Raw genomic sequence first — 130,480 nt, 5'->3', positions numbered from 1 at the left:
ACCTGGACGAGTGGATAAAGAAATGATCCATCCATCCATCTGTCTCTTTGTAGATATAAGTACATGTGATGGGACTCCCAGGTGCCACTAGTGGTAAAGAATCCGCCTGTCAATGCAGAAGACATACAAAATGTGAGTTCAGTCCCTGGGTTGGGAAGATTTCTGGAGGAGGAAATGGCACCCCACTCCAATACTCTTGCCTGGAGAATCCCATGGACAGAGGAGCCTGGTGGGCTACAGTCCACGGGATCACAGAGTCGGACCCGACTGAAGCCACTTGGCACACACGCAGATATGGTGAGCCCCGATGGCGCCCTCCAGGGTGGACAGAGACTGGGGCTGCCTCCCTGGAAGGACTCCAGTCCCCGGCAGAACCTGAACCGCACGGCTCCTGCAGGCCCAGTGGTCTCCAGGGGACAGAGGGCTCACAGGAAGAGACCCCACAGCCCTCTCTGCCCCACCTGCCCCCCACCGAGCTTGGGGTAGTCACTTCCTGAAACAAAACCAGGGGAACATCAGCCAAGTCCTCCAGTGATTTGTACCATTTACAGCTCACCTCCGAGCCAGTGTGGAAAACTACTAGGCTGGAGAAATTTTCCCCATGTTACTGCTTTTGTGTTTTATATATGAAAAGGGTGTGCACATAATAGTGATCACCCTCCCCCAACACACACACACACACACACACACACACACACACACACAGGGTAACTGTGCAGAGGTGATGGATAAGTTATTTAGCTTGACTGCAGTGACGTTTTCATAATGCATACATTTACCAAAACATCCAGTTGTACACCTTAAATACACATAAATTTGACGTCAGTGACATGTCAATAAAGTTTAAAAATTAAGTCATAAACTAAAAACAATGGAGGAAAGGGTAACAACAAATAAGATAGCCACATGAGACAGTCGATACCCCTTGTGGGGAGAAATAAGCCATTTAACCATTGCTGCTGTTGGGTGAAGTCCAGTCGATTGCTTGCACACTGGCTTTTAATCATTAAAAATATATTATCCTTTGGTCAAAACAGCAGCATCAAAAGGTACATGAAAATGCTCCCAGAAGGGACATGGCAGCGTCCCCAGCACTCAAGACACCAGGAGGCCCGTTTCCAGGCTGGCTTACCCCAGCCTTGTCTCAACTTCCATCAGCTGCTCTCTCTGGGAAAGTTTCCTGCCCGGAGCTGCATTTCCGCCCCCTCCAGGAGGGCACCGTCTCTCGGATCATCTTTCTGTAACAGTTGTGTCTCCTCCTGAGCTGCCTCAAAGCAAAGCTGTGGGCTTTGATGCCCTCACAGGGAGAGAACAGAAACGTATTATCTCGGTTCTGGAGGCCGGATGTCCAGACTCTGGGTGTCAGCAGGGCCCCACTCCCCTGAAGCCCTCGGGGAGCCTCTCATCTCTGTGGCTGCTGGTGCTTTGCTGCTGTTCCTTGGCTCACAGGGGCCTGTCTCCAACCCACTGGCTTCACGTGGAGGACCGTGTGTCTCCCGTGCTCACACTGTCCTCCCACTGCGTGTGTGCTTATCACTGTGTTTGTGAAATACAGCTAGGGCTTATATATTTTTAATATATCACACGCACCTACTGTTTCAGAGACTTCTCTGGAAGTCTCCAGGAAACAGACTTTTTCCTCCTGAACACACACTGGACGAGTTACCTGGTGCTGACCTGTCCTGCCGAATAAATAACTATCTGCCTTTGACATATGGTTACCAATGTCCCTCAAGCTCGCTCTTAGGGTTTCCGCAGTCCCTCGGGTACCTGATCCTCGCCAGCCCACCAGCCTTTCCCACCCACGTCCTCATACACAGCCACTATCTATGCCTCATCTGAGCATCATATAACAAAACGCCACACTCCTCGGTTTTCTTTTCTTTGTTGTCATTCAGTCACTAAACAAATGTGGAAAACTCAGCAGTGGCACAGGACGGGAAAAGGTCCATTTTCATTCCAATCCCAAAGAAAGGCAGTGCCAGAGAACGCTCAAACTACCGCACAATTGCACTCATCTCACACGCTAGTAAAGTAATGCTCAAAATTCTCCCAGCCAGGCTTCAACAGTATGTGAATCGTGAACTTCCAGATGTCGAAGCTGGTTTTAGAAAAGGCAGAGGAACCAGAGATCAAATGGTCAACATCCACTGGATCATGGAAAAAGCAAGAGAGTTCCAGAAATACATCTATTTCTGCTTTGTTGACTATGCCAAAGCCTCTGACTGTGTGGATCACAACAAACTCTGGAAAACTCTGAAAGAGATAGGAATACCAGACCACCTGATCTGCCTCTTGAGAAATCTGTATGCAGGTCAGGAAGCAACAGTTAGAACTGGACATGGAACAACAGACTGGTTTCAAATAGGAAAAGGAGTACATCAAGGCTGTATATTATCACCCTGCTTATTTAACTTCTATGCAGAGTACATCATGAGAAACGCTGGGCTTGGATGAAGCACAGCTGGAATCAAGATTGCTGGGAGAAATACCAATAACCTCGGATATGCAGATGACACCACCCTTTTGGCAAAAAGTGAAGAAGAACTAAAGAGTCTCTTGATGAAAGTGAAAGAGGAGAGTGAAAAAGTTGGCTTAAAAGCTCAACATTCAGAAAACTAAGATCATGGCATCTGGTTCCATCACTTCACAGCAAATAGATGGGGAAACAGTGGAAACAGTGACAGACTTTATTCTTTTGGGCTCCAAAATCACTGCAGATGGTGACTTCAGTCGTGAAATTAAAAGACACTTCCTCCTTGGAAGAAAAGTTTTGACTAACCTAGACGGCATATTAAAAAACAGAGACACTACTTTGCCAGCAACGGTCCGTCTAGTCAAAGCTATGGTTTTTCCCGTAGTCATGTATGGATGTGAGAGTTGGACTATAAAGAAAGCTGAGTGCCAAAGAACTGATGCTTTTGAACTGTGGTGTTGGAGAAGACTCTTGAGAGTCCCTTGGACTGCAGGGAGATCCAACTGGTCCATCCTAAAGGAAATCAGTCCTGAATATTCATTGGAAGGACTGATGCTGAAGCTGAAACTCCAGTACTTTGGCCACCTGATGTGAAGAACTGACTCATTTGAAAAGACCCTGATTCTGGGAAAGATTGAAGGCTGGAGGAGAAGGGGATGACAGAGGATGAGATGGTTGGATGGCCTCACCGACTCAATGGACATGAGTTTGAGTAAACTTCAGGAGTTGGTGATGGACAGGGAGCCCTGGCGTGCTCCAGTCCATGGGGTTGCAAAGAGCTGGACACGACTGAGCGACTGAACTGAACCGAATCACTAAGTTGAGTCTGACTCTTTGTGACCCCATGGACTGCATTATACTAGTCTCCTCTGTCCTTCACTATCTCCTAAAGTTCACTCAAATTCATGTCCATTGAGTCGGTGATGCCTTCCAACCACCTCATCCTCTGCCACCTTCTTCTCCTCCTGCCCTCAGTCTTTCCCAGCATCAGGTCCTTTGCCAGTGACTCGGCTCTTCGCATCAGGTGGCCTATGTATTGGAGCTTCAGCGTTAGCATCCGTCCTTCCTCACTGATGAATACACAGGAACTGAGAAAGAAGGATTCCTCAAGATCACACGGTAAGTAATGTTAGGATGTAAGACCAGGTTGTCTGGATCCATCCCTCTTTCAATGAGCTGCCTGTGTGAAGTCCATTCCTGTTCAAACCTAGGCAGCAACCCCAGGAGGAAAATGCTTTCCAACTTGAGGCTAATGGCTGTGGTTTGGGGATGGGCTAGTTAAAGCAGATAGCCTTTCATGTTTTCAACAGAGTCAGCACCTTCTGGTGGTCAAGGGAAATGAAATGAACTAGGAAACGCTGTCCATCATGAGACACAAAGGGTTCCATGATCATGATCTCTCCCATTACAGGCAGTTTTTCCATGTGGAAAGAAAGCAGTCACCTAGTCACAGGCCTCAAATGGGTCAGGACCCAGGGGGAACCATCCTCACAGCCCTGCAGATGGAAAATCAGCCTGCATCATTTTATCCAGTCCCGGGAAGGGCATTTTCAAATGATTCCATGGCCTGGAATCATGAAGTGATGGCTTCTCCGAGGCCCCCAGGGAGGCCTTGAAATTTAATGACTCCACATAGCGGCAAATTTCCTTTAGTTCATTTGCTCATTTAAGTTTGCGGAGAGGCTTTTTTTTTTTTTTCATGAAAAACCAAACCAAAAAAAGAAAAATAATATGGTTCTATTTTTTAGCCAGGAGCTTCCCTGGTGTCTCAGTGGTAAGAATCTTCCTGCTAATGCAGGAGACATGGGTTCGATCCAGGGGTTGGGAAGATCCCCTGGAGTGGAAAATGGGAACCCACTCCAGTATTCTTGCCTGGAAAATCCCATGGCCAGAGCAGCCTGGAGGGCTGCAGTCTATGAGATCGCAAAAGAGTCAGACACAATTAGTGACTAAACAACAATTTTTTAGCCAATTTTTCTAGTCACAGAAAAATATACCAGCTTAAAATTAATGTTTATTTCCTTGGATTTATTTGAATGAGTTAACAGGAATTCAGATTATGATAGCAAACATTTATCAAACACCTATATGCCAGCCCTGATGCACTGATTCACCTGGTCCTACCAACAACCCAAGACGGAAGGAACTCTTGCCTGTTCCCAGATTGCAAATGAGGAAACCAGGACTCAAGGAGACTTCCTCAGAGACACTCAGTAGGGGCAGGAGTTCCAGGATACCATGACCGATAGACACTGGAGCAAAAACCCACGCTTCACGACCCCCTGTCCGTGCCAGCTGTGTCCAGTCTGGAAATGAACCCATTTCAGTAGTGAGAAAAATTATGACCTGCTGCAGGTTATACATGGGCCCCTCACCGTTTAGTAACATCCCACAAGGCATGTCTTCCCGACCTTCTTCAGACCTCTCTGCGCGCATTTAGGGGCACAGTTTTCCACTAGTCGAGGCCCTGGTGCTGGGAAAGACTGAGGGCAGGAGGAGAAGGGGGTGACAGAGGATGAGAGGGTTGGATGGCATCACCAACTCAACGCACATGAGTTTGAGCAAACTCCGGGAGACAGTGAAGGACAGGGAAGCCCGGCGTGCTGCAGCCCACGGGGTTGCAAAGAGTCAGACACGACTGAGTGACTGAACAATAGCCACGGAAAGGGAACTACAGAGGGCTGTTTCCTTCGTATCTCCTGACTTCAGACATCCCGGAGGGCGCCCCAGGCCTCTGAGGCCAGGCTCTCTGTGAACCCCGCCCTGCAGCTTTTGGAAACTGTCCCCTTGCTTCTAGGATTGCAGCAAAGATCTTTCCTGGTGTCCAAAGAGAGAGCTGACCTCTCTGTCTCTAGGTCTTCTGCACGAGGGAAATCCAGTCTCTCCAGCACATGGCAGCTGGGTCTCCACCAGTGACGCCAGCAACAGCGGGCCTCCCCCGCTGGGAGAAGGAAGCCCCAAAGGCAGGACTGTGTCCTAACCTGGGAGCTGACCCCACTTTCCTCATGTGCGAGACTGGTGTGAAAGGGGGAGGGTCCAGCTGGACGCACGAGGCCGACAGGACAGGAGGGACCTTCTGTCCCCGCACGGCGAGGCAGGGGTCACTGACGAGGGCTCTGGGCGCTTGGGCAGGCGGGGTGTCCTCCCCACGGAAGACAGCGCCCCTGGGCACCTTCTCCCGGCACTCAGGACGCAGGAGGGACTCGGGGTGCCTGGAGCAAATCACCTGGGAGCAAGCGACAGCCCGGGAAAGAACCGAGGCCTGGCCTGGCTGCAGGGCAGCTACGTACGTAGCGTCCCTCGGTGTTAACAGGATGACTCAGCCCTGAAGCCGCTGTCTTGCTTTCTGCGTCTTGGTTCCCAAACTCATTCTTGAAGGACGTGGGCCGAAGCCAGTGGCCAAACTGTCGTCCCTCCGCTGGCCACGAGATGGCGCGCCAGCCCTTTCTGCGACGCGCGTCCGCGGAGAGCCCGGCCCAGCGCCCGCTCCCCTGGGCCGCGGCTTTGCGTAGAGAAACGCGCAGGGAAGTCTAATCTAGGCGGGGTTTTCAAAAACAACAACAAAAAAGAGCCAAGCGCAAATGTACTAAATCTGGAAGCCCGTCTGGGAGAAAAAAGCCTAGAGCCTAAATATTTCCCGGGTCACGGAAGCTGAGATGCGCTACCTAGGAATCCTCATCTCAGGTCCTCGGAGGTTCCGTCCTACGCGGGACCCGCGCCCCCGCCGCTTAGGGAGCCTCGCTCGGGCCACGGGCCGCCTACGGGCCCCCCTGACTCCCGGTCTCCAGCCGCAGGCGGGGTCTCCCCGGGATGCGGCGGGAAAAGCCGGCTGTTGGTTTGGTTTTCCCATCAGTCTGGCCCTTCCGGCCTCTCCATCCTTTGCGGGGAAACCGGAGCTGTTTGGGCCTCGGGGTCCACAGGACCGGCTGGGCTGGGCCTCGCTGTGTTCACAAGGCGGACTGTGAGTCCCTCAGTACCTCGGGCAGGCTGGTCCCTGCCGCAGAAAGCTGCCTCCTTCGAGGCTTGTCCCGAGGAGACTTGTCTTCCCAGGCCTGCGGCTGTGACCTTGACCGGGGACTTAGGGAGCCTCAGGCCTATGGAGGTGCTGGTCTGTGACCCCAACAACCTCTGCGGTCCGCACCCGCCAATGCTGCGGTCCCAGGACAAACAGGAAGGCCTGCAGAGAGGGAGGAGCAAGCCATGCTCTGGGCTCCCCTGAACTTCGCATCCATTACCTTTGAGAAGAGTCTTCTGATGACCCACGGTATGGGGGCTTTTTCTGGCCTCCTCAAAGAGGACCTTTGTTGGCTTCTGCCTCTGAAGTAAAATGAGTTGAAATAATAAGGCCCTAAATTTAAACCATGTGACCTCCTAGATTGCTCCAGGCCCGCCTTCCCACTCCGTCTGCTGGACTTTCCTTTGCACACACATCCCTAGCATCTCTTTCTCTAAGATGGGTTTCCCAGGAGTCTCAGTGGTAAAGAATCTGTCTGCAATGCAGGAGACCCGAGTTCCGTCCCTGGGTCGAGAAGATCCCCTGGAGACGGGCATGGCAACCCACTTCAGTATTCTTGCCTGGAGAATCCGATGGACAGAGGAGCCTGGTGGGCTACAGTCCATTGGGTCGAAAAGAGTCAAATATTACTTAGCAATGAAAGAACACCTGTCCACTGGGATCAGGGTCCCAACCCAATGACCTCACTTTACTGTAATCACCATTTAAGACCTCTCTAACACCAGTCACATTTTGAGGTCCTGAATAACAATCCCCGTGATTCCAGAATCAAGCCCACACTACTTTCACACCTGGAGGCGGGGGCAGGTTGACACGTATTCATTCACAAAACCAATCGGTCATTTTGCTTCCACTGGACACTGCTGGGCCCTGGGAAAGAAAGCTGACAGGTCAACAGTGGATTTGCCCAGATTAGATATGAGCGGCATTTTGAGAACAGGAAGATTTGCGGGTTGGGATGGGCCAGGCTGGGAATTCGGACAAGGCTGGTGGTCGAGAGGGCAGACACTCCTTCCTGGGGCAACACCTGCCCAATGTCCACCAGCTGTGTCCCCCAGGCTTCTCCTTGACAGTCCACACGGAGAAGGGGCACCCCACAGACAGACACCCAAACGCAGCGCGCGCGCGTTCACTCTTCCCCACCCCAAATCCACTCCTCGCTCCGGAGTCACCCTCAGCATTTACAGACGGAGCCCACCGCCAGCCTCACTTTGTGTACGAGAACCTCGCCTCCCCAGCCCCCTCCCCCGACACACAGACGGCATGAACGGCATGAACGGGTCTGAAGGAGCCAAACCAGAGTACAGAGAAGCTGAGAAACCCTGGCGGAGGCGGCGGCTCATGACAGCCTGTCCTTTCTGATTCCTGGTTGGGTCGGTTCAAAGAGGTCACGTTGTCAAAGGCTCACCTGCAGGCAGAAACTTCATCAACGGAAGAACAGCAAGAAGGCAGAAGTCTGACCCCAGGGAGAATCAGACGCACGCCTAGGCCAACTTCAGTCCTGCCGTGCAGTTCTGGAGAAAGGGGTGGGTGGGGAGGAAACCCTGGGTTTCTCCGCGATCACACGGGGCTGTGCCCGCCAGCTCTCCCAGGCCTCCTGGGCGGGCGCTGTGCAGCCAGAGAGCTTCCCACGTAGGCGCTGGTCGCGATGACCTTCTAGATGACAGAGCCCTGCCGGTGACCGAGGGCTGCTGACTTCCCCAGGGAGCCGGGGGCCCCCGCCACGCTGGCAGAGGCCAGGCCGGGGCTGCCCCTCGTCCCGGCCGTCGGGGGGTCTAGAGGCCTCCTTGGAGGCGCTGGGACGCCGGCGCTGGGACGAGCGGTCCCAGGTGCTGGGCTCACAGGCACGGATTCGGACCTGGCTCCGCCCCTGGCTCTTCAGGAACTCTGCCTAAGTTATTGAGTCTGGGTGGGCTTCATGGGCCTCAGCCGTGACGCAGGAGTCTTGTACCAGATGGGCGTGTGAGGCAGCTCAGGTCCCCAGCCCAGAGCCGCGTTCCAGTGAGGCCTGCTGGTTCCTCTCCGCGTCTCCCCGCCCCCGCCACCCACTGCCCCGTGCTTCCACCGAACATGCTTCTCCCGCCCCCAGACCCAGGCTGCTCCTCCTGCTCTCCTCGCCTGGGTGGGGGCTCCGGCTCATTCTGTCTACACTCCAAACGTGCCTTTCACCCCAAAGTCCATGATCACGGGGGAACCCCCGGCTCCCATGGGGTATCTGGACGTAGGCTTCAAAGGAGCTTTTAATGTGAAAATCTAAGTATTACGCAATATTATCAACGAACTATCTTCTGCTCTTACATGTTTACAGTTTCAAAAGAAATGACCAGTGGCTTTTACTCTGTAAACCCCTAGACTCCCTGAGACAGGGGACGTTTTTCCGACTGGCCTTGTCTCCACAGACCTGTTACATCGTCTATGGAGCAAATGTCACACATCTCTTAGGGCCCAGTTCTGTTTTGGGATGAGATTTAAAAAAAAAAAAAGGTAATAAATGTTCACTGTTGTGAACAGGACATTTGGGGACCCCTACCTATTTCTCCTTGAGAGTCCCTTGGAGAGCAAGGAGATCCATCCTAAAGGAAATCAACCCTGAATATTCATTGGAAGGACTGGTGCTGAAGCTGAAACTCCAATACTTTGGCCACTTGATGCAAAGAACTGACTCATTGGAAAAGACCCTGATGCTGGAAAAGACTGAAGGCGGGAGGAAAAGGGGATGACAGAGGATGAGATGGTTGGATGGCATCACCGACTCAATGGACGTGAGTCTCAGCAAACTCTGGGAGATAAGGGAAGCCTGGCGTGCTGCGGTCCATGGGGTTGCAGAGTCGGCCACAACTGAGCAACTGAGCATGCACACACAGTGCGACGTTATTCACAATATTACAAGACTGTTCTAACAACTTAGGGGAATTATCTTGTTTCCTATGCACTTCTCAAAATCAACTGCAGCCTTGTTAAAAATAAAAAGTCTCATTCTTTTGCTGTCAGCATTTTTAATGTGTCTTCTGAGGCTGCTATAAACATACTGCCTTTCAACACAATTCATCCCAAGTAATTCCCTTTGGAAAGAATGAAAGGAACAGACAAGTAACGAGAGCTTTGCTTCTCATTAGAGGCAGATGCAGCAGCACACAGATATTTCCCAATAATTATTTGCAGTCACTGTAACACACGACATTAAGTGATTGGATTCATTTAGAGATAACCAGAGAGAGGATTTTTCAAATACTGCAGATTTCAAGACTTTACTGAATTACTACTAGTCATGATACCCTATGGAATTATGTTCTGATAATAGTGCTAAACAAAATAACCTATGTGCTTAGTCAATTTAAGTTTTTAATTTGGAAAAACTTGAAGATACACAAAAAAATCCCCCCCACCCCCCACCCTACCCCCCTTCCTCCATACAGAAACTGACGAGATATGATAGCCACTCGAAGCCCAACCCAGAATGAAAGCCTTTCAGTAGCATCGTGTTTGCCTCACATTGGCTTCCTTGGTTGTGCTTTTCTGTCTTCATCACCATCCATTCCTGGATGACCTTCCCAAACCATAACTTCCGTATCACTTGCTAAATATTGGTGATGCCATCGACTTTTAAAAAGAATCTGTTGACTTCAGACTGTAAAAGTGAGACACAGCTGCTTTTTAGAAAGACTTCAACTGATATTTGATCTGTTGGCCCAGTGATTAACTGTGCAACATCGAGCCTCGGATATGCACAGCAGGCTTCCCTGTCCATCACCACTTCCCGGAGCTTGCTCAAACTCATGTCCATTGAGTTGGAGATGCCATCCAACCATCTCATCCTATGTCCTCCCCTTCTCCTGCCTTCATTCTTTCCCAGCATCAGGGGCTTGTCCAATGAGTGTGTTCTTCCCATCAGGTGGCCAAAGTATTGGAATTTCAGCTTCAACATCAGTCCTTCCACTGAACATTCAAGACTGATTTCCTTTAGGATAGACACAGTTCAAAAGCATCAATTCTTCGGCACTCAGCTTTCTTTATGGTCCAACTCTCACATCCATACATGACCATTGGAAAAACCACAGCTTTGACTAGACAGACCTTTGTAGGCAAACTAGTGTCTCTGCTTTTTAACACACTGTCTAGGTTGGTCATAGCTTTTCTTCTAAGGAGCAAGCATCTTTTAATTTCATGGCTGCAGTCACCATCTGGAGTGATTTTGGAGCCCAAGAAAAAAAAAGTCTGTCCCTGTTTCCATTGTTTCCCCATCTATTTGCCATGGAGTCATGGGACTGAATGCCATGTTCTTAATTTTTTGAATGTTGAGTTTCAGACCAGCTTTTTTTCACTCTCCCCTTTCATCAAGAAGTTTTTCAGTTCCTCTTTGCTTTCTGCCGTAAGGATGGTGTCATCTGCATATCTGAGGTTATTAATATTTCTCTTGGCAACCTTGATTCCAGGTTGTGCTTCATCCAGCCTAGCATTTTGCATGATGTACTCCGCATATAAGTTAAATAAGCAGTGTGGCAATATATAGCCTTGATGTACTCCTTTCCCAATTTGAAACCAGTCCGTTGTTCCATGTCCGGTTCTAACTGTTGTTTCTTGGTCTGCATACAGATTTCTCAGGAGGCAGGTAAGGTGGTTTGGTATTCTCATCTCTTCAAGAATTTCCCACAGTTTGTTATGATCCATGCAATCAAAGGCTTTGGTGTAGCCAATAAAGCAGATGTTTCTCTGGAACTCTCTTGCTTTTTCGATGATCCAGCAGATGTTGACAATTTGATCTCTGTTTCCTCTGGCCTTTCCTGAATCCAGCTCGAACATCTGAAAGTTCTTGGTTCACATACTATTGAAGCCTGGCTTGGAGAATTTTGAGCATGTGAGATGAGTGCAATTATGTGGTAGTTTGAGCATTCTTTGGCATTTCCTTTCTCTGGGATAGAAATGAAAACAGACCTTTTCCAGTCCTGGGGCCACTGCTGAATTTTCCAAATTTGCTGGCATATTGAGTGCAGCACTTTCACATCATCATCTTTTAGGACTTGAAATAACTGAGCTGGGATCCCATCACCTCCACTAGGTTTGTTTGTAGTGATGCTTCCTAAGGGCCACTTGACTTGGCACTCCAGGATGTTTGATTCCTGGTGAGTGATCACACCATCATGGTTATCTGGGTCATTAAGGTCTTTTTTGTATAGTTCTCCTGTGTGTACTTGCCATCTCTTCTTAATATCTTCTGCTTCTGTTAGGTCCATACCATTTCTATCTTTTATTGTGCCCATCTTTGCATGAAATGTTCCCTTGGTATCTCTAATTTTCTTGAAGAGATCTCTAGTCTTTCCTATTCTATTGTTTTCCTCTATTTCTTTGCACTGATCACTGAGGAAGGCTTTCTTATCTCTCCTTGCTATTCTCTGGAACTCTATTCAAATAGGTGTATCTTTCCTTTTCTCCTTTTCTTTTCACTTATTTTCTCAGCTATTTGTAAGTCCTCCTCAGACAACCATTCCACCTTTTTGCATTTCTTTTTCTTGGGGATGGTCTTAATCACTGCCTCCATCACGAACCTCCATCCTTAGTTCTTCAGGCACTTTATCAGATTTAATCCTTTGAATCTATCTGTCACCTCCACTGTATAATCATAAGGGATTTGATTTAGGTTATACCTGAATGGTCTAGTGGTTTTCCCTATTTTCTTCAATTTAATTCTGAATTTGCCAATAAGGAGTTCATGATCTGAGCCACAGTCCGCTCCCGGTCTTGTTTTTGCTGACTTTAGAGAGCTTCTCCATCTTTGACTGCAAACAATATAATTAATGTGACTTTTATATTGACCATCTGGTGATTTCCAAGTGTAGAGTCATCTCTTGCGTTGTTGGAAGAGGGTGTTTGCTATGACCAGTGTGTTCTCTTAAGAAAACTGTTAGCCTTTGCTCTGCTTCCTTTTGTATTCCAAGGGCAAACTTGCCTGTTGTTACCCCAGGTATCTCTCGAGTTCCTACTTTTGCAATCCAGTTCCCACTGATGAAAAGGACATAGTTTAATGTTAGTTCTACAAGGTCTTGTAGGTCCTCACAGAACCATTCAACTTCAGCTTCTTCAGAATTAGTGGTTGGGGCACAGACTTGGATTACTGTGATATTGAATGCTTTGCCTTGGAAATGAACAGAGATCATTCTGTCATTTTGGAGATTATACCCAAGTACTGCATTTCAGACTCTTGTGGACTGTGAGCACGAGTCCCTTTCTTCTAAGGGATTCTTGCCCACAGTAGTAGATATAATGATCATCTGAATTAAATCGGCCTCTCTGGTAGCTCAGCTGGTAGAGAATCAACCTCAATGCAGGAGACCCTGATTTGGTCCCTGGGTCAGGAAGCTCCCCTGAGAAGGAACTCAGTTTTCCTTGGAAAACTCTACTCTAGTTTTCTTGGCCTTCCCTGGTGGCTCAGACAGTAAAGAATCCACCTGCAATGTGGGAGATCTGGGTTCAGTCCCTGGGGTTGGGAAGATCCCCCGGAGAAGGGAATAGCTACCCACTCCAGTCTTCTTGCCTGGAGAATTCCATGGACTGAGGAGCCTGGCAGAATTCCATGGGGTCGCAAAGAGCCGGACATGACTGAGCTCCTTTCAGTTTCACTGTATCTATCGAGTGAGGTAAATAAACACGCTGGGCACCTAGTATGCCAGGAACTGGGATGGAATCTCAGGACCCACAAGCCCCAACCGACTTCTGTCATCCTGTAGACCAGTCTGCCCACCAGAAGACAATGCCAGAAACACATGCAGGTTAGAGCCGGGCCAGCAGTTAGAAATAAAATGTGTCAGCAAACAAAGCAACACACTCGACACCGGGAGCCAGCAGACACCAGCGTGGGCACAGGAGCTAAGCGTGTCAGACAAGCTCGGGGCCTGGAGCTCCCTGAGAGAAGGGCCGGGGGAGGGTGCTCTGTGTGGAGTTACTTCTGACCTAAAGTCCTTTATTCAACTTCTAGAAACAGATGGGGAAGGACTGCTAACTGCTGCTAAGTCACTTCAGTCGCGTCCGACTCTTTGCGACCCCAGAGACAGCAGTCCACTAGGCTCCCCCACCCCTGAGATTCTCCAGGCAAGAACACTGGAGTGGGTTGCCATTTCCTTCTCCAGGGCATGAAAGTGAAAGGTGAAAGTGAAGTCGCTCAGTCGTGTCCAACTCTTAGCGACCCCATGGACTGCAGCCTATCAGGCTTCCCCGCCCATGGGATTTTCCAGGCAAGAGTACTGGAGTGGGGTGCCACTGCCTTCTCCATGGGGAAGGAATACAGAGGCAAAAAGAAAAAAAAAAAAAAGGATAAAGACATTAGCACACATGAAGAAAGGAATAAACTGTTGCCTTGATCCTTTAAAATATACTTTATTTCATTTCACAGTATCAAGTTTAGTCTTGTCACGTGCCAAATTAGAACAGTATACCAAAAACTTCAAACAAGAAACTTGCTAGTTCTAGCGTAAAGCAGAACTGCTTATGGACATATACATAGACGCAGTATACAGGGTCGTTTGGGGCTCCCCCGGTGGTGGCTCAGACGGTTAACAAGCCCCCTGCCAATGCAGGAGACTCAGGTTCGATCCCTGGGTGGGGAAGATCCTCTGGGGGAGGAAATGACATCCCACTGCAGTATTCCTGCCTGGAAAACACCATGGACAGAGGAGCCTGGCCGGTTACAGCCAGTCAATGTGCAGAGTCTGACACGCCTGAGGAACTGAGCACGCAAGCACGCACACGCGCGCGCGCGCGCACACACACACACACACGCGCGCACACGGCACTGCACGGAAAGCCCTTTGAGGTCGCTGTTACAACCACGTTCACCGACCTCGGAAGCAGTCTGTGCTGCCAGTCTGAGGGGACAGACACTCCTCAGCCTTCAGGACCAACGTGGGGTCAGTCTGGAAAGATCAGGAGTTTTTCTTATGAAAGATGGAGAATCTCCCCTGTTCTAATCTCTATATTCTTTTATCTAGATTTTAAAAACCACTGTAACCTTTAAATAACTATGATCAGAGTTATCATCATCCACTTTTTAAAGGTACTTACAAAGTTTGAAATACTGCATTACATCTTCATGAAGCAGGAGTGCTTTTTTCTGTCAGAAGTATTAGTTAAGTGACTTTCGTGTACTTTATTTGAACCCTGAATCTCCTCATCTGTAGAACCAGGGCTGGGAGGATTTGAAGAACCAGACTTATTTAGTACTGCTACATCCCACGTGCTACACAGAATACTTCAGATGCACTGACTTACTGAGACCTCAGCCAGCCTTTGAGGTAAACACGATTGTTACGGCTGTTTAATAGATTTTTAAAAATTGGGTCACAGAAACTTTACATTTAACTTCAGTTCAGTTCAGTCACTCAGTCGTGTCAGACTCTTTGCGACCCCATGAATCGCAGCACGCCAGGCCTCCCTGTCCATCACCAACTCCCAGAGTTCACTCAGACTCACATCCATCGAGTCGGTGATGCCATCCAGCCATCTCATCCTCTGTCATCCCGTTCTCCTCCTGCCCCCAATCGCTCCCAGCATCGGAGTCTTTTCCAATGAGTTAACTCTTTGCATAAGGTGGCCAAAGTACTGGAGTTTCAGCTTTATCATCAGTTCTTCCAATGAACATCCAGGGCTGATCTCCTTTAGGATGGACTGGTTGGATCTCTTTGCAGTCCAAGGGACTCTCAAGAGTCTTCTCCAACACCACAGTTTAAAAGCATCAATTCTTCGGTGCCCAGCTTTTTTCACAGTCCAACTCTCACATCCATACATAAGCACTGGAAAAATGACAAAACCATTTTAACTTGCCCAAGGTCAAATGTCAAGTGGCAAATCTGGGACCCAAAACCTGGCAGTCCATCTGGTGCCTGCTCACTCTCAACAGCCAACAGTTGGTTCCTTGCTGTGGGGATCAGATGAGACATCGTGCCCCTGGATTAGCACACAGCCCCACCAGACAGTAAGCATGTCTCAGGAAGAACCAAAGGAAAGTGAGCTTCAAAAGTAACATATAATACTCTATAATTATATTTGTCGATGCAACATACCTACATCACATATATATGAAATAACTATCTCCAAACACAGCCTTTGTCATCACATATATTGCCAGGAGGGGCTTCGCAGGTGGCACTAGTGGTAAAGAACCCACCTGCCAATGGAGGACACAAAAGAGACACCAGCTTGGTCCCTGGGTCTGGAAGATCCCCTAGAGGAGGGCATGGCAACCCACTCCAGTCTCCTTGACTGGAGTATCTCATGGACAGAGGAGCCTGGTGGGTCACAGTCCGCAGGGTCACACAGTCAGACACAACTAAAGGGACTTAGCATGCACCCATGCATATTGCCAGGTAACTCATTTTTTGAGATTTATAGTTTCCCTTTTTTGGTTGAACTAATGAAGCATCAATAAACCCAAGAATGTAAGTCAGAATTTATTCCGAACATACTATAAGGAGACTAGACTTTTAGTAAATAAGCATTCTTTTTTAGACATAAAGATTTATAAAAATAAAGTTGCAGAACATGTCTTTCTTACATAGTCACAGATAAAATCATGAATCATCATTAATATGGATGAATAACTGAGCTGTTTTCCCACCATCAGTAAACATTTATTCAGAGTTTGCTGCACAAATCAGATTTTCTTCAACAAAGGAAAAGTTATTGAGCTTTCTATTTAGGGTGACTTTGAAAAACAGGCTCCTTCCCACCCCTCTCCCCGCTCAGGATAATAACCAAGAATCTCTGTTTTCATTCCAATCCCAAAGAAAGGCAATGCCAAAGAATGCTCAAACTGCCACACATTTGCACTCATCTCACATGCTAGCAAAGTAACGCTCAAAATTCTCCAAGCTAGGCTTCAATAATACATGAACAGAGAACTTCCAGATGTTCAAGCTGGTTTTAGAAAAGGCAGAGGAACCAGAGATCAAATTGCTAACATCCGTTGGATCACAGAAAAAGCAAGAGAGTTCCAGAAAAACATCTACTTCTGCTTTATTGACTATGCCAAAGCCTTTGACTGTGTGGATCACAACAAATTGTGGAAAATTCTTCAAGAAATGGGAATACCATACCACCTTACCTGCTTCCTGAGAAATCTGTATTCAGGTCAAGAATCAAGTTAGAACCAGACATGGAACAACAAACTGGTTCCAAATTGGGAAAGGAGTAAGTCAAGGCTGTATATTGTCACCCTGCTTATTTAACCTATGTCATGCAAAATGCTGGGCTGGATGAAGCACAAGCTGGAATCAAGATTGCTGGGAGAAATACCAATAAACTCAGATATGCAGATGACACCATCCTTATGGCAGAAAGTGAAGAGGAACTTAAGAACTTCTTGATAAAAGTGAAATAGGAGAGTGAAACTTAATATTTGAAAACTTAATATTTTTTGAAACCTATATTTTTTGATACCTTGATGTTGGGAAAGATTGAAGGCAGAAGGAAAAGAGGATGGCAAAGGAGGAGATGGTTGGATGGCATCACCGATTCAATGGACATGAGTTTGAGCAAGCTCCGGGAGTTGGTGATGGACAGGGAAGCCTGGCGTGCTGCTGTTCATGGGGTCGCAGAGTCGGACCTGACTGACTGAACTCTCTCTTTGACCTCACGTATAAATAGTCCCAGAATGTTTCCCCAGTTAGCAGAAGTAACGAATTTACTTAATTATCCACAAATTTGAAAAAACATCAGTGAAATCTTGGGGCTAATGTGATGTTGTAACTATAAACTGACACAGATAAGTGACTGCCAAATGGCACATCAAAACATCTGAATAAAAAAAGTTTTAGATTCAGTCCATGGAGATTTTACCTGTGTAAGGTGTTAGGTTCAGTTACTGTGTTTATAAAGACAGTTATACTAAATCGTAACGTAAGATTCCAAGTTAGCCAATGTTTAGTTTAAAAGTAGGTGTAACTCATAACAGAGATTGCCCCTCCTTCAAATTCCTACTTATAAGCAAAGATATATGTTATTACAAGGTGGTATCTGGAATATGTGCCAAGAAAACCTCTTCCTCAAGCTAACACTTGAAGAACAAATCTTATTAGGATTACAGTTTATTTTTACTGTATACATTTGCAATTGTACACATGAAATCCCAGGATAGACATTTCTCCATTTTCTCAAATGTGAGTCTGCTATACATCTGGCAGTTACTTTGCACCTATGCTTCATGGGCAAAGGTTATACAACATTTCTTAGTTTTAATGGTCAGCTTAGTCAGATCATTTTACTGATATGGACTTATTCAATGAAGGTAAGTATAAACCATATAACATTATGAAAGAAACAATAAAATTTATGTAACCTGGATATTACTTTGAAATCAAAGGTCTGTCTAGTCAAGGCTATGGTTTTTCCAGTGGTCATGTATGGATCTGGGAGTTGGACTGTGAAGAAAGCCAAGCACCGGAAGAATTGATGCTTTTGAACTGTAGTGCTGGAGAAGACGCTTGATAGTCTCTTGGACTGCAAGGAGATCCAACCAGTCCACCCTAAAGAAGATCAGTCCTGGGTGTTCATTGGAAGGACTGATGCGAAGAACTGACTCATTTGGAAAGACCCTGATGCTGGGAAAGATTGAAGGAGGGAGGAGAAGGGGATGACAGAAGATGAGACAGTTGGATGGCATCACCGACTCGATAAACATGAGTTTGAGTATGTCCTGGCTGTTGGTGATGGACAGGAAGGTCTGACATACTGCAGCCCATGGAGTTGAAGAGTCAGACATGACTGAGCAATTGAACTGAACTGAACTGAATCTGGATATAAAGGAGAATTGTACCATGAAAAAAAAAAATTACACGGAAATGATACAGATGAAAGAAGTCACCAGTATGGGTGATGTAAGGATCAGTTGGATTCACTCTTGACTCACCAACCTGGCTAATTTTAAGCATCTGACATGTTTCAGTGTGGTATCTTAGTAATTTCAAAACTGTCAAACAATTAATAATCACCATACATCTTATAAGCTTCCCTGGTGGTTCAGACGGGAAAGAATCTGCCTGCGTCAGGAACATCCCTTGGAGCAGGGAATGGCAACCTACTCCAGTATTCTTGCCTGGAGAATCCCAAGGACAGAGCAGCCTGGCAGGCTACAGTCCCTGGGGCCAAAAGAGTCAGACACAACTGAGCTACTAACATTCATTCATAAATCTTATAAAATATATGGATGAACTTATATAACCAAATTAACACACTGTATCACAATTTTGAAGATTTTAATGTACTTTAAAAAAATTGCTCAATACTATTTCAGAATGCAGGGCCAGCCATAAGGCCTATTTTATGTAAAGAGAGACCGTTGGTGAATTTTTGGGTCACAAAATGTTAAATAGCACAGACATCAGAGACAGTGAAAGATTTTATTATCTCTTTTACTTTCATCGAAACACACCCTTTTGTGAAAAAGATAAAAGCATGCACATTGACTGCAGTCTTTTAAAGAAAAAACAAGTACTAAGCCGTAAGTCAACAATAATATAAACAAAACCTTAAATGATATTATGTGAAATGATTTACTGGTATATAGAGTTCTTAATTTCAGAAAATTCAAGTCATAGCAATACATGTTAAAAAGAAGCTTCTAATTTTTGAAATACTTTGATACAAAAAAAATTTAAACATTTTATAGACCTTTTGTGAGAAGAATATAAGGGTAGTTATAAGAAACATGCTGTTCAAGTGATCTTGTGCAGCTCACTTGGCCTTCTTCAAATCAGTTATAGTCAACATAATTCCAGTGGTATTGCTTCTTAAAATTTAAATTTAGAGCATATCCATGACATTCAAAATAAGTTACACAACTTACATTTATTGTGATCAAATTAGAAATAGTTCCTAAGTTTAGGACTGTTGAAAGAGAGTATTTAACAAAGACATGGCATTGACATAATTGTGCTTTAGAGGGTAAGAGAACTGCAATGTGGCATAAAAACAAAAGTTTTACCTGCACCTTCATTTATAATGAGGCCGATGGGATCCTGTGGGACTATGTGTGCACACACATCACACACTCATCTGTGTACATACATACACATACTAAACTATGCACGAACCAGTTCATACGACCCAACTCTTCAGAGGGGTTTCTTGAAATAACTTACTCTGCTTCTGGAAAACCAGACAAAATTTCTCTTATTATTTCTATTTTGTTTATCGTGATTTAAGAGGTGTATTTCATCTGGGGCACTGATACAATTTTACAGCAAAAACTCATTACCTGGAAGCAGAAATGGGTATCTTAAGGGACTAATAGGCAATCGAGCTTGAATTGTAACATAAAAGTAGAGCAGATCACACTTTAAAAGGTCCTCTTCTTGAGGGTTTGTTGTTCCAGGACTGAAAATTGTGTGACATGGTTCCTGAAACATCACTCTTCTTTTCAGGTGACTCTGATGAATTACGTGGCCTCATTAACACTAACGGGAACTAAACAAACTCACTCTGTCCTGATGGATTAAGTCTGTATTTACTGGCTTGAGGAAGGCGACTTCTTGACGTAAAACACCACAAAAAGCCTTTGCCGCGGGCAGTGGGCTGGCTCACAAGAGCTTAAACGGTTGAAGCCTGCGTCAGGACATAGCACTTCCGGGTGAGGCCTGCGTCAGGACACAGTGCTTCCGGTGAGGCCCCATGTCCGCTGTAGGCAGCACCTCTGCTGATGATCTGGAGGAAAGGAACTCGAGTAGAACGGAAACCAACCATGATGACATAAAAACATGATTTTTGGATTAGACATTTCGCTGAACCCAAGGGTAACAGGCAAAAGGCACATGCTAGTAAGTCTAGTCAGGTGTCTGAGAGCTCCCACCGTCTTAAATATCTGTGGACTCAGGTCTAACAAAGGTTCACACTGATTATTTCAACATAAAAAAATAACAGGAAATCTTAAGGTTTTCAAGTACTTATGGCACAAATGTCATGAAGTTCTAGGAGCTTAGCCTAAATCTTCAAAAAGCTGAGCAATTTCAAGTTCTGCTACAATGAATCTGGATCACAATTTTAACTTCTCATTTTTTTTACATTATTCTTTTGTATAGAGTACAGGGTGTGCAAATGAAGCTGTTTCAGTAAATATTAGAAATACTACTTTGCAAATACCAAGTGTAATTAGCTAACAACATAATACAATAAAAGCCCGTGCTAACACAGAGCTTCTCCCACCAACACTCCCCAGCCCTTTCCTTGTGCCCTTCTTGATTAACTACAATTTCTTTCATTGACTTGGAGAAATTAAACAAAAGGCAAAATATTTCACAGCTGCAAGACACTAAGTACTTTAGTGATAAGAGCTGGCCCAGTCAAGTCTTTAAAAAGTTGAAAATGAATACAGCAAAATATATTGCAAATTAATGTTCATGAATGCCACTATTTGATACAACACAAATTATACAATCCTAACAATCTTCTGCAGTTGACATTAGTTCACAGGAAATGCCAAGAATAATATAAACTCTGTTTACCTTTTCCCTTTCCAACAGCTTCTGGACTGAAGTTGCAAAACTGTGTATGTTTGCCCAAGACCAACTGAATATTGGCTTTAGTCAGAAATTCTATTTTATCCAATGTTCAATCAACAAGGCTTTATTTACACTTCTTATTAAATTCAGGAGCAATCGGATGTAACGCGCAGCCACCAACAAGAAACAGCGCAGCGCATCCCACCACCTGGAGACAGCTACTCGTTTATGCTTTAATACTAACCCACAAGCAGCCAATCAAGGTTCCATAGATCCAGGTTTTCACATACAGTTTCCTTCCGGCCTCAGTCATAAGCAAACCAGCAGTCAAACCACTTAAGATCAAGAATGATGGTAAGGTTTTCTTGAGACTTAGCTTAGAATTAACACTTTCTCCAGGAAATTTGTTTCTTCTTTCTGGGTCCGGTGAATCATAGAATTCTATAAGCAATCTATGGCCAGAATGAAAAAAGAAAATTGCTTTAACTTTCAGATTTAGTCATTTAAATATTTTAATTCAACAAATATTTATTGGGTGCCTGTTAGAGAAGTTACAAGTCCTTATAAGGAAATACCCAAAGAGTTGCTTTAATTGGAGTTTCTAGACATTAAAAAGTCATTTTAATGGTACATCCTATAACTCATGGATCCAGTTTTTTCAAGAAGAGGGAAAAAAGCATCAATATTTAAAACACAGCTTTAAAAAAACAGAAAAAATATCCACTGATAGCAAAACAAACAGTAATAATATATCCTGAAGTTAACTCAGTTTTTATCTTCCTAAAAACAAAATTCTAAAACTTCTACTTTTAGGAATTTGTGTAAATCACAGGGAGCCTCACAGGCTCCCCTCGATCCCGAGAGGCCCCCACCTGGTACTCAGAGTAACACTCAACATTTGCTCCAAAGTCATGTTATTAGCAGGAGAGACACCAGGTCAACCCCAGAAACTGTTTAGGCCCCAAAACACTAACAGCAAAATGACACTTTGGTCACAAAAATGTCAACTGCCCCTTGTTTTTCCAACAAATGCCCTGGGGTCAGTTCCACATACATGTGAGGCACCATCCTCCACCTAGGCTGGATTCCCCACGCCCCGCTGGCCCTCAGGCTACACACCCTCCCCCAGGCCTGAAGCATCACAATGCGAAGCTTTCTGAGTGTCTCTTTTTGTAAAAAACACTTTCCATCTTACACAAATTACTGAAATGTGGTAAATAATGATGGACAGCCCCCATAACAAGATCTTTCATAGTGACTTGTAACTGTCAAGATTAAAACATGAAGAGACAAAACATGGAATGAGATTTGAGTTTGTAAAAAGCATTCTTAAGACAGTAATCTGTTTACACTCATTTCACATTGTTTACTATAGTGACCAAGTTGAGCCAACATATTTGAAGGGCGAGAACTATCATTACTCACTTATCTTTTATTTCAAAACGCTCATGAAGCCATCTTTTCATGGATACTTGTTCTTCTGGGATATTTTTTTTGTCTATACGATCAATGTGAATATGAATTTTTGGACATTCTTTGCAGAGAAATTCTAACAAGAAACAAAAATATTTCATTTTTATTAGTTTAGAATTCAGTTATATAAAATACTAACGAAATGAGGTTTAAAAAAGTTTTAAAACAAAGTTCAGAGTTTTTCTTTAGCAAAGACAAAACAAAAATAAAGATTACAAACTGGTGGTCTGGGGTTTCAGGCTGAAGCAGTATAAGTTCCAAGTCTCCCATAGTTCCCTAGGTCATGAGTTTAATCAACCAGATGGTACTTCTCATACAACAAGTGTTGTAAGTTGTACAGGCAGCCCAGGTCAGGACCAGAAGTATGCACCCACCCTCTAAAGGATCCCCGTATGCCAACCACCCTCAGCCCCACCAGTCGCCTTCATGGGGCCGAGTGCTTGCCACAGGTCACTGGGACCGGATGGATGTGCCTGGGAAAGCACTGGGCACATGGAGCCACCCTACCCCTCAGACCCCAGCACTGACTCGTGGCTCTGCCACGGCTCCACAGGCCTCCGCCCACCCCCAACTCCGTGAGTTGCCAGTGGTGTCTACTCACTGGTGCGCCTTGCTTCCCTGATCCTTGCCATATTTTAACGTATTCCAGTTGCTCTGGGAACCAAATTTCTTTTTGTGGAATAGCTGTGGGCCTTTCAACAGCTAGTTCCTAAAAAATGCTAACCTAAAAATTAGCAAAGTCTTTTTTTTCAGCCCAGGTTGCACAAGGGATGAGGTCAGGACTTATTCCAAGATAAGAAAGAACTTTGAGCCCGGAAATTTCCTTTTTTGGATGTGACTTTCTGTGAGGACATGACCATGCTAGCATATTTAAATTCCTGGAGAAGAAGGAAATATTGCTAAGAGATTTAAGAGACAACTATGTTCCCTGGGTGGGCATGCAAGTAGGGGGACAAGACCGTTTATCTCAAGTTGGAATGTGCTCACAGGTGTGTTCAGGAAACAGTGGCTGGTGTGTTGTAAAGCTGGAGGAAGACAGGAAGCTGATCCTTAAAGTCTCCACCTCTGGACCCTGCACTCAGCCCTTCTTGTGAATTCTCTCTGCAACTGTTTTCTTCCATTTCTGGTGTCAAGCCTCAGTAACGCATTTCAGTCATCAAAAATTATCTTATTGTTTATATACTCTTAGAAGTGAACTAGCCTTGTTGATAAATGTGCAAAACACTGCCATAGGAAGACTGCACTTTTACAATACTTTTCTTTCTTTTCCTCAAGTTCCGTTTTCTTTAAATCGAAGACTTCAGTGTAGGAAGTGCTTTCAGGAGCAGAACTGTGCACGGGTGATGAGCACAGACAGTGAGTCAGGTGGCCTGGGCTCTGACCCCTCACCAGCCTGGGCAGAGCTCAGCGTGCAGCCTCTCTGCACACTTTTCCACGTGTGTCCGTCCACAAGACGTGACAGTAGCAGACCCGGCCCAGGAGGCTGTCGTGAGGGTGATGGGGCAGGACAGGACCCAGCACACACATGTGTGGAGTGTCAGTCATTGGAATTTGCTGGCTGCACGTGGCTCCTCACCTCACCCTATTTCTATTTTTGATACGTAAAAATGCAGGAGCTGGCACCAACTTTCCTGCCTTCACTTAATCATCTACACTTGCCCCTAACATTTCCTGCCCCTTAATTAGGCAGGTATCTGGTTGACACTGCATTTACCCTGGATGTCCCCCGAGTCCCAGGGCACAGGTATACAGAATCTGCAAGGATACGAAACCAGCTGCACTTGTGGGGTCAGAAACGAATGCATGTGAACTCAAGTGTTTGGAGCGTGTCACCCATCCTTAATGACGCCAGTGTGAGAAAGGACCCTGAAGGTCCCCTGGACACTTTTGGCTTTCTCTCACCTAGAAGGTACATGTGAAAGTCGCTCAGTCATGTCCGACTCTTTGACCCTGTGGACCGTAGCCTGCCAGGCTCCTCTGTCCACGGAATTCTCCAGGCAAGTATTTTGGAGTGGGTTGCCATTCCCTTCTCCAGGGGATCTTCCAAACCCAGGGACTGAACCCAGGTCTCCCGCATTGCAGGCAGATTCTTAACCGTCTGAACCATCAGGAAAACCTAAGAATGTACATAGTATTTTGGTATTTACATCTCACGTTTGTGCATGTCACTTCACTTGACCTTTCATGCACCTCTGCAGGCCAGGACTATCATTCTTTTGTGGGGGTGAAGGAAGCAAGGCCCAGCGTTGTTAGCAGTGGAGTCAAGCCAAGTCCCTGTGGTCAGGAATCCAGATACAGACCATACAAGCTCAGATCAGTGCCAGCGACATCCAGGAGGTACTCCCACCAGAGACAAGAAATGAGTGACGGAAATACTTTCTTCAGTATTTCATAAGCTCCTATGTCTACTTTAGTAAAAACTATTTCAGTTGGGGCACATTTCACAGGGCATGAGCAAAAATTACCCCATAATATTTAGGGAATGTAGGGAAAATTATTCTAATTAAGGTGTGATTTTTTTTCTGACTACAGCTTTCCCAGCAGGTCCCTACAGTATACTGTATTCCAGGGCCGCACAGGAAGTCTTCCAAGGCTCTAGACAGGTCACAAGGCCGAGTCTCCGGAGTAACCGAGTCGCACTGCTCTGTGCCTGTGGAGCCGGGTGAGAGGGGCGGGGCGCAACCCAGGGGCCTCTGCGCCCTGCCTGGCTCATAACCCGCCCCTGTCCCTCTGGGAAAAACCAAGAGCAGAACAATTCGACCTGAACCCAACAAAAAACGGAGTAGGTAAACGGTTATACGTGCACACCGATGAACAGTATGTAGTCTTTAAAAAAATCATGTTAAGTGTATACAATGACATGTAAAGATTTTCATGACACTCTTAAGCCAAAAAAAAAAAAAAGAACCACACACACACACATTTATATACATGTATGTCTATATAAATACATACAGGCAGATATACACACCAACATACAGACATTACAAAAGACTCTGAGAAAAATATCTGAGGTGTTATCTGGGGTTGTATCTGAACAGGTGAGTTTGTAGTTTTTTTCCTTCTGAGTTACCTGTAATTTTCCCCTTCAAGTATATCTTATTTTCATATAAGAAAATATTAAAAGAAAAAGTTACCCGAGAACTATATAAAATACTTGAACAGAATATCAATTGTCGTCCTTTAGCTCACAATTTCTTCCAGTGTAACACTCATTTTACAAACAAGAGTTATAAATCAATCACACTCAAGTGGCCCTGTCTCACCTCTGCCCAATGGACTCTGTCCACAGAAGCACTTGGATACTGTTGGAAAAAGCAGGCAAGCGCAGGAGGACCCCCTGATGGGCCCTGAGCGGAACAGACCATGAAATGGGAAGGACACGGCTCACTGCCTGCAGCCTCCCGCTCTGCTGGGAGGCCCCGGCTGCCAGACTCGGGTCACCAGGAGGGTCCTGGCAGGGTCATCCCTGCAGGGTCACGGGCACACAGCCCCGCCCCCGCTCAGGACAGCCTGTGAGCAGCCAGGCTGAGGCACCCCAGGGAACTCGGATGGAGGCAGTTCCCCTGCAGGGCTGGGAGCCACACTGGCCTATGGCACATCAATGAACCATCTGGAAACTTTATGGAAAAAAGTGCTGCACTCCTCCTACCAACAAAGTGCAAAAGTCCCTGGGACACTTTACTCACCCACAGGCATGGGATCTAACCTGTTATTTGAGGCTTCTGCCAGTTTGATAGCAAAATATGGTTTTTGACTTTTTTTGAACATTTTTTTCTGTGAACTGGCTGTTCTTACCCTTTACTCATTTTCCTACTGAGTGACCGATCATATCAGTTTATAGGTACATTTTGTACATTAAGGAAATTAGCTTTTTTCCCCTACCCCTTGTCTTCAGTCTTCTGGTTCTACTCTGGTGTGTTTTTGCTTGAAGAAATATTTATTCTTAACTGACTGAAATGAAATAATTTTTTTTTGTACGTGGCTTCTGAACGTAAGAGAAAAACCAACCTTTTCAAAACTAGAGGCCCTGTGTCCAGACAACCCAAAGCCAGCTAAGGTGCTGAACAAGCGGAGCACCGGGAGGAAGGGCCAGGCCTGGGAAACCCAGCCCTAAGACGTGTGCCCCCAAAAGGCACTTCTGGCCTAACTGTGAGGAGATGGAGTCACCAACACCAAGCACTGCCTTCTATACACGCTGTGCCCTGGGAGTGCAAAAGCTCTGTGAGCTACGAAGGGGTGCCTTCGTCAGGGACAAGGCCACAGCTCGGATGAGGGCGACGGCAGGAAGGTGGCCTGGCCTACACACCGCCCCGAGTCTGAGAAGCCACCGCAGGCGGAGCAGGAGGGTCTCCGTGATGGGCAGGAAACCAGCAGCCCCAAAGGCCCTGAGCAGGCGGCGACGACGTGAAGGAGCTCGGGGTTGGGCACCGAGGCCCTGGCCAGCAGCGCCCTGGGGACCCTGCCCGCCCCACGGTTCTTACCATGGGACCTCGACTTAATAAAAGCAGCCTTCTAAAAAGGTTATTATGGGAATTACATCTGGTTTCCACAAACAAAAAAATATGTTCAGCCTTGTTTTCTAAAGAATGCTTGATAAACTCGTGGCAATACTGTTGAATAACTACATGTATGTCCGTCTTCAAATGTGAAACTCGGTCAAGGACTCTTTCAATGGTTCAAAAAGAGTAAAAAGTATTATATGTTGCCTTTTGTTTGTAAATTAAATTTGTACCTACAATAGACAAGCGATGAAGACAAGGGGTGCCGGTGGAGGGGAGAGCAAGTGGATGGGGCCTGGTAGAGACAAGCCCGCACACTTCTGCTGCAGCTCCCACTTTGCTCTGCGGTGACGGCGGGTCAGGAGAGCGGTCAGCCCGCAGATGGGGCCCCCCCGGGTGCCCTTCCTCCGCCGCCGGCCACTTCCCACCATTCAGCCGCATTCTGCTCACCCCCCTGTCCTCTTTCCCCTCCTTCCTCTGGGAGTCACTCTCCCTTCTGAACATTTGCCTTCAAGAGATCCTGCTGAGATGCGCTAGACAAGCCGGTTCCAAATCCAGCAGCTGCAGAAAACACATGCTTCCCACTGCCCAGCCCCACATCCAGAGGTCTCCAACAGTCAAGAGTGCGCTTATATTGAACTAAAACATGCTGCCCACTTAAAATCCTGGCCCACAGGTCCTTAATACTTGAGGCCATGGTTGAAAAAGAAAAAGTCATGCGTGACGGTCCTTCTCCTTGTCTGCGATACCAGAGTTCACAAATGTTGCATGAAAAACACACATAAAGAGAACAGTGACCGAGGGCACAACTCAGCGTTGCTCGCTTAGCATTTTCCCTGATCTCTCCTTCCTTTGCTTTATGGAGCTTTTCCATTTCTGTGTATGAACCTTGGGCAGAAAGAGGCCACGTTAACGATACTGGGCAAATCCAAAGAACTAATGGGACAGCCAAGCAGAGCTAACGAAATTACTGCCGTTACAGATTAATAAAAAATACATCAAGGGTACATATTTTGAAAATATATCAATGTAACACAATAGAACACACTTACCCTTTTAAAAAATATATCCCACATTCAGAAACATATATGACTTACTACTTGAAAACAAACTTACCAGCCATGGATGGTGCTTCCTTCCGCTGCCCTTTATCATCCACAGACCCTTCAAAAGCCACTGTAACATCATAAACAGCATCCAAATAATCCTTCATAGAATCAAAAGCAACGTGAGTTGCCTTTATTCTTGGTGTCAGCACATGTTTTAATATTGGAAGGCCTAGAAGAGAAGTTGAGTCAGCGTGGCTGTGTATTAGTTACAAAACCCCTTGGCAACAGACTGTAACTTCTAAACTGTTTTTATAGGAAACTTTAGACCGCACTTTCGTGTGCCTTTCTCAGTTTAAACCAACATTCATTTAATGCACTTACCACACACCCACATGTACAAGACCGTGCAGGAAGCTGTTAGAAAACTTGCCCTCAAAAAGCTTATGCCTCTCAGAAACCCTCCAATTTGGAAAACTCAGACAAAAGCAAACATACAATCCTCATTTCGGGCGACAGAATAAAAGTGGTAGTACCTTGCCCGTGGTCACTCAAGATTCAGGAGTAAAATTCCTAATTCCTGACTCCAAGTCCAAGAGTCTTTTAGTTCTATGTCTACTCAAATAGAGATGAAGTACAACTACCCAAACAACCCCCACTGTGTACAACACTTGAACTGAGAGCTGCTGTGAAATACTGACTCAAAACTTTTAGGGTAACTAAAGAAACTAGTTTCTCAGTAAACTTTTTTAAAAAATCTGAAATCTAATTCACAGACCATAAAATTCACCACTGTAAAGTATACAATTCTGTTGATTTTAGTTTATTCAAAGGACTTTAGAACCATCACCACTATTACACTCCAGACCGTTTTCATTACTCCAAAGACCCTTCACCCTGGCAGACACGGCCAGGAAGATACCCACTCCATTCCCCGTTACCACAAAGCCACTTTCAGTCTCTATGGACTTCCCAATTATGGACAAATCATATAAACGAGATCGAAGCATGTGGACTGTTGTGTCTGGCGTGTACACCAGCACTTTATTACTCACTATGGCTGAATGATGCTCTATTACATGGATATACCAGTCAGTGTTAATGCACCGACATACGTCCGGGTTGTTTCCACCCTTTGGCTATTACGAGTCACGCAGCTATGGACACCCATGTAAACTGCATATGAATAGTGCACACAAGTCTTGGTATGAAAGTACAATTATTTACACACACATGCACTTTGAAAAGCTTCTTTAAGTGGGAAAATACTATCATTTATATAGACTAATTCAACACGTTCATTAGTGCTCCCGTGAGTGTTAAGAATTTGCTCCTTTCCCTTCCTATTTCCTAGGAGTTGGTGAACGACAGGGAAGGCTGGTGTGCTGCAGTCCATGGCGGCTCCAAGAGTCGGACACAACTGAGCAACTCAACTGAACTTCCCGTTTCCTACTCCCCGCTCCCCACCGCCACCCCGCTTCCTGGTTTAGAATATTTATCGACAGTTTAACAGAAAAGTGTAGCTCTCTGAAAAAGTGACATGAAAACAAACCATTAAAAAAAAAACCTCAATTTGGGTTTTCTACTGCTTCTCTCCAGGGAAAATTAGCTGCATAAGAAAGAGCAGCTATAGCATGTTGGGATCTTCCTGCAGAAGAATTTTTAAAATGCAGAGTGGTGTGGGAAAGAAAAAGATTCCCACATCCACATATCTGACTTGAGTCCCTGGGGCAGAAACAGTTTAATTTATTCACAAACTTATAACAAAAACCTGAACAGTATACCAGGCTGGGAAACATTTGTCAATTAAATTAGTTAATACTTCCTTCTCCGCTCTTGGAATTCACCCAACTTTATGAAGTCCACAGTTCCACAGTATCACCCTGTGGCAATTAATTATTAGAATCTAAGTAAGTCGTTAAGAAGGTAAGAAGACAGAAAAGTAACACTTCCCTAAAAATGAGTTATAACAAAGGTTTGGAAAAATTGACTGGCAGATGAATAAGAAACACCCATCACTAGTAGGTGAAGAAGTGAAGTCAGAATGTTCTCACTGTGGAAGGTATGGGGCCACTCCACTATCCCCAAACCCTGGGTCATTATTATAAAACTAATTTCATAATAACACTATAGAGACCAGTTGGAATTTCAGTACAGAGTCAAACAATAGGCATTCATAATTAACTACTTGAGCTTGAGCCCACCACACTGCCTCTAGGGAACTCAGAAAACCCCTGAGCCTGGAACAGGAAAATGTTAGCTAATTAAATTAATTCTTCCTGGTCAACATCTAATCTCTGTTTTAGTATCTGCTTTGCCTTGCTTCCACCTCCAGACCTCCTGACTCCCAGCTGGCACTAACAATACTCTAGCGTACCCTTGACCAAACTTCACCCTGAGGGCCAACAGGGTGATGCTTCATATAACTGAAATTTTGTTGTTAAATAAATGATACCACTGAATGGAAAATCTTTATTGATCCAAGCAGGAAATTTTACAATATATATCTATGTATATATACTGCTATATCTATACATACAGACATACACAGGGCTTCCCAGGCTGAGTGGTAAGGAATCTTCCTGCCAAGTAGGAGACACCAGTTCGATCCCTGGGTTGGGAAGATCCCTTGGAGAAGGAAACTGCTACCCACTCCAGCCTGGGAAATCCCATGGACAGAGGAGCCCAGCAGGCTAAATTTCACAGGGTTGCAAAGAGCTGGACATGACTGAGTGACTGAGCGCACACACGCGCATTCTGAGGACGTGTACTTAATTTTCGGGAGTCAAGTGGGATGGGGTGTGTGTGTGTGTGTGTGTGTGTGTGTGTGTGTAGTCACTAGGTCATGTTGCCATTTCTTTCCCCAGAGATCTTCCTGACCCAGGGATTGAACCTGCATCTCCTGCTTTGGCAGATGGATTCTTTATCACTGTGCCAACTGGGAAGCCCAACATAAAAACATTACTCACACTTAAACATTTTTTTCACTTACTCATACCAACTGGTAAAAGCTTGAGGAAAAAGGGCATGCTGGAGAGAGGCCAAGATAGAGGCCTGCAGGGCAGAAAGTGGGGGAAAGCCCAATGGACAGAGGACCAAAGGTGAACTAATTTATTTGGAAATATGAATAAGTCTTTTTTAAAGGAATGACTAACAGTTTCAAGTAAAAACGGAATTTAGAGATCATTAATCTAACAATCTATGAAGTAGACAGTAACACTGGGTCATCTATAGAGATACAGATTTGAACCTAGAGTCTTCATTGTCATATAGAGTGAAGTAAGTCAGAAAGAGAAAAACAAGTATCGTATATTAACGCATATACATGGATTCTAGGAAAATGGTTCAGATGAACCTATGTACAAGGCAGAAAGTGGAGAGATGCAGACGCAGAGAAGGAACTTGCAGACACAGAGGGGGAAGCAGAGGACGGGATGAGTGGAGAGAGAAGCACTGCGGTACACACATAAAACAGACAGCTGGAGGGAGTCTGCTCAAAGCACAGGGCGCTTAGCTCAGGGCTCTGCCACGACCTAGACAAGTGGGCTGCGGGCTCCCGCAGGCGCAGGAGGAAGGGGATGGATGATGGTTCACATTGTTACCTCGCAGAAACTAATGCAACTTTGTACAGCAATTACAATCCAATAAAACAACGTAAGAACTCATGACACTCTAATGCAGACATACCTTAAATAACAACTCTAATTATAAATAAATGTATTTTGTGACTAACATATTTTTGAAGGAAAATACTTCTAGGAAAGAGTGATAGACAGGGCCTTGAAATATTTAGGATTTACTAGACAGACAGACACACCCACACCCACCACGCCCACCTCTTAACCAGCCATCACCACATCAGTGGTATGTGATGTAACGACCTCAACATGCAAACAAGTGCCAAATGTTAAAACTCTAAATTAAAAAAGGTTGGTTTTGGTTTGTTTTTCTATTTGTTTACTAAGTCAGATTCAAATAAAGGTGTACTTTAGGAGCAAAATTAATGTTTCGAAGCAAAGCAGCAAACTAACAAGTGCTATTAAGTTTCAATTTTCCCGAAGAAAAATTAGCTTAACAGCTGGAAAAACGAGTTCATTTGTTTTTATTTTCAAGCAATGTCATTTAGTTGTGAGCAAAGAGGAAAGAAAACAGGAAACACTCTAGCTATACTGTTCACAAATCAATTTCCTTTGTGTGCAGTGGAAAACAATTACCATTAGAGTTATAAGAAAATATATTTTTAACAAATAGCGAGTTTTCCCAGTTACAGGATTTAAAGAATAGTCAGTTAGCAGGTAAAAATTGTTATCCATGAGAAAAATTATCCATTTTTCTGAGAAAGATCTGTAACTCGCAGAAAAATGGCAGACCAGTGGTGGTCAGTTACTGGTGGCCAAGGTATTATCAGATTTAAAAAGCTATAGTATATATCATTATTATGCTATTTTAAGAATTACTTACAAGCACTTGCTTTAGCATTATAAAATTAGTTTGGATTTTTAAAAATAAGTAATTTTTAGTAGTTATATATAAGCTAGTAAATTTATAACGTAAATAATAACGTTTGTGGTTTTAAGTCACTACAGTTTGGGATAATGTGTTATATATCAGTGAATAACAAACACAATCATGTTTTCTCTCTTCTATTAAATCATAAACTTCTGAAAGACATTATACAGCTACTTGTACCACCTTAGCAGACTGTGTTACATATTTAGAAATCAAAAATGAAATCAGCAGTCTATGAGGACTTAAAGCGCTCTAGGTTAACTTCTCCCAAGTTCAACTTAAATCAACTCATTAAAAACACATGTTCCAAGACGTAGTTGGTTCCTTAATCACAACAAAATGCACCAGATTTTACAAGATACATGAAAAGTAACAATAAAAAAATTCCCAAATATTAACTTTATTGTTTCTCTTTCATCTCATCTAACATAAAATTCTAATTCCCAAACAGAATTTAAGTGGATATGAGATGACACATAAGAATTTCTGAAAATTTATATTGTTTATTAGCCTTCATAACTCGAGACTTTATGAAGAGTCTCAAACAAGCTCACCTATAAACTCTTCTAAGCTTCAAAGAGTAAAATATATATTTTGTTACAGTCAGGGCTCAGCAATGTAGAATCGTTAGAGAAGGAAAAATTTAGGAGAGCTGCAATATTCTGAAATCCTAAGAATTTACTCCATAAAACCCCCAAATTTTGTGTAACAATTCTAGGTCATTGTTTTCTTTCTTATATAAATTTAGTAAACAGCTCCTTAAACAAAAGAAGACATTTTTACAATAGAACTTTTCTGAGACTAATACATACGAATGTGAAAAACTCTCCAAGGAAAGGATATAAATGCAACATTCTCTAAACCCACTTGGACATGGAACCCTTTCCCCCTGTCCCCTGCAAACTCTTGTAGGCTCAGTCATTACATGCTTTTACAACGAGGGAATTAAGATGGTGACTTCTTAAATAAAACACAATGAACTACTTAAAAAAGAATACTGCTCAGTGGCTTCAGCTCTGGAGTGAAGTGCAGACCACCACGCCCAGACAGAATTCAGAGTCTTCTGTGGTGGCTGGACTCACACAGCTCTTCTTCGCTCATCCTGGGCTTGAAGACATCAAACTTTTTGCTCATTAACTCCAGGTCTTTGTTATTATTGTTTCTCATACCTAGAATCCCTTCCTTTCACCACGCGTGTCGGTCCTAATTCTGCCTTTCCGATGGACACCCTCTGCCAGCTGGTTCTCTTTCCCTTCAACTCCCACGGACTGCTGACTGTGCTTCTCCCGTCTCATCTCTTTACACATCACAAACATGTGTCCTCACCACCATCTGCATAAGGACTCCTCCGCTTTGTAAAGTAAGTATTTCTTAAAGGAATCAGTCTTTCTATTTTATCCCTTAGGATCAGCTATAGCTTTTTGCCATTATTAATAGATTCACCTGTGGCAAATCTCCACATTCTAAGTTAGAAGTAATGACTTAGTAAATGTATGTATATGTAATATACATATACATATATCAGACTTTCTATAAACATTATGTCACTGAACCTCACAAAAGCCCTATGAGGATAATTCCTGATACAAATAAGAAAACAGACCAAAAAATAAAGCAACTTGTCTAAGGTTATATGAATAATATATGCCTGAGAATGCAGCCCAAAGCTAATGTTCATCTAAGACTAAACACTGGTTCAAGAAGGATACTTGATATACACCATAAAGAAAAGCTGAGCGAACCTTGCAGAGAGAGGCCCAGCTGACAGGGTGTGTGCGTGGGAAGAGAAGCAGTGCATTTGACACAGCCAGTGTGGGTCATGCCTTTGAGCCAAGCAAGTGAAACTCTTTACTGCGCAGCTGTACAGGAAGTCCAGAGTCGGGCAGAGACGTGTGGGTCAGAGACAGAGTTTTGTGAGGCATCAGCAGTCAAATAAATGGTGGTGACAGCTATGGATTTAGAGGAAGGCCACCGTGAAAAACACAGAAAGCGAAATAAATGAAAAAGACCCAAGTGAGACACGGGAAACAGCACAGGAAACAGGAAAGGATGAAGCAGAAGAGGACAGAGAGGAGATTAGTGGGAAGTGCCGGGAAGGCGGGAGGAAAGGAGACGAGCGCGACAGAAATCTCAGGAGAGAACTTTAGTAAGCACCAAGGATTCCACCTCCAAGCATGATCGATTAGCCAAAATTAACTAGAAGCAAACACTCTTTCTCTGATACACCAGCCCATTTCAACTGCTCATTGTATAGGGGTCAGAGCAGAGACACAGCAGATCCTCAGAAGCACCACAGAGGCCCCGGCCAGTGCTTCGACAACGCACCCACTCAGACAGACTGCACGTGATCCAGCCAGCCTCCCAGACACCTCTGGGAGCACAGCCCACCCGGCGAAACTGTACACTGACCGGTGTATCAGCTATCCAGGTCCCTAAAAGATGGATGCTAAGAACATCTTCGTTATTAGGGACATCAATAGCTTTAAGTACTGTAGACTAACTGTGTAATATTCTCCATTAGGAGCTTCACATATCTTTAATCCTTACACAGATTTAGGTATACCCAACATTCAGAAAACTAAGATCATGGCTTCTGGTCCCATCACTTCATGGCAAGTAGATGGGGAAACAGTGGAAACAGTGTCAGACTTTATTTTGGGGGGCTCCAAAATCACTGCAGATGGTGACTGCAGCCATGAAATTAAAAGACGCTTACTCCTTGCAAGAAAAGTTATGACCAACCTAGATAGCATATTCAAAAGCAGAGACATTACTTTGCCAACAAAGGTCCATCTAGTCAGAGCTATGGTTTTCCAGTGGTCATGTATGGATGTGAGAGTTGGACTGTGAAGAAAGCTGAGTGCCGAAGAATTGATGCTTTTGAACTGCAGTGTTGGAGAAGACTCCTGAGAGTCCCTTGGACTGCAAGGAGATCCAACCAGTCCATTCTGAAGGAGATCAGTCCTGGGTATTCTTTGGAAGGAATGATGCTAAAGCTGAAACTCCAGTACTTTGGCCACCTCATGCAAAGAGTTGACTCACTGGAAAAAACTGTCATGCTGGGAGGGATTAGGGGGCAGGAGGAGAAGGGGCCGACAGAGGATGAGATGGCTGGATGGCATCACTAACTTGATGAACATGAGTTTGGGTGAACTCCAGGAGATGGTGATGGACAGGGAGGCCTGGCATGCTGCAGTTCACGGGGTCGCAAGGAGCTGGACATGACTAAGCGACTGAACTGAACTGAACTGATGGGAACAAGCATACCCCCCCTCACCCCAGTATCCCCATCCACTCCCTGGATACTAAAATCCCCAGATGCTCAAGGCCCTTATGTAAATATGGCCGAGTACTTGCATATAACCTATGCACAACCTCCATATGCTTTAAATCAACTGAACTCCGGGAGATGGTGATGGACAGGGAGGCCTGGCGTGCTGCGATTCATGGTGTTGCAAAGAGTCGGACACGACTGAGCGACTGAACTGAACTGAACTGAGACCACTTATAATAACTGATACAATGCAAATGCTATGTATATAGTTGCCAGTATGGCAATTTCAAATTTTGCTTTTTAGAGCTTTCTGAAAAAAGTTTAAAAAAATATTTTCCACCTGTGGTTGACTGAATCCATGGATGTAGAATCCACAGATCTGGCAGGCTGACTACATGTTTTTTAAGAGGTGGGCCAATTGATCCTCAGTAACATCAGGCAGCTTGTGCCCATACGTCTAATAAATGTCAGAGTTGAGATTCCAGTCTAGGTCTGTCAACCTACAGGACAGAAACTCTGTCCATCACAGAGAAGCCACACTGCAAACAAAGGTTCCATCTAAATAATCATGTCCCTGGATAGATTCTACCTGAATCTATGGTACCAGAATACATATACAGCAAGCACTTAAATTTACTCTTAGACACATTTAAAAATAATAGTTTCAAATGTAGTCAATTTTTTACTTACCTTCTTGAGCAGCAAATGCTTGACTAGCTGAAATGACTTTTGTTAGTTCTGGATTATATCTTGTTCCCTCTGGAAAAATTACAAGATACATCTGTGAAGACATAAAGATTTGGTTTGTTTTATGTGAGTGTTTTTGTTGTCACTGTTAACTTACCGATGATAACCCTGTAAATCCTAAGAGTATTTCCCATGGTGGTGAAAAAAAATTCAATTACCTATGACCTTTATTTCAAGCAGAACAACCAAAATGCACAAATTCAATTAAGTCATGACACAGCATAGAATATATGTGAAATGCAGTCTTATATTTATTCAGATGTCAGTCATTAATAATCTAACAACATTTCTGCTGCTGCTGTTGCCTCGCCTCAGTCGTGTCCGACTCTGTGTGACCCCATAGACGGCAGCCCACCAGGCTCCCCCATCCCGGGGATTCTCCAGGCAAGAACACTGGAGTGGGTTGCCATTTCCTTCTACAGTGCATGAAAGTGAAAAGTGAAAGTGAAGTCGCTCAGTCATGTCCGACTGTTCTCGACCCCAGGGACTGCAGCCTACCAGGCTCCCCTGTCCATGCGATTTTCCAGGCAAGAGTACTGGAGTGGGGTGCCAACATTTCTAATTACATGCTAATATTCACTGATTTAAAAGCTTTCCATGAAATGCTGACTCATACAAAGCCTCAATTCATTAATGAAAGAGGTTCCCCCTACTAAGATTCTGCAAAATCACTTTTGAAAAGGTGTAAATTTTAGACATCAGGGTCCCTAAGTACACCTCATCTGATGGAAACCATATATAAATATATAAATCTCCATAATATAAAAGGTAATAGATATTCGTATTTCAAAAGATTCACATAGCAATGTTTATTCAGAAGATATATTTCTTAGTAATTTTTGGGAAAAAAATCCTACAATCTCTCAAATAATGTGCATGTGTGCTAAGTTGTGTCTGACTCTTTGCGACCCCATGGATTATAGCCCTCCAGGCTCCTTTGTCCGTGGGATTCTCCAGGCAAGTACACTGGAGTGGGTTGCCATTTCCTACTCCAGGGAGTCTTCTCGACCTAGGGATTGAACTCATGTCTTTTATGTCTTCTCCACTGGCAAGCAGGTTCTTTACCACTAGCACCGCCTGGAAAGCTTTCTCAAATACTACTACTGGTGAATAAGAGCTGATTTAATCATTAATCATTGATTTCAGTGAGGAATATTAAGTCACATGGAAGTTGACTTTATAAATATATTCTACCTTGCCGATTATGTGATTAACTTTCAGAAACAGAAGAGCCTAATAAAGAGTCTGAGAAATACGTATCTGTTTCACAGCACTTAAATATTAAACAGTGAAGCGACCACCCAGATTCTATGAAAGTGGCCTCATCCCTGCAGTGACCTGAAGGGACAGCCACTTGTGCTGCCTCATGAGCCTGGCATCCATCACTCAGCAGCACTGCATGACCACCAAAACACTAGACTCTTGCCCCTGAAAAACAGAAATGCTCTCGGGGAGCCCAGAGTGAAAGGCTAGGTTATCTGAGGGCTCCCCTCATAGCTCAACTGGTAAAAAATCCACCTGCAATGCAGGAAACCCTGGTTCAATTCCTGGGTTGGGAAGATTCCCTGGAGAAGGGATAGGCTACCCATTCCAGTATTCTTGGGCTTTCCTGGTGGCTCCTGGTAAAGAACTCACCTGCAATGCAGGAAACCTGGGTTCGATCCCTGGTTGGGAAGATTCCCTGGAGGAGGGCATGGCAACCCACTCTAGTATTCTTGCCTAAAGAATCCCCAAGGACAGAGGAGCCTGGCAGGTTGCAGGCCATGGGATTGCAAACAGTCAGATACAACTGAGCGACTAAGCACAGCACACAGCAGGCTCTTTGCACTGACTTTCCTATTGAAAACAATTTAGAAAGCTGGATGTAACATCATCCTAAGAGCATCCAAGAGCTGACAAGATGTAAGATCAAAACTAAAGCAAACTCAGAAAAGCAGAAGTAAGCCCAGAGAAGAATTCAGCTCTAAGAGATACAAAAAGTGAGGGAACAAAAATTTAAGGCCACAGATCTTGTTAGAAACAGTGAGTGAAACAGAAGTGAAGGGAGCACCAAAAGGGCCACACTCCTGGGGTAAAAGCAAGCCAGGCAGTCACGCAGGTCTCAGAGGGTCTTGTCTCACGGCACGGCCTGGGTGGTCCAGGCAGCCTCAAGCTCAGGATGGGCTTGGGTGGGCCCAAGGGAGAGGTGCCTCCAGAGACGGGGCTAAAACAAACGCCAGTGTTGTCTTTCATCTTATGCTCGAGCTGATTTCTGCAAATAATTTTTCCAAATACAATCAAGAGCAAACAAAGATCACCTAGCACACAGGGAAAGGAGGCACCATGAGCCACAGAGAAGAGAGAGGGAAGTGGAAGGAGAGGACACCTTGGGGGAGGAGGAGGGAAGAGGGGGGGAGGAGGAGGGGAGAGGCGGTGAGGAAGGAAAAAAGGAGAGAACTTGAACCTGTCAGCTACGTTTCTGAGCACCAGGACAGACAACCACACAGGGCCCCGGGGAACGAGGCTCGGGGAGGCATGGCTCCCCTGCGGCCCTGCCCTCAGAGGGAGTGGAGAGCCACAGGGAAGCAATGAGCATTCTGCAAGGAGAATGCTGAGGCTTCTTCTGTGGGCAACAAGGTTTCATAAAATAATGTTTACATGCAATGATTCTTCAATTGCAGATATTCATACTTTTTCTGACTTTTCAAATAACTCAGTAGATACAAGGAACCCAAATTCATACTGACAGAAAACAGTCGTTCTTCTAAAACTCCACCTGAGGCTGAAGAAAAGTCAGAGGAGCTCCTAAGTAGCTCAAGTGTAACGTTACAAGGGCAGTTCTGCTGCTATTTATAGACTAAAGACACCAAATGTTCTCCTTACTCCTCTTTAAGGTCAATATTGACAACCACCCGGAAAGGATCGGATCACCTGCAGCAACCTTTCTGACGGCCAAAAATAACTGCTTACCTATGTTTCGAAGGTTTTTTGCTGCCTCAAAAACCCTGAATTATTTATTACACATGGGATAATAGATTTTCAAAACAATTCTTAAATGCTACTTTAATCCTTAAATTACAAATTGAGAGTTGATAAAAAAAATAAAACTGAGCATAATCTTACTGGAGTTCCTGCGCTGATGTAGCGCTGCAGCTTTTTCCTCATCTGATTTTCGTTGAACTTGGCACTTCTTTTTACATAGATTCCACCATGCTGCCATGTAAAAAGAAAAAAAGAGGGCAAAAACATATTTACTATTAAAATGTCCAATGACCAGCCATCAAAAGGGTTAACTTTGGGGTGAAGAATAAAACTACATTTTAGGAATTAAGTTATATTGAATACTTTTAAATAGTAGCCTTTAAATAACATTAGCTGAATTCTGTGTTTTCAATACAATTCAAATAAAACCAGGTGTGGCTTATCATAGGAAACTTCACAAACATTTACTTCTGCTGTCAATTAAAAATGCTTTCTTACCTTAAAAACACTTTTTTCTTTTTCCGAATCAAAAATTCAATCAGATGGATCTTAGCTCTCAGTTACTCCACTGACTTACGTTGAAGCCCTAACCCCTAAATGTGACTATATTTGGAAATGGGGTTTTTAGGAAAATAATTAAGGTTAAATGAGGTCATAAGAGTGGGCCCTGATCCAATAGGAATGGTGTCTTGTAAGAAGAGATTAGGACACAAAGTCACGTAAAGGACAGACACAGGGAAAAGACAGCCACCTGCAAACCAAAGCCTCAAGAGAAACCTCTTTAACTTCCAGCCTCCAGACTGGCAGCAAATGAACCTCTGCTGTAGTCTAACTCATAGCGTGGCACTCTATTATGGGAGTCCCGGCGGGCTAACACAAACACCACCATAAACACTGTTTAGTCACTCAGTTGTGTCCGGCTCTTTGCGACCCCCATGGCCTGTAACCTGTCAGGCTCCTCTGTCCATGGAGCTTCCCAGGCAAGAATACTGGTGTGGGTTGCCATTTCCTTCTCCAAGGGATCTTCTCAACCCAAGGACAGAACCCAAGTCTCCTGAACTGACAGGCAGATCCTTTACCGCTGAGCCACCAGGGAGGTCCTCATAAAGTTTAAGATAACCTCAATTAACCCTCATATGTGCACGTCATTGAAACTTTGCATCAGGTCAGTCTTTTTTTGTCTTCCTCTATGCTAACTCGAGCTCATCTGTAAAATTAACGGACTGGCTGAATTTGATTTTGTCTTAATCAAGAATATGAGTAAAAGGAAATAAAGAGAAGCAAGGAGGGGACAGGATATAGAGGAGGCGAAGGGTGGCCTTAGATTCTGAACGTGGTTCCTTCACACATCAGCTGACTTGCCTGAGTACAGAAAAGAAACTCCGAGTGCTCTCAGAGTGCAGGTACTTACCCAAGTAAGTAAGCAGTAGTTTGGGTACTACTTACCCAAACTGAGAGAACCCATGAGGATAAAGTCATTCTTCACAAACTCTTTAGAATCAGAGCCGAAGGAAACATGTACTGCAATGTGAAACTTCCCCAAGCTTTCAATGACATTATGTCTCCTCTTCACACACTATTTCCTACTAATCACTTAATGTGCTTATTAAACTCAATTTTCATTAAAGAAAAAAAAAATCTGAGTTCTTTCCCAGGTATACGGAAGCTACAGAAGTGAAGACCAGCTATCTTTCCCTTAGGAACTCCCTGATTAGTGATGAAGCAGAATATGGACACGAGTGTAATATAAGAGAATGGATACGTGTTACAATAAAGATGGTCAGAATTGAAAGCAGAGTGGAAGAAAGCGTAGAGAGCTCAGGTCAGTCACAGCTGTCACACATATCTCTAGTTACACTCACAGGGCTTAAATGAGCAAAAGCTCTCTAGTGCCTTTTCGATTTTTTTTTTTTTAACACAACAGTAAGGGTCCCAAAACATCTGCATTTGTTGGGACGAGGGAGCAGAGAGGATTCTGTTCTGAATTTCAAAGGTAAACTACACCTGTGAATGTTCACAAGCTGGTGGTTTAGAAATGTTTAATTTTCTGAATATCTATATATTAAAATTAAAGAGGATGACAGAGGATGAAATGGTTGGATGGCATCACTGATTCAATGGACATGAACTTGGCAAACTCTAGAAGACTGTGAGGGACAGGGAAGCCTGGTGTACTGCAGTCCACGGGCTGCAGAGTCAGACAGGACTGAGCAACTGAACAACAACAAAACATTTAAAATACACCACCACCACGGATAAAATAAAAAGAAAACTCGACTGTTTCCTCACATTCTGCTTGTAACTATTTTTGGACAGCATTATTTCTGCTTCATACAGACTGTAAAAAACAAGTCCGCTTAACAGAAAATCTCACTTCCTGGCATAAAGTTATGCAACCTGCTCCACTATTCCTGCCTGGAGAATCCCGTGGACGGAGGAGCCTGGTGGGCTGCAGTCCATGGGGCTGCAGAGTCGGACGCAACAGAGTGGTGACACAAAGTCCACCACTTTTTAATTTATTCCCATTTATACGTGAACGAAATAGTTTAAAGTACTTTTATCAAAATATATTTGGATTTTATTTTCCTTTAGAAGGAAATAAGGAAAAGAAAGAGGAAATGGACAGTCAAGACTCTAACCTCCAACACCACAGGAACTCTGATCTCGGGACTTGTGGGCAGCATGGACTGTCCAGGGGTGACCTCCGGATCTCTATCTTTCCAGGGCTTACCATAACTTTAGCCTCTCTTCTTTAATCGAGTATTAAAGTCTTATTATCAAGCATGTCTTCCATACAAATTTCATTCTTAACATTTAGAAAACTCCAAGTGTATCCGTATTAGTCACTCAGTCGTGTCTCTTTGCCACCCATGGACTGTAGCCCACCAGGCTCCTCTGTCCATGGGATTGTCCAGGCAAGAACACTGGAGAGGTGCCAGAGCCTCCTCCAGGGGCTCTTCCCGACCCAGGGATTGAACCCATGTCTCCTGTGTCTCCTGCACTGCAGGCAAGTTCTTCACTGCTGAGCCACTGCAGAAGCCCCCAGAAAACTGCATAATTTATTCAGAAAAGGCATAGAAAAATGCTAGTAATCCCCTTCTGAATATTAAAGAACCTATTGTATAGTTTCATGACCTGATGGTTATGATGTGATTTTAAAGGGCTTTTATAAAATAACATGTACTGAATATTTATCATGTACCTGACATTCATGCTAGGTACTTTACATATATAGCCCACTATTTTTTTAATATCCTACAGATAATTACTTTTTAATTTATTAAGGGTCCATCACATTTTTTATCTTTAAAATTTTTTATATGATTTTGGTACATTTGCAATTTTTATTTAACAATTTGGGTAATCAGACATATATATATATATATATACATACACACCATTAAAAATGCCAAGTAGAACCACATTAATTTAGAATGAACTGGTAAACCCATTAAAAATAAACCCAAAAAACTTAGAACATCCATACATATAGAAAGAAGCATGGAAAAAAGTACCTGAGAAAAATAACAGCCATACAGCGGGAGCCACTTGAGCCCATCTTTCAGCACGTAGCGCACATGTCCGAGAGCATTCTGCCTGACGGCCAGAATATCGGCAATGATCCAGTCAACTGCAAAGACAGAATCCATCAGTCCTAAGTGATCCCTGACACAGAAGCAGAGCCTCTTCTCAAGACTGTTACAAAGACGTGCTTTGAAAATATTACTAGTAGAATTTTTAAATTTCTTTAAATCAACCCCAGACATTTGAAAAATACAAATTCTGTGGGTTTTTTCAGGTTTGTTTTTACATTTCTTAAAAGCTTCTTATTTCAGGGATATATGCAAAAACCATAAACCATCAAAGTAACACAAATGATGCAGGAACAAAGAATCAGATAAGCCTCCCTAATTCTTAAAGTCTAGAAAACAGGAAATGATAGGCAGAGACTGGCCAAATGAAGCTGTCACGTTCAAGAAAATATTCCATATAGACTAATATGCTCAACAAAAGGCAAGGACGTTTTATGTTCACCAATGACTTTCAGGACACAATCACAGGCTATAACGGAATTCAAAACAAAGAAGTCTCAAAGTTTACAACTATGCTGGGCACATATGTATTCTTTTCACTATGTAAAAAACTCTAGTTATGTAGATATGTTATTACTAAAAGGTAAAAAACAAAAGAAGGCAGGAGTTAAAAAAAAAAAAAAAAAACCACTAGTGAGCTGATAATACCAAACCCAAAAAACTTGTAGGAAGAGATACGCTGTTAATTGATCTTTCCAGCAGAACAAATTCTGAACAGAGAAACTAGCCCTTCCTTCTCAAAGCAAAGAAACAGGGACCAGCAAAGGGTGCAGAAGATGCCCAACAGGAGATGGTTTAAAGAGATTAAGAGAAAATGAAATGAAGTTAAGACAGCAAACAGTAGAGTCTTGAAGACCAGAGAAATCCGATTTGAAAATAAATGGCTGCAAACTATTCTATTTTTTCATAAGAATGAAAGTGATAAAAATGAAATGTGAGGGAGACTGTTCGAGTATCTACAGAGGAACTGGAAGATAGGTATACTTGAAAAAACATTGATAAGAATCTGTGAAAGGATTCAGTCACAGGATTACAGGTATATTCAGGGTCAGGTGAATGAGAGCAAAAGGAATAGATTCTTGGAGAAATATGTTTTTGTTAGGTAGGAAGGTACGCAGGAGCCATGAGGGGTGGCCTAGCCAAAAAGGATGCAAGCTGATCTCTAAAGCCCAACCCAGACACAACCAAGAGAGCTCACAGAGAGAACTTTCCAACTCCTGCACACGCCCCCTGGGCACACAGGGGTACAAACTAACCACCGGGGCTTCCTCAAGTAACCTTAGAAAGCTAGGGGCCGGCTAAGGGCTCATAAATATCCTATACGCAAATACATCTGATTGTAACAGACTGAATGTGGAAAGACAGGCACAACAGAGCCTGTGGTTTTGTAACTTGCAACTGTCAACCAGCCTTGAGTGTATGACCATTTGCATTCCCTTTCTTGATGGGTGGCAGGAAAGCTCTATTTTGCACAGGATACAACCAATAGGAGGAGATGGGAAGTATAAAAAGGGGGAAGCCAAGAGGGATCGTTATCATCAAGTTTCTACCAAAAAGGACAGTTCTCTGAGGAGCACAGGAGGATGAGCTCCCCGCTGTGTGGAATCCTTTACGCACAGCACGACGCTGGACAGAGTACGCCACAGAAGATTTAGCCAATTCAAACATTCAAAATTATCCTTCTGGAAAAATGTTTTATCAATCAGTACAAATCTTCCTTTTGTAAATCATTCATCATTTAACTTTCTTGATGATTTCAGAGGTACAACTAATACATCTCTAAGTTCTGTCACTGCTACTGCTAAGTTGCTTCAGTCCTGTCCGACTCTGTGCGACCCCGTAGACGGCAGCCGGCCAGGCTCCCCCGTCCCCGGGATTCTCCAGGCAAGAATACTGGAGTGGGTTGCCATTTCCTTCTCCCCCTTTAAATAGAGGGAAGCAAAGATGTCCAAGCGCGGACGGCTGCGACCGGCGCACTAACTGCGGGCGGCTGCGAGCACTAAGCGCGGCCGAGAGGAGCTGCCTCACGTCGGAGGTCAGGGGCAGAAGCCGGGAGGACCCCATGCCCAAAGGGCGGCGGCCAAGAGGAGCTATACCACATCCGAGGCCAGGGGCGGCCGCCGGGAGGAGCAACCCCACGTCCAAGGATCGGTGGCTGCGCGGGCGCAGGAGGGCCTAGAGGACCTATCCCACGTTGAAGGTCAGGAGTGGTGGCGGTAAGGAGATACCCTTCGTCCAAGGTAAGGAACAGCGGCTGCACTTTGCTGGAGCAGCCATGAAGAGATACCCCACGCTCAAGGTAAGAGAAACCCAAGTAAGATGGTAGGTGTTGCAAGAGGGCATCAGAGGGCAGACACACTGAAACCATACTCACAGAAAACTAGTCAATCTAACCACACTAGGATCATAGCCTTGTCTAATTCAATGAAACTAAGCCATGCCCATGGGGCAACCCAAGAGGGGCAGGTCATGGTGGAGAGGTCTGACAGAATGTGATCCACTGGAGAAGGGAATGGCAAACCACTTCAGTATTCTTGCCTTGAGAACCCCAGGAACAGCATGAAAAGGCAAAATGATAGGATACTGAAAGAGGAACTCCCCAGGTCAGTAGGTGCCCAACACGCTACCGGAGATCAGAGGAGAAATAACTCCAGAAAGAATGAAGGGATGGAGCCAAAGCAAAAGCAATACCCAGCTGTGGATATGACTGGTGATAGAAGCAAGGTCTGATGCTGTAAAGGGCAATATTGCATACGAACCTGGAATTCAGGTCCATGAATCAAGGCAAATTGGAAGTGGTCAAACAAGAGATGGCAAGAGTGAACGTCGACATTCTAGGAATCAGCAAACTAAAATGGACTGGAATGGGTGAATTTAACTCAGATGACCATTATATCTACTACTGCGGACAGGAACCCCTCAGAAGAATTGGAGTAGCCATCATGGTCAACAAAAGAGTCCAAAATGCAGTACTTGGATGCAATCTCAAAAACGACACAATGATCTCTGTTCATTTCCAAGGCAAACCATTCAATAATCATGGTAATCCAAGTCTATGCCCCAACCAGTAATGCTGAAGAAGCTGAAGTTGAACGGTTCTATGAAGACCTACAAGACCTTGTAGAACTAACACCCAAAAAAGATGTCCTTTTCATTATAGGGGACTGGAATGCAAAAGTAGGAAGTCAAGAAACACCTGGAATAACAGGCAAATTTGGCCTTGGAATGCGGAATGAAGCAGGGCAAAGACTAATAGAGTTTTGCCAAGAAACTGCACCGGTCATGGCAAACACCCTCTTCCAACAACAAAAGAGAAGACTCTACATATGGACATCACCAGATGGTCAACACCAAAATCTGATTATATTCTTTGCAGCCAAAGATGGAGAAGCTCTATACAGTCAACAAAAACAAGACGAGGAGCTGACTGTGGCTTAGATCATGAACTCCTTATTGCCAAATTCAGACTTAAATTGAAGAAAGTAGGGAAAACCGCTAGACCACTCAGGTGTGACCTAAATCAAATCCCTTCTGATTATACAGTGGAAGTGAGAAATAGATTTAAGGGCCTAGATCTGATAGATAGAGTGCCTGATGAACTATGGAATGAGGTTCATGGCATTGTACAGGAGACAGGGATCAAGACCATCCCCATGGAAAAGAAATGCAAAAAGCAAAATGGCTGTCTGGGGAGGCCTTACAAATAGCTGTGAAAAGAAGAGAGGCGAAAAGCAAAGGAGAATAGGAAAGATAAAAGCATCTGAATGCGGAGTTCCAAAGAATAGCAAGAGGAGATAAGAAAGCCTTCTTCAGCGATCAATGCAAAGAAATAGAGGAAAACAACAGAATGGGAACGACTAGAGATCTCTTCAAGAAAATTAGAGATACCAAGGGAATATTTCATGCAAAGATGGGCTCGATAAAGGACAGAAATGGTCTGGACCTAACAGAAGCAGAAGATATTAAGACAAGGTGGCAAGAATACACAGAAGAACTGTACAAAACAGATCTTCACGACCCAGATAATCACGATGGTGTGATCACTCATCTAGAGCCAGACATCCTGGAATGGGAAGTCAAGTGGGCCTTAGAAAGCATCACTACGAACAAAGCTAGTGGACGTGATGGAATTCCTATTGAATTCCTGAAAGATGATGCTGTGAAAGTGCTGCACTCAATATGCCAGCAAATTTGGAAAACTCAGCAGTGGCCACAGGACTGGAAAAGGTCAGTTTTCATTTCAACCCCAAAGAAAGGCAATGCCAAAGAATGCTCAAACTACCACACAATTGCACTCATCTCACACGCTAGTAAAGTAATGCTCAAAATTCTCCAAGCCAGGCTTCAGCAATACATGAACCGTGAACTTCCTGATGTTCAAGCTGGTTTTAGAAAAGGCAGTGGAACCAGAGATCAAATTACCAACATCTGCTGGATCATGAAAAAGCAAGAGAGTTCCAGAAAAACATCTATTTTTACTTTCTTGACTATGCCAAAGCCTTTGACTGTGTGGATCACAAGAAACTGTGGAAAATTCTGAAAGAGATGGGAATACCAGACCACCTGACCTGCCTCTTGAGAAATCTGTATGCAGGTCAGGAAGCAACAGTTAGAACTGGACATGGACCAACAGACTGGTTCCAAATAGGAAAAGGAGTCCATCAAGGCTGTATATTGTCACCCTGCTTATTTAACTTCTATGCAGAGTACATCATGAGAAACGCTGGACTGGAAGAAACAGATGCTGGAATCAAGACTGCTGGGAGAAATATCAGTAACCTCAGATATGCAGATGACACCACCCTTATGGCAGAAAGTGAAGAGGAACTAAAAGCCTCTTGATGAAAGTGAAAGAGGAGAGTGAAAAAGTTGGCTTAACGCTCAATATTCAGATAATGAAGATCATGGCATCTGGTCCCAACACTTCATGGGAAGTAGATGGGGAAATAGTGGAAACTGTGTCAGACTTTATTTTTTTTTGGCTCCAGAATCACTGCAGATGGTGACTGCAGCCATGAAATTAAAAGACGCTTACTCCCTGGAAGAAAAGTTATGACCAACCTAGACAGCATATTCAAAAGCAGAGACATTACTTTGCCGACTAAGGTCCATCTAGTCAAGGCTATGGTTTTTCCAGCAGTCATGTATGGATGTGTGAGTTGGATTGTGAAGAAGACTTGAGCGCCGAAGAATTGATGCTTTTGAACTGTGGTGTTGGAGAAGACTCTTGAGAGTCCTTTGGACTGCAAGGAGATCCAACCAGTCCATCCTAAAGGAGATCAGCCCTGGGATTTCTTTGGAAGCAATGATGCTAAAGCTGAAACTCCAGTACTTTGGCCACCTCATGCGAAGAGTTGACTCACTGGAAAAGACTCTGATTCTGGGAGGGATTGGGGGCAGGAGGAGAAGGGGACGACAGAGGATGAGATGGCTGGATGGCATCACTGATTTGATGGACGGGAGTCTGAGTGAACTTCGGGAGATGGTGATGGACAGGGAGGCCTGGCGTGCTGCGATGCATGGGGTCGCAAAGAGTCGGACACGACTGAGCGCCTGAAGTGAGCTGAACTGAAAGATGTCCCCTACAGCAAATGAACGATCCCCAGCGTCTGTGTCTGTCAGGCAGCAACACCTACTCTACTGATCATCAATGATCAGTTTTCTCCAAAGTGTGTACCTTCCCTTAGAAGTCGTCTCCTTACCCGCTCCCCTCTAATTCAAATCAATTAAACACGCACTGATGAACAGATTTCTTCCTAACCACGTCATAGAAACTAAATAATCAAGTTTGTTAAAACTGTACCTAATGTGAAAGTAGAGACTCAGAATACATGGAGAACTCAGTGTACTGTTTCCAGACTACAGAATACTCTGTAACAAATTTTGGTGCAGGCTAAAAACAACATTTGGTATCTTTTCTGGGGACAACCATTTTTTTAAATTTGGAGGAATTTAAAAATGCATTTTTATATTAAACACACATGGCTATACTATGGCCTAGATACACCTTCCAATAACTCTAAGGAGAAAGTTTCAAATTTACAAAATACGTTATGTTTGTAATGAACCTTCCTGGGCTATGCCCTTACACTTTTGAAACATTTAGTGAAAAAGTTTTAGGAACTAACGTAAGTAGTCAAAGGGTTTCCCTGATAGCTCAGTTGGCAAAGAATCGCCTGCAATGCAGGAGACCCTGGCTTGATTCCTGGGTCAGGAAGATCCTCTGGAGAAGGGAAAGGCTACCCACTCCAGTATTGTGGCCTGGAGAATTCCATGGACTATACATTCCATGCGGTCACAAAGAGTCAGATATGACTTGTGTGACTTTCATTTAAGTAGTGAAAACACAAGCTTGGTGCCTCCAATTTCTTCAAGTCAATTATCTTATTTTACATTTTAAAAAATTCTCAACTAGGTTTCAGATAAAAGACACCAGACTACAGCTGAGTTACTGATGGCTGGGATATTACCTTAATATCTATCACATTTTGTGTTCTGGCATGAATAACTTAAGTAAGAGATCAAGAAATGCGGCTGTGTAAGAATTCTTCCATGGTGATCCAGCCCAAGCAGTGCCTCAGTTTATATTATTAACTTGGAAGAGAGGAGGGAAGGGCAGAGGAGAGGCAGCAAGAGAAGTGAGGCGCTTCTCAACTGTGCTTCTATGGAACAAGAGTTTCCAGTTCTTAAGGGCACAGTGTTGGCTGAAAGGGACCCTGCACGTGAAGTACTCGCCTATCATGGATGCAAGGTGACCTGGGGATTAGCCGTCATCAACACCATCACTCCTACGCTTGGCTGCCCTTGAGCCAGGCTCTCTCTGAGATTAGAGCCAGGTTACAGAAACTGCCTAAAAGCCCTGACCAGTAGACACAACTCACACCTGACCAACCAGGCTCAGAAAGGCTAAGTCATCGCCCACAGACACACAGCATGCTGTAGAACAGCATATGAACTGGGGTCTGGCACCACAGCCCAGGCCTTTCAGTGAAAGTGAAACTCACCATTCACGCTGTTAGTTAAGGAAAATGTCACCCAGACCAAGGGAAGGGAATGTTTCATGAGATTAAAAAGATCCAGAGTGTTCAAAGCAGAGAGTTAAGGAAGGCGGAGGGAAAGGAACAGCGGCCACAGCAGTCCTGCTGACCCTGGAGAAAAGTCAGTCAACAGAGACGGAGAACGCAGAGATGGCAAGGGCTCACCACAAGTGAAGCCAAGGAGCAGAGGGACAGATTGAGACGCCAGCTCAGCGGCCAGCCCAGCCAAGAAAGGCCTCCTGCACGCCGGCAGGCCTGGGAGAGCATGAGCTGCGAGGTCTGAGCTCAACAGCAGTCTTTAAAATGTTCTTTCTTCTTCTGACATTTTCAGTTTACTTGATGGTGGTCTTCAGGGTCTCAAAAGGGTTTCATAAAGGGCACCCAGACATAGCAGGCCCAGGACCCACGTCTCTGGATAAACAAGGGGTCTGCAGAACCTCAGACATAGGCAGAATTTTACGTGCCCATATTCTAACTGAAGCCTGCAATTCTAAAGTAATTTAAAATCGCTGTCTAGTTATGTTCCTAAGCTACGGGTTTTTTATTCATGCTCATGGCCATGCCATCGGTTTATAGTATCTTAGCTCTCCAACCAAGGCTTGAACCCCGGCCCTCGCTGTGCAGCACCCTAACCACAGGACTGTCGGGGGATTCCCTGGATTTTTTAAAGGACTCAAAAAGCAACCCTCCCAACTCCTAACGGCTGACTGGTGCAGGGCCAGCACCCAGGTCAGGTGAGGGCATGCACAGCCCGGGCTCTCGCCATGAGACGCACAGCTTTTCCCACCAGCCAGCACTGACTGCCGCCCTCACACTTCCCGTTCTACCCTTCCAGTCTCCGAAGTCTGCACTTGGGAGTCAGGGATATAAAGGCCAGCGCATGGTGAGCACACCAAGGACAGCAGCGGCCTCGGGAAATGTTCAGAGTCCTCACTCTACAAGTTTGTGCTAGGCCCATGGCTCTGTCCCTAGAACACTCTTTCCATTGAAGTCTGGAAAAAGGCAAGTTGGCAGGGAACCTGAACAAGGAATTTTAAGAGAGACCTCTTAAATAGAAAGCTAGCTCTAAGTGAAATTAACCAGGGGTTCAATAGAAAGTAAAATGGGCTAAATGAGCCACTCCCTGTCCTAGAACCAGAAATCCTTTTTATCTGGATGTTGGAACCTTGGTAAAGATTGGCCATCAGTAGCAGGACCAGAATAGCAAGACTGTGTCACTAATAAAAAGCTCAGTGTGACTGGAGAAAGCATGAAAATAAAGGAGGAAGTCAGGCTGCTTTATATAGACCAGAGTTAGAAACAGACTCTGACCATAGGGCTGGTTGCTTTCCTAAAGTCAAATGTCTTAGCAGTTAGGGTAATAAAATTAGGGAAATACAAATACATCAAATTCCTATTCACTTTGTAACATCAACTCTTGACCTAGAAAACTGAGTGTAACTATTAATAAGCTAAGTTGAGAAAAAGGCATCTCTCATAACCTTTCCGAAGGTATAGGTAGTGATGAAAGCAACTATGAAGAAACATAGCTGACAGGATGAAGATAAAGGACAGCCACGGGCATCAGTGATTTCCCAGTCAGGTGTTAATCATTCATTAGTCTGTTTTCAGCCTTGAACTTCTGCTTACTATATTTTTAAAAGTAATAAAAATGGAATTTAGGAAGTGTGCATCAAGAGCAGTTACAGCTTTGAAAAACTAATGAAGTCAGATGTCTTTTTGACTAGAGTACTGGAGAACTAAAAAGTACCTGAGTTGCTTAGTTTGGATACTGTAGCGCAGTTATATAAGATGCCACCTTTGGGAGAAACTTGGCAATGGAGTCACGGGAGTCTATGCACTATTTTTGCAAATCCTTGTAAATCTACAATTATTTCAATATAAAAAGCTTTTAAATTTTTTTTTAAAGCACCTTGACCTAATTTAAAGTACACCCTGCTATATTGGAGACCAGAGTCTTCTGTGATTCTTCTGAAAGAAAAGGAAGCTGCAATTAAACCAAAACATCTGAAGAAGCAAAAGGAACTGCAGACATCAGAAAATAATACTGTGTTTAGGAGTAAATACAAATTGGTACAACCTTTCTGTAGCCTAACAATAAAAAATCTGAAATGTTCATACAGTATGATTCACAAACATTCTGTTTTTTCTAAAAACAAAACTTAAAAAGGGAGAATACAGGAGTCTTTAAAGAGACAGTCAAAGAAAGAGAGAAAAGGAAAGAAAATAGCTTATATACACCCAGCAGAGGGACAAGGAAATTTCATAGCTTTCACAGTCCTATTTTTCCAAAACAGTAAAATTACAAAAATACAAGGTCACATATAATATCTGCATTGAAAATTCAAGTTTTAACAACAAAAAATCCATTTAAATATATCAGAACATTACTTTGAATTACTTCTCTACTGTGTGTGGAGAGACCCAAGTTTAATGCAAATGAAATACAAACCTGTGCTTTGATGATTTGCTAAATATATTATATTTTCTTTATTTTTTGGCAAATCTCCATATAGCAATATCTAAAAGATAAAAAGAGAAACATTATTTTGATATTTTAAAACATGTTCTACTGTAACATATAAAATATGACAATGCAAAACACTGACAAAAACATGATGTCATGAATATGTCATCCATGACTACCAGCTATTAGACTTCTCTTAGGAGCCTTACAGGCCATCAACAACAGCACATGACTAGAAAGAAGTTGAGCACAGGGAGGGTTAATGGTCACTAAGAGAAACAATGATCAGTCATCCTCCGGAATTTTTACTGATTTCTCACAATATCTGAAACCCTGTTCATAAGGTATATCGTCCTTCAAAGAGCCTACAGGGGGAGACACCGGTGTGCACACAGCAACCGTGATGAAACATAACGCAAATATTATGAAAATACAGTCTATTTTAAAGAACTGTCAACTGCAGAGCTGCAGTAGCATTTGTTAGGTGTGGTAACACTATGGGAGATGATGAAGGGATGGTCAGGAAGGGGGAGCCAAGGCATGGAGTGGCAGCGTCTGGGGCCAGCACGGGTGCACCTGGCAGGGTCTGGGCCAAACCGGGGCTGCCCGCAGTCAGGGAGCTGGCGCGGGAGGACCGGAGCGAGAGCTGAGCCAGAACGCAGTGTCTTCTGAAAACCAAGCTAAGGACGAAAACTTTATCCAGGAAGTAATGGGGAAACTTGGATCCTGATTAGGACTCTATTACGACTCCATACTGAACTCCCTGGATGGAGTTCAAGTGATCCCTAGGAAGGGGGGCTGCAAGAAGGGGAAGAGGTACACAGTAGGCTTCAACTCCAGCATTCATGTTTTACATCTTTAACGGGGGGGGGGGGGGGGGGGGGGGAGAAGAGTACGCAGGTGCTCCTTACAGGAGTCTTCTATAGTTTTGCATGTCTGAAATACTTCATAATCAATCATTTAAAGAAACTGGCAGTATATTTTTAAAGGCTTCAAAGAAAATGACTCCTAACAGTGTAATTTTTTTCTTCAGGGCATTTCTGTTTCCATATCTTGTCATCATGGATTATTCAATGAATTAGCTACAGATCGATCTTTTTCCTGATGCTAGGGAAGACTGAAATCAAAAGGAGAAGAGCGTGGCAGAGGATGAGATGGTTAGATAGCATCAGCCAGCCAGTGGACAAATGAATTTGGGCAAACTCCAGGAGAACACGGAGGACAGGGAAGCCTGGTGTGCTGCAGTCCACAGGGTCACAAAGAGTCGGACAGGACTTACAAAACAACTGAGCAACAACTATCCTTTTAGACAGTCGCAGAGATTGTCTTTTGAATACACCACTACTCATTAATATCTTAACAACAGAACAAACAAAGGACTCTCTCTGTAGATAAATGTAGTTAGATGACAGAGTTCTGGAGACCAGGGACTCAGAATGAGATCTCTATCATCTTCCCCAGAAAACTGGGTCAGCCAGTCAGCCCAGCCGCTCAGTCGTGTCCGACTCTGCGACCCCGTGGACTGCAGCCTGCCAGGCCTCCCTGTCCATCTCCAGCTCCCAGAGCTCACTCAAACTCATGTCCATTGAGTCGGTGATGCCATCCCACCATCTCACCCTCTGTTGTCCCCTTCTCCTCCTGCCTTCAGTCTATGTGGGTAATATGTGTTTAAATATTTGCTCAGTAATTCTTTAATATAAATTGAGCCTCACTCCCCCCACCCTCACCATCCTAGCCCTCTAGGTCATCGCAGAGCACCAAGCTGCTTGCTCAATAATTTTCTATTAATAAAGTTTATCAACACCAAAACAAAAAACCAAGATCAATGACTTGATCCATGCAAGGTTAAAAAGTGGAGTCCTAGTTTGTGAGTGATCCACCCTCTCAGCAATGACCCAGAGTTGCTTTGGGACCTCCAGGTAGGACTCACTGGGTTCAAAGCACTGTGAAAGAGAACTTCTGGCTTGACTTCCTTGGACAGAATACTCACAATGACAGGCTGTGGTTTAATTGATTCAGTCTGAAAACCACTCTTTGGAAACCTGCCTGTCCTCAGGCTGAAGGCTGTACTGAGCCACCCAGGGGGACTCTCCTTCCCTTTCACTTCATTAAGAGACTACAGCCTTTGAAGGCAGCTGACAAACAAGGTATTAAAAGGATTTCTTTTTTTTTTTAGTTTGATTGTGGTAGTCATTTCATAATGCATACTTATAACAAACATCATAATGAATAACGTGAATAGGTAAAACTTTTGTGTGTCAAAAATAACCTTAAAAATTCAAATAATGGGTATTCACAGGATGATAGTTATCAATCATACAGAAAACATAGCACTGCAAACTTTATTTCCTATAAAATGAAATATATTCCACTTTAAAATAAAACAAGCATGGTGAGGGTGAAAAGAAAACCACAAACAGAAGCACAGCCATCTAGTCTCATGACAAACCATCCCCAGAAGGGCAAATGGCTACTACGCGCAGCGGCAGCAGAGTGGCGTCTGGCCGTCATCTGGTCCAGCACCACAGCCTCGCTCGGCAGCGGGCCGAGCACAGGCCAACCAAGCTGCCTTGCGCAGGGACCCGTGACGAGTCAACAGCACCACTTAAGAAGATCCCACACCTTCACTACTTGGGCTCAGTCCACATACTATATACCACACTGGCCTTAAAACATCAGTTTCCTACTTTTGTTTATAGATACAACCATTGGCCCAAAAGCTTTGCAGGAAAGCCACCTCTGCTTTCCCTGAGGCTCACTAATTTCCCCCATCCTTAAATAGCTTCCAAACAACTGGCATTTTCAAAATGTAGTTTGTTAAAGTTCAACAGGTCCAGTGTTTAGAAACAGATCTTCAGTGGTATCTAGAAAAAGTAAGATAAGTAACAAATTCTGGTGGGCAAAACAGATGGGCAAAATGTGAAAGGAACAAAATCTTAATTCAAAGGGAAAATAAACGCATAGTTCATACTTTTAAAGATTATTCTTCAATGTGCATCTCACTGAAATAAAAGCTGTTTCCAGTTGAGATGCAAAAGAAGATGGTAAGCCTCTGACATGAGTTAGGATCTCAAAGTAGGTATTTGGATTCATTGCCTTTTTTTTTTTTTTTTTTAATTTGTCACTATAACTTGTTTGGAATTCAACAGAAATGAGAGTTACAAAGAACTGCCCTTAATATTTGAAAATTTAAAAGCTCTAAAAGCAAAGTAAGTGAAATGATGAACTGCAAACCTTACTGCAATAGATGCTGATTACTAAGTACTTCAAGCAAATATTGATCAGCCAAGGAAAGGAATACATGATTGTAAAGTTTATGTACCACATATATGTGTATGTGTACCAAAGGCTCTTGAGAGTCCCTCTGACTGCAAGATCAAACCAGTCAATCCTAAAGGAAATCAACACTGAATATTCATTACAAGGACTGATGGTGAAGCTCCAATCCCCTTTGGCCACCTGAAGTGATGGGAGCTGACATTTGAAAACATCCTGAAGCTGGGAAAGATTGAAGGCAAGAGAAGGGGGCAGCTGAGGATGAGATGGATAGACAGCATCACCAACTCAATGAACATGAATCTGAGCAAACTCTGGGAGATAGTGAAGGACAGGGAAGCCTGCAGCCCATGGGGGTCACAGAGAGTCAGACACAACTTAGCAACTAAAACAACAAAAAGGGTTTCCCAAATTTAAAAAATTCATAATAACTTACAAAATACCCATACACATACACTGTTAAATGACTCTATGATTACCTAAAGCCACCTGCGCGCTCTCATTGCCGTCATCTTAGATCAGCTTTTTCACACCATTTATTCACCTTCTCAAGGAAGCCCTCCTGCCTTCTAATAAGCTGGACCCCAAGATTCATCACTCCCCCTTTTGCATCACAGTAAACCCTGTCGCCCTGTGTACCCCTATTTCTAGCTTACATCACATTCCCCTTGAGGCCCACAAGCTCCTCAGGGGCAGGGACCTCATCCCTGTTCAGAGCCTCATCTCTCTGCCCAGAGCCCAGCACCCAGATGCTTTTCAACAGATGTTCACTGAATCAATACGCCGCACCTGTATTTCTCACAAGTGGATAAAGCTACGCCTCACTTTCAACGGTAAAGAGCTGGGGCATAAACACATACTCTAAAGACACCAGCGACTGACTGAAGGGCTCACTCTGCGAGTCTTCTAGAGCGTGCGTTTCAAGTCACAGCCACTTCACTGGCAGGTAGTTTGCTCACACGAGGCGTGTGGGAAACATGGCTGCTTCGGTTCTTCCTGAGTTTCTGAGTAATTTTAGGTTCATTACAAGTGTTCAGTTTGGGGTTCATCCATTTTTTTAAAACTCATGTAAAATCCCTCCAGAGAAAAATAACAATGTTTTCTTAATTTTATTAACTTAACAGACAATAAAAATGCTCTTTGATTATCTTCACTGTGATTGAAACACACTGGTTACAGCTCTGCTCCAGTCAAACAAGCTCGTTTAGGTTGCACAAAGAAAGCTTTCAGCAGACCTGGGTTTGATGCAACACTGTCCTCTTACTGAGATCTCACCTTAACCTTTCTCTTGGTTTGTTCTCATAATTTGTAAACTACTTGAAGACTCCCTCTTTTGTATCCTAAAAGGGGATGGCAGAATGGAATCTAAAGTAATCACATATCTCACACAGTGGAATACCCACCCAACAATGCCTTGGGGACATAAAACACAGCATACTTTCTCTTAAACAAACAAAATTCTTCATTTATCTCAATATTAAAAAGCAGAGACACTACTTTACCAACAAAGGTCCACCTACTCAAAGCTATGGTTTTTCCAGTGGTCATGTATGGATGTGAGAGTTGGAATATTAAGAAAGCTGAGTGCCGAAGAATTGATGCTTTTGAACTGTGGTGTTGGAGAAGACTCTTGAGAGTCCCTTGGACTGCAAGGAGATCCAACCAGTCCATTCTGAAGGCAATCAGTCCTGGGTGTTCATTGGAAGGACTGATGCTGAAGCTGAAGCTCCAATACTTTGGCCATCTGATGGGAAGAACTGACTCACTGGAAAAGACCCTGATGCTGGGAAAGACTGAGGGCAAGAGGAGAAGAGGGCAACAGAGGATGAGATGGTTGGATGGCATCACCGACTTGATGGACATAAGTTTGAGTAAACTCCGGGAGTTGGTGATGGACAGGGAGGCCTGGTGTGCTGCAGTGCATGGGGTTGCAAAGAGTTGGACAACAACTAAGCGACTGAACTGATCTCAGTAACATCTATTTTCTTTCAGCATGTAAACTGAAATACGAACTTTGTAAAAAACTTCCTGCACTGTCCCTCAATATACATGGTGCTGTAGAAAGGGCTCAGAATATCCACCCCAAAATATGCCACTTTGACATGAGGATTATTTTGATCTGAAGGCAACTGAGAAACAGCACATACAGCTGTCCTCCCCCTAAACTTCCTTTTGTAAAGGTGACATTAAACTCCACTCATCAATGAGTCAGCAAACCTTACTAAACACTCTTAGCCACTTCCCAGGGACCGTCCCACCATTTATCAGCCCCAAGAACCCAACACACTTCTCCTCTATCTAGCTGTGTCTCCACAGTCTATTGTCCTTTGTTGTTAATAAAATGATATATACATCCCTGGGCTGAAGAATTCCATGGACAGAGAAGCCTGCAGGCTACAGTCCATAGGGTCACAAAGAGTTGGACTCGGCACCTAAGACATACACATCCCTGGGCTGAGTCTAACCACCTCTTTTGGTTTTCACTTCTTTTCTGTGATGCTCCAATAAAAACACGCTTATTTAACATGTAAAATACTAAATTAAAAAAAAAATACCGCCATCAATGGAATTTGTATGCCTTTTCTTCTGTTCTGACTTCTGTCGATTTAATTTACAGGCCCAGCTACAGAACATTTTGCCTCCTCTATGCTGCAATATAATCATCATTAAGACACAGGCAGAAATGTTCAATTCAAATAAAGATGGAGATGTGAATCCTAGTCCATCACCTTACCAACTTTATGAACTTCAGCACAAGTACCTAACCTCTCCATGCCTTTTTTTGGTAACCTGTAAAATGAATGTAATACTCCCCACAGGTTGTGGTGAAATAATTGAGACCATGAGAACTACTTCATATGATTCCTAGTAACAATCCCCCCACGTTAACTGTTGCTATTAGCAGTAGTGTTAGGTGCTCAGTCATGTCTGAATCTTTGAGACCCCATGCACTGTAGCTCTCCAGACTCCTCTGTCCATGGCAAGAATACTGGAGTGGGTTGCCATTCCCTTCTCCAGGGGATTTTCCAGACCCAGGGATAGAACCTGGGTCTCCTGCATTGCAAGCAGATTCTTTACCATCTGAGCCACAGGGGAAGCTCATGTTGTTATTATTACTATACAATAAGGTGAAACTGTTCACTCAAAACTGTGTTAAATGATGAATGGATAAGAGAAACAGATATCTAGTTTATCTTCCTTAAAAAAAAAAAATCTGATTATGTAGAAATGCAGCTATAATTTCAGCATAAATAAGTTTGCATATGTAATTCACACTGTGATTGTTTATAATTATTTAAAGTGAATTTTAAATGTATTTCTATCACATACAAGATTTCTACTGTACAATGGTCTTTTCTGCCCAGTTTGAAACATTTCCCTGAATAGGAAAAGTATGATGCCCTTCTGAAACAAGGTTAAAATATAAACATAGTCATTTGTCTAATAATCAGTATAAAAATAATTATTATGCAACATTTAAGTGGAACCTTACAAATCACAAAGCTCTCTTTATACAATATATTTGTCATATGTATCACTTGATACTGTCTTCATTTACAGATTGTGTTTTTCCTGAGTATCTGTGATGGATCTGTTATTGAGCTAAACAGCTTCACATATTATCTCAGTCTTCAAAATAACAGGAAAATAAGTATTCCATTTAACAATGAGAATATTGAGTTGAAAAGTTGGTTCACTCAAGCTAACAGAGAATGGCAAAGAACTAGGAATCTCACCCAACATCCAAAAATCTTTTGAATATAACAAATTACCTGCAAAAATTCCAAATAAAAATTGTCAAATGAGAAGGTGTCCCACGTATTAGAAGCTTATGTGATTTTTTTTTCACTTTGAACATTAGCAACAAGGAGGTAAGAAAACCTTGAGTAAAAATTTAAAAACTGACATAAACGTTTTCCTGCTGCTGCTGCTAAGTCACTTTAGTCATGTCCAACTCTATGTGACCCCAAAGACGGCAGCCCACCAGGCTCCCCCATCCCTGGGATTCTCTAGGCAAGAACACTGGAGTGGGCTGCCAGTTCCTTCTCCAATGCATGAAAGTGAAAAGTGAAAGTGAAGTTGCTCAGTCGTGTCCTACTCTTAGCAACCCCATGGACTACAGCCTGCCAGGCTCCTCCATCCATGGGATTTTCCAGGCAAGAGTACTGGAGCGGGGTGCCACTGCCTTCTCCAAAATGTTTTCCTACAGAAACACAAATTAAGAATGGGAGCAAAGCAACATGTACACACATGAGGAGTTGGCTTCACCACACAGCATGTAACACAGAAGAATCACCTTCCCCCAGTGAAGTGACCACTTGTCTTCAATTATACTCCAGTGTTTCCTCCACTCTGTGCTCATTTTGTCATTTTATAACATCCCATTATACATTCAGTTTAAAAAAAAAAACTGACTTCTTTCTAACTGCTAAATTGTATGCTGGGAGCAGAGGCTATTTTATCAATGGAAACACTGGTGCCTCGCATGTGGTTAGCACTTAATATGACCCCACTTCCCAGCATCACCCCCATCATTTCTCTCTGCTTCTAACTATCACACACACTCGCACACACATAGAGCCCTCTAAACCCACAGGCAACACTTATTTATTCGGGGTTTTCATTGCTAATTCATGGAAAGAAGCAGAGTAAATAAAACAAACCTGACAGAACTGCTTATCTTTAAAAACTGCAAAAAAGTGCAGGTTTTTATTGACAAGTATACGAAAGTCTCTCTATATTGCTAGCTGTTTCAGAACTCCTTTTATAAGGTCTCTGACCTTATTCTCAGTCTTCGGTCAACTATTAGGGCCATTCAAGAGCCCCCACGGATTACAAGTGAGATGTGCCCACATTTCCAAAGAAACAGATCAGCATCCCGTGAAGAGTGCTCTGCCCTTTTGCTGAAAGGGAACCATCGAGTCAAGTCACTATTGCCACCTCCAAGGAGCTACAATCATGTAAAGGGGACTATATATATATATATATATATATATATATACATGCTCCTGCTATGTTAATATTACATGCTAATGTTACATATAAATGATCCTGACATTGAGATGGGATGAGATCGTGACAGGTGAAGAGGAAAAGTGCCTGAGCTGGAAGCAAGCATCCTGAGAAGAGCAGTGCAAGGGCGCATTCTCCGAATGCGCTGGGAATGGGGGAGCAGGGACTGGGAAGGACGCAGCAGTTGCACAAAAATGCAATCAGCGAATGGAAAAGCTGGCCAGGGCGGAACTGTGACAGCCTTGAAGGCCACGCTTAGGAGTCTTCATTTTCACTCAGTTATCACCTGAATGAAACACACCATGTTACTCCTGCTTGAAGTATACAAGCTCAGAGTGGTTCATAACCATTGATACAGCCTTCTTGAATAATCTAGCAGAGTCACAAAGACTCTATAAAAGTCTATAAAAGACTCTATAAAGTCTATAAAACTAGACCCATTTAGCAAAGAGGGAAAGTAAACTGTATATACAGAGAGCCCTCTTTTCTTTTGTTTTCCATCATAATGGCACAGAGGTATCCCCATAGGTTAGATTACACTTAATGCTACTATAAAACCCATAAAACTCATCCAAGAACTTAATTTAAAATGGAGAAGTCTCTCCACAATTCATACATTTATTTAAAAGCTCCTGGGAGAAATCCAAAGTTACACATCACACTGTTGCAGGCTGGGAGAGGGTGTGTAGATAAGGGAACTTTAACTGTCTCAAAATCTTTTTGCAGTGTTTGAATATTTTATTGCACCTGTAACTTAGATTTTCTTATAAGTCTGTTCCCCGGCCAGACTTAAACTGTGTTAGATTGGAATCATATTTGATTGAGAAATGTTTAATTTCCTCTTTCAAAGGTTGTGTCATTCTGCTTAAGCATCTTCCGGGTTCTGTGCCTCCTAGCTAAACTGAAGGTAGTAGTCTAAGGTCTTTAAAAGTCTTCACGAGAATGATAAATAAGTAGAAGAAGGAGAAAATAAAAGGAAACCAGGAAATATTTACATTCTACATAGAACTACTAATATTTGAGAAGAATCTGGGCAACATTTTAGCAGAAGTGAAGAAAGAATCCAAATGTGATAAAGGGCTTGGGCTTGTGAGGTCCCTTCTCTTATTCTAAATACACCTTCCATTCTAATAGCTTGGCTGCTTTTACCAGATGCATGCTCAGCCACGCCTCACTCTGTGAGACTTCATGGACTGTGGCCCGCCAGGCTCCTGTGTCCATGGGATATACTGCAAGAATACTGGAGTAGGTTGCCATTTCCTTTCTCCAGGAGATCTTCCTGAACCAGGGATGGAACCCGAGTTTCCTGCATTGGCAGGAGGACTCTTGACCACCGCGCCACCTGGAAAGCCCTCTTTTTACAGGATACGGAATACAAATTTATCTCATTAAGAGTTTAGCACTACTTTTGAGGGCACAGTGCTACCAAAATAAAGAACTAGTTATAATGGCCTCCAGATATGAAGGCCTTGAGGGTTTCTGAGGAACTTGAAACAACCTTTAAAGTAAATGTATAAATTATTAGAGTATTCTAATTGAACACATTATATAAACATTAGAATCTTGGACTTAATTCTGTCTTACTTCTAGTGTTATTTAAACTATTTTATATTTGAAACAGGTCAATTGAAAAACTAAATTTATTTCATACCGACTGTCATATTTGATGGTTACAATGTATCATGTTAGCATTTAGGGAGGTAGGGATTAGCAGTCATTAATGTAAAATCTATTTGAAAGTAAACCAGTTGTTACTAACTGATTTAAACAGGAAGAAGATGGTAACTAAAATACTTAGGTTTTAATGATACACATGAGTGTGTATCACTATATATTTTGGTCTGCAAATATCAATGATCAGTTTTTCCTATATTCCAGTAGGAGGAGGAGAAAGTGCAACATTTTTTTAAATACACAAGAAAAATGAATCCTGACATTTAGAAGATTATCACTAGATACTGGTTCTTCATGTATTTATAAAAGGATGTCTGATGGTCTCAAGTATAATTCAAAATTTTATTTAGCGTGGGTCCTTGATGAAGTCTGTTAGGAATCCTTGAATTGAACAGAACTGATCATCAACAGACTAAACTTCTAAAAAACCACGTGCTGAGGTCTATACTGAACAGATGGAAGATGAGATATACAACTTCAGAAACACCAGAAAGTTCAGACACATTTTTTAGAATAAGAAACTTATTACACAAATTATTTCAGCCATATATGTTGTATAGCATGGGACATGTTACAGGCTTTTAACTAAAATTTTAAAAAACAACAACACTGTAGGTAGAATTCTTTTTCGAAGAGGTAAATGACTGTGTTATATGTTCTGTTTCCTAGCCTGCACCAACTGACATATGATGTAAAGTTAAATACGTACCATGACAAAACCTCAGGTTTAGACAACTGTGGTGGAGTAAGAACCCAGTGGGGAAATGACTGTTCTGAATTAGTGAAAATTTTAAATGAAGCCCATTGTAAAAGTCAAAGATCAGGAAACTGTTATCTGGAAAAGCAGTCTTTCTCTTCTAGGAAACACAAATACTGATTTAAACAGAGGCCCTGGCTTCTAGTTTCCACCCCTCAAACCTCCAACTGGGGCAAGTTCAGAGTCATCAGGCATTAACAGCAATGCAACTGCAAATTCAAAATAGTAGCTGGTGGACAAGAGAGTGTAAGCAACAGCACTAGGGGGTAGAAAAGACGAAAAATAAAAATAATGCCATCCCATTCACTCCAATCCACCCAACAAGAAAAGAAGAGGGCTGGGTATAAGGAAAACCAAGAATTAAGCTCTATTTTTCTCCCCAAATTGGAGAAAAAAGGAAAATTCACAGTTTTTCCTCATAGTTGCTATTTTTGTGTAAGACTTCAAAAAATTAAATAAAGAGGGCCTTCTCATTTTGTTTTGCGAATTTAATCTATACATAATCCATTCTCTACAGAGAAGGAAAGGAACAGAAAGAAAAACAAAAAAGATTAGCCACACACTTAAGCCTAGTCAAAGTTGGCAAGAATGTTATCTCCGGTAAGGCTTCTACAGTAACAAATGTATTACTTTTCATGCCCAGCTTTCAAGCATCCTGGGGAAGAACGCGAAACACAAAGTTGCATTGCCTGTCCAAAGAGTAACACCAATCTGTCTGCAGAGAAGGTCTCCGATTTCTAAGAGCGCACTTTCGAGTTCCAGCATGACCATCTCCTCTCAGACCAAGCGCCAGAAACTGTCAACTGCCTGCCCTACTTAAATGTCCATCTGCACCGACTTCGCCAAGCACGAGACAGACAGTTACAGAAGCGGGAAGAGGGAGCGGTTGATCCCACTTGTGGCCTCAGAACAGCGTTCCTGCAGCTATACCGAGAGACTCGGGGTGCCCGCACCGAAGCATCGGGCCAAACCCCGGAGCGCGACCGTGAACGTGGCCCGCAGGGCGAGGATGGGGTGGTGGCACGTGTTCGCAGGGCCGGACCTGCACCGGCCGGGGGACACGCGGCGGGTCGAAGCTGGGAAATGGGCCCGCGACCCCCCACCCCGCCGCCGGGTCCCCCGACAGCGGCAGGGGCGGCGGCCCGCGCGCGGGGGCCTCACCTGCACCCCGGTGTAGTTCTCGAAGAAGAAGAGCACCATGCTCTGATAGACGCAGTAGAGCCGGTCGTCCACCGCCTGGTAGAAGCGCGAGGGCAGCAGGGCGGAGAGCAGCCGCCAGGCGCCCCAGGCCAGCACGTAGGTGGGCGCCGAGCCCAGGAGCACGGCGGCCGGCAGCACGCAGCGCACCGAGTGCATGTGGAGCACCAGGGACAGCAGCATCCTCCCGTCTCCGCGCGCCCGGCGCTCCGCCGGCCCTGCGCCGCTCCGCCGCCTCCCGCCTCCGCGAGGCCCTTGCTCGCAGGCCAATCAGCTGGCCGCGCCCGGCCCCGCCGCCGCCCCCTCACCGCGCCCGGCCGCCCGCCGCACCTGAGACGCCCGGCCCGCGCCCGCTCGGGCCTCCGCCCCCAGCCGCATGGGCCGGGCCGCCGCCGGAGGGCGGGCGCGCTGGCGAGCGAAGGGCGGGGCGCGCTGATCGCGGCCCGGGGCAAGGGACGCCAAGGCCCTCAAGGGCTGGGGAGCTCAACACCGCTCACACCCCATGACCTTCTGCCCCGGCCGGGGGCGGGGCTCCACGCCAACAACACGCCTCCCGATAGGCTGCCCGTTGCTATAGTCCCCCGCCGGGGGCGGGGCCCCGCGGCAAGAATTCGCCTCCTGATTGGTTGAGCGCTGTAGACGGTTGAAACGCCGCTGCTGCCCAGCCGCGTGGACTGCCCCGTTTGGGCAACTGCGCATGCTCCAAAGGTCTCTCATCCCCGCCCCCTCCGGGGGCGCGCGCGCGGGAGCGACGCGGTGACTGGCTGTAGGGGTGCGGTCCTGTGGGTGCGGGTCAGCGAGGGGATCGAGGTGGCCGGGCACCCCGTGGTCGGGCTCTGAGCACAGGTGGACTTGAGGGGACGCCCAACCACCTGCTCTTACGACCGAAGGCCCCTGGACGCCGGGATGCGCCCTCGAGCCGAGTCGTCCCCTTCCCGTGGTGCGCACAGGTGAAGCTCGGCACCTAGAAGGTGCTGCAGACCCTGGCTGCCCGGCTGACAGATTCGTCAGGTCGCCTGGGTCAAGGCCAGCAGGAGACAATCGGGGCAGTTACAGAAGAGCCATAGAGGCTCTCGGGGCTCTCGCCCTGGGTTCTACAATCAGGCTGCCCTTCCTCTTCACGGCGGCGCCCACCCGCTCGCCTCGGCTCCTGCCTCTGCTCCCCGCCGGGTGCCCAGGACCCCGCTTCCTGCCCTTCACTCGCCCTCTAGCTTGTGTCTGAATCAGGTCCCTTCTTTCTCATCACTGTACGTTCACGCGTAGCTGGACAGCCTTTTTACAAGGTTGTTTAATTGATCAGATTCACTCTTATTTTTTTAATTGTTGGATGCCAAATTTTATTTTTTTTAACTTTTTATTTTATATTGCGGTATAGCAGATGAACGGGCTTCCCTGGTGGCTCAGATGGTAAAGAATCCGCCTGCAATGTGGGGAGACCTGGGCTCTGATCCCTAAGTTGGGAAGATCTGCTGGAGGAGGGCATGCAACCCACTCCAGTATTCCTGCCTGGAGAATCCCCATGGAGCATGGTGGACTACAGTCCATGGGTCCAAAGACTCAAACAGGACTGATAAACACAGCACAGCAGGTAGCAGATTAACAATGTTGTGATAGTTTCAGATGGACAACAGAGGGCCTGAACCATGCATGTACATGGGTCCGTTCTCACCCAAACTCCCTTCCCTTCCAGGCTTATCAGAGTCACTCTTGCTTCACTTCCGCAGGCCTGGCTGTTTAATGTCTTCCTGATAGCTTATGCTTAGCCTCATTTTTTGTGTAGTTCTTGAAGGTACTTGCACAGTGGTGGTGGTGGTTCAGTCACTTCAGTCATGTCTGACTCTTTGTGACCCCACGGACTGTAGCCCACCAAACTCCTCTGTACATGGGATTCTCCCTCCAACCCATGGGAGTGGGTTGCCATGTCTGCATGGACATGGGGAATAAAGTACTGACATACTTCTGTGACCTTCACAAAAATCTAAGACATCAGGGCAGCTGTTTTATTGTCATGAAAACAGATTCCGAGGCCTTCTGGATTCTTCTACCATCCTTTGACTACAATGAGTGTGGTTTACTGTGTAATCCTTTAAGTGAAAAAAGAAAAAAAATTTTTTTTTTCTGAATGCAAGCCTGTGAAAGTGTCTGTCTGACTCTTTGCAACCCGAAAGACTGTAGCGCACCAGACTCCTCTGTCCATGGAATTCTCTAGGCAAGAATATTGGAGTGGGTTGCCATTTCCTTCAACAGGGGATCTTCCTGACCCAGTGATTGAACCCAAGGAAGCCCAGCCAAACGCATTTAGTGGCATTTTGTGGAAAATTGTAATCAGGTCCAGAACAGTGGCTACCTGATTTGACTGTCTGTACACAGTTGACATGTAACATGACTGGTAAGTGGTCACCCTGAGGGACAAAGCCAGATGAATGGAAATTGCTCAAAGAACAAGTGTTTGCACAGGTATATTGCCAGCAGGTAAGCATTCACAGTAGAGAGATTTTCAACAGGATTTTTGGTCTTTTTTTTTTTTTTTAATATGGAACACTTGCTGAATTTGCATGTCATTCTTGCACAGGGACATGCAAATCTTTTCTGTATCATTCCAATTTTACTATATGTGCTGCCAAAGCAAGCACACCCCTTTTTATGCGGAAAGCAACGCCCAGTGAGAACTAGATTCATACTGGAGGGGAAAAGTCATGGATATGGATAATGTGCACAATCAGTGTCCCCGTGCTTCCTTGACTTAAATGAGACCAGACATCTGTACAATTAGGGAAATGCATGAAGGGATAGGATTCTCTGGTGATTCGGAAGGCAAAGAACCCACCTGCAATGGAGGAAAGGAACAGAAAGAAATCTTCCCAATCCCTGGGTTGGGAAGATTGCGTGGAGAAAGAAATGGCAATGCACTCCAGTGTTCTTGCCTGGAGAATCCCATGAACAGGGGAGCCTGGCGGGCTACAGTCCATGGGGTCACAAAGAGTTGGACAGGACTGAGTGACTAAGCACACAGACGTGAAGGGATAAAACTGGTTCAATGTTAACATTACAGTCTGTACACATGAAGTCAGTAAATGTGTGTGATATGTGTAAATATGTTACTTCTTGTGGATTATCCCTGTATTGGAGAAGGAAATGGCAACCCGCTCCAGTATTCTTGCCTAGAGGATCCTGTGGACAGTGGAGCCTGGTGGGCTGTCCATAGGGTCGCACAGAGTCGGACAGGACTGAAGTGACTTAGCAGCAGCAGCAGCAGCAGCCCTGTATTACTGTTGGTCCGCAGGTTGTAAAGTTTTGTGCCAGGTTCTGGCATGGGGACACTGAGAACTTGAGCTGCCCTTGTCCTCTATTTATATCCAAACTCGGCCCCTTCCCACTGGATTATCCCCTGTGCCCTGCAGCCTCCTTATCTGCAGACTCCCAGTCACAAATTCACTCTCCTGCCCACTTCTTAGGCTGTGCTCAGGCCATACCTTCCGCCTTTACTTTCTAACCTTGTACATATTCTAACCCCTTGCAGTGGGGTGAGTTTTATGTAAAGAGGGAATTCACGATACCATGCGGACATATAATAACGAGATCTCATTTAGGCTGGGCACATAGAAGGCTTCTCAGGCAGAGAGTTGACATGAAACTCGAGTGTGAGCTTGCTAGGGTAAAACTAGGGATGAGAAGGAAGAGGAAGCACCTTCCAAGGGAGAACAGCATGTCTGCAGGACTGAAGTTAAGAGCTCACAGGTTCTTAAGGCTGAGGAAAACTGTGTGCCGCAAGTAACGTGTCCTTTTTTTTTAAATTCAGATGCCCCCTAGAAGTATGTTGTGTATTTCCCTCACTTGTTTTTAAGCTAATATCTACACTTATTTTTATCATAAGTTTAATCAGTTAAAAAAGAAGTTCCCATGAGTTGTGAATAAAATTTTAAATTAAATGATTATAGAAATCTTTTAAGTGGAGCCCATGGGTTGGCTCAGTGGGTAAAGAATCTGCTTGCAATGTGGGAGACACAGGAAATTCAGGTTTGGTCCCGGGGTCAAGAAGAGCCCCTGGAGAAGGAAATGGCAATCCACTTCAGTATTGTTGCCTGAAAAATCTCATGGACATGGAAGCCTAGAGTGCTGCTGTCCATGGGGTCACAAAGAGTTGGACACGACTGAGTGACTGAACATCAACAAGATTTTTCCCAATTAGAATTTTACACTGATCCTTTATCTCCTTGAAAACATTTTCATTCCACTTCTGCCACATCATTTTATCCTCACGGAATATATTTTATGCTTCCAAGTCTTTTTTATTGATCAGACTGTGTTTTCAGGTTACGTGTGTGAAGTCACTCAGTCGTGTCCGACTCTTTGCAACCCCATGGACTGTAGCCCACCAGGCTCCTCTGTCCATGGGATTCTCCAGGCAAGAATACTGGAGTGGGTTGCCATCTCCTTCTCCAGGGGATCTTCCCAACCCAGGGATCAAACCCCGGTCTCCTGCATTGCAGGCAGACGCTTTATCCTCTGAACCCAGGGAAGCCTATCAGGGCTCCTAAAAGTTAAAATTTCTTCTGGATTGAGCTATGGCTGTTGTTGGCAATGCACAATTCAATCATTGTATATCACAAAATCTGATAATTACTGTAAATAAAGTTTGTGTTAATGATACTTCAGCTACCAACTCAATGGACATGAGGGGTTTTTAAAATTTTTTTCTTTTTCCTTTTTTGGACATGAGTTTGAGCAAACTCCAGGAGATAGTGAAGGACAGGGAAACCTGGCATGCCACAGTCCATTGGGTTGCAAAGAGCTGGACATTACTGAGCAACTGAACAACAGTTAAAGGAAGCTGTCTGTAAGGCAATTATCCTTCAATAAAAAATTAATTTAAAAAGAAATTAAGTTATTCTTTGTGTGCTAAAGTTATTACACCTTTCCCATCTGAGTGCAGAATCATATGGAAGATGGAGAAGGGGCAAGTGAATGGGACATTGTGAAATACAAGGTGTTCTGGACTCCTGGAATCTTCTCAGGCAGATCAAATGGACAGATATCATTGACTCAATAAATCTAGTTAAACAGTCAGTAGCAGTGTGGTTACATGAATACACCAAGATGACACAAGAAATGAAATGGTACACAGCAGTTAAAAAAAAAAAAAAAGTAGACCCAAATGTATCATCAGATCTGCATGTGAGGTGAAAAAAGCAAGTTGTTGGATAATGCATGCTCAGTAGAGTCTGACTCTTTGCAATGCTATGGACTATAGCCTGCCAGGCTCCTCTGTTGCTGGGGTTTTTTAGACAAAAATACTGGAATGAGTTGCCATTTCCTCCTCCAGGGGATCTTCTGGATCCAGGAATCAAATCCGAGTCTCCTGTGTCTCCTGCTTGTCAAGCAGATTCTTTATCACTGAGCCATCTGGGAAGCCTGCTAGATAATATATGCACTATTATCCCATTTCTGTAAAAAAAAAAAAGAACAAAAATCTATATTTCTAGATGTAAAAGTCCAAAAACTACTGAAGACAGTGGTTTTCTCAGGGGAGAGGAAGTAAGATTAAATGAAGGTCAGCTGGACTTCCTGTATCATTTCAAGTTTTAACAAAGGAATATTGATTTAGCAAATATGTGTCCAGCATTCCACATCCCACTTCTTGCTGGGTGTCAGAGATAAAGAGAGAACAAATAAAGACCCTGAGGCCATGACCTTTGCTGGTCTGGGGTGGGATGATGGGATTAATTTGTTACAGAGGCAAATAAAAATAATTCAGAAAAACAAGCCAAGAGGTGACTTTGGCAAGAGATAGCCAGAAGGTGTGATCTGAGGGCGTTACTTGACCTTAGTGATAAGGATGGGGAGGGAAGAGTGAAGGATGCCTCTCCAGTTTCAGGCTTGAGTAAACCAGGTGGAGTTTGGTTTCATCCTTGAAGGGTGGAAACAGGTTCTGTGGGGCATGGAACTTCCTCAGGACAAAGGAGAGCACTTAAAGAACATAAGTTTAGGGAGGGGAAAAAAATAAAAGTATATAACTTTACAAATACAAAATTGGATTTTAATATGGATATTTATTTAGAATGAGAAAGTAAATGTTTACAGGCTGATGTACCACAAAAATAGAATACTCAGAAAAATGTTTTATTATATAACTGTATCATGTGAATGCCTGCGTGCTAAGTTGTTTTAGCTGTGTCCAACTCTTTGTGACCCTGTAGCCCATCAGGCTTCTCTGTCCATGGGATTCTCCAGGCAAGAATACTGCAGTGGGTTGCCATGCCCTCCAGGGGATCAAACCCATGTACTTATATCTCCTGCATTGGAAGTGCCATCTGGGAAGACCAGCTGTATCACAGATTGGTGATACACCAAAGTGTAACCTTCTTCTGATTATGAAAAACATTTTATATTTTATGTACAGGAAAGTACTCACCTTTCCAGCATGGTAAATGTAAACGTGGTTTTTATCCTTGATTATTAGGATTCATGATATTCAGCCTCACAGTTCAGTTCAGTCACTCAGTCATGTCCACAACTCTTTGAGACCCCATGGACCACAGCATGCCATGCTTCCCTGTCCATCACCAACTCCCAGAGCTTGCTCAAACTCATGTCCATCGAGTCGGTGATGCCATCCAACCATCTCATCCCCTGTCACCCCCTTCTTCTGCTGCCCTCAATCTTTCCCAGCATCAGGGTCTTTTCCAATGAGCCAGCTCTTCCCATCAGGTGGCCAAAATAATGGAGGTTCAGCCTCAGCATCAGTCCTTTCAATGAATATTCAGGACCAATTTCCTTTAGGATTGACTGGCTTGATCTTGCTGTCCACCAAACTGGTTTTATTTTGTGGGGGCAAGAGATGCAAAGGAAAAGAACATAGTGAGACTTAAAACAATAGAATGAGAAAGACAAGAGATAACGAGGGAACAAATGTGCCCATGGGCACAATAAAGGACAGAAACGGTATGGAGCTAACAGAAGCAAGAGATATTAAGAAGAGGAGGTAAGAATACACAGAATTGTACAAAAAAGATCTCAGTGACCCAGATAACCACAATGGTGTGATCACTCACCTAGAACCAGACATCTTGGAGTGTGAAGTCAAGTGGGCCTTAGGAAACATCACTAGGAACAAAAAGCTAGTGGAGGTGATGGCATTCCAGCTGCATTAATTCAAATCCTAAAAATGATGCTGTTAAAGTGCTGCCCTCAATACGCCAGCAAATTTGGAAAACTCAGCAGTGGCCACAGGACTGCAAAAGATCAGTTTTCATTCCAATCCCAAAGAAGAGCAGTGCCAAAGAAAGTTCAAACTACTGCACAATTTCACATGCTATCAAAGTAATGTTCAACATTCTCCAAGCTAGGCTTCAACAGTACACGAACTGAGAAATCCCAGATGTTCAAGCTGGATTTAGAAAAGGCAGAGGAACCAGAGATTAAATCGCCAACATTCACTGGATCATAGCAATTTGATCTCTGGTTCCTCTGCCTTTGGGCTTCCCAGGTAGCACGAGTGGTAAAGAACCTGCCTGCCAATGCAGAAGATGTAAGAGATGTGGATTTGATCCCTGGGTCAGGAAGATCCCCTGGAGGAGGGCACGGCAACCCTCTCCAGTATTCTTGCCTGGAGAGTCCCTTGGACAGAGGAGCCTGGTGGGCTACAGTACATAAGGTCACAAAGAGTCGGACATTACTGAAGCAACTTAGCACGAATGCAGTCGTTGGGTCATAGAAAAAGCAAGAGAATTTCAGAAAAACATCTGTTTCATAGGCCACACTAAAGCCTTTGACTGTATAGATCACAGAAAACTGTGAAAAAGAGTTGGGAATAACAGACCACCTTACCTGCCTCCTGAGAAACCTGTATGCAGGTCAGGAAGCAATAGTTAGAACCAGACATGGAACAACAGATTGGTTCTAAATTGGGAAAGGAATATGTCAAGGCTTATATTGTCACCCTGCTTATTTAACTTACATGCAGAGTACAGCATTCAAAATGGCAGGCTAGATGAAGCACAAGCTGGAATGGAGATAGCCAGGAGACATATCAATAACCTCGGATATGCAGTTGGCACCAACCTTATGGCTGAAAGTGAAGAGGAACTAAATAGCTGCTTGATATAGGTGAAAGACAAGAGTAAAAAAATTGGCTTAAAACTCAACATTCAAAAAACTAAGATGATGGCATCTGGTCCGTTCACTTCATGGCAAATAGATGGGGAAACAATGGAAACAGTGACAGACTTTATTTTTGGCGGGGCTCCAAAATCACTGCAGATGGTGACTGCAGCCATGAAATTAAAAGACGCTTGCTCTTTGGAAGAAAGTTATGACAAACCTAGACAGCATATTAAAAAGTAGAGACATTACTTTGCCAACAAAGGTCTGTCTAGTCAAAGCTCTGGTTTTTCCAGTAGTCATGTATAGATGTGAGAGTTGGACCATAAAGAAGGCTGAGCACCGAAGAATTGATGCTTTTGAGCTGTGGTGTTGGAGAAGACTCTTGGGAGTCCTTTGGACTGCAAGGAGATCAAACCAGTCCATCCTAAAGGAAATCAACCCTGAATATTCATTGGAAGGACTGAAGCTGACGCTCCAATACTTTGGTCACCTGATGGGAAGATCTGACTCATTAGAAAAGACCCTGATGCTGGGAAAGATTGAAGGCAGGAGGAGAAGGGGACAACAGAGGATGAGATGGTTGGATGGCATCACTGACTAAGTGGACATGAGTTTGAGCAAACTTGGGGAGACAGTGAAGGACAGGGAAGCCTGGCATGCTGCAGTCCATGGGGTTGCAAAGAGCTGGACACGTCTAAGCGACTGAATAAAAACAAGAAAACTGTGCTGTAGGGACTTCCCTAGGAGTCCAGCAGTTAGGACTCCACAATTCCACTGCAGGTGGTGCAGTTCCACCCCTGTCTGGGGTCTTTTCCAGTCCCCACATTTCACCCTGTGCCTCCAAAAAAAAAAAAAAAAAAAGAGGAAAGAAAGCATTGTAATCTTCTTGTAGGGAAACAGTGCAGTGATGGCCATCCGAAAACATCCGCCTAGTTTCTGGAGCTGGTGAATAATTTAGAGCACAGACAGAATCTGGACTGCCAGTCCCATGACCTGAAGGAGGCAGTCCTTGGTTAGTCAGGTGTTCCCCATAGAATCACGAGGCACCTTAATGTGTAACGAGGGGCCAGGAAAGGAGCTTGGAGAGATGCGCGGGGAGGGGGAGGGGGGGCGAACGCGCCCCACTCGGCCCCTCGGGCCCTCGGGCCCTCGATCGGCTTGCAGGATGGAGGAAGGGCTGGGGCCAGGGAAAAGGCAAGACGAGGGCGTGGACCGTTCCTCGGAGCCCCGGAAGGACACAGCCCTGCTCCGGACTTTCACAACCCCAGTGGGGCCCGTTCCAAACTTCTGACCTCAGAACTGTAAGATAAACTAGTTTTATTTAACTTTCTAACTATGTGGTGAGTTTTTGTAGCAACAATTTGTAGCCTGAGGAATGTTCCCAGTAGGCACTACAAGTATTGTAATGTGACTGTGATATTATATTGCGAGCGAGGAGGCGGATGGCTCAGGAGGGCAAAAGCAAGTCTTTATCCGGCACTACTGTGTCTGTGTCTTTCGTGTCGGGTCTCACAAAAGTGGCGTTTAAAATCAGAGGGGAACGAATGAATTAGTCAAAAAATGTGACTACCTCTGTGTATTTTGGGGAAAAGTTATAAACATAACAACCTACATGAAAATAAAAGCCAAGTAGTGGGGGAACTTACACATAGCAGTTAACCTAAAAAGTAAAAAAGCATACTAAAAAAAAAAATACAGGGTAATCATTCTGCAGTCTTCACATGGAGGAGATTTTACTTGGCGTGATACTAAGACTAAGTATTGATTCTCCAAAGGTCTTAGCGTCTCCACGGAGCAATCAGAGAGCAGAGTTGAATAAACTTGGCTGTGTCTGTGTGACAGGCCACAGAACGGACATGCTGAATGCTGTGAGGTCTGAGGGCCCTGGGCCACCCTGGGTGATGCCACCTGAACTCAGGTGTGGAATGTAATTAAAGAAAGCTGTAAGCTGATCAGTTGCACTGTAAATTGACTACAACTTAGTGGTAACAGAAGGGTGTGATCTGAACAGTAGCACCCACAGAAGCAAAGGGAAGCTCCTCTCCACTTCCCTGAAGATGAGGGAAAAAAAAGGCTAGTTCTCCTCACTAGCAACTTAGAACGTGGTCCAGCACTCCGCCTCCACTCGAGTTTTCATTTATTTTTACCTGTAAAACTGAAATGAGAGGGCACTGTGGTTCTAAAAGCCTTAAACACTGTTTGGAGTTTTGAATGAAATGAAGTTGTCCTCACAGCTGTCTCGAATCCAACCTGCTCACAGTTGTAATTAGCAATTTTAGTTATTGTTTCCTGCTGCTGTTAGTGGAGGAGTGTGAGCCGCCTGTCCTGTTTGCCTCTTGAGAGCCCTCAGATTCCCATTTAGATCAGATGTCTGCTGCTCCCTGATACAGCTCACGTTCTTTGGGGAAAGTTGACTCCAACCCCTGTCTCACGACAGGCAGTGATTTCTCCTGGGTTTCCTTGTTTTTGTTTCTGTGGACATTGAACCCTTGAAGTTCCTCAAGACCTTTATAGATGGTCCAAAGTCAAAAATATACTCCTAATGACACTGAAACATTATTTGTGTTGAACTTGGAGTAATGCTGGTGGATAAACCCACTAGCACCTTGGCATCAAGGCCAAGTTGGCATCAATACCAGAGTGCATAGGGGCCATGTGTCCATCACCATGGACTCTCATGAAAAACCATTCATTTCACTTAAGAATACCCTCGATGAAACAACAAACATTAATTATGTTAAATTATGACCTTGAGTACACTTCCTTTTATCAATAACGTTGTGTGAGTAAATGATACATTTGCGTGAAGCCCGTTTGATGCACCCCATCTGATGTACCATAGTTCTTCAGAGAAAAAAGTTTGATTTGTGAGCTGAACTAGCTAGTATTTTCATAGAACAGAATTTTTACTCGAGTAACAGGTATACCTGCCAGAATAACCATAGGTTTTGGTTTTTTTTTTAAATCAAAAGTGAACAAAATGGTGCTGTCACTTCAGGGAAGAACTGACTGTATTGCTGATAATAATAAAAGTTGAGCTTTTAAATGAAAATTAGAATCTTGAAAAACCTACTTTTGCTCTTGTGAACTTGACATGTTCGCAATAATTGGACTGATTTTTACTTCTGTGGTGATAATTCTTGTGTTTTCAGTATCACATCAACATTTAGAAAGCCAGCATAACGCAGTGAAGCATTTTTTTATACATCAGTTCTTGGGGTCTAAAAATCTTGCATAGGTAAATTTCAAAGTGCAAGGCAGACCAGTGGATTTCGATGTAACAGCGTTCAAAAATTTGACGTGTCAAACTCTACATTGCTAACAACATTTAAGAAATGACCAGTTCCTGTGTTTTAGTATAATATGAAATAATATTATCTGAAGGCTATTAAACTCCTTCCCTCTTCCAATCACACCTAAGCCTGGATTTTCTTCAGATGCCTCAGCCAAAAAAAAAAAAAAACTACGGCAACAGATTGAATGTGGAGAATCCAGCTGTATTCAACCAAACCAGACATTAAAGAGACTTAAAAATTTTAAAGTCTCGCTCTCCTAAATTCGTTTTGAAATTCTTTCCCATAAAATATATTAACATATAAAGGGCTTATTACTGTTTCCTAAAAAGAGTTACCAAATATTTTAAACTTCTCACTTTGATTTCCAATATAGTAAATAGCAATCGGTATAACTTAGGTTTAAAAAAAAAAACTCCTTGTGTAAAGGGCTGCTGAACCCCCACTGATCTAGGATAGCGGTCCCCAGCTTTTGGCAGGAGGGACTGGTTTCATGGAAGAAACTTTTCCACACACCGGGGAGATGGAGTGAGGGATGGTTTGGGGATGATTCAAGGGCATTACATTTATCGTGGACTTTATTTCTTATTATTTTATCAGCTCCACTTCAGATCATCAGGCATAGATCCCAGAGGCTGGGGATGTCTGCTCTAGGGCAAAGTGGCTGTAGGACAAACCAAACCGTAATTTGGTTTAGGGATGAACTAGCCACCTTGGGGCTCCCGAGACTCAAGTGGAGGTTATTGGGGGTTCTCAAAATGGAACTTGTTGACTCTGCCAACAATGCTACCAGAAATACTCCTTCCTGTCTTTGGGCTGATGAATTAATATTGGGGTGAAACTTGGAACTCTGTAGAAAGTCTGCTTCAACCTGAAGACAGAGTCGAAGTAGGACAAGAAGCCCTTGATGTAATCCTCAGGGTGTATTTCACAGCTGGTTTGATTCAGCAGATCATTTCTCAACCTTCTTGTTCATGAGCAGACGAGCTTCTATTAAAGCCACGTTGAGTTGGGTTTCTCTCATCTCCCCAGTACTCCATGCTGGAAACCTCTTCTGTATCCCTGCTCCTCACCCGCTACGTCCACTGGCACTAGGGCATTCATTCACTTGCTCACTCACTCACTCAGTCACATTTTTGAGTGCCCTAATCTAGGATCTATAACTCAGATGACCATTATATCTACTACTGCAGGCAGGAATCCCTCAGAAGAAATAGAGTAGCCATCATGGTCAACAAAAGAGCCCAAAATGCAGTACGTGGATGCAATCTCAAAAATGACAGAATGATCTCTGTTTGTTTCCAAAGCAAACCATTCAATATCACAGTAATCCAAGTCTATGCCCCAACCAGTAATGCTGGAGAAGCTGAAGTTGAACGGTTCTATGAAGACCTAAAAGACCTTTTAGAACTAACACTCAAAAAAGATGTCCTTTTCATTATAGGGGACTGGAATGCAAAAGTAGGAAGTTAAGAAACACCTGGAGTAACAGTCAAATTTGGCCTTGGAATGTGGCATGAAGCAGGGCAAAGACTAATAGAGTTTTGCCAAGAAAATGCACTGGTCATAGCAAACACCCTTTTCCAACAAAACAAGAGAAGACTCTACACATGGACATCAGCAGATGGTCAATGCCCAAATCAGATTGATTATATTTTTTGCAGCCAAAGATGGAGAAGCTCTATACAGTCAACAAAAACAAGACCAGGAGCTGACTGTGACTCCGATCATGAACTCCTTATTACCAAATTCAGACTTAAATTGAAGAAAGTAGGGAAAACCGAAAGACCATTCAGGTAATGACCTAAATCAAATCCCTTATGATTATACAGTGGAAGTGAGAAATAGATTTAAGGGCCTAGATCTGATAGAGTGCCTGATGAACTATGGAATGAGGTTCGTGACATTGTACAGGAGACAGGGATCAAGACCATCCCCATGGGAAAGCAAAATGGCTGTCTGGGGAGGCCTTACAAATAGCTGTGAAAAGAAGAGAAGTGAAAAGCAAGGGAGAAAAGGAAAGATATAAGCGTCTGAATGCAGAGTTCCAAAGAATAGCAAGAAGAGATAAGAAAGCTTTCTTCAGTGATCAATGCAAAGAAATAGAGGAAAACAACAGAATGGGAAAGACCAGAGATCTCTTCAAGAAAATTAGAGATACCAAGGGAACATTTCATGCATAGATGGGCTCGATAAAGGACAGAAATGGTCTGGACCTAACAGAAGCAGAAGATATTAAGAAGAGGTGGCAAGAATACACGGAAGAACTGTACGAAAAAGATCTTCACGACCCAGATAATCACAATGGTGTGATCACTCATCTAGAGCCAGACATCCTGGAACGTGAAGTCAAGTGGGCCTTAGAAAGCATCGCTATGAACAAAGCTAGTGGAGGTGATGGAATTCCAGTTAAGCTGTTTCAAATCCTGGAAGATGATGCTGTGAAAGTGCTGCACTCAATATGCCAGCAAATTTGGAAAACTCAGCAGTGGCCACAGGATTGGAAAAGGTCAGTTTTTATTCCAATCCCAAAGAAAGGCAATGCCAAAGAATGCTCAAACTACCGCACAATTGCGCTCATCTCACACGCTAGTAAAGTAATGCTCAAAATTCTCCAAGCCAGGCTTCAGCAATACGTGAACCGTGAACTTCCTGATGTCCAAGCTGGTTTTAGAAAAGGCAGAGGAACCAAAGATCAAATTGCCAACATCTGCTGGATCATGGAGAAAGCAAGAGAGTTCCAGAAAAACATCTATTTCTGCTTTCTTGACTATGCCAAAGCCTTTGACTGTGTGGATGACAGGAAACTGTGGAAAATTCTGAAAGAGATGGGAATACAGACCACCTGACCTGCCTCTTGAGAAATCTGTATGCAGGTCAGGAAGCACCAGTTAGAACTGGACATGGAACAACAGACTGGTTCCAAATAGGAAAAGGAGTATGCCAAGGCTGTATATTGTCACCCTGCTTATTTAACTCATATGCAGAGTACATCATGAGAAACGCTGGACTGGAAGAAACACAAGCTGGAATCAAGATTGCCGGGAGAAATATCAATAACCTCAAATATGCAGATGACAGCACCCTTACGGCAGAAAGTGAAGAGGAACTAAAAGCCTCTTGATGAAAGTGAAAGAGGAGAGTGAAAAAGTTGGCTTAAAGCTCAACATTCAGAAAATGAAGATCATGGCATCTGGTCCCATCACTTCATGGGAAATAGATGGGGAAACAGTGGAAACAGTGTCAGACTTTATTTTTTTGGTCTCCAAAATCACTGCAGATGGTGATTGCAGCCATGAAATTAAAAGACGCTTACTCCTTGGAAGAAAAGTTATGAGCAACCTAGATAGCATATTCAAAAGCAGAGACATTACTTTGCTGACTAAGGTCCGTCTAGTCAAGGCTATGGTTTTTCCTGTGGTCATGTATGGATGTGAGAGTTGGACCTTGAAGAAGGCTGAGTGCCGAAGAATTGATGCTTTTGAACTGTGGTGTTGGAGAAGACTGTTGAGAGTCCCTTGGACTGCAAGGAGATCCAACCAGTCCATTCTGAAGGAGATCAGCCCTGGGATTTCTTTGGAAGGAATGATGCTAAAGCTGAAGCTCTAGTACTTTGGCCATCTCATGCGAAGAGTTGACTCATTGGAAAAGACTGATGCTGGGAGGGATTGGGGCAGGAGGAGAAGGGGACGACCAAGGATGAGATGGCTGGATGGCATCACGGACTCAATGGACGTGAGTCTGAGTGAACTCCAGGAGTTGGTGATGGACAGGGAGGCCTGGAGTGCTGCGATTCATGGGGTCACAAAGAGTCGGATACGACTGAGCAACTGAACTGAACTTAACTGAATACAGGCAGGTCCCTGTGCCGCGTTTCTGCCATGTCAGCAGTGAGAGACGGATCGAGTTACCAGGACATGCAGTGACTTCAGACAGAGTGACTGGATAGAGGGTTGGGTAGCCGCCCCTTTAAATCACAAGGTCAGGAACTGTCTCTTTCTTGCGGGGACACTGACATTAAAAAATGGAATGAGGAGCAAAAGGAAAAGGAGAGCATTTCAAGCTGAGAAAACAAGTACCAAGGTCCTGAGGCTGGATGGAAGGAAGGAGGTCAGTGAGCAGCAGCTCTAATAGACCAGTGGCTAAAATCCTTATAGTCATTCTTTTTTTTTTTTTTAACTTTGTTGCTTTTTTCAAATTTATTTATTTTAGTTGAGGGTAATTTGTTTACAGTACTGACAGACAGCACATCTATCAACATGAATCGGCCGTAGGCCACGTGTGTCTCCTCCCTCCCAAACTGCCCTCCCATCTCCCAACACCTCACCCCTCCAGGTCGTCATGGAGCAGCAACTTTGGGTGCCCTGCGTCATATGGCAAACTCCACTGATTGTCTATTTTATCTAAGGTAATTCAATGCTATTCTCTCAAATCATCCCACCTTCTCCTTCTCCCACTGTGTCCGAAAGTCTGTTCTTTATGTCTGTGTTTCCTTTGCTGCCCTGCATGTAAAATCATCAATATTATCTTTCTATTTATACGCATTAGTAAATGATATATGTCTTTCAGACTTACTTCACTGTATAATAGGCTCTAAGTTCATCCACCTCGTTAGAACGGACTCAAATGCATTGCTTTATATAGCTGAGTAAAATTCCATCGTGTATCTGCATGACAACTTCCTTATCTATTCTGACGATGGACGTCTAGGTTGCTTCCATGTCCTCAGTTCAGTTCAGTTGCTCAGTCGTGTCTGACTCTGTGACCCCATGAACTGCAGCACGCCAGCCCTCCCTGTCCATCACCAATTCCCGGAGCTTACTCAAAACTCATGTCCATTGAGTCAGTGATGCCAGCCAAGCATCTCATCCTCTGTCGTCCTAGTTATCGTAAATAGCTCTACAATGAATATTGGGGTGCCTGTGTCTTTTTCAGTTATGGTTTCCTCAAGATATATGCCCAGTAGTGGGATTGCTGGGTCGCATGGTAGTTTTATTCCTAGTTTTTCAAAGAGTCTCTGTACTGTTCTCCGTGGTGGTTGTATCGGTGTGCATTCGCACCAACAGTGTGAGAGTCATTCTCGACTCTGCTCCAGCCCGCCCTACATCCAACCCTTCAGTAAACTATCATTTCACTATCTCGGTGCCCCCAGAACCCAGCCCCCTCTCCCCACCGCATCAACGTGTGGTCCTGGCTCACGCAGGTCAGCGTCGCAGCCCCCATATTTCCACCCGCCAGCTCCTCCCTCTCCCTAGTCACTGCATCTCCTGCACAGCAGCTGCCATGGGTCAGCCCCATCCCCTTCAAAATCCACACGGTGGAGTCCTACCCCCAGCATCTCAGGATGTGACTGTATTTGCAGACAGGTCTTAGAGGTGGTGCGTGGAGTAAAATGAGGTCCTGAGGGTGGACTTAAATGCACAAGGACTGGCGTCCTTATAAGAAGGAAATTGCAACAGACACACCAGAAAAAGGTGATGATGGAAAGAAACATAGGGAGGCGATGGCCATCTCCAAGCCAAGGAGAGAGGGCTGGGACAGGGCCTTCCTCACCGCCCTTGGGAGGAACCAACTCCACCAGCACCTTGGCTTTGATTTTCTAGCACTCAGAACTGTGGCAGAGTGTCTGTTCTCTAAGCCCTTGGTCTGTGGAGCTTTGTTACAATGATGCAAAGAGCCAACTCATTGGAAAAGACCCTGACACTGGGAGAGATTGAGGGCAGGAGGAAGGGACGACAGGGGATGAGATGGTTGGATGGTGTCACCAACTCAATGGACATGAGTCTGAGCAAATTCCAGGAGATGGTGAAGGACAGGGAAGCCTGGTGTGCTGCAGTCCATGGGGTCACAAAGAGTCAGACTCGACTGAGCAACTGAACAACAATGATAAGCCCTGTCTGTGGAGCTGTGTTGCAGCAGCTGGGGTGAATGAATACAGCAGCTGAGGTGATCCTTGCATCAGCTCTCTGCTTGAGGTGGTTGACCCTTGGAGAACTCTGGGAGTTAGGGGCACTGGGGCGCCACGTTGTCAAAAATTGGAGTATTTAAAGGTGCTTCCTTGTGTACTATAGTATTTACCATTGAAAAAAATCCAGGAATAACTGGACCCTTGCAGTTTAAACCTGTGTTGTTCAACGGTCAACTGTCCTCCCATCTCAGAGTAAAACCCAAGTTAAGTCCCGCCTGTGCCCCTTACCCTCCCACCAGGAACCCCCTCTGTGGGGCGGGCAAGCAACCTCACCAGGAACCCCCTCCGTGGGGTGGGCGAGCACCCTCGGTGTAGCTGCAGGCTCCCAGCTGCAGCTGTGTAGTAAGTGTTCTGTCAGGACTGAGCCCTCCTCACCTTGACTTTACTCTTTGTCCCGGGAAGATAGTGTTGTCAACCAGTAACTCTGCTGTTTTCTTTGGAAATCTCTCAAAATTCCATTGAAGGGCAGCTGGGCAGCCTCTCCTCCAGACAGCAGACAGCTCCTGCGGGGGACCCCTCCCTGGTGGACGGTCCCTCCACAGGGTGCTGAGCAGACAGGGGCCTCAGCCCAGTTCGAGGGTCCTTTCCTGCCACGTCCGCCAGATGGGAACTCCTATCACTGACTGCCCAACTCTAGTGAGGTGTCCACATTGAACAGCCTCCATAAACCACTCAAACCCACACCCCCAAACCCATGAATGTCCTCTCTTCTCCCATCTGCATGAGGATATTCTTTACTGCAGTGAAGAACAGGTCTCACTGGGTCCCTGAGTTCCTCTGGTGGGTCATTTTGAAGAGCCAGCCGTCCTGATCTCTTGTAGCACAGGCCTTCCCAGGACCTGGAATTTTCCTCCCCATATAAGGACATGCTTGTCCTCTCTCTCTTTCCCAGTCTCTGTTACCTGTCCTCACAGAAACTGTCTCTTAACCGTCTTGAGTGACGTGTGCCACTTTGCCGTTATTTGCTCATATTGCAACAGACACTGCTAGTTTTCCCCAATATCCACACTCCCTGTTTATAACAGTTTCCTGATTTTTACCCGACATGACTACCTAAAAGAAGAGGCTGTTTCCCAGTTTTTCTGCACCTAGATGATTTGCCTAGCCAATGAAATAGAAAAGAAAGTGGTATATGTGGGGTATAAGATGCATTGTGTATGCCTCTTATTGGGTGAAATCATATGTAATGGCTGGAGCATCAGCAGCCATGTTGGCAGGCACACAGAGCAGAACAATCATGAAAATAACTTGAATTCCTGATACTGTGGTGCACCATACCAGCACTGTACTTATTACTTCCAGAGTTCTTATAAGCAAAAACAAAAAAAATCCTTCTTAACATGTTCAAGCTTGTTTTAGGATTTTGTTATTTGTAGCCAAACCTGATCCTAATCCCCCCTTCTCTGCCTTACATTGCATTTACTTCTATGTGACATAGTATGCGCTGTCTCTCCCTTGTAATAAGGTAGGCTCCTAAAGGGATAGGACTTTGTGTTTTTACTTGATTTTCTAGGCATCGATCCAGGCTGTATAAACAATTAAAATTTGAATGAATTAAAGAGAAAATTTGCACTCCAGGAAGATGTGCCATGTTTTTTCTCTAGGATTTGCTGATATCCCAACACACTGCCACTATGTAGAAACACAGAGCGTGCTTTCCTAATCCATGCCCCTGTCTCTGGCACTGCTCATCAGAGTCACTGAGACAGATCTATAGACCCAGGTTTGTACAAGGGAATCCCTCTCTCCAGCCTCCAGTGTTGGATCCAAGATAATGAAGTCACAGACCATCAGGTACAGATTATGAGCCAAACTGGACTAAACACTGGAGCACAGAAGTCATGCGGAATTGCACTCACAATCGGTGCCTTGGAAACCCCAACCAGACGTGTTGAGGCTTTGGGAGAAGAACAAATGACCTTTGAGAGAGACAAAGGCACATTGCAAGCAGCCCGTGTGCCCCGAAAGAAAGAGGGAGAGGAAGGCATGCCCATTCTCTGCTGTAATTCCCAGCAGCAGGTTCATGCAGGTCCCTTGGTTCTTCATGATAAATTCCCTTACCTAATCCACTCTCAGTAGGTTTGCATTGCTTCTATAGGAACAGTCCTGCTAAGACTTGTTAAAACTTTTTAGGGTATGTGCTCTTAAGGACAACTGTGAAGCTCTTCCCAGTCTGGTCCAGACCTGCCTTTCTATCACCATATTCCATTGCTCACCGCCTTCTAAACCAAGCTGTGCTCACAAAAGCCCCTTACATTGTCTAAGACAGCCATGCTGTTCAGAACCTTAGCATTTTGTAAGCACTATCATTTCTGCTGGAGTATTCTTCCTCTTATTCAACTATCTGGACCTGGCTCAAACTTTCTTCATGCTGAAAGTGCCCCCAGTCCTTGGCCCCTCCCCCTTCACTAGAGCTGGTAAATGCCCTTGGCCATCAACACTCCCCTGAGAGTGCCTCTATTACAAGATTTACCCTCAGTTACTGCAGTTCTTTGAGATCCCCATTGGTGTTTCTCTTACCCGAGAACATGCTTTTATTTTTTTTTTAATTTTTATTTTTAAGGTGCCAGAAATATTCACTATCCTTTTAATTAAGAATTCATTGAAATGTACATGCTTCCCAGAATCAAATCCGACCAGAGCAACATTTAGTCAGAAAAAGCTATGACAAACAAAAGATCAAGCTATTCATTTCTAAATAAATCAACAACTGATTGAAAATTATTAAACTAGATGAATAATTTATCTGAGTAAATAAGCAGTTACAGAATCTTATATATTTTAATTTAGAGAATAAAAAGAATTTTAAATGTGTTTTACTCGGTTATTAATTTATACTGCCATAGCAGTGGTAGCATATTTTGAATATTACCACAGACATTCTCAGATAGAAGCAAACCTTATACAGTTGGAATTTTGTAAAAGGAGCTGCTTTTCTACTTTTCAGACACTGAACACCAAATTCTTGACTATGATTACCACATAGTACCTATCCAGTGATGGTTTACCTATCTGTAAAAATACCTGAGAGGTAGTTCACTTTGGGACATCATATATATATATATATTTTTGGACATCATATTTTTTAAAAGAAGACACTCATGGGGAAATGACATCACTGACTAAGGATAATGAGACGCAGGCAATAAGTGAAGAACTATAAAGATATCACAATAAACATAAACTACAAAACTCTGAGAGACAGACATGAATCACAGCAGGATCCTCTATGATCCACCTCCCAGAATTCTGGATATAAAATGAAGCAACTGACAAACAACTAAATAGACATTTCTCCAAAGAAGACATACGGATGGCTAACAAACACATGAAAAGATGCTCAACATCACTCATTATTAGAAATGCAAATCAAAACCACAATGAGGTACCACTTCACACCAGTCAGAATGGCTGCGATCCAAAAATCTGCAAGCAATAAAGGAACCCTCCTACACTGTTGGTGGGAATGCAATTACATGTACGAACCTAGATGTCCATCAGCAGATGAATGGATAAGAAAGTGGTACATATACACAATGGAGTATTACTCAGCCGTTAAAAGAATTCATTTGAATCAGTTCTGATGAGATGGATGAAACTATTATACTCAGTATACTAACACATATATGTTCATGTTTCCAAAACCAGATTAAAGTGAAACTCTGAGAGAACATGCTTTAAATGTCACCTCCAGACCACTGTCCCCACGTCAGATGCTCAGTCCTTCGCTCAGCCTTTTCAAGGCTGTCTGTGATCAACCTTTGCCTACTGAACATGCCTCCCCACCCCATCCCACTCTCAGCCCCTCTAGCTCCCCAGACATCCTTGAGTGAGTCCATTTCCACCCCTGATTCGGCACATCCATTGTTTGCTGCTGTTGCTGCTAAGTCACTTCAGTCGTGTCCGACTCTGTGCGACCCCATAGACGGCAGCGTACTAGGCTCCTCTGTCCCTGGGATTCTCCAGGCAAGAATACTGGAGTGGGTTGCCATTTCCTTCTCCAGTGCATGAAAGTGAAAGTGAAAGTGAAGCCACTCAGTCGTGCCCAACTCTTAGCGACCCCATGGACTGTAGCCTACCAGGCTCCTTCGTCCATGGGATTTTCCAGGCAAGAGTACTGGAGTGGGTTGTCATTGCCTTCTCCCCATTGTTTGCTAATGACCCCCAAATCCACAGATATCTTCTGACCTACAAACAACAAACAGACTGCCCTCTTGACATCTGAGCCTGGAAATTCGACAAGAACTTTAAATTTTCCTAGCAGAAACTATCTCCAACACCACCACCCTGCTCTTTTCCTGGAAGCATCTCAGTTTGGTGCTAAGAAACATTTAATTGCCTTCAGTCTTCCTTTAGCTTCATACCTGCACATCCCACGCTACATATCATCCATGTGGCTGGCAGCCTTTCTTTATTCCAATTCCTTTCTTAAGAGATGTCTGTTGACTTCCGTCTTCTCCATTGCTACCAGGGACTTGGCTGAGTCCTGATCTGGTCTCTGCTCGCCTGGACTGCTGTTCTGCTGCCTGGCTTCAAACCCTTCCCACCTTGCTGCCAGTGCCCTGTCACTGCAATAAGCCTCATCTCACTCTCCCCCTCCGAGAAGCCTTCAGGGACTCCCCTTTTCCGCTGTGACACGTCCTTTCTAATTCAGGCTCCGTGACATATTTAAGCCTGACATATGGTGAGAACTTGTTTTGTGTGTACATTTCAATTTGTCCCAGATAAACTATGTGTAACTTATTAGAATAACTGACAATGATGTCTGCAGAACAGAACAAGTAGTAAGACGAGAACATTGAGGAGACGGCAAGATGAGGTCGCTGGCACGTAGACCTCTCCGTGGTGAGACCACGGCTTTATCCTGAAGCAGGCTTTTGGAGCCCGGTGTACAAAGAAGTATAAGTTGTCTTTGCGTTTGACACTCAGTTCAGTTCAGACCAGGAGCTGACTGTGGCTCAGATCATGAACTCCTTATTACCAAATTCAGACTTAAATTGAAGAAAGTAGGGAAAACCGCTAGACCATTCAGGTATGACCTAAATCAAATCCCTTCTGATTATACAGTGGAAGTGAGAAATAGATTTAAGGGCCTAGATCTGATAGACAGTGTGCCTGATGAACTATGGAATGAGGTTCGTGACATCATACAGGAGACAGGGATCAAGACCATCCTCATGGAAAAGAAATGCAAAAAAGCAAAATGGCTGTCTGGGGAGGCCTTACAAATAGCTGTGAAAACAAGAGAGGCGAAAAGCAAAGGAGAAAAGGAAAGATAAAAGCATCTGAATGCAGAGTTCCAAAGAATAGCAAGAAGAGATAAGAAAGCTTTCTTCAGTGATCAATGCAAAGAAATAGAGGAAAGCAACAGAATGGGAAAGACCAGAGATCTCTTCAAGAAAATTAGAGATACCAAGGGAATATTTCATGCAAAGATGGGCTCGATAAAGGACAGAAATGGTCTGGACCTAACAGAAGCAGAAGATATTAAGAAGAGGTGGCAAGAATACACGGAAGAACTGTACAAAAAAGATCTTCACGACCCAAATAATCATGATGATGTGATCACTCATCTAGAGCCAGACATCTTGGAAAGTGAAGTCAAGTGGGCCATAGAAAGCATCACTACGAACAAAGCTAGTGGAGGTGATGGCATTCCAGTTGAGCCCTTTCAAATCCTGAAAGATGATGCTGTGAAAGTGCTGCACTCAATATGCCAGCAAATTTGGAAAACTCAGCAGTGGCCACATCTCACATGCTAGTAAAGTAATGCTCAAAATTCTCCAAGCCAGGCTTCAGCAATACATGAACCGTGAACTTCCAGATGTTCAAGCTGGTTTTAGAAAAGGCAGAGGAACCAGAGATCAAATTGCCAACATCCGCTGGATCATGGAGAAAGTAACAGAGTTCCAGGAAAACATCTTATTTCTGCTTTCTTGACTATGCCAAAGCCTTTGACTGTGTGGATCACAAGAAACTGTGGAAAATTCTGAAAGAGATGGGAATCCCAGACCACCTGACCTGCCTCTTGAGAAATCTGTATGCAGGTCAGGAAGCACCAGTTAGAACTGGACATGGACCAACAGACTGGTTCCAAATAGGAAAAGGAGTACATCAAGGCTGTATATTGTCACCCTGCTTATTTAACTTCTCTGCAGAGTACATCATGAGAAATGCTGGACTGGAAGAAACACAAGCTGGAATCAAGATTGCCGGGAGAAATATCAGTAACCTCAAATATGCAGATGACACCACCCTTATGGCAGAAAGTGAGGAGGAGCTAAAAAGCCTCTTGATGAAAGTGAAAGAGGAGAGTGGAAAAAGTTGGCTTAAAGCTCAACATTCAGAAAACAAAGATCATGGCATCCGGTCCCATCACTTCATGGGAAATAGATGGGGAAACAGTGGAAACAGTGTCAGACTTTATATTTTTTGGCTCCAAAATCACTGCAGATGGTGTTTGCAGCCATGAAATTAAAAGACGCTTACTCATTGGAAGAAAAGTTATGGCCAACCTAGATAGTATATTCAAAAGCAGAGACATTACTTTGCCGACTAAGGTCCATCTAGTCAAGGCTATGGTTTTTCCTGTGGTCGTGTATGGATGCGAGAGTTGGACTGTGAAGAAGGCTGAGCACCGAAGAATTGATGCTTTTGAACTGTGGTGTTGGAGAAGACTCTTGAGAGTCCCTTGGACTGCAAGGAGGTCCAACCAGTCCATTCTGAAGGAGATCAGCCCTGGGATTTCTTTGGAAGGAATGATGCTAAAGCTGAAACTCCAGTACTTTGGCCATGTCATGTGAAGAGTTGACTCACTGGAAAAGACTCATGCTGGGAGGGATTGGGGGCAGGAGGAGAAGGGGACGACAGAGGATGAGATGGCTGGATGGCATCACGGACTCGATGGACGTGAGTCTGAGTGAACTCCGGGAGATGGTGATAGACAGGGAGGCCTGGTGTGCTGCGATTCATGGGGTCGCAAAGAGTCGGACACAACTGAGCGACTGAACTGAACTGAACTGAACATTAGCAACAGTTGCCTCTGATAAATGGACACACAGCTTACGGTTGCCATGCACAGCCCAGGACGCTGACTGATATAAGGCTCTCTAATGGTCTTGCCAAGTCCAGGTATAGCTGGGGATCGGAGTCAGCTGAACTATGATTTATACACCGATAAGATAGACAACCATGTCTCTTCCCCCACACCCTGGAAGAGGGAACATGCACTCGTGCGTGTGTGCACACACACACACACACAAGCAACTGCAGTAACAATTGCAGGCATCGGCTGATAGGCCTGGGAAAATTATTTTGGCGTTGGTATCAGAGATTGCCAATATCAGTTCTCCCCTTCTTTGTGGAAAGAGTCTAGAGTCAGACTGGGAATACTTCTGTGCAGCCGGATGACTGCCTTTCCTAACTCCCCCTTGTAGCCAAGTGTGGCCGCATTGACTACATTTTGGTCAATGAAATGCAAGCGTAGTTGTTGTGAGACCTCTGGCAAATGCCTTGGGAAAAAGGAGTGCTTCCTTTCTTTCCCAATTATCTTTTCTGGGTTGGAATGAAAAAGTGATGGCCAGAGCTTGAAGGACTACTTTGGGCCACATGGCAGAGGCGTAAGATGGAAAGAGTTGGGATCTCAGAGCTTCTAGGGTCATTGCTGAGTGTGTGTGTGTGTGTGTGTGTGTGTGTGTGTGTGTGTACTGTAGTTAAAGCAAATCCTAACTGAGAAGAAGAGGATGGTACTTGGAAGCTGGAGTCCACGGCTCCCTTTGTGGGTGACCGTGAAAGATTAAGGTAGACAGAGGTGATGATTTCACATGTTTGCCACCTGGCACCTTGGAGAAGGTTGACTGTTCCCTCATTAACTCCTCCTACGTGTTGGGCAGGGGAGTTTTTGACCCTATATTGCCCAGCTGGGACTGTCACCGGTGCTATGGAAATGAACAAAAAGGTGGTTGAAGATACTAAAATGTGCTAAATCATCTCAGGTTTCAGTGTAATGTCACCTTTCCACTGTATTTTTATTTTTAGTGTGCGCAGAGGTGCGTGTCCTAGGGATCATTAACTTGGTGGCATCAACCAGCAGGGTGCAAGTATAACTGATGATTTATTGCTTTGTTTCATGAGTTAAGCAAGCCTGCTTTCTTCTCTTTCTCTTTTTTTTAAATTGGGGTATAAAAATTTTTTTTTGTATATTTTACAACATTTTACAACGTTGCATTAGTTTCCGCTGTACAGCAAAGTGAATCAGCCGGATGTGCACGTATACCCCCTCCCTCCTGAACCTCCCTCCCACTCCCCTCACCCCGCCCATCTAGGTTGTCACAGAGCACAGAGTTGAGCTGCCTGGGCTGTACAGCAGCGTCCCACTAGCCACCTGTTTCACACATGGCGGTGCACACAGGTCAGCCTCCAGCTCCCAGCTCACCCCACACCCGCGTCCTCCCAGTGTTCAGACGTCGGTTCCCTACGTCTGCATCTCTTTCTTTTCCTGCCCTGTGATTAGGTTCGCCAGTACCATTTTCCACTTGTATGTGTTAATAGCAGAGATGTGGATGGACCTAGAGACTGTCCTACAGAGGGGAGTGAGCTGGAAAGAGAAAAGGCGCATTTTCTGGAGCGATCACTAACTTTCCGGGTTCTCCCAAAAGACCCTCTCTACCTATGCTCCCCTAGTGGGATTAACTATTTAATCACCTACTCTGTCCCTTTACCCTGTCCCTATTGAAACCCTTCACTCTTTCAGGGGGAGGCGGGGAATTACAGGTCCCTGCTGAATGTATGTCTCTGTGCCAGGGATGGGGTTGCTGTTGAGACTGAAACGGGCAGGAATGGCTAAGACACAACGTGGGTTTCTTTTCTCATTTGCTCAATGCATAGGAGTTGCTCAGCTGGTTTCTGGATTACTTTCGGAGGAAATTTTTCTTATTTGTCACTGTAGATTCAATGTGTCCACGGGAAGAGGTGAGTTCAGGAGTTCAGGTAGATTCTGATTGCAGAACCCACTTGGTTTAATTTTTCAAGGAAACTGCATATTGTCGTCCATCGTGGCTATACCAACTTACACTCCCCAAAACAGTGCACAAGGCTTTCCTTTTTCTACACATCCTTGCTAGTATATTGTGTCTTATCTATTTAAAGATAGCCTGTTAAATGTTATGTAGCAGCCTGGACAGGTGGTGGAGAATGAATACATGTCTATGCATTGCTGAGTCCCTTCACTTTCCACCTGAAATCACAACATTGTTGATTGGCTATCCTATAATATAAAATAAAAAGTTAAAAAAATAGTCATTCAACAGATCTAAGGTGACATCTAATTCTGGTTTTGATTTGGAGCCTTTAGGAATTTGAATCAATTCAGTCCAGTCGCTCAGTTGTGTCCAACTCTTTGCGACCCCATAGGCTGCAGCATACCAGGCTTCCCTGTCCATCACCAACTCCTGGAACTTGCTCAAACTCATTTCCAATGAGCTGGTGATGCCATCCAGCCATCTCATCCTCTCTTGTTCCCTTCTCCTCCTGTCGTCAATCTTTCCCAGTAGCAGGGTCTTTCCCAATGAGTCAGTTCTTCGCATCAGGTGGCCAAAGGATTGGAGCTTCAGCTTCAGCATCAGTCCTTCCAGTGAATATTCAGGACTGATCTCCTTTAGAATGGACTGGTTGGATCTCATTGCAGACCAAGGGACTCCCAAGAGTCTTCTCCAACACCACAATTCGAAAGTATCAATTCTATAGCTCTCAGCTTTCTTTATATTCCAACTCTCACATCCATACATGACTACTGGAAAAACCATAGCTTTGACTAGGCAGACCTCTGTCGGTATACTAATGTCTCAGCTTTTTAGTATGCTGTCTAGGTTAGTCATAGTTTTTTTTTTTTTAAAGGAGCAAGTGTCTTTTAATTTCATGGCTGCGGTTGCCATCTGCAGTGATTTCGGAGGCAAAGAGAATAAAATCTCTCACTGTTTCCATGGTTTCCCCATCTATTTGCCATGAAGTGACGGGACTGGATGCCATGATCTTCATTTTTTGAATGTTGCGTTTTAAGCAAGCTGTTTCACTGTCGTCTTTCTCTTTCATCAAGAGGCTCTTTAGTTCCTCTTTGCTTTCTGCTATAAGGATGATGTCATCTGCATATCTGAGGTTATTGATATTTCTCCCAGCTATCTTGATACCAGCTTGTGCTTCATCCAGTCCAGCATTTCTCATGATGTACTCTGCATAGAAGTTAAATAAGCAAGGTGACCATATACAACAACACAAACGATGACTCTACACATGGACATCACCAGACTGGGAATACCGAAATCAGATTGATTATACTCTTTGCAGCAGAAGATGGAGGAACTCTTTTAAGGCAGAGGAACTGGAGATCAAATTGCAACATTTGTTGGATCATAGGAAAAGCAAGAGAATTCCAGAAAAAAAAACATCTGCTTCATTGACTACACTAAAGCCTCTGAGTGTGTTGATCACAACAAACTGTAGAAAATTCTTCAAGAGATGGGAATACCAGACCAACTTACCTGTCTCCTGAGAAATCTATATCCAGGTCAAGAAGCAACAGTTAGAACTGGACATGGAACAATGGACTGGTTCCAAATTAGGAAAGAATTTATATATACATAATTCTGTCATCAAATAGAGAAAATTTAAATTATTTCTTTCAAATCCTGATGCATTTTGTTATTATTATTATTTTAGTAATTTTGTTGGTTTATTTCTGGCTGTGTGGATCTCTGTCGCTGCGCGGGCTTTTCTCTAGTTGCCGTGAGTGGGGGCTCCTCTGGTCGTGGGACATGGGCTTCTCCCTGCGGGGGCTTGTCTTGCTGTGGAGCTCGGGCTCCAGGCGCACAGGCTCACTAGTTGCAGCAGCTGTAGCACACGAGCTCTCGAGCACAGGCTCAATAGTTGTGGCACGTGGACTTAGTTGCTCCGTGGCACGTGGGATCTTCCCCAACCAGAGATCACCCTGTGTCTCCTGCATCAGGCAGATCCTTTACCACTGAGCCACCACAGAAACCCATCTTCTTAGATCTTTTCAACGTGTCCTTATATTCACAGTGTGTCTTTCGTAAACAATCCACAGAGTCGGACACGACTAACAACTGAGTAACAACAATAAACAGGATATAACTGAGCTTTTAATAAAAACTCCAATGGTTGCATTTCAATTGGAATGTTTCGTCTACCGCCTTGCTGGTTTTTTTTTAAGAAGACAGATTTCCCATTTATTTGAAATCCTTGATTCTAGAAACAAGTTGGGCTTTATAGCATGGATAAAAGTCTCAAGTAATTTCAACCAACACATGCACAGACCAGCTCTAAATCACAGCTAGAAAATGCTGCTGCTGCTGGTAAGTTGCTTCAGTCATGTCCGACTCTATGCGACCCCATAGACGGCAGCCCACCAGGCTCCCCCATCCCTGGGATTCTCCAGGCAAGAACACTGGAGTGGGTTGCCATTTCCTTCTCCAATGCATGAAAGTGAAAAGTCAAAGTGAAGTCACTCAGTCGTGTCCGACTCAGCAACCCCATGGACTGCAGCCTACCAGGCTCCTCCGTCCATGGGATTTTCCAGGCAAGAGTACTGGAGTGGGGTGCCATTGCCTTCTCCACAGCTAGAAAATAAACATCTACAATTTTAACTTTCAATTACCACTTAATATGTAATGAGATAGCTTTAAAATATGTGTGCCCAACAGCCATGAGTTGATGTTTTATTAATCCTGACAATGAGATTCTCTGATTCTCTGGTCTGTACTTGGGCTTGGTGATTGGCAGTCTAAGGGACAATGTATCGTATAACGTTTATACAAATTAGTCACACTTTCTGGATAGAAGATGTTTTCCATAATTTCACTGGCAAAGTACTTGATACTAAGGCATGATACATTCTTCTACAGCTGATGTTCTGATTGCACAGAAACCTTTTTCTTTCACTCTCTTATTTATCAGTATTTATATATTATTTACTACCTGGACAGTCATCTGACATTCATTTAAATCCTTTTGCATTTGCCTCAAAGATGATTGAGGAATCATTCCTTGTCTCCCATCCCTCCCTAATGCAGATAGATGCCTTTGCCCCAAAGTACACTGGTGAAAATTGATTTTCTGCCACATACCATAAAATCACCAGAAAAACACAACATAAAGCAAACATTTACCCTCACAGGGGAGAGTGAAGCTCAGTTATAAAGTGGACGTCAGCGAAGTTCATGGTTTAGATTATAGGTCAATGAAGTGTTCATTATAGGTTAATAAAGCTCCAAATTAAATCCTTCTGCTTTAAACCAATTAGAGACACTGTCATTCTACTTATTGTTTTGATTTCCTAACAGATGTTTAAAGTAAGAGTTTATGTGCAGGTGGAGAATGACTTCAGACCTGTGTTGGCTGGGCGGAGCGTTATATTAATATGTGCAAGCTATTGTAAAGAAGCCACTTGCCAGTGCAGGAGATGCAAGAGACGTGGGTTTGATCCCTGGGTTGGGAAGATCCCCTGGAGGAGGGCATGGCAACCCACTGCAGTATTCTTGCCTGGAGAATTCCATGGACAAAGGAGCCTGATGGGCAATAGTCTATGGGGTCACAAAGAGTCAGACACGACTGGAAGTGACTGAGCGTGCACATTAATGGAATTAGAATGAGGAATGTATTTTTCAAGGGAAAAAAATCTTTAACGGCGATAACAACAACAAAATAGTCACCAATCCACAACTTAAAATATTACCTGGGAAAAAATAGCAGAGAATAAAGGTGGGGCACTTATGAAAGGCACTAGATTAAGTGGTCCCAGAGCTGTTCTGGAGTCGCTCTTTATATTTTTATTCAGATATAATTGACATATAACCTTATATAGTATTAGTTTCAGGTTAATAATATAATGACTTGATATTCATATATATGATAATATATATATACTATATATAATATATATGCTATATATTATACATATTATTATATATTATCACCACAATAAGTCTAGTTAACGCTTGTCACCATACAGTTACAGATTTTTTTCCCTCTCATGAGAACTAGACCCACTCTTAGCAGCTTTCAAATAGGCAATACAGTATTAACTGTTGTCACCTTGCTGTGTATTACATCCCTATGAATAACCACCTTCCCCCATTTCTCCCAACTCCCACCCCACCTCCACCTCCGGCAACCGCAAGTCTATACTGTCTCAATGAGTTCATTGTTTTTTCCCACATTAACTGAGATCATATGGTACTTACCTTTCAATGTCTGATTTTTTTCACTTGGCATAATGCCCTCAAACTCCATCCATATTGATGCAAATGGCATGATTTCATTCATTTTTATGGATGAGTAATACTCCGCTGTATGTGTATGTGTGTATGCTCGGGTGTATGACATTTTCTTTATTCATTCATCCATCAGTGGGCACTTGGGTTGTTTCCGTATCTTCACTATAATAATACTACAGTGAACGTGAGGGCACATATATCTTTTATAGTTAGTGATATTTTCTTCAGATAAATACCCAGAGTAGCTGGATCATATGGTGGTTCAATTTAAAATTTTTGAGGCTCTTCCATGCAGATTTTCTACAGCAATTTACATTCTTGTCAACAGTACACAAGGGTTCCCTTTTCCCTACATCCTCACCGACACTTGCTACCTCCTGTTTTTGAACAACAGACATTCTAACAGATGTGAGAGGGTATCTTAGGGTGGTCTTGATTTGTATTTCCCTGATGATTATGATGTTTAGAATTAGAAATGTCTATGATGTTTTCATTTACTTGTTGGCCACCTGTACATCTTTAAGAAAAATGTTTAGTTAGAGTCCGCCCATTTTTAATAAAAACTACTAATAGGGTGTTCGTTTGCTATTGAGTCGTATGAGTTCTTAACATGCCTTAGATCGTCATCTTCTTAGATATATAATTTGGAACTCCGTTCTCCCGTTCTTAGAGTGCCTGTTCCTTTTCTGTTTGCTTTCTTCATGTCTTCCTTCGCTGTGAAGAAGCTTTTTAGTTTGATGTAGTCCCTCTTGTTTGTTTTTGCTTTTGTTGCCTTCGCCTTTGGTGCCAATTAAAGTTTTCAGCAAGACTGATGTCGAGAATCTCATCCCGTATGTTTCCTCTTAGGAGTTTTATGGTTTCAAGTGGTTTATTTTTGTATTTAAACTTTAAATTACCGTTGTGTTTCATCCTTTTGGTTGTAGCTGTCTAATTTCCCCATTTATTGAACAGACTGTCATTTCCCCATTGTATATTTTTGGCTCCTTTGTCTTAAATGAATTGATCATAAAAGCATGGATTTCTTTCTGGGGTCTCTATTAAGTTGCACTGATTTACATGTCTGTTTTTATGCCAACACTATCTTTGCTTCATAGCCTGAAATCAGCAAGTGTGATTCCTCCATCTTCGTTCTCCTTTCTCAAGATTGCTTTGGCTCTTTTGGGTCTTCTGTGGTTCTATACACATTTTAGAATTGTTTGTTTCATTTCTGTGAAAAATGATGTTGCAATTTTGATAGAGATAGTATTTTATCTGTTTATTATTTTGAGTAGTATGGACATTCTAACAATATTCTTCCAATTTCTGAGTGAGGAATATCTTCACACTGATTTATGTCTTCATTAATTTCTTTCATTTATATCTTATCTATCAGTGCACAGGTCTTTCACATCCTTAGTTAAATTTATTCATAGGCATTTGATTTGGTGCAATTATAAATAGAATTGTGTTCTTCATTCCTCTTTCTGATAGTTCATTATTAGCAGACTGAAATACAAGAGATTTGTATGGTGATTTTGTATCCTGCAATAGTACTGAATTTGTTTATTCTAAGAGTTATTTGGCAGAGTCTTCAAAGTTTTATATATATAATGTCACTTGCAAATAGTAACAATTTTACTTCATTTCCAACTTGAATGACTCCATTTCCTTTTCTTACCTATTTTTTCTTGCTAGGACTTCCAACTGTGTTGAATAAAAGTGGTAAAGGGTGAACATCTTGACTTCTGATCTTAGAGGGAAGGCCTTCCACACTCTATTGTTCAGTGAGATACATGGCTTTGTCAAATATTTTATAACCTTTATTTGCTGAGAGTGTATTCCCTCTATACTCACTTTGCTGAGAGTTTTTTTTATCATGGATGAATCTTGAGTTGTGTCAGATTCTTTTTTTATGCAGCTATTGAGATGATCGTAAGATTTTTCCTTGGTTTTGTTAATGTGGCGTCTCACATTGATTTTTCAGATGTTGAACCATTTTGGAATCCCTGGAGGAAATTCTACTCGATCACTGTGTATGACCCTATTAATGCTTACTCAGTTTGCTAATATTTTTGCATCTATGTTCATCAGTAATATTGGCCTGTAATTTTCTTTTCTAGTCATGTCTTGTCTCATTTTGATATCAGGGTAGTTCTAATCTCATAAAGTGAGTTCAGAAGCAACGTGTGTGCATGTATGCTAAATTGCTTCAGTCGTGTCCGACTCTGTGTGAACCTATGGATTGCAGCCCACCAGGCTTCTCTCTCCATGGGATTCTCCAAGCAAGAATACTGGAGTAGGCTGCCATGCCCTCCTCCATGAAATCTTCCTGACCCAGGGATCAAAACTTATGTCCTCTACATTGGCAGTCAGGTTCTTTACCACTAGTGCCACCTAGGAAGTCTTGGAAACATTCCTTCCTCTTAAATATTTCAGAAGAGACTGGGAAGGATTGGTATTAATTTGTCTTTAAATGTTAGAATTCCCCAGTGAAGCCATTTGAGCCTCGACTTTTCTTTGTTGGAAGTTTTTCATTACTAATTGGATCTCCTAACTAGTAATTAGTCTGTTCAGATTTTCTATTTCTTCATAATTCATAATTTTATTTTTCTTCAAATTTATATAATTTCTTCTTGTTTGTAGGAATTTATGCATTTATTCTAGGCTGTCCAATTTATTGGCGTAATTATTTACAGTAGTTTCTTATGATATTTTTTGGTATTAATTATAATGTTTCCACTTTCATGTCTGATCTTCATTCAGTCCCTTCTCTTTTCTTGGTGTCTTGCTAAATATGTGTTAATTTTGTTTACCTCTTCAAAGAATAAGTTCCTAGTTTCATTGATCTTTTGTATATTCTTTTTAGTCTTTTAAAAATTTATTTACATTCTTATCTTTAGCTCCTTCCTCCTCCTAATTTAGAGCTTTCCTTGTTATTCTTGTTGAGTTCTTTGGGTAGTTAAGTTAGGTTGCTTATTTGAGATTTCTTGTTTTTTAGATGTAAGCATTTATTCCTATGGTAGGTGTTGCAAGAGGGCATCAGAGGGCAGACACGCTGAAACCACAATCACAGAAAACAAGTCAATCTAATCACACTAGGACCACAGCCTTGTCTATCTCAATGAAACCAAGCCATGCCTGCAGGGCAACCCAAGACAGGCGGGTCATGGTGGAGAGGTCTGACAGAACGTGGTCCACTGGAGAAGGGAATGGCAAACCACTTCAGTATTCTTGCCTTGAGAACCCCATGAACGGTATGAAAAGGCAATATGATAGGATACCAAAAGAGGAACTCCCCAGGTCATTAGGTGCCCAGTATGCTACTGGAGATCAGAGGGGAAATAAATACAGAAAGAACGAAGGGATGGAGCCAAAGCAAAAACAATGCCCAGCTGTGGATGTGACTGGTGATAGAAGCAAGATCCGATGCTATAAAGAGCAATATTGCATAGGAACCTGGAATGTCAGGTCCATGAATCAAGGCAAATTGGAAGTGGTCGAACAAGAGATAGCAAGGGTGAACATCAACATTCTAGGAATCAGTGAAATAAAATGCACTGGAATGGGTGAATTTAACTCAGATGACCATTATATCTACTACTGCGGGCAGGAATCCCTCAGAAGAAATGGAGTAGCCACCATCATGGTCAACGAAAGAGTCCAAAATGCAATACTTGGATTCAGTCTCAAAAATGACAGAATGATCTCTGTTCGTCTCCAAGGCAAACCATTCAATATCACAGTTATCCAAGTCTATGCCCCAACCAGTAACACTGAAGAAGCTGAAGTTGAATGATTTTATGAAGACCTACAAGACCTTCTGGAACTAACACCCCCAAAAGATGTCCTTTTCATTATAGGGGACTGGAGTGCAAAAGTAGGAAGTCAAGAAACACCTGGAGTAACAGTCAAATTTGGCCTTGGAATGAGGAATGAAGCAGGGCAAAGACTAATAGAGTTTTGCCAAGAAAATGCACTGGTCATAGCAAACAACCTCTTCCAACAAAACAAGAGAAGACTCTACACATGGACATCACCAGATGGTCAACACCAAAATCAGATTGATTATATTCTATGCAGCCAAAGATGGAGAAGCTCTATACAGTCAACAAAAACAAGACCAGGAGCTGACTGTGGCTCAGATCATGAACTCCTTATTACCAAATTCAGACTTAAATTGAAGATAGTAGGGAAAACCACTAGACCATTCAGGTATGACCTAAATCAAATCCCTTCTGATTATACAGTGGAAGTGAGAAATAGATTTAAGGGCCTAGATCTGATAGATAGAGTGCCTGATGAACTATGGAATGAGGTTTGTGACATTGTGCAGGAGACAGGGATCAAGACCATCCCCATGGAAAAGAAATGCAAAAAAGCAAAATGGTTGTCTGGGGAGGCCTTACAAATAGCTGTGAAGAGAAGAGAGGTGAAAAGCAAAGGAGAAAAGGAAAGATATAGGCATCTGAATGCAGAGTTCCAAAGAATAGCAAGAAGAGATAAGAAAGCCTTCTTCAGCGATCAGTGCAAAGAAATAGAGGAAAACAACAGAATGGGAAAGACTAGAGATCTCTTCAAGAAAATTAGAGATACCAAGGGAACATTTCATGCAAAGATGGGCTCGATAAAGGACAGAAATGGTCTGGACCTAACAGAAGCAGAAGATATTAAGAAGAGGTGGCAAGAATATACAGAAGAACTGTACAAAAAAGATCTTCACGACCCAGATAGTCATGATGATGTGATCACTCATCCAGAGCCAGACATCCTGGAATGTGAAGTCAAGTGGGCCTTAGAAAGCATCACTATGAACAAAGCTAGTGGAGGTGATGGAATTCCAATTGAGCTGTTTCAAATTCTGAAAGATGATGCTGTGAAAGTGCTGCACTCAATATGTCAGCAAATTTGGAAAACTCAGCAGTGGCCACAGGACTGGAAAAGGGCAGTTTTCATTCGAATCCCAAAGAAAGGCAATGCCAAAGAATGCTCAAACTACCGCACAATTGCATTCATCTCACACGCTAGTAAAGTAATGCTCAAAATTCTCCAAGCCAGGCTTCAGCAATACGTGAACCGTGAACTCCCTGATGTTCAAGCTGGTTTTAGAAAAGTCAGAGGAACCAGAGATCAAATTGGCAACATCTGCTGGATCATGGAGAAAGCAAGAGAGTTCCAGAAAAACATCTATTTCTGCTTTCTTGACTATGCCAAAGCCTTTGACTGTGTGGATCACAAGAAACTGTGGAAAATTCTGAAAGAGATGGGAATACAGACCACCTGACCTGCCTCTTGAGAAATCTGTATGCAGGTCAGGAAGCACCAGTTAGAACTGGACATGGAACAACAGACTGGTTCCAAATAGGAAAAGGAGTATGCCAAGGCTGTATATTGTCACCCTGCTTATTTAACTTCTCTGCAGAGTATATCATGAGAAACGGTGGACTGGAAGAAACACAAGCTGGAATCAAGATTGCCGGGAGAAATACCAATAACCTCAGATATGCAGATGACACCACCCTTATGGCAGAAAGTGAAGAGGAGCTCAAAAGCCTCTTGATGAAAGTGAAAGAGGAGAGCGAAAAAGGTGGCCTAAAGCTCAATATTCAGAAAACGAAGCTCATGGCATCCGGTCCCATCACTTCATGGGAAATAGATGGGGAAACAGTGGAAACAGTGTCAGACTTTAGTTTTTTTGGGCTCCAGAATCACTGCAGATAGTGATTGCAGCCATGAAATTAAAAGACGCTTGCTCCTTGGAAGAAAAGTTATGACCAACCTAGACAGCATATTCAAAAGCAGAGACATTACTTTGCCGACTAAGGTCCATTTAGTCAAGGCTATGGTTTTTCCAGTAGTCATGTATGGATGCAATAGTTGGACTGTAAGGAAGGCTGAGCGCTGAAGAATTGATGCTTTTGAACTGTGGTATTGGAGAAGACTCTTGAGAGTCCCTTGGACTGCAAGGAGATCCAACCAGTCCATTCTGAAGGAGATCAACCCTGGGATTTCTGTGGAAGGAATGATGCTAAAGCTGAAACTCCAGCACTTTGGCCCCCTCATGGGAAGAGTTGACTCATTGGAAAAGACTCTGATTCTGGGACGGATTGGGGATAGGAGGAGAAGGGGACAACAGAGGATGAGATGGCTGGATGGCATCACTGACTCAATGGATGGGAGTCTGAGTGAACTCTGGGAGTTGGTGATGGACAGGGAGGCCTGGCGTGCTGTGATTCATGGGGTCGCAGAGAGTCGGACATGACTGAGCGACTGAACTGAACTCATCCCATCAGTTTTAGGTTCATCCCATCAATTTTAATATGATTTATTTCCATTTTCATTTGTCTCAAAGTGTGCTTTCACTTCCCCTTTGTTTCTTAATTGACCCATTGGTTGTTCATAGCATGTTGTGTAATCTTCTCATATTTGTGAATTTTCCAGTTTTTCCTATTGTAATTTCTAGTTTTATACTGTTGTAGTCAGAAAAATTCTTGCTAGGATTTAAATTTTCTTAAATTCATTAAGACTTGTTTTGTGGCTTAACATGTGATCTATTCTGGAGAAAGTGTGTTGATTTTGGATGAAATATTCTGTATATTTTTGTTTAGCTATCTGATCTAACTTACATTTAAGGCCAGTGTTTTCTTATTGACTTTCTGTCTAGAAATTCTATACATTAATGTGTGTGGGATATTAGAGTTCCTATTATTGGACTGCTATTTCTCTCCTTATTTCTGTTAATATCTGCTTTGTATAATTAGGTGCTCCTTTGGTAATTGCCTTAATTTTTAAAATGGTATATCCCCTTGTTGGGTTGACCAGTTTATCACTATGTAATGCCCTTCTCTGTCTCTTATCACTATCTCTGTTTTAAAGCCTATTTCGTCTGATAAGTTAAAGCTCCTCAGCTTGCTCATGGTTTCCAGTTGCATGAAATGTTGGTCTCCACTCCTTCACACCCTCTCTGGCTCCCTGCCTGCTTCCCTGTCTCTCCGTCCTTACCTCCTTTTAAAGTTTATTCCTTTGGGCCGTCTCTGGCTGTGCTGCGTGGCTTCTCCTGTGCTGAGCACGGCGGTGGGGCGGGGGCGGGATAGCAAGGCTGCTCGCAGCACGTGGGGTCTTCCTGCACGGGAATGAACCCCCATCCCCTGCAGCGGCAGGGGATTCTCATTCACCACAGCCGGGAGGTCCTGTCCCCTCTCTTTCTCTCTGTCCCCCCGTGCAGCTCTCTCCCTCCCTCTCTCCTGCTCCTTCCCGCCCCGCAGACGCTCTGCCTCCCTCTCCCTACCCTGTTGCTCTCTCTTGCCCTCTTCCCCTCTCTCTGTTCACTCTCTCCCTCTCTCTGCCCTTCTGTCTCTCTCACTAAACCTGCTTCTCTCCCTGCCCCTCCCTCCGTTCCTGTCTTTCCTCTTTTCTCCTTCTCTCTGTCTGCCCCCTCTCTCTTCATCCCTTCCTCTCTTATCTTTTATGATTTCTCCCCCTCCCTGCCTTTCTGTCCCTCTCTCTTGCGCTGTCTTGTCCCCGTCCCCCCCCATCTCTGCCCCCCTCCTCTCTCCCCCTCTCCCTCTATCTGTCACACTCTCCCTCTCTCCCCTCTCTTTCTCTCTCCCCCTCTCCCTACACCTCTCCCTCTCTCCCTCACTGTCTTCTTCCCGGTTTTCTTTCTCCCTCTCTCCCTGCCTCCATCTCTCTCCATTCCTTCCCCCCACTCTCCCTGTCTCTCTCTCCCTTTCTTTCTCTCCCTCTCTCTGTCCATTTTCTTCTCCTCCCCTTCCCATCTCCTCCTCCTCCCCTTCCCATCTCCTCCTCTGTCCCTCTTCTCTCTCTCTCTCTGTCTCCCTCCCTCCATTCCCCTCCCTCTCTCCCTGTCTCTCTCCCCGTCTTCCTTTCTCCCTCTCTGTACACTTTAAACTAAATATTTTGTTGCAGCGTTTAGGTCAGTCCTGTGTTTTAACCCAATTTAGCAACTCTTTTAGGAATCTACTCTACTAACATTTAAAGTAATTATTGATAGGTAGTGAAGTGAAGTCGCTCAGTCGAGTGCAACTCTTTGCGACCCCGTTGACTGTAGCCCACCAGGCTCCCACCAGGCTCCTCCGTCCATGGGATTCTCCGTCCATGGGATTCTCCAGGCAATACTGGAGTGGGTTGCCATTTCCTTCTCCAGGGGATCTTCCCAACCCAGAGATCGAACCTGGGTCTCCCACATTGCAGGCAGACGCTTTAACCTCTGAGCTACCAGGGAAGCCCCTACTTATTACCATTTTAATTGTTTTCTGCATGTGTGCATGCTCAATCATTTAGTCATGTCCAACTCTTTGAGACCCCCTGGACTGTACCCACCAGACTCCTCTGTCCATGGAATTCCCCTGGAAAAAATATTGAAATGGGTTGCCATTTTCTACAGGCACCTGTATCTACTGTGTCTCCGGCACTGAAGGTGGATTTTTTACCCCTGAGCCACGAGACTGTTTTGGCATTCCTCCCTTTTGCTTTCTTTATTTGGGGTTTGATGACTTTTTTTAGTGGTGTGTATGCATTGATAATTTTTTCTGCATCCTGTATGTCTTCTCCTTATGGTTATAAGGAGGCTTAGAGCTCCCAGATGGCTCAGTGGTAAATAATCCTTTTGTAAATCAGGAGATGCAAGAGACGTAGCTTTGAACCCTGGGTTGGGACGATCCCCTGGAGTAGGAACTGGCAACCCACTTTAGTATTCTTACTTGGGGAATCCCAAGGACAGAGGAGCCTGGTGGGCTGCAGTCCACAGGGTCGCAAAGAGTCAGGCACGACTGACCGTCTGAACACGCATGCACCATGAGGCTCCTTCTTGTTGTTCAGTCTCCCAGTAGTGTCTGACTCTGCAAGCCCATGGACTGCAGCATGCCAGGCCTCACTGTCCCTTACTGTCTCCGGAAGCTTGCCCAAGTTCATGTCCATCGACTTGGTGATGCGATCCAATCATCTTATCCTCTGTTGCCCTCTTCTGCCTTCAGTCTTCCCCAGTATCAGGGATTGGAGCTTCAGTTTTAGCATTAGTCCTTCCAATGAATATTCAGGGTTGACTTCCTTTAGGATTGACAGGTTTGATCTCCTTGCTGTCCAAGGGACTCTCAGCACCACAATTTGAAAGCACTGGTTCTTCACCACTCTGCTTTCTTTATGGTCCAACTCTCACATCTGTAGCTGACTACTCATAGCTTTGACCGTATGGACCTTTGCTGGCAAAGTGATGTCTCTGCTTTTTAACACACTGCCTAGGTCTGTCATAGCTTTCTTTCCAAGAAGCAGTCATCTGATTTCATGGCTGCAGTCACCATCCGCAGTGATTTCAGAGCCCAAGAAGAGGAAATCAGTCACTGCTTCCATCTTTTCTGCTTCTATTTGCCATGAAATGATGGGACTGGATGCCATGATCTTAGCTTTTTTAATACTGACTTTTAAGCAAGCTTTTTCACTCTCCTTTTTTACTTTTATCAGAGGCTCTTTAATTCTTTCTTTCTTTCTGCCATTAGAGTGGTATTGTCCGCATATCTGTGGTTGTTATTTCTCCCAGCAATCTTGATTCCAGCTTGTAACTCATCCAGCCCAGCATTTCGCCTGATGTACACTGCACATAAATTAAATAAGAAGGTGACAGTATACAGCCTCGTTGTACTCCTTTCTCAATTTTTGACTAGTCAGTTTTTCCATATAAGGTTCTAACTGTTGCTTCCTGACCTGCATGCACTTTTCTCAGGAGATGGTAAGATGCTTATGGTGAACAGTGTTGGATTCGTGATTTCCAAAGAAGAAGATTTAGCTTTGGGATCAGGGACCAGGGAGCAGGCTTGATCGCTCAAGCCTTTTGTGTAGCAGAGTTTAGCTTCTGACATAGACATCAGAAGGGGGTGGAGAGCGCCCCTTTGCTAGTGTGAGGAAGGGAGTTATATACTTTTTAAATTAGTTATTACAGTAAATCAAAAGAATGTCTCAAGATTGTAAAGATCTTACTAGATCCACTCCCATAACTTACATTTTAAGATAACAAGATTAGCCAGAAGGTTTTCAAGAAGGAGAAACTGTCCTCAAGCAGGATACATTGTTGTCAGACAATCCTTAGTACAGAGTTTAAACTGAATTGTTTGTTGTGCTTAAAGGGAAAAATGTTTTATGTGACTAAGGAATGTAGAGAAAAAAAGACATTTGTCCTTTCCTCCTCCTTGAGAATCCCAGACCCTCCTCTCCTCCTCGGGGACCCGGACTTCTTATCAACCTGCCTAGGAACTGACTCACTATGGTGTTCCCATCTTTTAAAGAGTTTTCCACAGTTTCTTATGATCCACACAGTCAAAGGCTTTAGTGTAGTCAATGAAACGGAAGTAGATGTTTTTCTGGAATTTCTTTGCTTTCTCTATGATCCAATGAATGTTGGCAATTTGATCTCTTGTTCCTCTGCCTTTTCTAAACCCAGGCTGTATATCTGGAAGTTCTCGGTTCATGTATTGCTAAAAGAATTTTGGGCATACCCTTACTAGCATGTGAAATGAGCACAATTGTATGGTAGTCTGAACATTCTTTGGCATTGCCCTTCTTTGGGATTGGAATGAAAACTGACCTTTTCCAGTCCTGTGGCTATGGCTGTGTTTTCCAAATTTGCTGACCTAGAGAGTGGCGTTTTAACAGCATCATCTTTTAGGATTTGAAATAGCCCAGCTGGAATTCCATCACCTCCACTAGCTTTGTTCGTAGTGATGCTTCCTAAGGCCCACTTGACTTCAGACTCCAAAATGTCTGGCTCTAGGTGAGTGAACCACACCATCATGGTTATATGGGCCATTAAGAATGTTTTTGTACAGTTCTTCTGTGTATTCTTGCCACGTCTTCTTAATATCTTCTGCTTCTGATAGGTTCATACCATTTCTGTCCTTTATCGAGCCCATCTTTGCATGAAATGTTCCCTTGGTGTGTCTAATTTTCTTGAAGACATCTCTAGTCTTTCCCATTCTATTGTTTCCTCTATTTCCTTGCATTATTCGTTTGAGAAGACCTTCTTAACTCTCCTTGCTATTCTCTGAAACTCTACCTTCAGTTGAGTATAGCCTTCCTTTTCTCCTTTGCCTTCTGCTTCTCTTCTTTTCTCAGCTATTTGTAAACTTCCTTAGAAAACCGCTTTGCCTTCTTGCATTTATTTTTCTTTGGGATAGTTTTGATCACTGCTTCCTGTACAATATTGTGAACCTCTGTCCATAGTTTTTCAGGCTCCAGATCAAATCCCTTGAATCTATTCATCACCTCCACTGTATAATCATAGGGAATTTGATTTAGGTCGTACTTGACTGGCCTAACTTCTATGCAGAGCACATCATGAGAAACGCTGGACTGGAAGAAACACAAGCTGGAATCAAGATTGCCGGGAGAAATATCAATAACCTCAGATATGCAGATGACACCACCCTTATGGCAGAAAGTGAAGAGGAACTAAAAAACTTCTTGATGAAAGTGAAAGTGGAGAGTGAAAAAGTTGGCTTAAAGCTCAACATTCAGAAAACGAAGATCATGGCATCCAGTCCCAACACTTCATGGGAAATAGATGGGGAAACAGTGGAAACAGTGTCAGACTTAATTTTTTGGGACTCCAAAATCACTGCAGATGGTGTTTGCAGCCATGAAATTAAAAGACGCTTACTCCTTGGAAGAAAAGTTATGACCAACCTAGATAGCATATTCAAAAGCAGAGACATTACTTTGCCGACTAAGGTCCATCTAGTCAAGGCTATGGTTTTTCCTGTGGTCATGTATGGATGTGAGAGTTGGACTGTGAAGAAGGCTGAGCGCTGAAGAATTGATGCTTTTGAACTGTGGTGTTGGAGAAGACTCTTGAGAGTCCTTGGACTGCAAGGAGATCCAACCAGTCCATTCTGAAGGAGATCAACCCTGGGATTTCTTTGGAAGGAATGATGCTAAAGCTGAAACTCCAGCACTTTGGCCACCTCATGGGAAGAGTTGACTCATTGGAAAAGACTCTGATGCTGGGACGGATTGGGGGCAGGAGGAGAAGGGGACGACTGAGGATGAGATGGCTGGATGGCATCACTGAGTCAATGGACGTGAGTCTGAGTGAACTCTGGGAGTTGGTGATGGACAGGGAGGCCTGGTGTGCTACGATTCATGGGGTTGCAAAGAGTCGGACACGACTGAGCAACTGAACTGAACCGAACTGACTGGCCTAGTGGTTTTCCCCACTTTTTTTAGTTTAAGCCAACATTTTGCAATAAGGAGCTGATGATCTGAGTCACAGTCAGCTCCTGGGCTTGTTTTTGCTGACTGTATAGAGTTTCTCCATCTTTGGCTACAAATAATGTAATCAGTCTGATTTCAGTGTTGACCATCTGGTGATGTCCATGTGTAGAGTCTTCTCTTGTGTTGCTGGAAGAGGGTGTTTGCTATGACCAGTGAGTTTTCTTGGCAGAACTCTATTAGCCTTTGCCCTGCTTCATTTTTGTACTCCAAGGCCAAACTTGCCTATTACTCCAGGCATCTTTTGACTTCCTACTTTTGCATTCTAGTCCCCTGTGATGATTCGGACATCCTTTTTTTGGTGTTAGTCCTAGGAGGTCTTCTCGTTCTTCATAGAATATGGCCAGCTTCAGCTTGTTTGGCATCGGTGGTTGGAGCATAGACCTGGAGTACTGTGATGTTGAATGGTTTGCCTTGGAAATGAACAGAGATCATTCTGTCATTTTTGAGACTGCACCCAAGTACTGCATTTTGGACTCTTTCATCGATTATGAGGGCCACTCCATTTCTTCTATGGGATCCTTGCCCACAGTAGTAGATTTAATGTCATCTGAATTAAATTCACCCATTCCTGTCCATTTTAGTTCACTGATTCCTAAGATGTCAGTGTTTACTCTTGCCATCTCCTGCCATTGACCATGTCCATTTTACCTTGATTCATGGACTTAACATTTCAGGCTCCTATGCAATACTTTTCTGCCACCCAGCACATCCACAAGCGAGTGCTGTCTCTGTTCTGGCCCAACGGCTTCGTTCTTTCTGGAGCTGTTAGTAGTTGGCCTCCACTCTTCCCCAGGAGCATATTTGACACCTTCTGCCCTGGGGGGCTCATCTTTTGGTATCATATCTTTTTGCCTTTCTATACAGTTCATGTTGTTCTCATGGCAAGAATATTGGAGTGATTTGCTATTCCTTCGTGCAGTAGATCACTTTTTGTCGGAACCTTCCACTCTGACCTGTCCATCTTGAGTGGCCCTACACAGCAAGGCTCATAGCTTCATTGAGTTTCGCCATGACAAGGCAGTGATCCATGAAGGGGTTTTATCTGGGTACCCAGTAACAAATTCTTCTTTTGTCTTTTACTCTTTGAACTAGCTTTACGAGTGGTTAACCCAGTACTTCTTAACATATTTACAGTTACCAGTGAGATTTAGACATGTGATTTCTTGTTACTCTGTAGTACCTTTCCTTTTAGCTTGAAGAAATCCCTTTAAGGTTTCTTATAAGGCTGATCCAGGGTCTTCCATACTTAACTTTTGCTTGTGTGGAAAGTCCTTTATTTCACCTTCAATTTGGTATGATATCTTTCCTGGATAGAGTGAAATTAGTTGGAAGGTTTTGTTTGTTTGTTTCAGCACTTTGCAGGCCATAAGGGAGTAAATATATTAAAAGTTTCTGTTAAAAAAAATCTGCTTATAGACCTTTGGGCATTTCCTTGTGTATAACAAGCTCTTCTCTTACTGCTTTTAATGTTCTTTGCCTTTAACTTTTGGCAGTTTAATTATGGTGTATTTTTGTGTGGGTCTGCTCAAGTTCCTCTCATTTGCAACTTTCTGGACCTCCTGGTTATGGATGTCTATTCCCTTCCCCAGCTTAGACAAGTTTCCAGCCATTATCTCTTCATGTAAGATTTCTGTCCCTTTTCTCTCTTCTACTGGGACATCTGGATGGGGATGTGAGTCAGCTTCATGCTGTCCCTTGGTCTCACTCTTTTTCATTCTCTTTCCTGCTCTGATTGGGTAAGCGCCACTGCTCTACTTCAAGTTGACTGATTCCCCCCCCCCCCCCCCCCCCCCCCCCCCGCTTCATCTAGTTTGCTGTTGAACCCCTCTAGGGTGCTTTTTAGTTTGCTTATTCTGTTCTGCAGCTCCGTGATTTCTGTTTGGTACAGTCTTGCATTTTGCCTTTGCTGAAGTTCTTTCTCTATTCATCCAGTGTTCTCCCAAGTCTACTGAGCATCTTTACAACCATGACACTCAGCACTTTATCAAGGTAGTTACTCATCTCCATTTCATGAAGTTTTTTTGCATGGTTTTCTTTTGCTCTTTTGGTTGGAACATACTCTCGCTCTGCCTGACTCTGAGCTGGTTTCTATGCATTAGATAGAACAGAGGCCGCTCCCAGTTTTGAAGGCGGTTCCTTATGTAGGAGGTGAACCCTGTGTTCAACAGTAGTATTCCTCCTGGCTGTCTCTCAAGCCTTATCTATGGTGGGAACAGCCTCTTTTATTTGTAATACCTCCCACTTGTTGAGGGTGTGCCAAGGTCTGTCAGGTTCCCAGAGGGGAGAGTCTCAGTCCACACCTAGATCTGGGCTGACTGGATGACAGACCCACAGACAGCAGCTTTTGGAGTGAGAAATTACAGGGATGTCCCAGGTGGTCAATGGCTGACTCCACGCTCCCAGTGTGGGGGGCCTGGGTTCAATCCCTGGTCAGCGAACTAGATCCCACAGGCTACAAAGGGTTTGCATGCCACAGCTGAAGAGCCTGCACGTAGCACTGAAGACTGAAGATCCCACACGCTGCAACTAAAGCCCAGCCCAGCCCAATGCATAAGTAGATAGTAAAAGAAAGTAAGAGTTGATCAGCTCTTCCCTGGTGGCTTAGAGGCTAAAGTGTCTGCCTGCAATGTGGGAGACCTGGGTTTGATCCCTGGGTTGGGAAGATCCCCTGGAGAAGGTAATGGCAACCCACTCCAGTACTCTTGCCTGGAGAATCCCATGGACGGAGGAGCCTGGTGAGCTACAGTCCAGGGGGTTGCAAAGAGTTGGACACAACTGAGCGACTTCACTCACTAACAGTTTATCAAAGTTGCTAAATGGAATATCAGTCTACTGAAAGCAATCTGTCTGTATACATCTGCCACAGACATCTAAAATCTTTTTTGAAAAATTAGAAAAAATAAAGTAAGCAAAAACAGTTTTCCCAGGTGGCGGAGAAGGCAATGGCACCCCACTCCAGTACTCTTGCCTGGAAAATCCCATGGGCAGAGGAGCCTGGTAGGCTGCAGTCCATGGAGTTGTGAAGAGTTGGACACGACTGAGCGACTTCACTTTCACTTTTCACTTCCATGTATTGGAGAAGGAAATGGCAATCCACTCCAGTGTTCTTGCCTGGAGAATTTCAGGGACTGGGGAGCCTGGTGGGCTGCCGTCTATGGGGTCACACAGAGTTGGACACGACTGAAGTGACTTAGCAGCAGCAGCAGCAGCTAGTGGTATAGAACCTGCTTGCCAGTGCAGGAGACATAAGAGATGTGGGTTCAATCTCTGGATCAGGAAAATCCCCTGGAGAAGGGAATGGCACCCCACTCCAATATCCGTGCCTGGGAAATCCCATGGACAGAGGAGCCTGGCGGGCTGCAGTCCAGAGGGTCGCAAAAGAGTTCGACACGACTGAGCAACTAAGCACACACCACAAGTACGCACCGTCCTGGGGGACTGCCAATGTTCGTGCTATTCATCAGACCCCAGCCATCTGGACGTGTCCCTCGGGCAGCAGTCAGAAAACTCGGGGCTCTAGAGGGGTGTGAGCGCCAGCCTAGGACACAGCAAGCAGACTGCGGCAAAGCGGAGGAGGAGCTCAGAGACGGAGTCCCTGAGGGTTCCTTCTGGGCCCTGCATATGGGTCAGAGCTAACGCCTGCCCTCCGGGCTGAAGGTCCCGGCCAGCAAGCAGGCCTCTTCAACAGAGAGCCCGGCAGCGTTCAGGCTGCTGCTGTCTGCGTGTCGTCCTCAGCGTGGGAACCTGCCAAGAACCTCCAATCATCACAGTCTCGTGGGACCCAGGAGCAGGCCCCCTGGGCCACCAGAACCGGACGATTGAGAGATGTTGCTTGGGGGCGGGGGCAGCTGCAGAAAGAAACTGGGGCACAGGTACCCCTAAAGCTCCCATTTGAGAGACAGCGGTGCTCTGAAGCCTGGTAGAGGGAGGGTGCAGAGACAGGGCCACCCTTGGGATCTCGCCATAGGGTCAGCGGCAGCCTGGGTGTGTGTTTAGTTAGAAGCCACCCCTCGGGAGGCAGCTGTGATGAACTGGCCTGTCTCATCCACTGAAAGATGGCTCTCCGGGGTCTGTTTCCTCTTGCCGTGCCTGAGTCTGGAGCCTGGTGAAGAGTTTCTCCATCACTTAGAGTCCCGTGAGCCCTGCACACCGTGCCCAAACAGGAGGCAGGTGATGTCCAGGTGTCCCCTGGTGGCAGCCACGGGAATCGTGCTGGGAAAGTGCCAGAAGGTGCGGCGAGGCAGGGGGAGGGCGTGAGGATCGCATCCTTTGCCCTGATTCCCAAGAGCCCTACCGAGAATCCACCCCAGGTCACAACCCTATGGACAAGCCAGCGGGCCTCTTTCTCAGAAAGACAAGGGGTGTGTTTCCGTTGCTGCCTGTGCCCCTTGAAGGCAGGGGGCCCACCAGGGACTCTCAGATCGTCACAGTCCAGCGGATCCCAGGAATGCAAAGCGCCCTGACCTCCTCAGCAATCAAGGGGTTTCTCCTTGGGGGCAGCCACAAAAGCTGTAGCCACCATCACCTCCCCTCTCCGCCCGACATGAAAACCAGGCCACGGATGTGCGTGAAAGCACCGTCCCCCCCCCAACTCTGGGGAGGTCCCTGCTCTCTGGAGCTACAGGGGAAGAGGGAGCAGACATGCCTGATGCCCGAGGCAAGGTGAGGGGGCACAAACACAAGGACCTGGAGTTCAAAGAAAATGCAGCATGCTGGAGCGTGGCAGGGGGGACATCAGACGGGGCAGGCTGGGGGCAAGGATTGGGTTTTTGGGGAAAAAAAGATGGCAGGGGTGGGTGGTCCCCACCAGCCCCAGTGAGTACCCCTGCAGGCGTCTGAAAGTGAAAGTGGCTCAGTGTGTCCAGCTCTTTGGGGCCCCATGGACCATACAGGGCATGGAACTCTCCAGGCCAGAATATTGGAGTGGGTAGCCTTTCCCTTCTCCAGGGCGTCTTCCCAACCCAGGGATGGAACCCAGGTCTCCCGCATTGCGGGCGGATTCTTTACCGCTGAGCCACCAGGGAAGCCCACAGTGAGATGCCGGCTCTAAGTTCAGCCCCTGAGGCTCTTGCACGTGAGGTCCTGGTGGGATGAATTGTTCCCCTGCTGGGCCCTTCGGGCAGGTGAGTCCCAGCAGGTGAGCGCTGTCAGGGCCATTCCGCAGACAGCCTGTGGGCCTCAAGCACAGCACTCCCTTTGTTTTCCAAAGCTAGCTGTCTGCGGGCTTCCTTCTCTGGAGGAAGTCTGAAAGGCTGCTTTTGCTTCAGAAGTTGGGGTTGTGGTTCCCTCCCAGGTGTGGGTTTGTGGCAACATTGTGTCAGCCTCGCCTACCAGATGGGTTGTGACTTTGTTCTCATTTGCTCCACGTGTAACCATCACTCAGCTGCTTTGGAGGCTTTTCTTTTAGGAAAATACGGAATTGTTTGTATGTAGCTGTAGATTCAGTGTCTGTGGGAGGAGGGGGGTTCAGAATCCCTCTATATTGCCATCTTGTTAAAAAAAAATTTTTTTTTTTTTTTGCATGTACACACAGCTGTTTTTTTGGCTGTTCTGGGACTTTGCTGCTGCACGAAGGCTTTCTCTAGTTGCAGAGGGCAGGGGCTGCTCTCCAGCTGCAGCGTGAGGGCGTCTCCCGGAGATGGCTTCTCTTGTTGCAGGCACAGGCTCTCGGGTGAGTGGGCTTCCGCCGTTGCAGCGCAGGGCCTGGGTAGTTGTGGCACACAGCCCTGGGTGCTCCACAGCGTGTGGAAGCTCCCCAGGCCAGGGGAGCTGGTGTGCCCTGCATTGGCAGCTCGATTCTTACCCACTGCGCCACCCGAGAAGTCCTATATTGTCATCTTGAACTAAAACTGTTTCCTTGGATACCGGATGACGTCATTCAGGTCCAAGATTATATCTGAAAATGGTACCCCGTGGTCACCCACGTGAGGATGTAGATGCAGTGTTGGGTTTGTCTTCCAACTCCATAACCAGCCTTTTTTTTTTTTTCCTATAAATGTGGATCATTAAACCTCTACTAGGTGACTCTGAAGTTCTTTCGCTTTCCTTTGCAGTGGCACCAGAATTGGAGAGGAATCTCTAAAAAGAGTATTGCCTTTGCCAGCAAAGAGCATTTAAACTGTGCTTCTGAGAAAGAGCATTTTTTCCCCTGGCCCTCTGCTTCCTGTTGGATTCGTGCTCCAGCGCTGAGGAGGTCCCTGGTGGCCCGGGCGTGGTATCTGAGGATCCAGGCTGCCCTGGCAGGGGGGCCTGGCCTCTGACATCTTGAACTTCCTGTATCCCTGGTTGGCCTGGATGACCACCTTAAAGCAAAGGATACACTGAGGGGCAGCCATAGGAAGCGATGCATAAAACCAGGTATGGAGGAGGGAGAGTGGAGCCAGGACAAAAGAAAGTGGAAGTTGCTCCGTCATGTCCGACTCGTTGTGACCCCATGAGCTACAGAGTCCATGGAATTCTCCAGGTCAGAATACTGGAGTGGGTAGCCTTTTCCTTCTCCAGGGGATCTTCCCAACCCAGGGATCAAAACTAGGTCTCCTGCATTGCAAGAGGACTCTTTACTAGATGGGTTATCAGGGAAGTCCTATGGAGTCAGAATAACCTTTTCATTTCTAGGGCCACCATCCTCTCCACCACTTCCATAGGTTCACCAACCAGAAGATCTTGCTATTTTTTCAGCATTAAAAAAATTCTGTTGAGTTATAATACACATTCAGAAAAGTACACATATCCTAAACATACAGCTGGTGAGTTTCTACAGCCTAGCCAATTCCAAGTCATCAACCCGCAGATAACAAGGCAGAATTACTAGGACTTGATCCTTTTCATTTACTGCCTCCGCCCATTAACCAATCTCCTAACATTTAATATTATAGATTAGCTTTTTAAAGTCATCTTTTCCCAATTTATTTAAACTAAAAAAAAAAAAATTCTCCCATCCCCATCTCCAGCAACTAACCAATCTGTTCCCTGTATCCATGAGTTAAAAAAATTATTTTTTTTAATTTAAGATTTCACATGTAAAAGAGAAGTTTTTATGTTTGTCTTCCTCTGACTTTATTTCACTTAGCATAATGCCCTCAAGATCTATCCATATTATTGCAAATGGCGAGATTTTATTTTTTATGGCTGTTTGATATTCCACTGTGTGTGCATATATGTACCACACCTCCTTTGTCCACTGATGGACACTCAAAATTGTTTCCATATCTGGCTACTGTAAATACTACTGCAGTGACCACGGAGGGGCATACATATAAAGTTGGTATTTTCATTTTCTTTGGATAAGTACCCAGAAGTAAATTGCTGGATCACATGGTAGTTTTAACTTTAATTTTTTGAGAGCCTTCCATACTGTTTTCCATAGTGACTGTACCAATATATATGCCCACCAAAAGAGCACAAGTGTTCCCTTTTCTAAACATCCTCACCAACACTTGCTAGTTTTGTCTTTTTCATAATGAGAATTGTGACAATGTGAAATGTGACATTTTTGTCTTTTTCATAATGAGCATTGTGACATGTGAAATGATACCTCATGGTGGTTTTGATTTGTGTTTCCTTGATTAGTGATAGTGAGCATCTTTTCATGTCCCTGTTGGCCATCTTTATATCTTCTTTAGAAAAAACGTCCAGATCCATTGCCCATTTTTAGATCTTTGTTTTTTGCTGTAAAGTTCTATCAGATCTTTATATATTTTGGATTTTAGCCCTTCATCAGATATGTGACTTGCAAATATTTTACCCCCTTAGGTAGGTTGCCACTGCATCTCATTAACGGTTTTCCTTGCTGTGCAGAAGCTTTTTAGTTTGATGAATTCTCGCTTGTTTATTTTGCTTTTGTTGCTTTTGCTTTGGGTGCCAGATTTGGAAAATCATCACCAAGATGTATGCCAAGGAGCTTATCACCCATGTTTTCCTCCAGGAGTTTTATGATGTCAGGTCTTATATTATGTCTTTTATCAATTTTGAGTTCATTTTTGTGTCTAGTGTAGGATGGTGGTCAAGGCCCATTCTTTTGCATGCGGCTGACCAGTGTTCTCAGCATCATTTACTGAAGAGATTCTCCTCTCCCTGTTGTATATTTCACTCTCCTTTGTCATAAATTAATTGACCAGACCATGTTTGGGTGAGTTGGTTTCTGAGCTCTTTATTGGTCTGTGTCTGTTTTATGTCAATACCAAATCTTTTACCTACTATAGCCTTGTAATGCAGTTTGAAATCAGGGAGCATGTTGGCTCAAGTTTTGTTCTTCTTTCTCAAGACTGCTTTGGCGATTCAGGATCTTTAGTGGTTCCATACAAATTTTGGGTTTCCATTTCTGCAAAATATGTCTTTGGAATTTTGATGGGAACTGCACTGAATCTGTAGATTGCTTTGAGGAGCATGGACATTCTATAACAATATTGGTTCTTCCATTCCATGAACATGGGTGTCTACATATATTTGGGTCATCTTCGATTTCTTTCAGTAATGCTGTGTAGTTTTCAATATACAGATCATTCACTTCCTTGGTTAAATTTATTTCTAAGTATTTTATTCTTTTGGGCAGTTGTAAATGGGATTTTTTCTTAATTTCCATTTCTGATATTTGTTATTAGTATGTAGAAAAAACAACAGATTCTTGTATATTTTGTAACTTACAGCTTTACAGAATTTGTTAGGTCTAATAATTTTTAATGGCGTCTTTGGCTTTTTAATGTATAATGTCATCTGTAAATAATGAAATTTAGTTTTTTCTTTCCAATTTGGATTCCTTTCATATTTTCTTTCCCTAATTGGGACTTCCAATACCATGTTGCATAAATGGTAGGATTGTCTTGTTCCTGAAAAGGAACATTTTACAGGAAAAGCTGTAAAATATGTTTCACAATTGAGTAAGATATTAGCTGTAAGCTTGTCATATATAGCTTTCATTGTATTAAGGTATGTTATTTCTATACTCACTTTGTCGAGGATTTTTATCATGAACTGACTTTGTATTTTTTCAAATGCTTTTTATGCATCTTTTGAAATGATTGTATATTTTCCCCCATTCATTTTCTTAATGTGGTATATCAAATTGGATTGTTTGTGAATTTTATACCATCCTTGCATCTCTGGAATAAACCCCCCGTGATAATTGTGTATGATCTTAATGTATTTTTGAACTTAGTTCAGGATTTTTGCATCTGTGTTCACCAGGGATATTGGCTTCTAATTTTCTTTTCTTGCGGCATCTGATTTCGATATCAGGGTAATGCTTACTCCATAAAATTAATCTGGGACTGTTCCCACTACTTTTGCTTTTTGGCAAGAGTTTGAAAAAGATTGATGTTCTTGAATATTTGGTAGAATTCACTATTGAAGCTGTCTGGTTTTGAACTTTTGACTATTGGGAAGTTTTTGATTACCAATTAACTCTCCTTATTAGTAATTGATTTGTTCAGATTTTCTATTTCATTTCATGATTTAATCTTTGCAGTTTGTATGCCATAGGACATTGGTTCTAGGTTGTCTAATTTGTTGGCGTATAGTTGTTCACAGTATTCTCTTAGGATCTTTGTATCTCTGTATTACTTGTAATTTCTCCAGTTTCTGATTTTATTCATTTATGCCCTTTTATTTTCTTGATGTGTCTGGCTTCAAGGTCTGTCAATTTTATTTTATCTTTTCAAAGAACCAGCTCTTAATCTCATTGATCTTTTCTATTGATTTTTAGTCACTATTTTATTTATTTTTGCTTTGGTCTTTATTATTTCCTTCTACTAATTTTGGTCTTTGTTCTTCACTGTCCAGTCCCTTTACATGTAAAGTTAGAATAATTTGAGATTTTTTGGTTGTTTCTTGAGGCGGACCTGTGTTGCAGTTAACTTCCCCCTTCCCGGCTTTTGCTGCATCCAATACATTTTAGAATGTTTGTTCAGTTCAGTTCAGTCACTCAGTCGTGTCCGACTCTCTGTGACCCCGTGAACCGCAGTACGTCAGGCCGCCCTGTCCATCACCAACTCTCGGAGTCCACCCAAACACATGTCCATTGTGTCGGTGATGCCATCCAACCATCTCATCCTCTGTCATCCCCTTCTGCTCCTGCCCCCAATTTTTCCAGCATCAGGGTCTTTTCAAATGAGTCAGCTCTCCTCATCAGGTGGCCAAAGTATTGGAGTTTCAGCTTCAACGTTAGTCCTTCCAATGAACACCCAGGACTGATCTCCTTCAGAATGGACTGGTTGGATCTCCTTGCAGTCCAAGGGACTCTCAAGAGTCTTCTCCAACACCACAGTTCAAAAGCATCAATTCTTCTGTGCTCAGCTTTCTTTATAGCCCAACTCTCACAACCATACATGACCACTGGAGAAACCATAGCCTTGACTAGACGGACCTTTGTTGGCAAAGTAATGTCTCTGCTTTTGAATATGCTATCTAGGTTGGTCATAACTTTCCTTCCAAAGAGCAAACGTCTTTTAATTTCATGGCTGCAATCACCATCCACAGTGATTTTGGAGCCCAGAAAAATAAAGTCAGCCACCATTTCCACTGTTTCCCCATCTATTTCCCATGAAGTAATGGGACCAGATGCCATGATCTTTGTTTTCTGAATGTTGAGCTTTAAGCCAACTTCTTCACTCTCCTCTTTCACTTTCATCAAGGGGCTCTTTAGTTCCTCTTCACTTTCTGCCATAAGGGTGGTGTTATCTGCATATCTGAGGTTATTGATATTTCTTCCAGCAATCTTGATCCCAAATTGTGCTTCCTCCAGCCCAGCATTTCTCATGATGTACTCCGCATAGAAGTTAAATAAGCAGGGTGACAATATACAGCCTTGACGTACTCCTTTTCCTATTTGGAACCAGTCTGTTGGTCCATGTCCAGTTCTAACTGGTGCTTCCTGACCTGCATATAGGTTTCTCAAGAGGCAGGTCAGGTGGTCTGGTATTCCCATTTCTTCAGAATCTTCCACAGTTTCTTGTGATCCACACAGTCAAAGGCTTTGGCATAGTCAAGAAAGCAGAAATAGATGTTTTTCTGGAACTCTCTTGCTTTTTCCTTGATCCAGCAGATGTTGGCAATTTGATCTCTGGATCCTCTGCCTTTTCTAAAACCAGCTTGAACATCTAGAAATTTATGGTTCACATATTGCTGAAGCCTGGCTTGGAGAATTTTGAGCATTACTTTACTAGCGTGTGAGATGAGTGCAGTTGTGCGCTAGTTTGAGCATTCTTTGGCATTGCCTTTCTTTGGGATTGGAATGACAATTGACCATTTCCAGTCCTGTGGCCACTGCTGAGTTTTCCAAATTTGCTGGCATATTAAGTGCAGCACTTTCACAGCATCATCTTTTAGAATTTGAAACAGCTCAACTGGAATTCCATCACCTTCACCAGCTTTGTTCATAGTGATTCTTCCTAAGGCCCACTTGACTTCACATTCCAGGATGTCTGGCTCTAGGGGAGTGATCACAGCATTGTGATTATCTGGGTCGTGAAGATCTTTTTTGTACAGTTCTTGTTCTTTGTTCTTTGTGTATTCTTTGTTCTTCTGTGTATTCTTGCCACCTCTTCTTAATATCTTCTGCTTCTGTTAGGTCTGTGCCATTTCTGTCCTTTATTGAGCTCATTTTTCCATGAAATATTTCCTTGGTATCTCTAATTTTCTTGAAGAGATCTCTAGTCTTTCCCGTTCTGTTGTTTTCCTCTATTTCTTTGCATTGATCTCTGAGGAAGGCTTTCTTATCTCTCCTTGCTATTCTTTGGAATTCTGCATTCAGATGCTTGTATCTTTCCATTTCTCCTTTGCTTTTTACTTCTTGTCTTTTCACAGCTATTTGTAAGGCCTCCTCAGACAGCCAATTTGCTTTTTTGTATTTCTTTTCCACGGGGGTGATTTTGATCCCTGTCTCCTGTACAATGTTCATAGTTCATCAGGCACTCTGTCTATCAGATCTAGTCCCTTAAATCTACTTCTCACTTCCATTGTATAGTCATAAGGTATTTGATTTAGGTCATACCTGAATGGTCTAGTGGTTTTCCCCACTTTCTTCAATTTAAGTCTGAATTTTGCAATAAGGAATTCATGATCTGAGCCACAGTCTGCTTCTGGTCTTGTTTTTGCTGACTGTATAGAGCTTCTCCATCCTTGGCTGCAAAGGACATAATCAATCTGATTTCAGTGTTGACCATCTGGTGATGTCCATGTGTAGACTCTCTCGTGTTGTTGGAAGAGGGTGTTTGCTATGACCAGTGCATTCTCTTGGCAGAACTCTGTTAGCCTTTGCCCTGCTTCATTTTGTACTCCAAGGCCAAATTTGCCTGTTACTCCGGGTGTTTTTTGACTTCCTATTTTTGCATTCCAGAGTGTTTGATACCATTTCCATCTGTCTCGAGATATTTTTTAATTTTCTTGCGTCGGTGCCTTTCTCCATCCCTTCACTTTTAGTCTGTGTGTATCTCTACATCTAAAGTGAGTGTCTTGTCAGCAGCACAAAGATGGGTTTTGTATTTTATCCATTCAGCCACCTGTCTTTTGATTGGTGCATTTAGCCCATTTATACTATATAGTAAGTGTTGATAGGTATATGCTTATTGCTATTTTATTATCTTTGGGTGTTTCTGTAGTTTTTTCTTTGTCCCTTCTTTTCTTGCTCTCTCTTTTTGTGGCTTGAAAACTTGATTGATATTCTTTTATCCCTTTCTCATTATCTTCTGTATGTCTACTATAGGTTTTTGCTTTATGATTACCATTACACACATATGATTACCATGTGTGTGTGTGTGTATGTGTGTGTATATATATATTTATATCTGTTTTTTGGTTGATAACAACTTAAGTTTGCACTCTTAAAAGCTCACATTTTTACTCTTCTCCTCCCATGTTTTATGTTCTGATTCACATTTTACATCTTTTTTTAAAAATTTATTTTCAGTAAATTACTCATAAAAACATTCTAGAAATGTACAGTTTTTCCTTGTTAACCAAGTATATAAAACCTAAAAACAGACTATTTCACATTTATAATTCAAAATCAAATAAGCATAATATTAAATATTTATAAAACTGTATCTTTTAAAAATATTTATAAAGTTGCATGCAATTTTGTAGAATGGTCATAAAAGAATGACTCAAAAATGGGAGAATTTTCCTTCATTCCTAAAGAGAAAATATGTCCAATAGAAGCTGTGAAGATTCTTGAGTACACAAGTTCTTCAGTTTCCATACCAAAGCCTGTCTTTGTGTATTGAGAACCTTCTGAGGGGCTCCTTGCAATACTGGGATGGACTGGCCAGCACGCTCTTCCCTCCAATAACTGTGTAGTAACGTTGACCTTTGGCCTCAAGCAGCACAGTATGTAGTCTGTGAGTGTTGATTAAAGGTACATCTTTTATCTGGTGTATCCCTTAACTAATTATTGCTGTTATAGTTATTTTTACGAGTTTGCCTTTAGCTTCACAGGTGATTAACTCACTACATTTACTATATATTTACTTTTACAAGTGAGGTTTATACTTCCATGTGTCTTCTTGTTACTAATTAGTGCCTTTACTTTTTCCTTTAAAGAATTTCCTTTAACATTTCTTGCAAGGGCATCCTAGTGGTGATGACTCTTAACTTTTGCTTGTCAAGAAAACTCTCTCACTTTCAATTCTAAATAATAACTTTGCTAGATAGAGTATTCTTGGTTTGGGAGTTTTTTTCTTTTCAGCACTTTGAGTCAGTTCAGTTCAGTTCAGTTGCTCAGTCGTGTCTGACTCTTTGCAGCCCCATGAACTGCTGCATACCAGGCCTCCCTGTCCAACCCCAGCTCCTGGAGCTTGCCCAAACTCATGTCCATTGAGTCGGTGATACCACCCAACCATGTCATCCTTTGTTATCTCCTTCTCTCCCTGCCCTTAATCTTTCCCAGCATCAGGGTCATTTCTGAGGAGTCTTTGCATCAGGTGGCCAAAGTATTGGAACTTCAGCTTCAGCATCAGTCCTTCCAATGAATATTCAAGACTGATTTCCTCTAGGATTGACTGGTTTGATATCCTTGAAGTCCAAGGGACTCTCAAGAGTCTTCTCCAACACCACAGTTCAAAAGCATCAATTCTTCAGTGCTCAGCTTTCTTTATATTCCAACTCTCACATCCATACATGACTACTGGAAAAATCAGAGCTTTGACTAGACAGACCTTGTGCTATTTCTTTCTGTTCTGCAGTTTCTGTTTAAAAATACTGTAGTTTTGTGGGGATTTCCTTGTACATAACAAGTTGTTTTTTTCTTGTTGCTTTCTTTGAATTTCACCGTTTTTTTCCCAGTATTGTCGTTTATCTGTTCCACAGTCCAATCCAGAGTCACATTGGATTTGCCTGTTCTTTTTTGGTTTTGCTCTTAATTAACAAATTTTTCCTAATTTTTCTCTATTAGCTTTTAATTACACAGTTTCATAATTATTTTTGAATGTTTATCTTTGAACAAAGTAACTTATACTTTCTGCAATGTGCTAGTTCTTTATCCTTGGATAACAAATTAAGTTGCTTTATTTTATGTTATTGTTAGTCAGATACCAGTTAGAAGTTGGGACGCATCTGCTAAACATGGCAGCCTCTTGTTTTAGGATAACTGATGCCTGGCTTTATTTCTGATGGCTACAGGGCCGGTTATCTATTTGAAATCTCCTAGTGTATGACATTTCAAATAGATAACTGGCCCTGCAACCATTAGAAATAAATCCAGGTGTCAATTATGTGTATGACAGCAATGGCACCCCACTCCAGTACTCTTGCCTGGAAAATACCATGGACGGAGGAGCCTGGTGGGCTGCAGTCCATGGGGTCGCTAAAGAGTCAGACATGACTGAGTGACTTCACTTTCACTTTTCACTTTCATGCATTGGAGAAGGAGATGACAACCCACTCCAGTGTTCTTGCCTGCAGAATCCCAGGGACGGGGGAGCTTAGTGGGCTGCCGTCTCTGGGGTCACACAGAGTCGGACACGACTGAAGTGACTTAGCAGCAGCAGCAGCAGTGTGTGACATGGGCTTCGCTCACAGCTCAGGTTTAGAGAATCCCCCTGCCAGTGCAGGAGAAGTGGGGTGATCCCTGGGTAGGGAAGATCGCTTGGAGAAGGAAATGGCAACCCATTCCAGTATCCTTGCCTGGAAAATCCCATTGACAGAGGAGCCTGGAGGGCTACAGTTCATTGGTCACAAAGAGTTGGCCAAGACTTAGCGAGTAAACAACCAGAGGATGATATAAGCTGTGCCATCTACAAGTCCAGGCATACGCATCCTCCTATTTTATATGGAAGACGGAGAAACAACCCAGTCATCCAAGTTTATAATAAAGAGAGAGGCCAGGAAGAACTCCTGGAACGCTGAGCTAGTCTGTTATCTTAACGGTGAAGGAATCAAGCCTGAGAAATCCTGAGCCTGCCCGAGTCACATGCTAGTTCATGGCGATGTGAGACTAAGCTTATACGACACCACCCGTGCTCTACATGCCTCCTCACTCTTGTACTTTATTTGCACTTGGCTTACGTGTTTATGTACACAATAAATCAATAAGAATCTTCATGCACATTTAAATTTGGCTTCTGTTTATCTTGGCAGATAAAATTGGACTTTATAGTGACCACTCTGATTTCTTTCTCTGCAGCTTAGCTTCCATTGTATTATAGCACATTCAATGGGACAAAAATCACAATTGAGAGATTGATTACAGGTTATTATTCATTTGCAAACAAAAAAGTATAAATTTCAAGATTGCTCCATTGGTTAGAGTTTACTAGAGCGTGGAAGGTTTTCCCCCAGCTTTCCTTATGAGTTGCTGGAAATTGTTCAGTTTATTACTGGGGTCACAGTGCTGTTTCTCCCTCCGCACCTCCCCCACACATGTCTTTCTGTGTGTCTATAATCCAGTAATAGCTCCTCACACTGGCTAGACATGGCGATCATCCTGGTATATTCAGTGGTTCAGGCCTCTTATGCTTTAATGTTGAAAACCATCTAAACTATGTTTCAAAAGTTTTTTCTTATAGCTTCAAAATTTCTGAAATAAGACTTTCGGAAATTCACACCATTTCTTGAGTTGGTACTCTTCTGATAATTTACATGATTGATTGATTGATTGATTGATTTTTTAGCGCACATCCTTCTATTCCGCCATCTTGAATCAGCAGCCTACTCCTTTCCCAATTTTGAACCAGTCCGTTGTTCCATGTCTGATTCTAACTGTTGCTTCTTTTTTTTTTAACCTTTTATTTTTTAAAAAATATAAATTTATTTATTTTAATTGGAGGTTACTTTACAATACTGTACTGGTTTTGCCATACATCTACATGATTTAAACATATTGTTCTATGTTGAAAGACACATTTTGGAAATGTTTCCTTTTGCCCTCTCTTCATTTCTGTAATGACAATACTACCACTGGAGGCAGACCATTTGTGTGACCTGTAGCTATTTGTGACTAAACATCCATCACTCTTGTGTTCTACTGAAGAATCCCCGTGATAATTCCCCTTGTCATTTGCCAAGGGATGTCAACAGCCATCCTAAATAATGTTACTCACTTGCCTTGACCCGTGACCATTTTATCATCCGGGATCTGAGTGTCTTTCTGAAGCTTCATTTGGACGAGGACTGACATTTCATAGGCCATTTAGAAAGGGCATCTCCCATTGTCTCTGGCTTTCAACCCTTTCATTATGCATTGTTCAGAGTGGACAATAAAGCTTCCTCCCTTCCTTTATTTTCTATACCACACTCTAGTACTGTTTTTCTTATCAAAAGCTAAAGCCTAGAGTTTTAAATGACTGTTTTTCCTCTTTTGGAAATCCATACCAATTCCTATTGTTTACTGAACCGTGTATTACTCTCATATCTGACTCAGTGCCAAGAGCTTTATGTATTATTTAATATTACAACAGCAAAACTCCTCTACTTACATCTTGCAAAACCCTGGTGTGTCAGCAGAGTTTCTATGATCAATCTTATGTCTCAAGCAAAAAACCCATCATGCCTACATCATTACCTCACATTTAGGCATTCTACATATTCTTGGGTAACTGATTTTTCTTAATCACTTCAATATTTTCTTATTCATTCTTCTTTGCAAAATGTTATTTAGCTCAAAAACTATTTTGATCTCATCATGTACCACGTTGGATCAGGCATCAGTAATATCACAGTGGAGAAGACAGACACTGCCCATCTTCATGGAGCTGACCACCCAGTAAGAGAGATGGAGCAGACTGACTTTTTTCATTTAACGAACATTTGTTAGTCCTTAACTCTCTTGGTTGTAGATAACATCTCCAGCAAGAATGCAAATGGCAATTCCCTGAGGACTGAAGAGTAAACGAGGGCAGCCAGATTGAGGGGGGAGGAAAAACTTGAAAAATGATCAACACCAGTGAGCGTCCAGGAGTTTTTTCCTTTTATCTCCGAGACTTTCACCTGAGGGTACCTGGCAGTCTGCATTGCAGAACTTATACAGTGGGTGAAGAGAGCAAAACCTCTAAGAGAAACCCCACTTTTCTGGCCAGAGAACTAAGGAAAGGGGGCCCTGTGTGCTGAATACAGTAGAGAACGGGAAAGCGGTTTTCTCTCTATTCTCCTCTCTCTCTCGGCCTAGCCATAAGGCTAACTCTCCTTGCAATTGTTGATGTTCAGTCGCTCAGTCATGTCTGACTCTTTGCAACCCCATGGACTGCAGCACGCCAGGCTCCCCTGTCCTTCACTATCTCCTGGAGTTTGTGCAGACTTATGTCCATTGAGTCGGTGATGCCATCCAACCATCTCATCCTGTCGCCCCCTTCTCCTCCTGCCCTCAATCTTTGCTAGCATCAGGGTCTTTTCCATTGAGTCAGCTCTTTGCGTCAGGCACCTAAAACCCCAAGAGAAAACTAGCTTTATGGTCAGAGGACCTGAGAGAAGAGGCCCTGGAGAGTCAGACAGTGTCAGGGAAGTCCAGAGAGGGTCATCTCCTGAGTCTGTAGGAATCTGCACAAGCTCTCTGCTCATCCAGAGCTGTGAATACACAGAACAGACCCAACGGAGAAGAGAGAGGCTTGGAAGACTGACCTGAGATAGAAAGTACTACCCTCTGAAGGCAAAAAGGAACTTTCCATCTCAACCTAACCAGGCAATTGCCTGCTAAAACAAACAGCACAAAACCAGCATTCTCAAAGGACTTAAATAGGACCCAGAATCTCATAACACAATAGTCAGTTGCAGAATTACTTAATACAAAACAAACTAGGAAAATATGACCATTTCTCAAGGGAAATGGCAATCAAATGCCAACAGTGAGATGAGTCAGATGTTGGAACCAGTAGACAGTGTCTTTAAGCAGTTATAATCATGCTTGAGATGAACAAAAGGTACAAATAAGTTCCCAACAGAGAGAGAGAAACTTTTTAAGTGAATGTTTTAGGACTAGAAAATACAATATAATACACATTTAAAAAATTTTACTGGATAGGCTCAATAGAACTGACACATCAGAAAAAGCCACACTAGAAAACAATTAATTGAAATAATCCAGCCTGAAATATAGAATGAACACAGATTTAAAATAAAATTAAAAGTGTCAGGGGCCTGTGGGATAGCATCAAAAGTTCAACATTGACTAGGGTCTCAGGAGAAAATGATTGGCATGGAAAAGAGGTTTAGAAAAAAGTTGGCAAGCTTAAAACTTAACAAATTTGAAGGAAAAACATAAACTTCAGTGAAACCCAGTCAGGGAAGACTTGAAGGAAGCCACGCCGAGGCACATCCTCATCGAAGTGCAAAAGGAAGGAGGGATCGAGTTGGAACATAAGAGAGAAGAAGAAGGGGGAAAGGAGCAGAAAGAGGCAGAGGGAGAGAGAGGAAGAAAAAGTTTAAAACCGATGAAAGCCGTAGATTGTGGAAAGACAGCACAAAGACGGAATTATGAATGACGGAGATTTCTCACCCGAAACCATTACGGCATGAAGATGGTCACACATGTTTGGAGTGCTGAAGGAAAACAAAAGGAGAGATGTCAACACAGAATTCCGTAAGTTCTGCAAATGTCCCTGGGAGATACAAAATGCACTTCAATGAAGAAAGCCAGAGAACTTGATGCCAGCCCTTCTGCTGTGAAAGAGGTGTTAAGGAAATTGTCCTGGTGAAGAGAAACTTGAAACTTAAGGAAGAAGGAATAGCAAGAGAAATGACAAATATCGGGTTAACACAATAAAGTATTTTTTTCTTCTAGCTGCTTAGAATGTGTGTGATTGGAAGCAAACAATCTAACTTTGCATAGTGAGATGGTCAGTGTACGTAGTTGTAACAGTGGGTTGGCCGGAGACCTGAATGAACTTTTTGGCCTGCCCAAATACCTGTGACGATCACATAAAAGGAATAAGGGAAAAGGGACTGAGAGGATTATAAGGCTTCTATATCTTGCTAAAAATGAGAAATTAACTGTACCTGGACTATAAAGTATGCATGTTGTTAACAGAGCTACCAGTTTAAAAAAATGCAATGAAAGATTTTTTTAAAAGAGATAAATTTAAATTTAAATGCAAAAGTAATAAATATTCAAACAATACATCCCAAAAGGGCAAGAAAAAGGATAGAATGAACAATAAACAGAAAACAAAGTATTAGCCTAAATTCAGACACATTAATAACATTAAGTGTAAATAGTGTAAATAGCCAGTATATGACAGGTTTTCATATTAGATAAAAATAAGACTCATGATTACAAGAAGCCCACTTTTTATCTAGTGACAGGTTAGAAGTAAAATTATGGGAGATGTAATATCTAACTACTAATCCAAAGAAAGCTGAGGTAGACATATTAATATGAAAAAACAGTAGATTTCAGAGAAAATTACCACAAATAAAAACAAAATACACAATGAAAAAGGGATCAGTTCATTAAGCAGACATAACAGCCTTAAACACGAATGCCCCTGACTACAGCATATCCAAAGATATGGAGCAAATTCTGATAGAATTAAAGTTTCAAAAACAACAAAGACATTTTAGAGCTAATAAACAATTCAGCAAAGTTCCAGGATAAAAATGTTAACACAAAATGGGTTTCATTTTTATACACTAGACAATCCAAAAAGGAATTTAAGGGGAAAAAGTTCATTTATGATACAATCAGAGCAAAATACTTAAGGATGAATTTAACCAAGGAGACAAAAACATTGCTGAAAGAAAGGAAAGACCTAAATAAATGAAGAGATAGCCCATGTTCATAGACTGGAAAATTTAATATTGCTAACATGACAAATTGCCCAATATGATTTATAGGTCTAATGAAATCCCTCTCAAAATCTGGGAATAGGAAAAAAATATGTAAAACAGATCTGTCCATGAGATTTTCCAGGCAGGAGTACTGGAGTGGGGTGCCATTGCCTTCTCCAAAATAGAAATTTATCAAACCTTAAACTTTTATTCATCAAAGGACACTATCAAAAAAGTGAAAAGATGAACACAGAATGGGAGAAAATATTTTCAAATCACATATTTGATTTTAAAAAATTAATTTAGAATATATAAAGAACTCCCCACAACTCAGCAGCAAAAATCAACACAATTCAGAAATGGACGAAAGACTTAAAAAGACATTTCTCGGAAGAACACATACAAATGGCTAAAACACACATGAAAAAGTGCCCAGCATCACTAGTCATCATGCAAACGCCAATCAGAACCACAATGAGATACCAATTCACACGTAAGAGGATGGCTATTTTAAAAAAAGGAAAAAGAGGATAAGTATTGGTGAGAAATCACAACACTGTGTGTATCAAACCCCGCAGTATTCCACTGGGTATTGCCAGTGGAAATATGAAATGTGCAGCCACTGTGGAGAAACTGTTTGATTCCTCACAAAGTTAAACAGAATTACCACATGATCCAGCAATTCCACTTCTAGGTGTCTGTTCAGAGGAATTGAAAGCAGAGACTCACATTCTTGTACACCAGTGTTCAGAGCTGCGTTATGCACAATAGCCAAAGGGTAGAAGCAACCCAGATGTCCATCAATAGGTGAAGAGATTTTTTTTTAATGGACCACATACATACATTAGACTATTACTCATCCTTAAAAAGGAATGAAGTTTTGATATATGCTTCAACATAGATAAGCCTTGAAAACATCAGGCTAAGTGAAATAAGCCAGACACAAAATGACAAATTTTGTATAATTCCATTAATATGAAGTGTGCAGAATAAGCAATTCCCTAGAGATAGAAAGTAGAACAGAGGTTACCAGGGACTATGGGGAGGGGGCTCTGGGGATTTAGTGTTTAGTGGGTTAAGGGTTTCTGTTTGCAGTGATGAGAGAGCTCTGGAAATGGATGGTGGTAACATTTGGATAATGTTGTGAACGGTTTTAATGCCGCTAAATTGTACATCTACAAGTAATTAAAACAGGAGACTTTATGATCTGTACTGTTACCACATTAAACAATTTAAAACTTTCAACAAATTTCCTTATTTGGCTGTGCTGGGTCTTAGTTGTGGCATTTGGGATCTTTAGTTGCAGCATGTTGGATCTAGTTCCCTGACCAGGGATCGAACCCAGGCCCCCTGCATCAGGACCGTGGAGTCTTAGCCACTTAAATATGAGAGAATTTAAAAGACATAAATCTGCGTTCTATGCAGAGACCTGAAGACATCTCTCTTGGTAGCTAATAGAAGAAACAAACCAAAAGTCAGCAAGGATGGAAGACCTGAGAAACAGTACCAGACAATTTGATGAAATTAGTATTTTTCAAACACTTCAAAAATAGGATACATATTCTTTTCAAGTGCACAGGAAACATTTACCAAGATAAACCATATTCTGGGCCGTAAAATATCCATAACAAATTTAAAAGCATAAATGGAAATTATTCCAATTGTTCTCTCTGACCATAATGAAATTAAATTTTGTTGTTCAGTCGCTCAGTTGTGTCCAGCTCTTTGCAGTCCCATGGACTGCAGCACGCCATCTCCCATGGTCCAACTCACGCATCCATACTGACTACTGGAAAAACTGTAGCTTTGACTGGACGGACCTTTGTTGGCAAAGTAATGTCTCTTCTTTTCAATACATTGTCCAGGTTTGTCATAGCTTTTCTTCCAAGGAGCAAATGTGCTTAGTCGCTCAGTCATGTCTGACTCTTTGTGACCTCATGGACTGTAGTCTGCCAGGTTCCTCTGTCCATGGGGATACTCCAAGGAAGAACACTGGAGTGGGTTGCCATGCCCTCCTCCAGGGGCTCTTCCCGAGTCAGGGATCGAAGCCAGGTGTCCTGCATGGCAGGCGTATTCTTTTACCATCTGAGCCACCAGGGAAGCCCTCCAAGAAGCAAATGTCTTTTGATTTCATGGTTGCAGTCACCATCTGCAGTGATTTTGAAGGCCAAGAAAATAAACTCTGTTGCTGTTTCCATTGTTTCCCCATCTATTTGCCATGAAGTGATGGGACCAGATGCCATGATCTTTATTTTTTGAATGCTGAATTTTAAGCCAGCTTTTTCACTCTCCTCTTTCACATTCATCAAGAGACTCTTTAGTTCCTCTTTGCTTTCTGCCATAAGGGTGGTGTCATCTGTATATCTGAGGTAACTGACATTTCTCCCAGTAATCTTGATTCCAGCTTGTGCTTCATCCAGCCTGTATTTCACGTGATGTACTGTGCATAGAAGTTAAAAGGAGTAACAGTATACAGCCTTGACCTACTCCTTTTCCTATTTGGAACCAGTCTGTTGTTCCATGTCCAGTTCTAACTGTTGCTTCTTGACCTGCATACAGGTTTCTCAGGAGGCAGGCAACGTGGTCTGGAATTCTCACAAAATTTCTTTAAGAATTTTGCACAGTTTGTTGTGATCCACACAGTCAAAGGCTTTAGCGTAGTCAATGAAGCAAAAGTAGATGTTTTATTGGAATTCTCTTGCTTTTTCTATGATCCAACGGATGTTGGCAATTTGATCTCTGGTTCTTCTGCCTTTTCTAAATCCAGCTTGAACATCTGAAAGTTCATAGTTCATGTACTGTTGAAGCCTGGCTTGGGGAATTTTGAGCATTACTTTGCTAGCATGTGAAATTCGTGCAATTGTATGGTAGTTTGAACATTCTTTGGC

The 130,480-nt window shown here is 43.5% G+C and overlaps 1 protein-coding gene and 1 non-coding gene across 4 annotated transcripts; both read right to left on the bottom strand.

Moving 5' to 3' along the window:
- Window positions 1-18,855: 18,855 nt before the first annotated feature.
- On the bottom strand, window positions 18,856-65,009 carry AGPAT5 (1-acylglycerol-3-phosphate O-acyltransferase 5). 3 transcript variants are annotated; one of them, XM_060407187.1, is made up of 9 exons: window positions 64,828-65,009; window positions 52,566-52,635; window positions 42,999-43,114; window positions 39,625-39,714; window positions 36,466-36,556; window positions 28,063-28,224; window positions 22,397-22,520; window positions 21,216-21,423; window positions 18,856-20,177 (listed from the first exon to the last, which is right to left on the bottom strand). In XM_060407187.1, exons 1-9 carry the CDS (start codon window positions 64,873-64,875, stop codon window positions 20,064-20,066), a joined length of 1,023 nt encoding a protein of 340 aa, XP_060263170.1. In that variant the 5' UTR covers window positions 64,876-65,009; the 3' UTR covers window positions 18,856-20,063. The 3 variants fall into 3 exon arrangements, with proteins under 3 accessions (XP_060263170.1, XP_027818538.1, XP_027818539.1); XM_027962737.3 differs by lacking the exon at window positions 64,828-65,009 and adding an exon at window positions 64,462-64,754; XM_027962738.3 differs by lacking the exon at window positions 64,828-65,009 and adding an exon at window positions 64,462-64,754 and having other exon boundaries at window positions 18,856-21,423.
- Window positions 65,010-67,024: 2,015 nt separating this feature from the next.
- On the bottom strand, window positions 67,025-67,130 carry LOC114111097 (U6 spliceosomal RNA). The gene has a single exon (XR_003587226.1). It is a non-coding gene; the product is annotated as a U6 spliceosomal RNA (small nuclear RNA).
- Window positions 67,131-130,480: the final 63,350 nt, after the last annotated feature.

The sequence above is a fragment of the Ovis aries genome, chromosome 26 (assembly GCF_016772045.2).
Source record: "Ovis aries strain OAR_USU_Benz2616 breed Rambouillet chromosome 26, ARS-UI_Ramb_v3.0, whole genome shotgun sequence".
In the NCBI taxonomy this organism is placed as follows: domain Eukaryota; kingdom Metazoa; phylum Chordata; class Mammalia; order Artiodactyla; family Bovidae; genus Ovis; species Ovis aries.
Note: the sequence above shows the minus strand (reverse complement) of the source record. Positions and strands in the feature narration are given on the sequence as shown.

Bases quoted from the DNA above. Each gene is read 5' to 3' on its own strand.
- AGPAT5 (XM_027962737.3), bottom strand. From the start codon at position 64,680: ATGCTGCTGTCCCTGGTGCTCCACATGCACTCGGTGCGCTGCGTGCTG. The intron at 22,521-28,062 runs GTAAGTTTGTTT...GTTTCTTGTTAG, and splicing joins GGAAGCACCATCCATGGCTG to AATTTCTCTGCAAAGAATGT. The intron at 21,424-22,396 runs GTGAGTAATGAT...TTCTGGCCATAG, and splicing joins CGTTTTGAAATAAAAGATAA to ATTGCTTATAGAATTCTATG.